The sequence below is a fragment of the Amblyomma mixtum genome, chromosome 3 (genome assembly GCF_055824585.1).
Source record: "Amblyomma mixtum isolate Tamu chromosome 3, ASM5582458v1, whole genome shotgun sequence".
Lineage (NCBI taxonomy): Eukaryota > Metazoa > Arthropoda > Arachnida > Ixodida > Ixodidae > Amblyomma > Amblyomma mixtum.
This window is the reverse complement of record NC_143014.1, coordinates 22772657-22916835: the sequence shown is the minus strand read 5'-3', so window position 1 is coordinate 22916835 and position 144179 is coordinate 22772657. Positions and strand designations below refer to the sequence as shown.

The 144179-nt window shown below is 45.2% G+C and overlaps 3 protein-coding genes across 7 annotated transcripts; all 3 read left to right on the top strand.

Annotated features, from left to right (window-relative positions):
• The first annotated feature begins 3978 nt into the window (after positions 1-3978).
• Hr96 (Nuclear hormone receptor HR96) lies at positions 3979-27166 on the top strand. 3 transcript variants are annotated; one of them, XM_089578357.1, is made up of 3 exons: positions 3979-4399; positions 8826-8960; positions 23064-27166. In XM_089578357.1, the coding sequence occupies exons 2-3, from the start codon at positions 8826-8828 to the stop codon at positions 24201-24203; spliced, it is 1275 nt and encodes a 424-aa protein (XP_089434483.1). In that variant the 5' UTR covers positions 3979-4399; the 3' UTR covers positions 24204-27166. The 3 variants fall into 3 exon arrangements, with proteins under 3 accessions (XP_089434483.1, XP_089434481.1, XP_089434484.1); XM_089578355.1 differs by having other exon boundaries at positions 3979-4403; XM_089578358.1 differs by lacking the exon at positions 3979-4399 and adding an exon at positions 4437-5060.
• Positions 27167-34542: 7376 nt separating this feature from the next.
• Positions 34543-38844, top strand: m-cup (ankyrin repeat protein mann-cup). The gene has a single exon (XM_089578354.1). It carries the CDS (start codon positions 34730-34732, stop codon positions 36659-36661), a length of 1932 nt encoding a protein of 643 aa, XP_089434480.1. The 5' UTR covers positions 34543-34729; the 3' UTR covers positions 36662-38844.
• Positions 38845-44475: 5631 nt separating this feature from the next.
• Positions 44476-143952, top strand: Unc-115a (actin binding LIM protein Uncoordinated 115a). Of its 3 annotated transcripts, none has more exons than XM_089578352.1 (22): positions 44476-44730; positions 59698-59793; positions 62085-62268; positions 65878-66002; positions 72190-72316; positions 82420-82513; positions 87452-87542; positions 91792-91892; positions 94068-94139; positions 99120-99288; positions 105536-105586; positions 105708-105722; positions 105875-106042; positions 108148-108290; positions 112854-112995; positions 113052-113165; positions 113434-113501; positions 126626-126695; positions 126764-126798; positions 132179-132316; positions 135300-135371; positions 142326-143952. In XM_089578352.1, exons 1-22 carry the CDS (start codon positions 44727-44729, stop codon positions 142437-142439), a joined length of 2193 nt encoding a protein of 730 aa, XP_089434478.1. In that variant the 5' UTR covers positions 44476-44726; the 3' UTR covers positions 142440-143952. The 3 variants fall into 3 exon arrangements, with proteins under 3 accessions (XP_089434478.1, XP_089434479.1, XP_089434477.1); XM_089578351.1 differs by having other exon boundaries at positions 44477-44730; positions 113434-113522; XM_089578353.1 differs by lacking the exon at positions 94068-94139 and having other exon boundaries at positions 113434-113522.
• Positions 143953-144179: the final 227 nt, after the last annotated feature.

The following is a 144179-nucleotide window of genomic DNA, read 5'->3' as shown; positions in this document are numbered from 1 at the left end:
ACCGCGTCCTTCCATTGGTGTATGTCTGCCTGAGGTACGCCCATGAGAGACGTGACGGTGAGCAGCTTCCGGCGCTCGCGCTAGCGCTGGCGCAGATATCTAGCAGTGACAGATATCGGCGCCTCGCCGAGGTTCGCTGGCGTCTCCTGCAGTGCGCATGCGCAGACCGGTTCTAGCGTACGCCAAGAGCGCCGACGCTGAGCGCGTACGCCCAGGAAGGGCCCTTGGAGTTGGGGCTTAAACATTTGGTCAGCGCTACATGACGCGTTGCACGCGGATTCGAGCGAAAGCCCGGCACCGACGGTCGCGCCGAGGCGTAGAAGCGCGAATTTTGAAGAATATATTGTAAATGACCGGCTTGCTTTTGAATTCTTGCACGCGGCATGAACGCTGCGTGGCCTTGTACTTTACATAATACAAGCGCAGTATAGCCAACCTCAAACACCCTTTTCAGGCACCCTTTAAAGTGTTTCCGAGACTCCTGCGAGAAATGCGCAGTGGTTACGGCAGCAGACTGCTGAGTTCTCATTTCACAACAAAAAAAACTTGTTCCCTTCTTTCACATTTCATTGCACAGGTAGCACAGGTTCCCGCTGAGCAAAACCTGACTCCCAGTAAGGGGCAAATGGACTGTAATCCTAGCGGGCACCAGACACTCCCAGGTAGCACCGAACATTAGAATAGTGTTATAAAAATGTTATGTAAGTTGGAGTAATGTTGCACGTTGCATAGTAACTTTATATTAAGATTAAAAATTAACATATAACGTTATAAGTTACATAGGAAACGTTACTTTCACATTCTAAACAAACGTTGTTTTAATATAATCTTGTAAATTCTATTATAATGTTAGAGTCGCAACTATAAACCAACACTGCAAATATATTTCAAGCACGGATTTCCAGACATTTTCTCACTGTTCTTAGAGTAAAGATGTTTTTCAACTAACAGTACCTTGTAACCACATCTCTTAGATAGTACTCGCCATAGATTACGTGAAGAGCCCCATTATTTTGTCACAAAACTTTAGTTACATGGTCTGTTCTGAAAGTAGTAGAACTCATTTTTTAAAACAAAATTTATTGAAGAGAATAGTACAAACGATTACAATTTTTCAAGGTAGCACCCTTCCGCACCTACACGCTGCTGCCAATGAGTTTTACAGTTTTCGTACGCCTCCAGGAACGCCTGGACCGGAATGCTGTTTAGCTCCCTCGTCACGGCCTGTTGAACCACCTCTACCGATCTGTGATGTTTCCCCTCGAGCGTCGATTTTATTCTCGGGAATAGAAAAAAGTCTGGCAGGGCCAAGCCGAGGCTGTAGGGGGGCTGAGGCAGCGTTGCCGCCTTGTGCTGGGCAAAAAATCGGGGTCCTCATTCACATGATGAAGAAGATCCTACCGGTTGGCCATTTCCTCCTCTGACAACACTCCCGGCACTAACTTCGCGCACGCTTTCCTCATGGATAAGTTTTCTGTCACGATCTCAAAAACTTGGGTTTGAGGAATGCTCAAGTCATGAGCAATCATTCTGATACTCATTCTACGATCAATGTTAAGTAAATGTTTCCCTCGCTACACATTTTCGTTGGTCTTGCTGGTCGAAGAACGTCTGAAGCGGTCGTCTTCCTCTACTCTTTCCTTACCTTCTTGGAAAAGCTTGTGCCACTCAAAATACACCTGATCTACCCATGGAAGCGTCACCGTAGGCCTCCTTAATCATGTTGTGAGTCTCTTTGCCCGTTTTACCAAGATTTACTCAAAATTTGATCGCGTATCGCTGATCCAGTAAACGCTCGACGATTCTGCGTGACGAGACGTTTCGACAGGGGTTCACAGTACAAGCGACCTCCTCCCTTCAACGTCCGAGAGCCGACTGCCGATTTTCCCCAGCATTCCCAATATCCCCCCTCAACGACCCTGCACGCGCAGACCACCTCTCGTCCGCCCGTTCGCCCAGGAAAAAACCAGTCCTACTACTTTCAGAACAGACCCTGTATTACCCATTCCCCACTGTCACTCATTGGACATCCCGCAGTAGCGAGTATATAAGCTCGGCGGCGTGATATCCGTTTGGAGGTGAGTGAATACGAGTTGCTGTGCTGTAGTAGTGGAGTGTGCTGTAGTGGAGTAGTGTAGTGGTGTCGCTCTTGTTGTTGGTTCTTGCTAAGTGTTGTAAGTTGTGTGCCGTCACCACTGGCAGGCCTGCATGCTTGTGCAGGGCTGCTTCACCATTTTCGAGAAAGTTCCATTTATGTTGTTTACATGTTTCATGAATGTTTGGGGAAGGTTATTCGAACATTTATATGTAACATTACAAAAACATTAGAAAAAAAGGACACTGAAATAACATTTGAACGCAACAAAAATGTAACATTATCGCAATGTTTCTGTGCTACCTGGGCTGTGCTCAGCTCACTTCGACTCAAACGCCTTCGGATGCTTCGGATCTCAAATGAACTGCGTGCGTAGCTGCACTACACAACTACCCAGGTAGCAGGCCATTAGCATTGTGTTATAAGAATGTTATGCAAGTTGCAGTAATATTACATGTTGCATTGTAACTTTACTTTAACATTAAAAATTAACCTATAACGTTATAAGTTATATAGGAAACGTTACTTCCACGTTATAAACGAACATTGTTTTAATATTACTTTCTAAATTTTATTATAATGTTAGAGATAAACCAGCATTGCAAATATTTTTCGAGCACTGATTTCCAGAACTTTTCCCACTGTTCATAGAGTGAAAATGTTTTTCAACTAACAGTAGTTTGTGACCACATCTCTTAGTGCTCGTAATAAACTGCATGCACAGCCCCATTATTTTGTCTAGAAAACTTTGGTTATTACCCATTCGCCATTACCACTCATGGAACATCCCGCAGTAGTGGATATATAAGCTCGACTGCATGATATCCGTTCAGAGGTGAGTGAAGGTTTATTGCGGTAGAAGGAGAGTGTGAAAGAAAGCACTTCCTGTGCTGTGGGAGTGCAGACGGTCACGGTGTGGCGCCCATTCAGAGGGAATGGGGAATGCGTCAGTCGGCCGGACTGTAGAGGTCAGGTGTCGTCAGGGGAGAGGCCTGCCAGTTTCTGTGGTAGCGCCCGGCCCGTGCATGTTTTCTTGGAAGCCGCCGGCTTGTACGCGCGAAGGAGGCAAGGGCTGCTGAGCGGCTTTGCGTCGCTTGGTCAACGGGCACGACATCCTCGAAACTGTAACTGCTGCAGCTGCATAACAAGTAGCTCTTCGAGTGTAAAGATATCCGCACCATCGTTTGCCTTTTCTTTGCTACAAGAAAATTCGGTTCTAAGATGACAAGTCTCACTGTCATTCCAATACTTCTCCTTTACGCTCGGAAGACAAGAACCAGTTAAGAACATAGTGTTTAATGCACGTGCCCTTTTGCCGCGGCAGGGCAAAAGGGCACGTTCATGCCTGTTTTTCTTCGGTTTATCTGAAATTACAGTGTTCTGCACACAATGACCACATTTCTCGCGTTCAGCTTGCTTGTTCCTTTCATATAACAGCAGACATTACACGAGAACAACGCAAAAAAACTGAGAACGAAAGGGCGAAAGACGCGACTTTTTGCACTGAAATACACAGTAGACACTCGACTTCCGGGACAAGTCGTCCAACTTCCGGTGGCTTCACTCGCGCTCATGGAGGAAGATGCTCGCGCTCATGGATGCTCGCGCTCATGGAGGAAGGAGAGAACTTCCTCCTCCTTCCTCCCTCCTTTCTTCCTCCATGCTCGCGCTCATCTGGGAAAGCGATGAGTATTCTAGATCAGTGGCCAAGACCTGTCAGCAAGTAGTCAACTGGAAAAACGTATAATAGATTTATGGGAAAAACAAATGCACCCCCTGAAGAGTCCTCCTGGGAAGACAGCACTTCACGCTGTTCTGAGCAACAAGTGTTTTCGGTTTCGGTTTCGGTGTTCTTGTGCTGCCGCCAGACGGATTTCGGGTGCTTCGGGCGCTCCGGAGGTATCGGAGGCCACTTTCTCAGCTCACTCGTGTAAAGTGCATACAAAATGTGGTGATGCCCGCGTTCGTGCTGCTGTTTCTCTAAGCGTGTACTGCACATCGTTGGAGGCAGCTCGGAGTTTTAGATTGCGCCTTCGTGGCAAGGCGAGGTGCGAGGTTGTGAGCACGCTGGACGTCTGGCGGCAGCGAAGGACACGCGTTCAGCGACTGCCGTCAAACGCGCAATATCTACAGCTATAGATGGGTGGGCTGCTACGCCACCACGCATCACGTGTTTGCCAAGATCAACAGCTCAAACAGCGCAAGGTCCAGTACTGGAGCTGTGTATGAAAAACACAGTGTTCGTGGCTAACGCCGCTTGTGCAAGGCGCATGAAATCGTGCACGGGTTCGGCCCAAAAGCACGGCGAGTACGTTAGGTTTCATTCGTATTCGTCGGTTTTCCTTCGAGTTGCGCTTATCTTGCTGGCACCGCTGCTAGCAGGCCGTGCTGCGTGATCAGCAAGGTGCTCAGCTGCACCTCGTTCCCTGCATGTTTCGAAGAACTTGTTGCGTTGTTTCGTAATCATGAGCAAGACCCCTCTGCCGCTTCCCCGCTGTGTATCCTGTAGCTTCGTGTTCATAGCACTGTGTAATGTCGTTAGGGGGAACAACAACAGGTACATTTTACTGTGCTGTGTATATAGTTTTTTTTTTTTTTTTTCGCGAAATCTTAACATTAGAAATGTCAGCGCGCTTAGGACCTGAGCGAACGTTGTACTTGGCCCTTCTCATTTCGGTTGTGAGACCCGCTATATGCAGTGGTTTCATCGCCTGTGACACCGCAAGTTGCTTGTAATACCCAAAATTTTTGAATTTATACCGATAATTGCATGCAGTTATGTGCATGTGCACTACACTGCGACCACTAGCATGTTAGCCAAGTTTGTTAGATGGCTGTTGTGTTGCGAAGTGCTTGATTGAACGGCCCTGCGTCTCGTGTAATTCCCACTACTACAGGCTCTGCAACAGAGCGAGAAAAATCTGCTAGAACCGGTAGTAGCACTTTCTCAAAGCTTCAAGCTTGTGTAAGTTCAAACTAATTTTAGTATTCTAGCCGGAAGTGTTGTAATTGCAGAAACTAACCAGATTTTGTTTGCAATCATCATTGCTGTGCCAGTGCATGCTTGGTTGTGGATATGCAGTGTGTTCCATATTTATCTGTCCGGACCGTAGAAAATTGTCCTGCGCAAACCACTGCTCAAGCACAGACCACTGGGTAGCTTGTGATAGTCTGCGTTTTTCAATAAATAATTTAACATCTGAAGTTTCCTGGACTCCCCGGAATCTGTGAAAAACTGGAGTCGTCTGCATGCAGAATTTTCATCAAGGTGAGCGGAATGGCCGATTTGAGAGGCTTCGGCATCTGGCGAACTACGAGGCAACCAATAACCTTGCTCGGAGCTGGGGTAGGTCTTGCAGTACCCCAGATGGCTCAGCCTGTCAAATATGCCGCTCCGCTCACTAGATGAAAATTCTCCGTACAAACGACTGCAGTTATTCACCAATTCCAGACAATTCAGGCCCGATGTTTAAATTATTTATTGGAAAACGCAGATTATTATGAGCTACCCTATGGCCTGTGCTCAAGCCCAAACAGGCAAGTAGTTTGCGCAGGAGTATTTTTTTACAACCTGTATAGTCTGTTTACAACACCCTGTATAGTCTTATGCAGGTGTTGCCAGCCTGTTCATTTTTAATGTTATGAGGTTGTAAGCTTATTCTTGGCTCAGAGTTTGTGCCTCACAGAGGGATAAACTCTGGATTTTGCTTTGTGCCAGTAATTTCAGTTGCTGAAATGAAAGACCACAGACCTTCGGTTTACAGGCCTAAGGCATTCTGGCACTGCCTCTGGCATCATGGTGCTCTAGAAAATGTAGGATGTAGCCCCATTTAAAACATTTTGCACACAATTACAAACGAAATGTGTCAGGTATAGGTCTTTGTATGATATATCGCAGGAAGGCCATACTTGAGCCAGGGAAGCACAAAAGCAGACATATACTTGCGGACAACTTTTTATGGCAATGCAGCAGAGGCTAGGCAAGAAAAGGAAGGAGAGGGACCTCTGTCCCATGCCATGGAGGGTGGGCTGTTCATTGTTCGAGCTATGGGTGCACAGGAAGGAGGGAGGAGCAGCCGCTAGTGCTGAAGAGGCCACTGCGGGAAAGACATAAAATGTCTGCGGGTACAACATGACCTCGAAAAGTTTTGATGGAAGCACATGATTTTGTACTGAAAAGTTTTTTTTTTTGTGTACTTTATACCAACCAAGACGAATCTTGCCGAGAACCTGTTGTTGAGTACAGGACCTTGGTACTGACATGAAACTAATTCAGATCAAATGAATGGGCCTCTACCTAACAAGGTTGTTTTTACTGTGCTGGATACCCATCAGAGTCCTACGCTGGTGGCTTTTATTTTTCTTGCTTATGCCATATGATTTATATTTGTTAAAGTATGTATGGCAGGCCATGTTTTGGCTTCTCACTAGTCAAGTGCAAGTATATTATGACTTTGCCAACAGACAAGCAGTGTTGTGCACCTTCTGTTGTAGCTACCATAATAAAATTGGTAGCATGAAACATACATTCATTCACTGCCTCTATGGGCAGCACTCAGATAAGATATCAAGAAACTTATGGTACACGGGGTGTGTCTAAAGTTTGACTGCTCTGTACATTTTGTTTTTGTTTCTGTGGCAAGTTGGCAAGGTGCCAAGTTTGTAGCTGGCCCAGAGGCAGAAGAGCTGCATATTAGTGCACTTTACTGTCAGACAGCTTCGAGGCGTGGAAAAGTGTAGTAGTTCCTGAGTACTGCATGTCACATCTATTCTTCATAAGTACAGTTCTTTTGTCTTCTGCTTTGAAGGGACAGATTTTGCATACTTTATTATGTCATGCAACCACTGTAGAGGAGCACCAGTTCTTTAAGTAGTGGCAATTTTGTATTGAATGATATTGTGGTGCAAAGAACTTGTCTGCATCAAGGGGATTAGGGTAGGTTAGTTTCTTTGTGTACTGCAGGTTTGGACAGGGCGTTGAATAAGTAAGCAAAAATGAGACAGAGAAAGAACATTATTTCAACACAGCACGGAGCGTAAAGGATATCCTGCACGAGAGTCACTAGGGCCAGTGGGCCCACCACGTTGCAGGATAGGGTATGGATGATGGGGGGATTGAATGACAGTAGGGTAAGAGAAAAAGAACTGTTTCAGATGAGCATAGGGTTTGGGGATGAGTTGTTCAGTGTATGTAAAGCTGAGACTAAGCACCAGCTTCATTCCAATAGAACAGGAAAATTCAGAGATAAAGAATATTGCACCTGTCATGCTATGTACTGTGCCTGGCTTTTCCTTTATGTTGTGGACGCTTTCTTTACAGTCTTTGTTTTCTGTTATATGCGACACAAATCCCAATATTTTAATTCCAACTTTTTCTTTCGGTTTTCTTTTGTGTCACAGATTGACTCTTTGTTGAAGGATACCTCAGGTCTCCTTGATGTGAAATTGAGAAAAAAAAAAAAATCTTTTAGAGAATCATTGTGGGTGAAACATTCTAAACCTTCATGGTTGTAATAGTAGTATTCTCTCTGGCTTGGTGCACAGAACCTCAAAAGTGAAGTGTACCTTAGCCTGCTGCAGAGCAAGAAATGATGGATGGGCTGCTCAGCAGTGTTGCTTGCATCTTCGTTCCCTGCCTTTTGAATGAACAGTTGGCATCATAGGGACATCAGAGCTGTAGGGACATTCGAGCAGTAGTCTTGAGCATGCTGTCAATGTGCTGGAAGTGCTCGGTATATGCTGTGAAGGTTAGTTTCAAACCATAACAGTCATAGAGGCAGGGAATAATTGTATTCATTTTAAATTAATTTTGTTTAGCCTACTAGCAAATTCAATTATAGCAGCCAGGCAAGTAAAGGTTGGTTGGTTGGTTTATGGGGTTTGACGTCCCAAAGCGCCTAAGGCTATGAGAGACGCCGTAGTGGAGGGCTCCGGAAATTTCGACCACCTGGGGTTCTTTAACGTGCACTGACATCGCACAGTATACGGGCTTCTAGAATTTCTCCTCCAAAGAAATTCAACCGCCGCGGCCGGGATCGAACCCGCGTATTTCGTGTCAGCAGCCGAGCACCATAACCACTGAGCCACCGCGGCGGCCGGCAAGTAAAGGAAGTTATGGCTTGTGTCATTGTGACACATGGCTTGTGTCATGTGGGGAAATGCTGTGCATTCCTCAATGAACAGCCACTTTATCATTAATTTACGTAATGAATTGGGTGTGAAGAGAAATATAGGGGATTTTTTTTATTACAAACAGCTAAGATAAGTTCGACAGCATGCTGATTCATCAAATCCAGGTGGTTGATACAGCATTTTTTATTGCATATTATAGGAATCTGCATGCGGCTTAATATTAGCTTCATCTGTTTCATCCCTTGCTTGTGCAAGACAGTAGAGTGAATAGACCCATTAGTAAATTTCACATTCTCATCGTTGTCTTTAGTTATCGTGTATCTGCTACTCCATTTAATGTGGCTCAGCAAGAACATGCCATTAGTATGTTAACAGCCAGCTGTCATTGTGGCTTTGTTGATAACAATAACTGTGTTGCCCATGATGGGAACACCGCAGTGCACAACTTGGTGACCGTGCTGAACTAGTGGGGTTTTTTTCCTTGTCCATCGGTTGTCAATGCTTTGGGTGCAGCCCACACTGAGTCATCTCTTGACCTACAAGTTGTGTTACACATATGCAAAGGGAAGCTGTTGATATGTTTTTGTTTTATCTCTAGATGGCAGGAGGAGGTGAAAGAGGCGAGCTCAAGTTTTGTGGCGTCTGTGGTGACAAGGCTTTTGGCTTCAACTTTGGTGCCCTCACATGTGAATCATGCAAGGCCTTTTTTCGACGGAACGCCATTAAGGACAAGGTACCTGTGACTATCTCATTGAAAGTAGCGTTTTGTGTTGCATAATTGAGCCACAAGCATTGGCGTGGTGTGCGTGTACTCTTGCACTAAGCACTGGAGAGATCAGCTCAGTTGTATTTTTCTGTATGGCAGCTGTGGTGTTCACGAAGTGGGACTGAATTGCAGCTCATGTCGCATCCTGCAGAGCTCTGTGGCCTTAGTTCCATATGCCTGAATGAGTGTTCTGTGGACTTCAGCTGCAAAGCATTACGCATGATTTCACCACTTACATTGCGTGCTTTCAGGACTGCATGGAAATGCTAGATTTACCTGTCTCAAGGGCTCGGCACCATGCTACAAAAAAAGTATCTTCAGTACTGATACTCTCAAATATTGTATTTCCAATACCAATACAACATACAAAATTGAAATTGATTTCTGATAGATACTCAATACTGTATCATTGAGACTTCTATACATCACTGAAATCTCCAGTATGAATAAAGGAGGTAATATGATTAGCTAAGTTAAAAATTTTTTTCGTGATTTCTGGAATCTTTAGTGTATTCGATACAGCGCACTGTTTTTGAAAGGGTTTTAACGAATCCGGCCACACAGATTTCTTGAAGCTCCAATTTCTTTAAGCTGCACTGTCAGAGTAGCTGGTTCCGTTAAAACTTTAGCAATGGACTGATGTCCTGGTGATGTTTAAACAATCACTTCCATAAGGAGCCTAGCAAAATCTTTTTTAAGCTAATTGTTCTTCATGCGAACCGCTTTGTGAGCTCTTGACTACATACAGATAAACTTGTAACTTTTTCTGATGCTTTTCATTACTGCAGTATTTACCACATTGCCTCTGCCTTTGCTCGGTGCTAAAAGGTGCAAGCTCTTTGCGCTTGAGAAAACTGAAGAGTTATTTCCCCTGCACTGTGTTTAACAGACATTTGAAGTTGAACATTGTGCATTGAAAGCTAAAAGAAAAAGAACAAGAAATAAAAGGGCTGAAGGTTTTTATTAGGTTGAACTCAGTTATCTCTGTTATTTAGATGTCACTGTTACTTAACGGCATTAAGTAACAGCATTTGCTCAAACCGTCTGTCCGAAAGAGCTCCGCGATATAGCCATGTTATGAGTAAGGGTTGGACTTTTCGGATTAAACCGGAAAAAAAAAACGATAAAAGTACGCCGAATTCAATTTTCAAAATTCGGTTTTAACCGAAAAAGGTCACTATATTCTTGGTATGCAGGGCATAACTAGCTGGCTGTTGAATGCGAGTTCCACTCAGTCGAAGTTGAAAATTAACTAAGTAGGGACGGCAGGGGCATGATGCAATGGTGGTATTGTTGAATAAGTGGCGCAATATTGCGATTTGAGGTATTGCTCGTTAGCTTGCACGCCTCTGCACACCGGGAAGCATCACCTCCTTGCCACCTTCTAGCTGAGCACTGTTTGTTCACTATCATCACCTGCTTAAAACAGTTAGTCAGTTCAGATGGTTAATCGACTACATGTAAGACAGTGACATAAAACCGCGCATGGGCATCACAACTCAGTAGTTCAGGTGACAGTTCTATGATGGGTACCAATAAAGTTATTTCTCTCTCTCTTGGGCTACTATGACAACTGAGCAGCAGTTCCAATGCTGCTTCCCAACATGCAGCTGACCAAGTGGTGCTCCGCTTTCGCGCTCAGCCCACTGCGACAATGTACGAACAGCATGTCATCCTGGTCCACTTCCGTTTTTGTCTGCTGGCTATCTCATTCAACTTGAGTTTCTCTTTGAATGATGATGGCAAGTTCTTCCACAAGTACAGCTCCAGGTATTACTGCTTGCACGTTAATTACTGGTAAATAAATTATTCAGGATGACAGAAACACCGGAATAGACTTTAAGTCAGTTTTTACCACACAGAATTGCTACATTAAATCAACGGAAAAAAATGTCAGTAGTTTATTCGCCGAAAAAACCGAAACCTGTATTCGGAAATAAAAACTCAAAAAGTCTGCCAAATTTTCAATAAATAGAAACCGAAAAGTTCAACCCCGAGCTATAAGCAAAGCAAATGATAAAAGGCACCTTCATAAAATACAACACAGCAACACATCTGCTCCTGTAGAAAGTTTTTTTTTTTTGTAGTGGACAAGAGAGAAGCATTTAGCCATGTCAACTTGAGGATTGTGGCAGTATAGTTAGAAAACTCAAGTTTCAGCAGCACCTCATGAGAACTATGGCTTATTGTAGTGCTCTCTTCGCTGAGTGAAAAGAATGTTCCAGCTGATGCATTTGGCGCTGCTGGCGCTGATGACCCCACTGGCCCTCGTGTGCGACCTCTGTCGTGCTGACAGAGTAGACAAAAAAATATTCTGTAAGCTCCTGAGCACGACGGTGCAGTCATCCGTTTCTGTTGGCAACCGCCGCAACCTGAAATAGGGATGAAGGGGTCCGCAACAGAGAACCTGTCTCCTCATCCCTTCTGTAATCTACCTTCCAAACAACGTAGGAAGAAAGAAGACTGGCCGAGCCAACAGCATTGTCTCCGTAATTGCACTCCATCCCTTTTTTGCGTATGCTACCGCCTGAGTGAGCGCCGCCAGCCAAAAGTCTGACTCACAACAGCCTCAAAATCTGTGGCACATTTTATTTTTTTGAGTATTGAGTTTCATTAAAATGCAGAATACACTAAAAATGCGTTTTCAATACCAATACTCCAAAGCTTTCAGTTTTGGCAAGCGATACCTAATACTGATACACAAAATGTATCGAAAGATTGTATCAAAAATACATGTATCTTCTATACTGCCCATGCCTGCCTTTCACATAAAAGCTTTTCTCAGAAAGCTTCAAACTGGGCTTCAGTGCTCATATTTGCTTCAATCTTCGCCCACTGGTCAAGAGTTCATGCTTTTCCTTATTGCTGCTATTGTGAAATGGAGTGCATATAGGTGGCTTTCACAGGAGAGGAAAAAAATGGCTGAGGAGGAAGGGGAAGGAAACCTTCTGTGGCATGGCCTATGTCACTGGGAGGAGCAGGCTGAGGGAAACATTGCAAAATACGTACACTTTCCCTGTGACAGGATTCCGGCAGTCATTTTTTTCAAAGGAGCATGGAATGATTGTTGTGTTTGAACGTATTGCTAGCTCTCACACTTCGCATGAAAATGCCCCGCATACAAAGCCCCTGGAAGAAGAGCATTACTAAATAATGCATAATATGCTGATTTGTATTATGCTTCAGCATACTATGCTGAAGGGTTGCACTTGGAATGGTATTTTTTTTGTGGTGGCTTCTGGACTATGACGAGTGCATTTAGTGGCAGTATTTAAAAAAAAACAAAAAAAACATGGCTTCTGCATTCAGCATCAAAAGCTAAAAGAACCTGCCCTCCAGGGCGTGTCTACTATCTCTAACATGACATTAGAAAATGATTGTAAGCCTCACCTAAACCACAACACACCATACCACCCATATGTTTGTTGCAGCGGTAAATGAATTTGAAGGTTTAATGGTGCCAGACCAAAAGGCATCTTATTACACTGGTAATTGCTTGTATAATTGTAGCTGATCAATCCATTGCTTTCTGTGAGGACTAGAGCATTTTTTTTACCCCTTCATGCAGACCACATACATTTCAGCAGAAAGAGAATAGACTTCAGCAGTGTCCATGTGTGGAAACCTTATTTCTTCAAAACAGACAAGCAGTACAACTAAACACGTACACATACCTGCCATGGTGACTCACTGGCTGTGGCATTTGGTTGCTGAACTGGAGGTCACGGTTTCAATCTCAGGCAGGGTGGTTGCACTTCGATTGAGGCTGTGTGCAGAGAAACTGGCAAGCTGGTTGCCACCCTGCAATGTGAGTTCAGTGACAGCTGTTATTGGGCGTGTACGCTGGAGACTAAAGCGGTTGTATTCTAGCGTATCATGCCAGCACATCAAACGCCAGACTGGAGATTGGTACCCGTGCTGTGATTTGCCCCTGCAACTATTTTCTTCTTCTCACCACACGTCATGCTTCAGCACTCTCCCGCCACTTTTTCCTTGGTGCAGACGCTGCATAAGTTTCATGCAGTGTTTTAGGGGCTCTTCCGCGCTGCTGGGCCTGGCGGCGAGATTGCAGGGCTGCTTCACGTTCGGGTGTCCTCACAAGCTGGCTTACTCATCTTGCCTTTGTAACTGTGGTAGTGGGAAATGAGCCACTGCACAACAGCACCTTCCCAGCACTTGACGGCACTCACTTGGATGCCTGAGTGCACAGCATGCAATCGAAGTAGCCTCGCCTTGCAGAACAGCAGCGCTGTTGCCAGGGCTGTTCAGTGGAGGAGGCAGAGAGTGCGCGACCCATGTCCAGTCTTACCAGCTCCGTGCCACCGCCTGAGCTGCAGCATAGCCACTCACATGCACACATGCGAGCGCTGCACAGGTTTCATAGCCACACTCCTCAGTGCGTCTTTCGATTAACTTCTACCCCAGGTTGTCGAAATTAATACAGAGCCTCCCACTATGGTGCCCCTCATAGCCCGCATGCAGCTTGGGTCGTCAGACCCTGCGTATCATATCAGACAAATGCAGTGCCATGTGTACCAACACCTACTTCATTGTACCACGGAAGAGCCTTGGCAGTTCCTAAATTTTTTGTATTATCCTTGGTCCGTTGGTGCCTCACAGTTAGCACAAATTTTTGGCATGTTCACTGATGTCAGTGCCTTAATAGTGAGGTCGTTTGAAACTAGCTTGTTCTGCCTGCTGAAAATTAAAAAAAAAAAAGAATTTAGTTGAGATTACCACTATTGCTGCTCGCGAATTCACTTGAGAGCACAGTGCGATAGCCACTCAGTAGCCAGAAAGGTGGAGTGGGTGAAGCAAGAGGTCATCTCGATTTGGCCACACTTTCTGCACTTGTTCACAAAAGTGCTGTGCCTATGCAGTGCCAGTTTTTTCGGCGCGAGTGTAGCCTGACACTAGTGGCCTTGGTACAGAGGCGAAATTGAGTGCAAAAGTGTAGAAACGTTTGTCTTCTGTGACTGTGTGCTGGTGTTTGCCACGTGGTTTGCCATGTGCACGAGATTGTGCTAGTTGTATTGAACGCTGTGCATTTGTTTGAAGTGGTGCATCTCTTGGAGCGGCTACGAAATTTGTTCATGCCAAAAGTGATGAGGAATTTTTACACACCCTTTCCCTTGCATTGTGCAAAGTGGCGCAGGTCGACCGTCACTGAGTCAACAAACACTTTGAAGAGGCAACAAACTTCGAATTCAAGAGGTTATTCAGACTTCCGCTCGAGACAACCTTTGACAGTTTATACGCTTGATTCAGGTTATTGCCATTCTATCCAAAAAGGGACTGCGGTTGTCCGCCATGTACAGAAGAGTTGCCTGATAACTTGGGCTTATTTGAACTCAACAATTCATGTTCACTGTTGGTGGAAGGTGGCGGCAGAGTGACTATCAGAGACTGACTGGCAGGCGAAGGTGTGGGCTAACGACGACCGCAAGGCCAGTTGCTATACTGTAAGCAGAGGTGTAGATGATGTCGCAGTGGGTCAACACAAATGTTGCAATCATCCACATATTAAAAAACATCACGTCACCATCTGCCCCTCATGCAAACGCTCCATCATGCTGCGTGTAATAATAATATCTGTACACAAAAGAGAGATGGTGTAAAGCAACTTGCGAGGCTGGATGGAAAGGTGAGAACCCATACGCAGTGTGCCTGCCAGCCAGTTGCTTACGCACGCACACAGACATGCACAGACATGCACACACATGCGCGCACTGTCATTTCAGCTGTTTGGTGAGGGCACAGTGCAGGTGCCATGTCTATGCAGCCGTCTCAGCCATGGTCTCAACGCTGCTCACTAAAACAAGCATGGCTTCGGATCACGCCAAGCACCTTGCACTACTTGCACGAGAAGAGAACTCGCCGGGAGGCGTGTGCAGAAGCGCAGAAGAACTCCTGCAGCACGAAGTCATATCAAATGCTGAAGTGCAGCAGGCACTAGCTGCACTGTAAAATAGAGTGCAAGAGTGCTGCACCTCCTGAACTGGTGCGGACAGTGCAGCCAAATCAAGGAGACCGAAGTTCTACAAAAGTGCGCTTTCTAATGTTGCAGACAGCACGAGTACAGACTTCCAAGATGTTGATAGGAGCATGGGAGCCCGTGGCCAGCGACACCTGCCGCACTGTCTCGTGACAGCAGTGATAAGCCACATGCACATCCATCTTTTCAGAGAGAATGCTTGAAAACAAAAAGATGGAGATAACCCTTTCAACAGTGACAGTTGTGGCCAGATGGTGACACATGGCGCACGAATGCTGCACAAGTGCTCACTTAGTTGGGCCTGCAAGATGGTATGCACTGAGGGCGTGATCATGTGCTGTAATCAGTGCTGGCACATTATTCATAAATGTCAGTGGCTAGCATGGCAAGGAGTCTGATGAGCATTGACTGGCAGGCTCACTTCTGAGTGCACTGGTTTGTCTCACACTTTGTCTCGTACATACACTGTGAGTGTGTGAGCGGATGTGACTAGACATGAGCCTCTTTGAGTGCGAGTATATGTGAACCCTTCTGACTGTAAATGTATGTAAGCATGAATTCTTGCTGTGCTGGTTAGGTTAAACACTAAGACTAAGGTGACAGTTGCTGATGCATTTTTGACATGCACTACGAAATGCCTAGGGGCAAACAAAAGCAAAAGGTAAAAGGCATGCGCTGATATTGAAACAAAATTAAAAGGAGGCTACATCAAGGTTCCGTAAGAAGGTTTCATGGTTTTAACTTTAAACTGGTGCTCAAGGACAGTAAGGCCACGAGGCCTGAAATCGTATAACTGCAGTGCAGTGTAACCCACATAGTCTGTGAAGGTGTTTGAGGTGAGGTTGATTGCATGATAGTATCATGGGCAGCTCTATGTTTAACTGCACTGACTTGAATAGGGTTTGTGCTCTCAACAAACACTTTATAATCATCACAAAGCAGAATAACAAAGGTCGGGGGGGAGCCTCGGTCCTCTGGTCAGTTTTGGCTGCTGGACTGAGGTTCCTAGTTTATTTTATGTTGTGTTGTCAAGAATCTCTTTGATCCTGCATTCTCTCTACTTTTGTAATTGCAGTAACTGCAGGCTTTAACACCTGTGCTTACTTGTGTGGCAGTTCTGCTGATTTAGCAATGTGTCTGGATGGCTAATAGTAAAGCCAAGAAGATTTTCATTATCAAAGACCTCTTTCAAACCAGTTTTTGAGGACTGCACAGCGATGGCTACACTGCAGTGGTGATTTTGTGTATGCAGACTTAGAAGCTAGGTGTGCATCCATATGGCAACTTTTTTTAACGTTGCACATTTTTCTAGACTGCTTGAAATGGTTCAAGGTTGCTTCTCATTTAGTCCTCATTGTTGAAAAATGCACCCATGCGCACATTAGTGCATGGCTGTCTCTGAATATCATAGTTATGAGCAAATTCAATATTTTTTTGTACATAGTCAAAGGCTGACTTGTGTAGAGGTTTCTATCATTGTAGGTGTGGAAAACTGATCACATGATAGCTAGTGCAGTCATAAATGCCATAGGCCATTCAGTTGCTATAGTAGGATACAGCCTAAGAAAATAGCAGTTGGTAACAATAGGCCATGGTCTGGACATTTTGTATTACTCTGCTGACCAGTCGCAGCAGTAAATAAAATCACGTTTACATGTTTGGCTATATCAGACATGCCAAAGGCATCAAAATTCTTGAGCTTGTAATTTCATCTTGTTGTTAGCTTCTTTTTTAGGTAACAAAAAAAGCTTTAAAAACCGACTAGTTTTTTTGTCACGGAGGAATTCTGTGTGGTGGTCCTGAATGTGGGCGGAGCTTCACTGCAAAGTTAGGTTGTATAACAAGGGCATGGGCTGCCTGTTCTCTCATGTGAGTGGTTGTATTCTGGTCACATGACAACCTACATTAAGCGTGTGTTGTGAGCAGCTCGTATCGCAGAAGTCGGGGATGCAAGGCACTTGGTAAATGCCAAAGAATACACTGGCTCACATAGCAAAAATTAACGAAGACACTTTTGAAATTCTAAAGTGTGCTTGGCAAAAGCCTTGTGGTCAACCCACTGCCGCTTCCCCGAACCACTTGGCGCGGAATCACTGGTCCGCTTAGGAGCCATGCGTCCCACGCACTCGACTGCAACGAGATGTCTGGTGAAGGAGCGGCGGTGCAGCTACCACCGCCGACGCGTGCGTGCTCGTTCTACCGCTACTGTGTGACTAGGGGGGGGGGGGGGGGGGGAGTTGCGCCGCTGCGCAGAGGAGAGGCCACAGTTGGCACAATTCCAGCGCACAGACGGACACCGCGAACATGGGCCATTGAAGGCTTTCGCCTTAAAACTTGTCCTCCTAAGTGCCATTTTTTTTTTTACTAGTATCTTTTCTTCAGCAGTATAGTTTGGATTTAACCATGACATTAGTCATATAGAACATGCACTGCAGAGCACCTCAGACTACATGCAGAGGTTTTCATTGGTCAGTGAGTGTATTGAGCTGTATGCTATTGGCTGTATGTGATTCCTTCGGTGGATTCCTCTCACCTTTACGTTTGTTGTGCAACAGGGCAGGGACTTAGCTGTTGTGAATCGTTTATCAGCTAGCTCATAGTGTCGGCTAACTTCTGAGGCACCATTATGTATATTCCACAAACTACTGTGCACACTGGGTTCTATAATATGAAGCAGAGTGCTCATTTCCATCAGTGGTCATTCATTTGTTCATTCGTTCGTTCATTCATTCATTGAAAAATACTGTTAGCCCTTTCGGCCTGTTACAAGGTGGGTGTTATAGGAAACACAGCATGTGTTTCCAACTCTGTTACGTAATGTTCTGTAGAAGGAGTGTTTATAAATAATTATGGATGCAGGCTATTCCAGTCTGCTATTGTTTTTGGAAGGAAAGTACTTAAAACATCAATTCTTGGTGTGTAGGTCATAATTGCATAAGGGTGATAAGTACGAGGGGTAGCCTTCCAGAAGGGCACAAGTACGAGCCAGGACCCAGGTTTAATTTGTGGTACAGTTGATAGAGGAACTTCAGTTGAGCCACCTTTCTTCTTGTGGTTAGTGCGCGAAATTGTGCCTAATCAAGCAGTGCTGCTTGCTGCAACCGATTGGTGGCATTGGTAGGTGGAAAAAATGAATCTGACTGCAAGCCTTTGAACTCGTACGGATTTATCTGTGTTGATGAGGATCCTAGATTATACTCACATATTCCAAAGTTGGTCTGATAGTACTTTTATAGCTTTTAAGTTTAACATCTGGATTAGCTTCCTGTGATTTCTCTTTTAGAAAGCCAAGTTTGCGCTGCGCTGAACTGCAAATACGGTTGATATGCTCACTCCAGATGCCAAGGTACTGTAGTTTGTTGACTCGTTTGATTTCAGTACTGTTAATTCCATATGCAAAAACAAGAGGCTGTTTCTTACTTGAAATGCTCACATAAAATGTCTTCCTAAGATTAATGCACATATCCCAATCAGCAAATCAACTATGAATCTTTTTCAGAGATTCGTTTAACAGAACCTTGTCGTGAACATTTCTCGCACAACAGAATAATAGACAGCCATCAGCAAATAATCGCACTTCAACAGGGGGATGTATACACTTTGCAATGTCGTTTACATTTAGCAGGAATAAAATGGGACCTAAAACGGATCCTTGTGGAATGCCAGATGGCACATCTAAGGTTGATGGGCGATTACCATCAATTTCAGCGAATTGCCTCCTACTATGCAAGCATGCACATACCTACCTGATAATCTTAGTGTCAATGCTAAAAGTGTATATCTTTTCAACAAATTTCTCGGGACGCACCTTGTCAAAAGCCTTTTACAAATCTAGTGCTAGATCAATTTTCTCTCTCGAGTTAATGGCTTTGGCAAAGCTCTGAATGGTCTCAAATACCTGCGTGACTGTAGAGAGCCAACTACAAAACCCATTTTGCTTATGGTAAAGAATATTATTATTTTCCAGGTGCTGTACTAAGTATTTATATATAATATGCTCCAACATTTTGTAGGCCATGAAAATCATTGAGAATGGTCCGCAAATTTCAACGCTCAGCCTATCACCAGATTTAAAAACAGGCACAACTCTTGCCAAGAGCCAGTCACTTGGTAGAAAAAATTTTGGCTGGGAAATGAGAAACCCATTCTTAATACCGTTATAAAAATTCGTTGGGGATCATGTCAGACTTCTTCAAATCCAAGTTTAGCAGCAGTGACGTAATACTTTCTTTTGATATCACAACATCGTTATTATAGTGCATATTGTGGGGAACTTCTACGGGGATCATCAAGTTTTAGAAAAAACACTGAGGCAGCAAAGTTGTTGAATGTGTCAGCGACCATAATCAGCTCGTTGCAGACGTTCCCATTAGGTAAAATGCTGCTCACTGTTGATTTGATATGTACAGGCGCGGCCATAAGTAAACGGAGCACGTCATTGCGTTCGAAGTGCAATCACGCTTTCTCCATCGGTAATGAAGAAGGGTTGTTTGTTCACAAGAAAGCCCACCAACCTCCTCAACCAGCATGCGAGTACCACTGCTGGAAATTTCAATTAGGTGACGCGTGAAAAATATTCGAAGACAGTTGCGTGCTCCGTTTACTTTTGTCCGCGCCTGTACCTCCAAAACTTATCCGGAGAATTCTGCAAGTAAACAGTCAGTGTTTTAAAAAAAAAGGCTGTTTTTGCTTCCTTTAGCTTCTTGCACACCTGCGTACTAAGGGTGGCAAGCAGTGCAAGATTTCTATGGGACATTTGCTGTGCATGTTGTAATCGTCGCCTAAGATGAACAGTACTTTGATTGACCCAGGGGTTGGGTTTTCCTAATCGGTTCTTTTTTGGAGCAAATTGAGGTAAGCATTCTGTGACGATGCCACTAAAATAATTTCATACTTTATGTCATTTTCTTGTGGCATCTTGCCAAGTGAGAATTCCAAGTGGTCTGGTATAGATGTGTCATCAGCCTGTTTAAAATTATAAGCTGTTGTGGTTTGCTTTTCTGTTAGTAATTTTCTTTTTGAAATTTTCTGTTGGTATTGAGAGCAGCTACAGCTCTCTTATGGTCAGAAATTCGATCTTCTCTTTCAACTTCATAATCAGAGGTGCCTTCTGATAAAAAGAACAAATATTGTTTGGCAGTGCACTTGTATTTGTGCGGCATTCTGACGACCTGAACAAGACCATGCTTAGCCATTAAATCTTGACGTTCCATCCAGATGACGCTTGTCTGACAGCCCTTTAATCCTTGCATCCCAGTCTACACCTGGTAAATTGAAATCACTGATAAGTACAACTCGGCTTCTCTTATTAGTGATGGTCACTAGGTGTTCATCCATTTTTTAAATAATTTTTATCGTGCTCGTTGGGGGTCTATAGTGCTAATTACCAGTACTGACTCGTCAAAAAACAGCTTGCACCATATGCTTTCATGTCCGTCCATGGTAGGAAGGGATTCATATTTTAAACCTTTCCTAATTAGCAAAGCTACGCCTCCCCATCTCAACATCCGATCATTCTTATGTGTATTATGTGAACTTCGAAATACCTCAGCTCTGGATATCATGGTGCAGCCAGGTTTCTGTTATCCCAATTATATGAGGGTCGTAAAATACAAATAAACATTCATGTTCTGTTTTGCTAACATTTCTTTGTGCATTTTCTTAATTCTTTCTTCTGTTTGAGTTTCTTGTTCTGCAGAGAAGAGGACTGCTCATTTCTGGCAAGCTTGACACAGATGTTGGTGTGCAGGTCCCAAGTATATGCAGTGTCATTGATCATCAATTTATCATGTAGAAGCCTGAATGAATCCACATCCTTTTCAGTTTTCATTGATTGCCAGAACAGTTGCCTTTTCTGCAGTTTCCTGTAAAAAAAAAAAAAATTAGTGGTTGAACTCCGTTACACCGATGATTGAGCGATAACTTTTTTCTTGATTTACTATGATTTTGCTGTTTCTTATCTCTTGGCTTGACTTGTTTGCAGCAGCTATATGTACTCAGATTAAGTACTCAGTTGCAAGTTTTAACCAATTATCCTGTAGTCAAATTTGGAGGTCACCTTCTTGTTGGCCATAGTCATATTAGCCTGGATATCATTTTCGTCCAAATCCGAGAAGGCCAAATTTAGGGTTTAGAGGTGAGCCAAATTTGCAAATGGCTAAGGCCAAATTTGGAGTCGCCATTATATTGTCCATAGTCAAATTAGCCTGGTACAAATCGATGAAGGCCGAATTTCGGGGGTTGGATGGGACAAATTTTGGGAGTGAGGATGAGCCAATGTTGGGGACACCGTTGCATTGGCCATAGTCAAAGTACTTTTAGGCATCTGACTGAAGGCTGTTGCTATGAAATTGCCAAGTCCAAAGGTCATTTCAATGTCGGATAAACTACCAAACTGAAACTCGAGATTCGCTGTTAGTAGAGCCACCGCTCTAAAATAATGAGATATGCTTGTTTTGATGGCTTTCAATTTCTTGCAGCTCTTGAAAATGGCCATTTTTTTTTTCATTATAGTCATACAGCAGCATGAATACTGGTTTAGCTTGATTGCGCTTCTTTTGACCAAGTCTACGAATTCGTTAAACCAATGGCACAGTAACAGCAAGCTGATCTAAGAAAAAAATCTTTATAAAGACCTTATCTTTAACGTCATTTCTTGTTTTATTGGGACTCTCCGGAACTCCTAATACAATAATGTTATTGCTCCTAGCTCTGGCACCAGGATTATGTCATTAGCTTTTGCAGCTCTTGCATGGGAGTGTCTTGGTATTCATGTCCTGGTCTTCACACTTGTGTTCGCTTTGTCACTTACGTGTAACTTCTCTGAAACCACAGCCTGTTGCCAAAAGTGTGCATTTACTATGATTCTGACATTACTCTCCTCCAGTTACAGGCATAATGCTTACCCCATGAGCAGTTTCATTATGCATCAAAAGCGCATGCAGTAGCTTAGCACATAGCCTGAAGGCAATTACATTTGTCGCTTTTATTTCTGATCAGAACTTGTTTGTTTGTACTGTAGACAAAGTGCACTCGCTTTGCTAAACAACACTGCAAGAGAGTAGCAGAACCAAGCCAAAGTCCAGTCAACTGTTTCTTTCATGCCACTAGATCTAGGCACAGAGAATAGGAAATGGGGACTTGGAAGGAGGGGTATTGGAGAGGCAGCAATACGAGGAACACAACTGGAAATCAGACCCCAACCCCATTTCCGGGTGCAATAAGAGCAGCAGTTGTGGAATGCTTTCCACCATCTTGCAGTGTCATGTACTGGTACCCACCAGTTTTAAAACATGGAAGGTATGAAAAAGCTGAGTTTTCTCACTGCCTGAAAGTTTGGTCCAACACTGAGGACTGTTTTAGGCAGGTTGTGCTGGGAGATTCATAGCGCATCCTTCAGTTCCTGGCTGCATGCCTAGACAGCCAAAAGGGTATCCTTCTTCATCTCTTCTGTATTTTGAAAACTTCTCTGGGCTCCTGTACTATCGGCAACAAATGAACTGCGAACAAGACAATTGAAACACAAACAGCAAATTGAGATCTTAGCTGGGGGAAGCTCAATACTAGCTCTGGTTAATATCTCTTCGAAGGCATGAAAACTGTTCTTTAGGAGCGTTAATTCTCTCTAGAAGGTAATATGTTTGTGTTTTTATGTTGGCATTTCATTTGTTGGAGATATTGGTTACTGTGATTATTGGAATATGGGTGCTGTTTTTAGTACTGGACTGGTTGCGTCGTGCTTTCTGCTCTTTTCAAGTGCATTGCCTTGGTTGTGTACCCAGGGCTGCAAACACATCCATTAGTTGTAAGGAATCTTGCATCCATTGTAGTCTTGGATAAGTAATGTGCAGGGCAGCTTGCAAATTGATAACCTACAGTTTATGTGAACACACACCTCTGTTCATGTACCAGCTTGAGAAAGTGGTATCCATGTTGTGGTTCTTTGGGCAAAATCTGCTTTCACATGTTTTGAGCTGCAGCGCTTGTTCTGTCTTGCATAACTAACTTTGCAAATACACTGCAACCCTAAAAAAAAGGGCTAATTTTTCACCTTGTTGCTACTTTTTTTGGCCCAGGAATTTCGCTGCCTCTTCAAGGACGATTGTGAGGTGAACACGCGCACGCGGCGTTTCTGCCAGCGCTGCCGCTTGCAGAAATGTTTTGCCATTGGCATGAAGAAGGAGTGCATTCTGAGTGAGGCTGAGAAGCGTGAGAAGCGTGCCAAGATAGAAGAGAACCGGCTTAAGCGAGCCCTGCATCCTCGACCAAGGACGCAGCTCTCAGAAGGGGATGATGACGATGAGATTCCAGCCAAGGTGACGCGGTACGCATCGGAGGTGAGCTCTCCCAGCCCCAGCGAGCAAACTGCGGGACCATCCGGCAGCAAGGCAGACTCGTGTTCCTCGGAGGACCTGGAATCGAGCAGCTCGGACTCGTCGCAGCTGCCCTGGCGACGGTGGCCCCAGTGTGGCTCATCGCAGGCTGTTCATGACAGGGCTATCCGTAGCCAGTTTTACCGTGTGCCAGGCACATCAGAGGTGTTGACAGATGCTGAGATGCACCGCATTCAGGAGCTTGCTACAGCCAATCAGGTGCTCAAAGTGCCACTGGCCTGCGATCCCGAACCAAGCCTGGTGGATGTGATCAACATGACTGACCATGCTATCCGACGCCTCATCAAGATGTCCAAACGCATTGCAGCATTCAAGAGCCTCTGCCAAGAGGACCAGGTGGCACTGCTCAAGGGTGGCAGCACAGAGCTAATGCTGCTGCGTTCTGTAATGTCGTACGATGCTGAACGTGACTGTTGGAAGGGGCCTGACCCACGGCTCATGTCCATTCGTGTGGACATTCTCAAGGAAGCACGAGGCAATGTGTATGAGGAGCACAAGCGGTTCATCAACGCCTTCCGACCAGAGTGGCGACTCGATGAGAACATCATGCTACTGCTAAGTGCCATCACACTGTTCACACCCGAGCGGCCTAACCTGGTGCACCGGGACGTGGTCATGTTTGAACAAGACACATACTTGTACTTGCTGCGGCGGTATCTGGATACACGCTACTCAGGCTGTGAAAGCCGCTCTGTCTTCCTGCAGCTCATCCGCAACCTTGAGGATATGCGCACGCTCAATGAGAACCAAGTCAGCATCCTGGTGGACCTAAACCCACACGAGGTGGAACCATTGCTCATTGAGATTTTTGACCTCAAGTAGATGGCTGGCTGTGTACCTGCATTGTAGTGGCTTCTTTTCTCTAGCATTGTGTCTGGCTGTGCAGGTTGGTGCCGCACTTGTTTTGGGTGGATGTGCAACTGTCAGTGAAAAAGTTTATGGGTACTAAGAGAGGATATAGCCGGTAACAAATGGTGTTCTCAGGAACAAAGCTGTGAGCTAGCAGATTTATGAAGTCACAGATTAAAAACATTGTGTAATTATTGCCTTTTCTTTTTCATGCCAGTTCAGATGCGATGCACAGGCCTTGAACTCTGATTATAGCTTGTTTTTGCAAATGCAGAAAATTTTTTTTTTCTTTTTGCACTTCTGGCCCCTCTGCAAGTGCAAAGACTTGCATGTATCCATGATCAAAGGCATGTCACAGCATATGTAAACTTTTTGACAAAAATTGAAATGTTGAAGATTCCTGAAGTGGGGTTACACAGTAGTTGCAGCAGTGAAAGAGCCATTGTATTCGATATTTTTATAAGTGCATTATTATTGAGGCATTTAGAAGTGATGCCACTGCAGGTGAGAGTTGCACTCGCAGCCTGTACATGCCACTTGCCTTGCTCATAATGTAAGAGAGCCATGGATTTGGCATGACGGTGATTAGTGGTGATTACTGATGATGGTTAATTGTATAAATGGGCCGTTGCGATTTTACTGCACTATTGTTGGAATTATCTTGGTGAGATTATGGTTGTGTTGTGTAGTGAATGGTGTATGGTCAGAAAATTCTCCAGGCTGGAAGATAAACTTTTCTGGAAAGCATTCAGCAGAAACGAAAGACATTGTGCTGTCTTTACAGTACCTTATATTTCTTGACATCTTTCTGGTCATGCAATGCCCTTTGCAATACTCAGCTACAAGGATAACAGTAGTGAAGCAGTGTCTCTTGTAAATGCACGTTTCTTCGGAGTAGTTCAGTTGTGACTTGTTCTCTGTACTTGATTTAATAAGCAGGATGGCAATTACAATGCTGGTGTTTACAAAATATCACAAGGGGGTCTTTATTGCAAGTGTGTGTTGTTTCTTGTGATTGTAACATGCTATGAGGCAGCTATTAATGCTGCATTTTAGATGCATTAGAACAAACTTCACTCTTACTGCAGGGCATCACAGAGGCAGTGTGACTGAGACACTTTATATTATCTGACTAGAGCTCTTGATCAACTGTAATATAAGTTGAAGGTCACTAGTCTGATGTATGGAGATGGAGCTTCTCTTTGTAGTGGATGTCACAGCTTTCGTGGACTGTGAATTCCATCAAAAGATTATAAAAAATTTTCTTTCTTTTTACTGTGCCGCAAGGGTCTCCTTGGACACTTTTTATTCAACTACCTATCAACCTTTGCCTTTTTCTTGTGCAGCTTATGGCCAAACACTTGGTGTAGTGGAGAGCAATCTGTGGTAGGGAGTTGTATGCGCATGGTCAATACCGTCAGTGTCAAATGAAACGTGAACACAAGAACACAAAACTATTAGATTCTGCAGAAGAAATACAGGCCTAGTTCATTAAAGCTTCCACACAGTGGCCTTCATGCCATCAAAGTAAAAATCAAGTGGACTAGTCGTCATTCTCCTTCAGCTAAAATTTTCTCGTTTTTCTGCTTCCATTTTCATTGTCTTTTTCGTGTGTCCTTTGCGCTGACTGTACATCTACTGTTAAGCAACCATTACCATTACTTTCTGGAACTTTTACTGAGTGAGCTATTCAAAAGTTGCTGCTCTGCTTTTTCATTATGTTGACCACAAATACTCGAACCGAGACTTGCATGTAGGAAAATTAAAATGAAAACTGGTTTTAAAGAAATTCAAGGCACAGTAACTGTCTCTTTCTCAGTGGAGACCTCAACCATGCCATGAGGGAAGGGAGGAAGGTGGGAGTGAAAGAGGTGCCATAGTAGAGGGCTCCAGAATAATTTCAACCAGCTGGAGATCTTCGAGATGCACTGATATTGCATAGCACATGGAGGCCTTTGCATTTCGTATCCATCGAAGCATACATGTAGCAGTTATCTACATTTGAGTAATTTGTGATTCACTGATGACATTGCCTTGCTAAGTCACTCGGATGCGTGCAAAGCATGATCAATGAGTTAGACAGGCAGAGCAGAATGGTGGGTCTTAAAATGAACATGCAGAAAAAAGTAATGTTCAACAGTCCCGCAGAGGAACAGCAGTTCACAACTGGTAGCGAGCTGCTGGAAGTCGTAAGGGAATACGTGTACTTAGGGCAGGTAGTGCCTGCTGATCCGATCATGAGATGAAAATGTCTAGAAAGATGGATGGGGTTATTTATTTATTTATTTATTTATTTATTTATTGATACTGCAGGCCAAAAAACTGGCCCTAGCAGGAGGGGCAATACAGTAAAAGGTATGACAATGCAGAACAACAATAAACACTAACGAAAAATAATGCAGGGTGTAGCAGTGTTACTCAATCAAGTACATTCTGGCACCAGCACAATAACTAACAAAACATGAAGAGCCGCACATGTGAAATAACAAACAGGCGGGCAATTTTTACTCGAAACAACAGAACTGTTTTGGGAGAAAAAAAAGGCATCAAAGAGTGAAGAAGTTAGGAAAACATAGTAGATTGCGAACACTGCTTTTGTTTCAGTTAGTTTATAGAGGAAAGATGTTTTTCCAGCTCTTCTGCAAAGTTTTGTGATTGCAATACCTCGACAGGTATAGAATTCCATTCGTGTATAGTACGCGGAAACAAGCTATTCATATGGGATTTTGTTTTTGAAAATATTGGCGTAAGTGAAAGGTTATGTCTGTGTCTTGTCTGGCGTGAACTTAGAGGTTTTATGCAATGAGGCCGCTGAAGTGCGCTTTTTCCATTTATAATGTCATGTAAAAATTGGAGACGATTTACTTTACGCCTGTTTTCCAGCGTACTGATTTTATTTCTAAGCATTATTAAAGACAGCGAATCCTCTCGGAGCATATGGAGAGCATATCAATCAATCAATCAATCAATCATTTTATTTCCTTAGAAAAGGAGGAGTACGGGACTAAAAGCTCGAACAGCTTGACGAGGTCCCGACCCCTTGTTAGTTGGCATGACAGCAGGATGACGGCCAGTCTTACACAAAAATGAAAAAATATCACAAAGCAACGGGTAATACAGAATGAAACAAGACGGCAATCAATCGGAGAAGCAACAAAAGGTAATACAAATAAATCAACACACATAAGCAACATTAGTGAACAAAATTAGGCGAATAGGAAGGCATGGTTTAGTCTTGCGAATGAAGAAGTTGACAAAAATGTTTAATGCGACAGTTTCGGTTTCTGGAGGGATCAAAATTTTGTCGGTCTAGTAAGTTTAACAGCGAAGGTAATGTATAAGATACAGATTGTTCATCATAGGAGGTTCTCGGGGTGTGAACAAACCACATTTCTTTATGTCGGGTCTGACGAATATTTGTGTTTTCTTGGAATTTTGCCAGATGAGTTATGTAATCAATGCCAAACTTTACAAAACCTTTGTAGCACAACATCAACCTGTAATTATAAAAACAAAACACAGGAAGAATTTCATATTTTGGAAAAAGTGGTTTTGTGGAGTATGTATAATGGACATCAGCTATGTAACGTACAGCTCTCTCAATATGGCAAGCTCTCTCAGGTCTTGATTGGCAGTTTACCAATATCCCTCAAGAGAAAAGTATATAACAGCTGTATCTTACTGGTACTCACCTGTGGGGCAGAAACGTTGAGGCTAACGAAAAGGGTTCAGCTTAAGACTAGGACAATGAAGCGAGCTATGGAAAGAAAAATTATAGGTGTATCGTTAAGAGACGAGTAGGTGAGGGAATAAACGCAGATTAATAACATCTTAGTCGAAATCAAGAGGAAGAAATGGGCTTGGGCAAAGCATGTAGTGCAAAGGCAAGATAACTGCTGGTCCTTAAGGGTAAATGGTAAATGAATGGATTCCAAGAAAAGACAAGCGTAGCAGACGGCGCCAGAAAATTAGGTTGGCGGATGAGATTAAGAAGTTTCCGGGATGTGGTGGCTGCACCTGGCAAAGGACAGGGTGAATTGGAGAGACATGGGAGAGGCCTTTGCCCTGTAGTGGGCGTAGTCAGGCTGATGATGATGATGGCATTTGAGCAGCATGGTAGAGAGAAGGCAGAAAGTTGAGTTTCTTGATGATACAAAACAAAGTAAATGAGGGCTGAGGGGATAGCCTCAGTCTGCTTAGCCAACGTTTCGACAAGAGAACTTACCCAGACAAAGACAAGTCCCCTTGTCGAAACGTTGGCTAAGCAAACTGAGGTTCCCCCCTCAGCCCTTGTTCACTGTTTTGTGTTGTACATTTTGGTTAGCCAATCTACTGCGATGCACACTTGTTACTGTTAGTGGCAGATTCTCTTGAAACTGGTGTGCTGCTAGTAAGCTGCATGCCATGCTTTCTTGCAAACACGTGCGTGGATAACAGGTCAGCAAAGGTACTGAATAGTAGCATGTTTCTTTTATGCAATTTTGACATCCACTGACAGGCTAGGATTCAGCTGTAAAGGCATAGGGATGTGGAGTTGTGTGAAGCCCACCCCTCTATGGCTTTCCTGCCAGACCCGGTGCAGTTTATCTTCTTTAGGTGGGTAAGTATATGGGTAGTCAAGTACACTAGTACTTTCTCCTTAGTGTCACATGCATCTAGCTGTTTCTGCAATGCTTGAGTGTGGGTTGGCTGGTGGTTCACTTTCTACAACAGCTGCTGCACTACTCTTGACCATTTGGCAGCATGGCTTGCCAAGCCATTAAGGCACTAAATTCTGCAGAGGCTGCAGACCAACTTTTTCCTTTCTTCTCTGCACCTATATTACAAGAGCCTTCTATACAGACGCTGAGGTCTCCACTACATTGAGTATCCTGCACTCAGACTGCTTCTGGGCCTGTGTATGTATCCCACTCTCTGTTCAAGGATAAGCATTTCCAGTATTAGTCTTCATCCTGTCTCAACTGGTCTGGCTCGCTCCCACTACCCTATAAACTGATCCTCATGCTGACACTCATCGAGCATGTTGAAGATCAGATGACTTTTATGAGGTCCTATGTGTCGTTAAGCACTGTGTCTGGCAGTTAAGCGAAATATTATTTCTTTCTTCCATGCATGAGGTGTACTGAAATGGGTACAAAACATGTGACACGACGTCCAGCTGATATTTTGTACTTTTAGTAAAAGATTACATATAGCTGCCCACTTATTGGAGTGGATAGTTATTTTTCAATCACTGAGTGCACTTTTGTCTTTAGTAATGCAGGTATATTGTTTCCTGCTGTTCTGAAAAGTATGAGGGTAATTGCTGGGAAGTGTTCAGCAGCTTCACTGATGCCTGTACTTTGCATTTTCTTCAGTGCACGGTGCGTCACAAAGTGTCACACACAGATGTGTGTGGCAGTTTAAAAGAAATATACGGCGCAAACAGAGACGACGGACAAAGAAGAGGTGCACAAACGAGCGTTGCATGGTTCTTTTAAAATGAATGCAACCCAACTTGCCATCCTTCTGTGGCATTCACCTACTTAGTTGTGAAACCTTGACTCAAATGTTTATTTTGGTCTTTGATCAAACTTACGATTAAAAGTTTTTATTATTTTAAGAAAAACTAATACCGTCAAGGGCTGTATACTGTGCAATCTGTCTATGCACGTTAAACAACCCCAGGTGGTCAAAATTATTATTTATTTTATTCAATACTGCCAGCCTCCATTTGGTGGCCAAGGCAGGAGCGGTACAAGGATACATCGTACATCGCGACAAAACAAAGCAAGTAAAAATGCGAATATTGAAATTATCCAGGGGCACTCCACAACGGCATCCCTCATAGCCCGAGACACTTTGGGATGTTGAATCCCCTAAAACCAAACCAAATCATTGGAACTACCAGGTTAGTAGCTTCCATAAGTTGCAGTCACCATGTACATTCACAGAAATGCAGCATACTTATGCTTCTGGATGCAGGAAATTGTGTGTGAAGCCAGACTTGCATGTACATGATAAGAAGCGGGAAAATTTAAGGGCAGAGGGGAGCAGTGCATTGGAGAATTACACTGACCCCCTTTTTCTTCTGCAAATAAAGCTTGGAAAAAATGCATGGTGCATGCTGTACTGCCCTTAAACACCTGCTTAAAGAGCTGCCAATAAATGTGCTCGTACAATAAGGGAACTGTTGAGCAATGGGAGAGAAAGGGAAGTTCACTCTTCAGTGTAAAGTCACCCTGATAATGCTTGAAGTAAACAAATGCCTGCAACAGCCCTGAAGATGTCCGGTCGAAAGCTTTTGTATTTCATTGGTACTATTTTTGTATTTTGGTACATTCTGAACTCAACCCTTCACAATTGTCAATGTTCACCGTACAGTCTGTGTTGCCCTTGTGTAGAGCGCTCAAGCTGCACACAGGCCTGCGGACAAAGCGATAACTTGTTACAGTTGCTACGCTTCTAAAGCAACACTTGCCTGGTGGACACAAAAACTGGACCCAAACACCATGGGCGACTGTTGAGTTTGTTTTTACTACCTGGTGTAGACTGCTTAAGCACTGTATGCAAGGATGGTGCAAACTGTACTGTTGTGTACGAATGGAAGATACAATTGAGACAGTACAAAACCAGCAAGCTCTAGGGTGGGACCAGCAGGTTTCTGCTGGAACCAGTTGGTCCTGTAGAAAACCAGCAAGGCCTGGAACCAGCAAGCTCTGAAAACCAGCTACAAAATTCACAATACCAGAATACGAAAATGAGAGCAGTTTGGTGTATAGAAGCTTGGTTTATTAGTCACTAACTGCGCATGGTGAGTCAAGACTGAAGTATTAGAGGGCAGTTGTCAGTGGCTCACTTGGGCAGATTTTGATTTTGGGTGGTTCCAAGGCAGAAAAACCCATAGCCTTTGCCCTCCATGCAAAGGATGGCAGAAGCCAAAGCCACACACTTGTAATCTGTGACCTAGAAATGCAGTTTCTGAGGCACTCGGATGTAGTAACTGCTGCAGTGCGTCTCCCTTGCATACATGCAGTTTTTGCATGATCTTCAAAGCTGGCTGTGAAAACTGCCACTGGTACAGAAGGAAGAGAGTAGCCCCTGCCTACACATCCCTAGTCACCTGCCACTGCTGTGGGTCATATCTTAGTTGCTGTAAATAATTGAGATTGTCTGCTGGTTTGTGCTCATATTTGCTGGTTTCAGTTGGTCCCAACAAGAACCTAGTTGGTTTTGTACTGCACCAGCTGATTCCAGCAACAGAGCTTGCTGTTTTCAACTGGTCCAACTGCTGCTAGCAAGAGCCTAGGCCTTGCTACTTTTCTACAGGACCAATTGGTTCCAGCAGAAACCTGCTGGTCCCACTATAGAGCTTGCCGGTTTTGAACTGGTACTTGCTAGTTCCAGCAGATAACTTTTTGCTGTTCAGTTTGGATAACTTTTTCTATTGTTTGGATATATTAATGAAGCTCTTTAGCTAACAAATGTATAGCAAAATCTCTTGTATTGTGTCCATTATAAATTGCACCAAGAGTGCCAAAATTTAATGATAAAACATTGCTCATTAATCATTCCTCACTGACTCCGCTAGTACACCGTCAACAGAGGGCATATATAAGCATGAGTGGTAATAAGTTCTACATGTGATTTACATATGTATTTAAGTTGTTTGTTACCTTGTCGCTGCTTGCTGAGTGGGGCTTAAAGCTGTACATATATATATATATGTGTGCTCTCACTATAAGCAGTATCTGCATGCATCCTGCAAGGTGACTAACATTTTAGCGTAGGTTCCAGCAGTTGCTGGTTCTAACAGCTATCAGTCCCAGCAACTGTTGGGAATGTGTACCCAACACTTTTGAAACCAACATTGTTGGAACCAATGCAGTTGGAACCAGCCGATTCCCAGTTCAAAGTTTTCACCAGCTGCTGCAGTTTGAGTTTCGAGTTGCAGGCAGCTGATGTCTCATCTCATCGATGGTGGGCGATGTTTATCGCTTTAGGGCGTCGTTTACCTTCCAGACGTGATTTTAACTGAACTCCATCTTATCAACAATTTGCAAAATGCTTAATGCATGCAATTTAAAACGTCAAAAGCCGCCGCGGTGGCTCAGTGGCTATGGTGCTCGGCTGCTGGCCCGGAAGACGTGGGTTCGATCCCGGCTGCGGCGGCTGAATTTCTTTGGAGGAGAAATTCGAGGCCCGTGTACTGTGCGATGTCAGTGCACGTTAAAGAACCCCAGGTGGTCGAAATTTCCGGAGCCCTCCACTACGGCGTCATAGCCTTAGTCGCTTTGGGACGTTAAACCCCATAAACTAAACTAAACTTAAAACGTCAAATGACACCCTCCTCTCATTGAGTATTGAATATAACACTGGCGGCATGCATTTTTTTTCTTCTACTTCCTAATCTATTATTTTTCAGTTGTAAAATCAACTCTTAAAATTCCCACTGATCAACGCCATTTTTTAAAATGCCCTATGCTTTCCCCTGTAGCAGTGACTTTTGGCTTTCTTCATATGTGCCTTTGTAGCCAGTTGCCTGAACTTTTCTCCAAAGCGTCAATCTTGTAGTGGGGCATTTACGACACACCCGCACCCCGTAATCATTCTAGGGGGTAGGAGAAGTATCATTTTCACCTCCGACAGCCGTGGTAGTTTCATAGGCTCCTGGTCTTAAGTTCTAGAATATACTGCTGGATAGCTGTGGACTGAGCACTTTTGATGCACACTGTACTACTACTAGTTCACGTAAAGCACCATGCATACACATTCGCGTTTTAGGAAGCCCGCTGTAGAACTACATCAGCGGTTTATCACGCGGACATGCAGTAAATCGGTTCTGAGCACCTCGAGACGCCACATGGTCAGAATTGTAGGCTGCCGAATTCAGGTTCAGTTGCCGATACCAGTCTCCCGCAACAGCGTACCCTCCATTTTCCAGGAACAGTTGTTGGTGAGTCACACCAAGGCAGAAAATCTTGATGACGTGATCGTTCTAAAAATCCGTTGTATCAGCTGCTTGAACTGGTCCGCAAACAAACATGCTCATGGGCCTAACTGGTAAGTATAATTTCGACCACCTGGAGTTCTTTAACGTGCTCTGACATCGCACAGCACACTGGCGTCTAGAATTTCGCCTCCATCGAAATTCGAGCGAAATTGTAGACGCCAGTGCGGCCGGGACGGTCCAATTTCGATGGAGGCGAAATTCTAGACGCCCGTGTGCTGTGCGATGTAGAACCCCCAGGTGGTCGAAATTTCCGGAGCCCTTCACCACGGCGTCCCTCATAGCACGAGTCGCTTCGGGACGTCACACCAAACACCTTTTAAGGAAACCCACGCCAACCGTGCTGTGTAGCCCCGTGATACATTAGTTATGCGGGAAGAAATCGCCTTTCTTATCCGGTCTCGATCTATCCCGTAGTATTCCGCGCGAACAGAGTTTGAGGCAAATAAACTGCTCAGTATAAAAGGATGCAAAGGCCCGTTTCCGCACTTCCACAGGCACGCATGCTAGAACTCGGTGAAGTTTTAATCGTGCAGCAGTGTGGTCAGCATGGATGCTGCATGTCAAGCTAGACGGCCTGCTCGCCCACTGGGTTGCGCGCGCGTTCGACAGCGTCGTGCAACAAGCGACGCACAAGCTGCCTGAAGTGTCCAAGCCGCTGCTGACACGGCGATTGGCTTGTAGTTCCGAGGTCCCCTGCGGCACAACGGAGGACGTAAACATGCGCACCACGTGCTCTGCGGAGCGGGAACAGAGCGCCTAGTAACAGCTGTGGCATGCGTGACGTCACGCCATCTACGGGTTCATAGCATGGGTTCATAGTCCTCGGCACAAACAAAACACTGGTCCTGTTGTGCACACGTGCGCACTTCGTAACGAACACACAACGCAGAGTTTTGTAGTGTGCCACCTCTATGTTTGAGAGTACAAGAGACTGTTGAATTTTTTTTTATTTATGAAAGAGTTTTGATTGCAAAGAAAAAAAAATTTGGGACAGCTAGACCAACTAGACCAAGTACGTCAAACTTAGTCCCCACTACAGGCGCGATGGGTATGTTCGTCTTTTTTATTTTTATTTGTTTTCTTTTCTCTATTGGACGGCTCGAAGGTACACAAGCCGTTTGTTACAGTGCGCGTATATTGTGTGCGCGCCCCAGACATTCAGCCAAAAAGTTTAAAAAGAGGTATTAAAAACCTGTAGAGGGCAGGGCCTTTACGTCTGAATCAAGGCGACGTCTGTTTTTTTTTGTTTTTGCTGCGCGCATTTGTCCACACGTTGTTTTCACTCGAGGCCTTGTTATCATCATCAAGCCGACCAATAGCAGAGCAAGATGACGACAGCGAGTTCTCCAATCGCTTCCTGTAGCCGCGGCAGCTGCAGGCGTTTGCTGCGATTGTCCTAAACATGGCTGCAGGTAGCTATCAGTAGTTTAGCTAGGTGCCCGCGGTACGCTGCGCTTTGTTTGCGGTGACTCTGGGTGACGTTTGTAAACTGGAAGCCTTTCTAAGTATGTGGATTACAGGTAAGATAGATCAGACTTCCCAACGAGAGGCAATATTCAACGACCTCTACTCAGAATGTAGGCTCGCCCCACCAGGTGCTCGTTTGTCATACCTAGTCCGCAATAAGATCGAGCGTCTTACGCGAGAGGAACGCAAGGCTATCGTTTCACGTCTTCGAGAAGGATGTGCACCACTGTTCGTGGCGTGCAAGAAGGGCAACTCCGACATCGTAGAGTACCTGATAACCATGTGTGGGGCAGACTTGGAACAGCGAGGTGTTTACGAAGTGACCGACGACCGCTCGATCCACTTTGTGACGCCGCTGTGGTGTGCGGCAGTGGCGGGTAAGCTTGCCGTCGTTAAGCAACTAATCGACTACGGCGCTAACGTGAACAGTGTGTCGGACACGGGCTCGACGCCAGTGCGTTCAGCGTGCTTCATGTCGCATCGCGATGTCGTCATGTACTTGGTGAACCACGGAGCAGACATCCTGAAGCCCAACTACAACGGCGGAACCTGCCTCATCAACTCGGTGCAGAGCGTGAGCCTTTGCCGCTTCCTGCTGCGCCGCGGCGCCGACGTCAACGCGCAGGACGTGCAGCTCAAGACAGCGCTGCATTATGCTATCCAGGAGCATCGGTTTGACACAACGCGGCTGCTGCTCGAGCAGCGGGCCAACCCGTTCCTGCGCAGCCGGTACGGCGACGATGCGCTCCAGACGGCCTGTCTGAAGGGAGCCGCGCAGATCTACGAGTACCTGGTGACCACCGTCGAGTACAGCGCCGCGCGGCGCGCCGAAGCCGACGAACTGATGGGCACCACCTTCCTGGACGAGCACCACGACGTTCAGTCGGCGCTCTTCTACTGGCGGCGCGCGCAAGCGCTGCGCGCCCGCGACAACGTGCCCAAGCCGCTGGCGGGCACGCCGCGGCGGCCGGCCTTCCAGATGGCCGCCGAGTACGCGAGCGCCAACGAGCTCGAGGCCCTGGCGCACGACCTGGACGCTCTGCGCAACCAGTCGCTGCTCATGTGCGAGCGCATCCTGGGCGCGCAGCACAAGGACACCGTGTTCCGGCTCATGTACCGCGGCGCCGCGTACGCCGACAGCCTGCAGTACCAGCGCTGCATCGACCTGTGGCAGTACGCGCTGGAGCTTCGCGTCGCCAAGGACACGCTGCTGCACACGGAGGCGGGCCAGGCAGCTGCGGCACTGGTGCGCCTCTACCTGGACATGCTGGACAAGGGCCGCGCGGGGCTGCTCAGCCACGAGCAGCTGCGGCTGGAGGACGTGCTGGCCACGGCGCGCTTGCTGGTCGACCGCATCGCGGACACGGCGCGGCTGCTGGCTGAGCGGCCCGTGTACCGGCGGCACCTGGAGAACTTCGACAAGCTGCTGCGCGTACTCACCCACCTGCTGTACGTGCTGCACTCGTTGCCCAAGGAGAACGCGGCCCAGGACGTGGACGTGCGGCGCCTGGCGGCCCGCGCCCTGGCGCAGCAGCCGCGCAGCGCGGCCGGCGACTCGCTGCTGCACCTGGTCGTGAGCCGCGCCAACACGATGAAGCCGACCGCCTTCTTCGAGGAGGCTCACGCGCACGTCTTTCCGGACGCCCCACTGGCCGAGCTGCTGCTCGAGTGCGGTGCCGACGTCGAGGCGGTGAACGAGGCTCGCAGCACGCCGCTGCATGTGGCCGCGCTGCGCAACAACTTTCGGCCGGATGTGGTGCAGATGCTGCTGCGCCACGGCGCCCACCTGGACCGGCGTAACGCCAACGGCAACCAGCCACACCGCATGCTGGCCGGCATCAGCGAGTGTGCGCTCAACCCGCTACAGTACATCAGCCTGCAGTGTCTGGCCGCACGTAAGATCGTCGAGCGGCGCATCCCCTTTGTCGGCGAGGTGCCCGCTGCTCTCGAGCACTTCATTCGCATCCACTGACGCCGTGGCAGCAGCAACCTCTGCAAGATCTGATGCAATTTTGGCTGTTTTTATGTTCATGTTTTGCTGTCAGTGTGTGTCATTGCCATAATAAATAGCCTCTTTTTTTTACCTCTTCCAACCAGCCATGCTTCGGGAAAAGCATCCCAACCAGGGTACCAAGGCTTGAGAGAATCTTGCTCAAATGAGGCACAATGTAACTACTGGCAGGTCTTTGACAAGGTGTGAGCCCTGTTCTGGTGCACTCCTCAGTGCTTTGCACGATGTTGCGGACAGTGATTGCATTTCCAAGAACTTGTCCACCAATGTTTGTGCAATGTCTTTGTCGAACTTGGGTGCCCAGTGAATAAAAGTTAGAAGATTGCCTGGTTGGAATTGCCCACCTCTCATGCAGACTTCATGGCTATGCAAGAAGCAATAACCAGCATATACAAGTAGGTTACATTTTACGTCATGCTTTTTTTTAATGCCTGAAGACAGCTTGTGCAAAGAATGTGCTCATTAGAAGGTGTTTTGTCGATTTTCTTACCAGAGCACAATTTTTAGTAGAGCGTCATCGGTGAGCAGAAGCCACCTTTTAAGTGGTCAAGTGTATTTCCCCTGTTCTATGTTCACTAATGAGCATCATGTCCTAAGGACAGGGACCATGTGTTTTTAGTGTGTTGTGATGCATTGTTTTGGTGGGCGCGTTTGTCATGGGGATCTTAAGCTGTTGCCACACTTGGGGAGTCTTAGTCGGAGCTGTAGTCTTGTGGTGGCATGTTAGTGCACAGGATGCATTGGATTTTGTGTGGCTTTTTTTTTTGCCACGTCAATGCAAGGTGCCAAAAGTGAGATGTGGTTCATGTGTGTGTTTACCACAAGATGTGCTTGGCATCTCTCATTTCCTTGCACTGCCTGAGCTAGTTGAGATGGGGCAGCACACTGTGTCCATTGCATGCTGCACCATCATCTTTTGGCCGTTTGGCTAACATATAGCTTAGATGTGCAGGGCTAGCATGAAGCTGCCATGGTGGATTGCACACAGTGCACTCAAAATAAGGCAGGTGGCAACTTAGCAAGATTAGGATCTTACCAGATCAGTAACCAGGGCAGTTACTGGTGGTTGTTCTGAATCTGCGAAGGTTTTGCTTGTCTGGTCTGTATTCGTCACGTCTCCTGAACCTCTCTGGTGATGGAGCAGGAGTGTCTTCACTGCCTAGTAAATCTCCCTGAAAGGTGTGTGTGTATGTGTGGCTTGAAAGTTGCTGTTCTTATTTCAAGGACATATGTGGTTTTACAAAAGCAGCATAGCCAGTAGGGTGTGCTGGCTAGGCTTGAAGACATGTATATGAACAGCAAAGCTTCCTTCTGTCCCTCCACAAAGGACAAGACACCTTAGTCCCTTCAGCCCCAGTGAATATTTATGGCTATATCACTGTACTAAAGGCTGTGCTAGTGCAATCTTGTCAGAGCTTGGAGTGATTGGAAACATGCTCTATGATCTGCATTGTGCACCAATTGGTTCAGGAATGCCCTTGCAGCTCGCTTGTGGGGTGTAGTGGCAGTGCGCAGCACCACGCAAGATATCTGCAAACCATGCAATTCTTGTACATTTTGCTGGAAAAAATGGGCTTCAGCATGGCTTTCCTATGCAAAAATGTTCACTTCGACCCCACTTCCTGTTATAAATCCGCCCCTGGTTATCACTGATGCAATTCGCCCTGTCAGGAATAGTGAAGTCATGCTGAGTGCCCAACCTGTTGCTTGTAACTGTGCCACACCTTCTCATAGGCAGTGTACAACATCCTGGATTCGTATGGCTTTCTTCTCACGTGAGAAAAGGAATTGTACCATGTTGTTCTGTGCACTAGTTTTTTTCAGTGACTGACTTGTGCTGAAATGAAGATTTTCTTGGCCACTTTTAGGGCGCTGTGCATGATTGTGTGCACACTTGTTAGACCAAGGAGTGCCTAAAAAATGTGGGTTCTTGTCAAGGTGTCTTGTCTTGTATGCAGTGCTTGTCTGGCAGGCAGGACATACGTTTGGACTGTCAGTTTTTACCTGTAGCTACGGGCAAAAGCAGTTGTATATGCCAGCACATGCTGCACCAAATAAGAGCCCTTCACTGCGGAGTCCCTCATAGCATGAGTCGCTTTGGGACGTTAAACCCCAATAAACCAAACCAAATGACTGCTGGTTTACTTAGATGTGCTTTTGTGGTGACTTCTGGCAACAAGAACCTGCTGGTGTCAACTAGTTGCTGTTAGCATCAGTTACATTTGCCCATATAGGTTGTGAAAATCACTCATACAGGGTCTGTTCTGAAAGTAGTAGGACTGGTTTTTTCCTGGGTGAAAGGGCAGACAAGAGGCGGTCTGCGCGTGCAGGATCGTTGAAGGGGGATATTGGGAATGCTGCGGAAAATCGGCAGTCGGCTGTCGGCCGTTGAAGAGAGCAGGTCGCTTGTACTGTGAACCCCTGTCCAAACGTCTCGTCACGCAGAATCATAGAGCGTTAGCTGTATCAGCGATTTGCAATCTAATTTTGTGTAAATCTTGGTAAAACGGGCAAAGAGACTCGACATTATTAAGAGGCCTACGGTGATGCTGCCATGGGTAGATGAGGTGTTTTTTGAGTGGCACAAGCTGTTCTGAGAAGGTCAGGAAAGAGTGGAAGGCGACGATCGCTCCGGACGCCCTTCGACCCGCAAGGCAAACGAAAATGTGTAGCGAGTGAAACATTTACTGAACAGTGATTGTAGGATGAGTATCAGAGTGATTGCTTTTCACTTGAGCATTCCTCAAACCCAAGTTTTTGAGATCGTGACAGAGAACTTAGCCATGAGGAAAGTGTGCGTGAAGCTGGTGCCGGGAGTGTTATCAGAGGAGCAAAAGGCCAACCAGAAAGTGATCTGCCAGGACCTTCTTCATCATGTGAATGAGGACCCCGTTTTTTTGCCCAGCACAAGTCGGCAACGCTGCCTCAGGCCCCCTACAGCCCTGACTTGGCCCCGCTAGACTTACTTCTATTCCCGAGAATAAAATTGACGCTCAGGGGTAAACATCACGGATCAGTAGAGGCGGTTCAACAGGCCGTGACGAGGGAGCTAAACAGCATTCCAGTCCAGGCGTCCCTGGAGGCGTACGAAAACTGGAAAACTCGGTGGAAGCAGCGTGTAGGTGCGAAAGGGTGCTACTTCGAAAAATTCTAATCATTTGTACTATTCTCTTGAATAAATTTTTTTAAAAAAATGAGTCCGACTACTTTCAGAACAGACCTTGTATGTTTGCTTCTCACTTACATCTGTTCATCTTACATAGTGCAAAGTGTTAATTTTATTAGCCTGCCTTCTTTTCACCTTTAAATTATTAAAGGGGTACAGACACAAAATTCGAACACAAAGAAACAATGTGATTTGTTTCGTGGGCGTAAGGAAGTGCCTTATAGCAAGTTTCATTAGCAGGTGTTGAGTGGAACATCCGTTTTTGAATGTTGTGCGATGAGCCAGTCTGCATTTCCACCTGTATTGAGTGTCAGGTACACTTGCCCAAATTATTACGTCCCCAAATTCATGGTTGTTCAAAGGAACAACCAGTGCTTGCCGGTGATGCTGACGTCATCAGGAATGTGGTAGTCCAGGTAGGCCAGTCGTTAAGGCAAAAAAAAAATCTATACCCCTTTAATTGTTGTACCAAGGATCATTGCAGTTTCGATAACCAAAAACCATGGTGAATTTGGGTCGCTATGTCCAGCCTTCGCGAGCAGGAGAGTGCCGTTATTGATGAAAGGAACAATGAAAATCAATACCAGCATAGCATGCCAGGGATATGGCCTTTTTTAAAAGGACCCCAGGTGGTCTGATTAATTGATCACTATGCTGTCTCTCGTAGCTCATGCGCAGCTTTAGGATGTTAAACCCCACATACTACTGTTTTAGGTGTGAAGTGATGAGTAATAATCATGTGTGCTCTTTTGTGGGCCTTAGTTTTCAACATGATATGTAGCACAGGCATTGGTCTCTGGTGCATGCTAATTATCTTGCTCCGAGGGCAGCGGTTGTTTCCTAGGCTTGTTTTGAAGACTCTGCTCTCCCGCAAACTGATAACAGTGGCCTAGCACATTCTGCGCATATCTGGGCCAGGGTTTGTTTACTGTTGGTCTGATTAGTGTCCACATCAGCTGCTGCTGGGCACCAGATCTATAGCGTCCAGCTGCAGCAGCATGCATCACATGTGCATTCTGCTGCTGCTATTTGCCACCTTTTTAATGTGCGTTGCCGTGTGCACTGAAGAAACTACCAAACCTACAGCCTGCCACAAAGACAAAAACATTTGTATGGAGCCTCACGTTCACATTGAAAGAACTTTGAAGGACCTCAATACTTGCACCTGGCTCATCTTTGTGCAGAAATGTGTTTGGGGTATGGCTGGACATCTGTACTGGCACTGAACACGAGATCACATTTTAAGGAAAGTAGCATGCAAAAATAGCTATGTACTGAGGTTTACTAGAACATTAAAGGGACTCTGAAATGATTATCTGAACAGGTGGTCTTTGTGAGAATTTGTGTAAGTTTTGAAAGTTCTGCGTGGACTTTTTTTTTTGGTTTTTGAGGAAAGGAAGTGGTGCACTATGTCTCGTATATCTCGGTGGACACCTGAAACGCGCCGTAAAGGAAGGTGGGACTGAAAGAAGAGAGAGAGAAATAGGTGCTGTAGTGGAGATGTCAGGAATAATTTCGACCACCTGGGGATCTTTAACGTGCACTCCCAGTAAAAAAAAACCATTGGAACCAATTGGATTTCCAATTGGTTCCAATTGGACGAGTTCAGTTTCCAATTGGTTCCAATTGGATGGTCCAAATGGACTATCCAATTGGACCATTTGGGTTTCCAATTTGTGAGCCCAATTGGTCCTCGAACTGCACCCAATTTATCCAATGAATGTTTGCATGTTTGACGAAAAAGGTAGAACTAATATGGTACTTACAATAAGAGCTATCAGCAGCTTAGCCTAATAAATTGTACTCATCACCTATACCACCACTGGAGCTGAAATTAAATATCTGTGCTCAGTGGGCAAGCGCCACCGGCCCCAGCATGAGAGCCTAATAAATTGGGTATATAAGTTGGAGCAGAAGTGTGTTCTCTGGATGTACATATTGAGCTAATGTATGCTACTAGTGCCTGAATGTGCAGTGTTGCTTGTGTGTGATGCATGTGTGTCTGTTGGCTTTGATTTCCATAAAAGCATGTTAATTTCAATTCCGTAGAAAAATGTTGATTGGTACTAGGCACAGTGTCTCCTTGCAGTCCTCATATATCAGTTTTCCTTTTGCACATTTTAATATGTGAAGTTGTAGAAATATTCATCCAAGATCCTAGAGCATATTATTCAAACATTTAGCTACCTTTCTCAATGAATGTAGCATATTTTGTGAATATTTTCTGGGTCAAATAACTGCCTGGCCTAATGGGTCCAATTGGCTAGTCCAGTTGGATCCAATTGGTCGGGGGCTAAAAACACAAATGGAACCAATTGGTTCCAATTGGGAAATCCAATTGGAAGCAATGGGAATGTCCATTTAGTTCCAATTGGAATGTCCAATTGGTTCCAATGGTTTTTTTTGACGGCTGAGATCGCATGCGTCCCGCCTCTATCGAAACGCGGCTGCCGCGGTCGGGTTCGAACCAGGGCATTCCGGCTAGGAAGACAAGCGCTTTAACCACTGAGCCACCGCGGCGGGTGACCCTCTAATTTACAAACAATTTTTATACATTGCTGCTCGCAACCGATTGCACCTCACCACGCGCGCTTGGCATGTGGGCGAGCCGTCTCGGGCGGGATAAGGCGCGGCGAGGTGCAGTTCCGACATTTTTTATTGATTTATTGGGCGCATCGGCGTGTGTGAGCCGGAGGAGGAGGAGAGCATAATTTTTAATCGCCATTATCTTGGATGCTCCTCCCGCATTCATAACTGCCGAACAGAATCCCTCCATAACAAAAGTAGACCGCTGTTAAAGCTTTTCTAGCTACCTGAACAAAAAGCTAAACACGAGACGAAATTACAAGCTTCAGAATTTTCATGCCTCTGGCTTGCTTGTAAAAAGGCTGATTTTGTTCACTGCTGTGACTGCATGAGGTTAATACCAAATTTTGCTTTCTCCACGGTATCCACGGCTTACAAAGCCGCGAACCGTTGCTAGTGTTGCCAACTGCTGTTTCAGTGAGCACTAAAACCCAAACCTCGGATTTCGCCTGTACGTGTTTGTCCCCATGCATGGAGGAAGGATTTGGTTTTTTGAGGAAAAGAAATGGCGCAGTAATTGTCTCAAGGAGGAAGGTGGGAGTGGAACTCTAGCTTTAGCGACATCGGACAGCACACGTGCGCCTTTTGCGACGCGGCTGCCGCGCCCGGGGTCGAACCCAGCAACTCCGGCTCAGAAGCCGAGCGCCTTAACCATGGCCCTAACCAAGCCACCGCGGCGAAATTTTAAATTTTCCTTCCGCATGTTTGTCCCAAACGCAGGCGCCTCCTGCCACGGTGGACAAGAAGCAGAAATAATAAAAATTATTAATAACTTGTTTATTTCCGTCAATGATGGGGGCAGACTGCGGATAAAAGCCGCTTGACAACCAAAAAGCGACTTGAGTGAAGTCCGCAGTCTCGCTACAATGCAGGCAGCGATAGAACAACAACAAAAAAAAACTTGCAGAAAGCACAACATTCAAAATTAATGTACGTACATTTGATAGTACACAAAAAAAGGCAAGATTTTAGTTGTATTGTAAGCAAGCTAGGATTGTTAATGAAATGTTTGCGTAGGGTTCGTACAGAAATTGCATGTAAATCTATACCTGATTTGTGGAATGAATTTAAAAGGGTTGGCAGTGTGTATGACACTTTTGCCCGCGCAGTGACCACTTTCTACGGTTCTGTGCAACGGGTGGTTTAGGAGATCTGATAATTCATGAAAAAAATTTAAATCTTCTTTCACCTCCCGTTTGAACGCGCCAGACCTAATTTATAGTTATAAAGATTAAACACGCGTATTATGTATGGTACATTAAAAAGTGCTCGAACAATTTTTTTGCAGTATATGTATTATTTCAAGATTTGTACGTGTCGTGGTACCCCATACCAATACACAATAATACAAAGAAGAAAAAAAGAGAGTATTGTAAACAAGAAGCTTTATATTGAAAGGTAATATGTAGTGAACTAGATATCCAAACCTATCATATTTTTGGTCCAGTTGGGAGTCGATGGACCATCCAGTTGCAACCACTCGAACGGGAAGCAGTTGGAAACTCGGTCCAAACCATGGTCGGTCCTTCGGTCCTTCCTCCATGGTCCAAACCATGGTCCAAACTATCCAATTTGCACGCCATTCCAAGTGGAAACTGGAAACCTTAGTTGGTCCCATTGAGAGTCCATTTGGACTATCGAATTGGAAACAGTTAGGTTTAGGTTTGCATGGGTTTAACCAGGTTTAACATCCCAAAGCGGCTCAGGCTATGTGGGATGCCGTAGTGAAGGGCTCCAGAAATTTCGACCAACTAAGATTCTTAACCATTTTTTTTTTACTGGGGGTACCGTAGCGTACCATATATACCGTACCGTACCATGCATCATTTTTAATGTTTGGTTGCCAACTAAGTGGGAAACACTGCAGCCTACCAGGGGTACACCAGTGGAGGAGCCCGCGCACGTTACCCACACTGTCCCTTCCAAATTTGGAAGTTCTCGTCGTAGTACACTGTGCCCCCGCACCAGATATGCTTCGCGGAACAGGCACAAGCCGGTACCAAATGGCTCCTCTAGAGGGCACCACGCGACTGCCGGCGACATTGTCGGCGGCTGAACGCCCGACCAAAAGGTGTTGAGTGGATTCGCCCCGTTTGTAGTCTCTGTTGTTTTGATGTGTGCCGTACCGACCGTCCGTCCTTGAATTCGTACGTCAAGTACCGATCACTTCCCGCCCTCGCCGACTACAAAGCGCGACCACAGGTGAAGGCCATCCGCCGTTCTTAACTGTTGCATTGTCGCTCGGACTACAGACATCGGGCCTCACCAGCCGCGATGGGTAAGTTAACGTAGGCCTAAGCTGCGCCCTGCTCTTCTCAGCTGGTGTCGCCTGCTTAACAATCTGAGTCTCAGGCGCCGCGTAGCACTACGTTCGATGCATGCTGACCTTGCTTCGACCGTTGCGCAACCGGCGTCGGTGCGGCCGTGCAGGCGTTAAGTCTCGCGGTTCGCACGAAGGGTGCGCTTGCGGTTCCGCTGGGCCCGGCTCTCGAGCTCGCCCCAGCAGCACCGCATGCAACCGGTTTCAGCGGCATGCACGCACGCACGGCAACCGTGCACGAGCGTATGTCGTGGCGGCGTCTGGGCACCGGCTCGTGTCGGCGCGCGCTTCCTGGATCCGAGCGAGGGCGTGTCCCGGCTGACACGCTGGCGGCAGGCACCGCGCCCCGTTCACCACCGTCGCTCGGCTTGCATGGTCGCGACTGGTGGATGCATCGTTCCGTTTCTTTTGCATCCTCTCTCTTATAGAAAGGTATTTGCGATGTGGTCGCTGTTGTAGATGCCCCGTCCTGCTACCTCCTAGTTCTATTTATAGCTGCTGCAAGCTAAAAGAAGAATTGTTGGCGTCTAATGCCCAGGCTACTAGCCACGATCGAAATTAGTCCGGTGTGAATGAGCATGATCTCGACACAAGCCTTGATCGTGGCATGATGTACAGCGGCAGTTCAGCGCTTCCTTGTTTGCTCTTTTGATGTGTCCATTGAAGTCCTCTGTCAGGGTAAATCTGATGGCAGCAGGACTTCAGCAATACTTCAGCAGCTTAACATTTTTTATTTGAGTCAGGGTAGCACGCATGTCCTATTCAGGCCTGAGCGAAAGTTTAGTTTGTCAGTGTTAACCAAAAATATATTTCTGAGAACTGGGTGTCCTCGTGAATGTGTGCAAGAAATTTTGCAGCTGTAGGTGCAACATCTCTTTCTCAGTGACCTTTCTTCATGCTTCGTCCTTTATATGTTTGTCTCTTGAGAACCCCAGGTGGTCGAAATTTCCGGAGCCCTTCATTACGGTCTCTCTCATAGCCTGAGTCACTTTGGGACGTTAAACCCCAATAAACCAAACCAAACCTTTAGAAGTGTGCAGCACCATCTTTTATGATGCATATTTAGTTAAATACATATGCTGGTAGAATACATGTTTAAATGAAAATTGAAAATAATCACACGGTGAAACAGGAGAAACTTGGCAGCTTGGTCACTGGGAGCAGGAAGCTGATTACAAGCAGCCAACTTCAGAGGGTGCTTGGAGCACGCCTATTGTTACGCAGTCCTTGAAAAGGTGACTGTTTGGTAGTGCAATGAGTACTCTCCGCCTCCTGATGGTATGTAGGCTGCAGAACTGATCTGTGTTATTTAAAAGCACCTAAGAGACAGACTTGCATTATAAATGTATGCAGGTTCTGACGAGGATATAGGAGGAAACATAAAATGAGCAGTGTTTGAACAGGAGCAAACTGTGGTCATTAAATGTATGTGGTTATTAGAACTAATGGTGCTGGTTAGTCAGGTGAAAAAAAGTATGAAAGGGTCATTCCACACGAAATGCCCATAAGTGGCCACTGGCGGTTCTTTTGAAGAAAATTGGGCTACTTGGTGGTGGTTGCGTGAGTGGAGTTTCAACAAAGTATTTTTCTCTTAAAAAGTTTTTTTGCTCTTTCGAAAAGGAAAAGTTGGTTGGAGTTAAAAATTTTTAAATCAAACATGCAACAGTACGACAAATTTTATTTTAGAAACTTCACTTGCGTTGTTCTTTCATCTGGCTCTAAAATGCCACATTTTTTTGCTTTTCTGCTGGACTAAGAAAATGCAGGAAATTCTTGCACGGCTTTATTAATGAAGTCAGATGAAAGAACAACGCAAGTGAAATATTCTAAAATAAGATTTGTCATTGTAGCCTGTTTCAAGTTTGATTTAAAAATTTTAAACTCTAACCAACTTTTGCTTCTTCACGGGAACTTAGCAGAAAAGAGCACTCATATGAGCCAAAACCTTTTTTTGAGAAAAATACTTCATTGAAGTTCCATTCACACAATCGCGAACAAGCTCAATTTTTTTCAAAAGAATAGGCGGTGTTCTATTTTTGGGTCTGGGATGTTTTGCTTGGATTGATTCGAAAGTCAGCAAAAGGTGCAACATGTCTTTCTCGCAGCAAAGAGCACACTCTTTGTAGCACGTCGTGTTAATAGCAGCATACCTGGTCTGTTCAGTTTCACGTGCTCAATTTCGATTTTGGCTGAAAGTGGCATTGCATAACTTCATACAGTACTGGAAAATGTGTTGCTATTGTTCAACCCCTATGCATAATTTTCACTTATGTCATTGCGGCTGCCGCCATCTTTGGCAAACAGTTCCTGTGTACACTGTGGAAACTAGCCACAGTACTCAAAGGTGGTGCCCATGTCTTCACATGACGATTATCTGTAGCATCTGCCTTGTTATTGCTGGGATTGATGGAGGATTGATGGAGCGGTTCTCTTGAATCATCAGTCAGGCACCAGTGTTTGGCTTGTGTGCAATGCTGCTGACCACTGAGGACGTTTTCCTATTGAATTATCACCCCAGAGTCTGACAGATACCAAATTTGATGGCGAAAATTACTTTGCTGTGAATATACCCCAGGTAGCACCGAAACATTGCGATAATGTTACATTTTTGTTACGCTCAAATGTTATTTCAATGTCCTTAATGTCCTTTTTTTCTAATGTTTTTGTAATGTTACATATAAATGTTCGAATAACCTTCCCCAAACATTCATGAAACATGTAAACAACATAAATGCAACATTCTCGAAAATGGTGAAGCAGCCCCGCACAAGCATGCAGGCCTGCCAGTGGTGACGGCACACAACTTACAACACTTTGCAAGAACCAACAACAAGAGCGACACCTTCTCCACTACACTGCAGCACAGCAACTCGTATTCACTCACCTCCAAACGGACGTCATGCCGCCGAGCTTATATACTCGCTACTGCGGGATGTCCCACGAGTGACAGTGGGGAATGGGTAATAACTAAAGTTTTGTGACAAAATAATGGGGCTCTTCATGTAATCTAAGGCGAGTACTATCTAAGAGATGTGGTTACAAGGTACTGTTAGTTGAAAACATCTTTACTCTAAGAACAGTGAGAAAATGTCTGGAAATCCGTGCTCGAAATATATTTGCAATGTTGTTTTATAGTTGCGACTCTAACATTATAATAAAATTTAGAAGATTATATTAAAACAACATTTGTTTAGAATGTGAAAGTAACGTTTCCTATGTAATTAACGTTTCCTATGTAAGAGGTCAGTTCCATTTTTTGATATGTTAAAACTTGGCACCGACTGGATGGTGCTGGTGTTTTGTTTGTCGTGTTCCGCCTTTGTAATCTGTACCTTGTATCACTCCTATCTTGGTCCTGACCGGACTGATAGTATCTCTAATAAATAAAAAAAATAAACTTATAACGTTATATGTTAATTTTTCATGTTAATTAAAGTTACTATGCAACATGTAACATTACTCCAACTTGCATAACATTTTTATAACACTATTCTAATGTTCGGTGCTACCTGGGACAGTTGGAAACTAGGCTTAATTGTCAAGATAGACTTTAGCATGTGTGTTTCAACCATTGTTTTTTGAAGTTCCTATTATGATGTTGCTTTTGAAATATAAAAGGATTCAAAAATATTTTGTTTACTAGGAACTTCGAAGCGGCCTCAGCAAGGATATTCTCTTATTATGTTTAGTAACTAGTCTCTTGAGCTGGGGCATAGGAGTACAGGGAAGGCTTTGTGCTGAAGATAAATCAAATGTAGCAAATTCCAGCATACTTTTAGTCAGGAAGTGGGGTGTTTTATCAAAACACCACCACCCGTTTCTTAGTAATTTGTGTGCAGCAAAAGCTGGTTTTGCATGCTATGCATTACCCATGCAGGCATTGTTCTAATAGTCCATTTGAAGATAAGAATCTCAACAGAGGAATTTGTGCATGATACTTGAGCACTGGATACTGAGCGATTCGTGTGAAACAATGCCTTGAAGAGGTGTAAAAATTGCATGTCTCCTATTGTGTGCAAGAAACAAAATAGTGGGCCTTTGCTGGAAGGGAAGATATAAAAATGCTCTGTATTGGAAAGATACTCAAGTAACGCTTGTTGCTGGGCTAGTTGGTGCATTATTCTTCGTACAAAAGTTAGCGCAAAACACGACACTCACAAGAAAGGTGGACAGGACAACGCGCTGTATTGGAAAGATACTCAAGTAACACTTGAGTATCCTGCCCTGTCCACCTTTCTTGTGAGTGTCGTGTTTTGCGCTAACTTTTGTACGAATAAAAATGCTGCTTTTTAAAAAAGATAAATTGATGGTTGTGGTCAACAGAAGTGCTTTGACATCTTATTGATTCTAATGTAATGGATAAGTACCTTTTTAATATGAATTTAAGGTCTCCACTTTGAAATTGAGTGGTGCTTAGCGTTGCATTAATATGGGAGCTTGTTAGAGCATAACCAATGCTTAAAGTTGGGAGGTTGAGGGGGTCTAGACAAGGGATCTAGACCCCCCCCCATGTTTGAATGCAGGGACTGTATGTGTCCGAAGCAGGCAACCATTTTTGATTCTTGTCAGTGGTGGTCGAAACATTTGAAAATTTCACTGTGGTTTATAATAAGCATCTTAACATATTTTCTAAAGTCTGAGACGGAGAAAAAAAATTCAGGGGGGCACTTTGTTGACCTAAAGTGTGGTGAGGCGAAAGCCTTAAGCGCGGTGTTGCTGCTTGTGTCACTGATGTGTTGTTAAGATGTTAAGCTTCGCCTCTAAGAGTGTAATGCGACAGCGTCTTGCAACACTGCCAGGGAGTCCACAGAACGCCATCGCCCGTTCGGTTCTACGCCTTGCTCGTCGGTAAATTGGTTTTTGAGGAAAGTAAATGTATCTGTCTTGCATACCTCGGTGGACACCTGAACCTGGCCGTAATGGGAAGGGAGGAAGATGGGAGTGAACGAAGACACCGTATTCACTAGACGCGCCTTTGTTCATTCCAAACGATTGAGCTGGCATGGCGGAGTGGTTAGCATGCTCGTCTCGCACTCCGGAGACTGGGGTTTGATTCCTGAACTCAACCAATTTCCTACTCTGTTTTATTTATTTATCTGGCCTGATTAGAAAGGTTAATTAGGCTAATTGGGTGATTAAGCAATTAACTAAACTCATTCCCACTTGGAGCATCACTATATGATCCCTTTAATTGGTTGCATGTTTACTAGCCAAAGTACAATGGGCCCCGTTTGAAATTCGCGCACTGACGTCACAACCGTTTCGACCAACTGAAAAGCGTGACATTTCTGTCGACAACTCCTGCTTACAACGATGAGGCATTAAAGGCTTCCACCTTAAAATTGGAGATCACTGCGGCTACCCGCATTGGGAGAATGCGAAAGCATTGATGCCTCTCTTTATCATTTTTTTGTTTGTTAATTAACTTAACTACTGAATTAGTGTAATTGTCTTAGGCTTTAATTAAAGATCGATTTATTTACTCTGATTATACCTTCTTTTAACTCAATCAACCATTTTGGTTTTTCAAATTTGGCGCCGTAGTTGCTTTCCCATCCACTTACTGTATCCCCATCCAGCCTATTTTACCGTCCGATGGGTTTTTGGTGATAATTAAAGGTGCACTGAAGAGGATTCTGAACTTGTCTTTTTGCCGCGGGAACTCGATCTACACGTTCCTAGCATTCTTAGAAACAGTGACTTATTGCCCTGTGTGGCTGATTTCCCCAATTAAATCGAATTAACGTCCGGCTCCCGCCTTTTTTTTTTTAATTCTGCCTCGTACGGTGGGCGGAGTCGACCAACGCGTGGCGCGCCTTTCACCCAGTCCCGTGGAGGCTTTGCTTTCGCTTTATTTTGTTTTTTAGGTTTCCATGAATAAATAGTTTCATTCGCCGATAATATAGCCGCAAAATAAGCCCGAAGAAATAAAAATACGCGCGGACTATTTGCTATTACGGACTACTACGTATTACTCCGCCGATGGCAGAGCGGCAAGCCGCCACGGGACTGGGTGAAAGGCGCTCCACGGGTTGGTCGACTCCGCCCACTGTACGAGGCAGAATTAAAAAAAAAAGGCGGGAGCCGGACGTTAATTCGATTTAATTGGGGAAATCGGCCACACAGCGCAGTAAATCGCAGTTTCTAAGAAAGCTCGGAACGTGTAGATCGAGTTCCCGCGGCAAAAAGACAAGTTCAGATTTCTCTTCAGTGCACCTTTAACTTATAAATCTATGTGAATGAAACTTTTATTTGATTAATTATCACTCATCAAATACATTTCAATTCATTCAAAACTTTATTTTCACTCTTTTGCCTATTTTTCCCCTATTTTGCTGTCCATGGCTGTTTTCCCGGCCACTCACTTTTTTAACATCCGTGCTATTTCTATGTTGTTTCGACATTTTTGGCTCTAATTAATTGACTAATCATCCTGTCGACATAATTTTCTTTTTGCACAGCATCCTCACATCACTCTCTTTCGATTACAACCACTCGCTTGATGCTACCTCTCCTGAGCCTAGAAGTGCTTTCTCATTAATGAAAGGTTGACAGTGCTAGACAAAGGCTGGAGGTGTAAGATGAAAACCTGTGACCTCATACCCCGAGTCAGTCCAGAGGTGCCCACTCAGCTCCAAAGCTACCCTCTGACATTGGGAATCGCAAAACAGAGCCTCTTCCCAGCAACCTGCACAAGTAAAGAAAACTTCCAGCCTTCCCAAATCCAAAATCGCTCTACGCCATTTAGAATATTTTTTTCTTTCTCTTAAGCCGCTGTGGTGGCTCAGTGGTTATGGTACTCGTCGGCTGCTAACCCAAAAGATGCAGGCTTGATCCTGGCCGTGGTGGTCTCAATTTGATGGAGGGGAAACACTAGAAGCCTGTGTGGTGTGCTATGGTAAAAAACCCCAGGTGGTCGAAATCGTCCGGAGCCCTTCACAGCGGTGGTGGGCTCCGCCAAACCTTTTCCACCAAACCTTTTCTTTCTTTCTCCTTTTCCCAGAGAAGATCACGGATTTTGTAGTTTATTTTCATTTTCTGTGTGTACAGTTCACTACAATGCGCCCCGATGGGCAAACAGGCTGCCAGCCGTTTTCTTTCTCTCCCCCTTTATTTCCCTCTCCACCTATGCTCTAATCACTAGAGAACCTCTTCGATGTTGCCAGACTTCAACTCTTTCGTTGCCACGGGAAAAAAGACTGTTTTTGATTACAAGTCTGAGGCATAATTTTTCCTGCAAAATATGTCAAGTGTAAGAAAGGAAATTTACATGTAAATGATGGCTATAGAATGTGATTTCTGAAGACATTCAACCAACCTTTCAGCCACTCCCGTGGCGGCTTGCCGCTCTGCTATCAGTGGAGTGATACGTAGCGATCGGCGAAAGCAAAGAGTCCATGCATATTTTTATTTCCGTGGGCCTAATTTGCAGCTATGTATTTTCTGACTAGATCTATTCATTCACGGCAACCTAAAAAACAAAATAAAAGCGAAAGCGAAGCTGCCACGCACCTGTCTAAGAGGCACTGCACGCGTTAGTTGACTCCTACCGTCTGCGGCAAGTTCAAAAAAAGGAGGGAGCTGGGACATTCAATCCGATTTAAATGGGGGAAATCAGCCGCACACGACAATAACTCGAAATTTCTAAGAATTCTCGGAACGTGTAGATCGAGTTCCCGCGGTAAAATTCCGGCAGATTCCTTTTTAGTGTACCTTTAATAAATCGGGAAGTAAGAAGAAAAGGCAGTCTGCTTGGAACAACAAAGTAAATAACAAATTGCACTTGTTAAAGCCAGTTTTAGGGGAATGGAAATCTTGTACACGCTAGGAACATTTCAAGGAAGTGGTTCTCTGCAGTCTTTGTATAGGGCAAGCACTTATGCATAACTTCATACTGACAAAACAAGATAAGCCACTATGTGAACAATGCAGAGATGAACTAACAGTAAATCATGTATTATTTTCATGTAGGAAACTTGACACCGAGAAAAAAAATATTTTGCTCCATATTGCAATGAACATATTTCTTTAGATTCAATCTTGCTCTTGGGTGAAGATGCACTTGTTAACTTGTCAGGTGTTAAGTTTTTAGAAAGAGCAGATGTTTTAAACAAACTGTTTGATAAATCATAGTCAATTTATTACAATAAGCACCTTTTTAACTGCACTTCAGCCACTTTATCATTCTTGAGAAGAGGTCTGAGGTCTTTATTTCGTTTGTTGGGAGCCTCCAGAACCTTGCTCAGCTAAGGATAGTCGCCGAGGCTATCCAACTTTCTTTAAAGCGTTTAATATTAGCGATTTCTAAAATTTCTTTCCTTTGTCATGACTAGGTAGTATGAACCAACTTTTTAGGCCCTCTATACCACCATTGTTTTTTCACATTTTGTAAAATTGTCCACTAAACAGTTGTTCTATACCTTGAGCTTGGCGCATGATAGCCTTAGGTGCTTATGCGCCATTAAACCCAAAAGCGTTCGAATTTTCTAGAAATTCTGGTTGTATAATATATTTAGTGACCAGCTGTGCATGTGCAAACATAAGAGCAGGCTGAACCTGCGGGCGCGCGATATGAAAAGCTGGGATGCAGCGGCAGTCACTCGGTTTGGTGGCTTCTCTGTGGCACCTAGGTGCAAAGGGCAAAACATGATGAAAAAAAAAAAAGAAAAAAAGTGTCATAATACGAGCGTGCTGTAACTGCGGAGATGCGACATGAAGAGGAGGAACACAGCGGCTTCTTCGCAGTGCCTAAGAACTACAGTGGTGCGCTTACATACGTAGAGAAAGAGTGCTACGACCGTCAACCACCATGGTGGCTTCCCTGCGGAGCATTGATGCTAGGGGGCGAAGCATCCCAAACCGGGTAAGAAACTCCAGATCGAAAATCTCCGACCTATCTCACTCACCTCCTGCCTAGGCAAGCTCTATGAGCGAGTCGTTACTCAGAGGCTCCAAAGCTACATGGAAGACGAAGACCTGTACCCCCACAGTATGTTCGGCTTCCGAGCCCACCTCTCCACCCAGGACATCCTCTTACAACTCAAAGAGGAAGTCTTCACCAACGTCCCGAGCGTAGGCGAGAACATGGTTATGGCCCTCGACATCAAAGGGGCCTTTGACAACGTTAGCCACACGGCTGTAATGGAAGGACTCGACAACCTCCACTGCGGCGAGCAGATTCACAGCCACGTGAAGGCCTTTCTCTCCAACCGCACTGCAACGGTTGGGCTCGGAGACCTTCGCAGCGCTAAATTTTCGACCCCCAACAAAGGCACACCTCAAGGGTCCGTCATCTCGCCACTACTTTTCAACGTGGCCATGATCGGACTCGCGAGACAACTCGAGAAGATCGAAGGCATACAGCACGCAGTATACGCTGACGACGTCACGGTCTGGGTTACCACTGGGTCGTTCGGCCAGAAAGAAGAACTACTGCAAGCAGCAGCTACCTACGTGGAAGAATATGTCAGTGCATGAGGCCTCGCCTGCTCCACCGAAAAATCCGAACTCCTGCGAGTCCACAAAGGGAAACACAAGGAAGGGTCCCTCAATGTCTCTCTCGAAGGACAGCTAATTCCCGAACGAGACAAGATACGAGTGTTGGGAATGTGGCTGCAGAGCAACCAACGATGCGGCCATACGCTCGGCCTTCTCAAGCAATCGACCACTCAGGTCGCCAGAATGATCACGCGCGTGTCACAGAAGCGGAGCGGCATGCGAGAGGGGGATACCCTGCGCCTGGTTCAGAGCCTGGTGGTCAGTCGCGTGGGCTACGCCCTCCCGTACTTGAACCTCAACAAAGGAGAAGTGGATAGTGCAGATACCATACTTCGCAAGGCTTACAAGACAGCCCTGCATCTACCAATGAACACCTCCAACGCAAAACTACTGGCTCTTGGAATTCACAACACCTTCGAAGAGATCAAAGAAGTCCAACTGGTCACGCAGTTAGCCAGGCTCCAGCAGACTGCTATGGGGCGCTCGCTTCTTAGGCGACTGGGGCTAGGCGGAACTGCGGAAATCGTGAATCGTACTGCAAGCATACCGGACGCAATTCGCCAGACGCTAAAGGTTCGCTCCCTTCCCCGGAACATGGACCCCAACCTGCATGCAGCCCGTAGGGCAGCCCGGGCGAGGTATGTACAACAAAACCTAGCTACAAAATCCACAACAGTATACACGGACGCGGCTCCGTATACAGGAAGCTCACATACAACACAGTGGCGGTAGCTATTGATTCCAACCTAAAGGAATTAGCTAGCGCCTCAGTCACGGATTGCACGGTAACCGAAGGGGAGGAGCTGGCCGTAGCTCTAGCGGCGGTAGCCTGTTATCGAAGCAACACATCCCTTACCATCCTTACAGATTCGAGAGAAGCGTGCCGTAACTACATGAACGGCCGCATAGGTCGCACCGCGCTCCGGCTCCTCCAGAGCGCGACCGCACCAAAAGTCACAAATTGCATTTACTGGGTGCCAGGACACACCGACATAGCGGGGAATGAACGCGCCGATGAGGTAGCTCGAGGGTATACGAACCGAGCTTCCTCCCAATCGGACGATCTACCCGACCGAGTCAGCCCTACGTACTCAGACATTTTCAACTACTATAAGGGGGTATGGATCCGCTATCCGCCGCCTCATCCTGATCTAAATCAACTAGAGGCAGTGTATTGGCGAAGATTGCAGACAGGAACATTCCCAAACCTGCATATCCTTAGCAAGATTTACCCGACGCAATATCGGGACACTTGCCTGTGGTGTGGCAGCAATCGTTGTACCACATCACGTGGGAATGCAGTAAGAACGACAACTTTCGTAAAGAACCGAGTGCAGAACAGTGGGAGAGCCGGCTCTCCAGCGGCGATCTGGGTTGTCAACAAGGTCTGATCCAGCACGCCCAACGAGCAGCGAAGCTCAGCGGAGCCCTGGAATAGGGGCACCGACCCTGTGAGAAGAAGGAAGATGGACCTCTTCTTTCTCGTCTGCTACTAGCACATCTTTCTAGAGCAATAAAAGTCTTTCCTACCTACCTATCAAAAATGGAAGATACCCTGGCTACCTTTGCCATTGGTGTGCATGGAGCTGGTGTGTTGCGAAGTTTCTTGTGCGTTTAGAACAACACAAATGTGGACTGAATTCTGCGAGTATTAGTAAAGGAGCTATTCAGACCTTGTGCCAAGAAATGATGATAAACATTTTTACAAAGTTGTATTATCAATAATTATCTTTGTAATTCAGTCTACAGTTATGTCTCCTAAAACTGGGTGGTTTTTTCCTTACAATTTCCCGGTTAATGTGTCCCCCTCCCATTAAAGAAACATATCCGTGAGGTTCTACTTTTATATATGGAGGGGGGTTTAATGTCATAGAGCTGCATGTGGGTTATGAGTAGGGGTTGGACTTTTTGGTTTTTATTTTTTGAGTGTTCGACACTTTTCTTGGCATTTATTTTAGAACGCCATTTTCGTTTTTTTTTTTGTGAATATTATTTTCTACATATAGATTTTTGGTTTTTATCGGTGAAACATATGATGTCCCTGTTTGGTCAGAAGGGGCGTACAGTTGGCGCTAACCTTTTTATTTTTCTAGACTGACCCCTCATGTAGCAGTATGTACTACATAAATGACTATCTTATGAGCTGTCTTCGCAGAAGAAGGTCATACAGTCGTAACAAAAATAAAAAAAATGCAGAAGTGAACTGATCGGGCCGTGAGACAAGAACATAAGTTGAAGTTTAGTTCTAAAAACTTGTCATATTCTTGCACTATGCACTAAACAAGAGGATCGCGCACCCTATGCTCCGCGCGTGCTGATGCAGTGATGGAATGGCTGCTTATGCAGCAGTTCTTTACAGCCGTGGAAAAACCCACTTAACGAAGCAATGACCCAAGTCTGTGATACAAAGTCTGGGTGGACTGTGCTACGCTAGCCAGTACCTCTTAGCTAAGTGGTCGAGCTTTCCTATCTGCAATGGCGTGTCTGAGTTCACGAATCAATGTCATAACTTACAGTCACTGTACTCAATTCCCAAGATACCTTTGTCTCACTGTGTTCCTGATTTCAGCACATTCTTAATTTTCTCCTGTGACCTACTGTAACTGGCACTGATTAGCCAGTTAGATGTGATATGCATGCCAGAAAGTGACCTTTTTCAGTTAAAAGCGAATTTCGAAAAATGAATCTGGCGTACTTTTATCGGTGCTTTTTGGTATAAACGAGGCAGTCCAGCCCCTAGTTATGGGGGATGCTGTAAGGACCTGTACCACCTGGGGTTCTTTAACTTGTTCTGACATTGCATAACACATGGGCATTTTTACATTGTGCTTGCATTGAAATGTGGTCACCATTGTTGTGATGGAATCTCACAGCCTTGGACCAGCGTCCTAATGCAAAATCCACTGAGCCACTGTGGTGGCTCACAGCACGATTACTTTCTCGCTGTTAGTGCTGCATTTGCTTTCAGTGCCGGTTTTGCTGGTGCCCCATTGCTGCCATGCGCACCGATCATTGTTTCCAGTGCTGCGTACATAAAAAAAAGTGTTTACAGTGATTGACAGGTGTTTCTTAAAAGATGTTTGATGGCATTTCTAATGCAACCGGTGTGGGATCGAGAACTTTGTACAAGTTTTGCGTTGCATCCCAAAAAATTCTGCTCCTTAAAAATCATTTGCTGGTCTCTTTTTACAATACTTTCTTCTGGGCTCCTTGGTAATGATAACTATGCAACATGTTAGCGTGAAAATACTATGCATTCAGAGATGAGCAAGACAGGACAGGTGCTGCCATGTTTTTGTGCTAACGTGTCTCTTTGTGGACCTGTCTTTCTGCAAAAGCCTTTAATGGTTTATATCGTTCTCAACACCTCCACTTGACTGTGGGAAAGCATGTATCATTTTCGCATGGTTGAATTCATATGGTGCTGCGAATTTCCAGATTGAGAATAGCGGACAGTAGTTGGACACGTGATTTCATGGAAAGCAAAGCATCTTGTAAGGACATTGATGAAAGCACATGGCCTGTTTTGTAAGCCTGCAAGACTTATAGAAGCACTATATCGAGCTGTGTCTTGTCTTGATCAAGAATAAGTTGCTGATGGTTGTTTTGAGGTGAAACTTTATACCTTGGTTGGTCACATAAATCTGTAGGTGACTAAAATCATAGCTGCAGCTTCATTCTCAGTTTTGCTGTAGCAGTGCATGCTCTTGGTCATTACCTTTAAAGCAAATGGAACTTGTTGGTGCTCTTCTGCTAAATGTGTCTGTAACAACACTGTGCCTTGGCCAAACAAGCTTAACTTTTGCAGGGAGGGTTGTTGTGTCAGCACATTGTACTTGGCCCTGCCATGGTCTGACATCAGCAGCTTCTCGACTTTAGCAGCCGCTTCCTGTTGCTCATGCTGCCGCATCCAGGGGTTTTTATGGAATAATTTTGATGAGTGTTTGGCGTTCAAGACATGGTAATGTGCGAGATTGTTTGCCTTTCCTTGCTGGTGCCTGACAGCTGAAGTTCTCTGGGAGCTTTTGTGGCCTTGGTCTGGCCTTATACCATCTGCTGATGGTGGGATGTCATATCAGTGTTGAGGAGGTTGTGTGTTGTGTTTGTGTGTATTACTCTTCATCCCTGCCGAGCCTTCCCAGAGTTGTGGAGATGATACCAGTGGGATGGCAGAAAAGCAGTAGCTGCCGAAGAGAATAGTGAAAGTAATGAGCTTCAGTGAGTGTGCCAAGTGAGGCTCATGGCTGCATATGCCTCCACGTGGTCTCATCTCAGAGAGGTGCTCAGTGTGCAGCATCCACTTGGTGTTGAGGCCGAGGGGATGGGCATGCTTTGATCCTGACAGAAGTTGATGCTAGTGCTGGTAAGGCAAAGCTAAATGGGGAAAAAAAAAAAAATCATGTCGCTACCATTCACAGTTGCCATGTGCTGATTACTTGTGAAGTTTGGTGACAAAGCAGATTAATTGAGCAACCTAGCTTGGTCCAAGGTAGTGGTCACCATCACCATTAGTGTACAGTGTAGCTATAAACTATACTGTAAACAGTGATCACACTGTTTTGTTTGTAACATTTCAGGCAGCATGTGGCTTCTGCTGAATGTGAGTACACAGGGTGATGGCTGGGCTGGGGATCTAACACTGCCACACCTACAAAATGTTGCCTACGGTGTGCTGCTGCCGTCATGTGAGAAATTTCGCGAGTTATGACCCTTCATGTCTTCAGTGTGCTCTTGATTTGTGGGTATCACTGCATACAAGGTCTGGGCTTGAAAAAGGAAGTCACTGTAGCTGCTTCAGTCACTCTAGCACATTGACCTTTCTCAAGGAATGGCTTCAGCATTGGGGTGTTGCCTGGTGCAGTGAAACAGGGCTAGGATAACAAGGTGTATTTTGTGGTGTGGTCATTTTTGTCACTTCTGTAACAACTATGTTGTCCAGGAAGCTAAGCACCTTGCATTCTTTGCATTGCTTGTTTGTGATTGGGTTGTGAACCATGCACTTTGATCTTGGTGATTATGTCAGCTATAGGTTGTGGGCATGCAGTGAAATGCAACCAAGTTATTGTTCTGTATGTTTACAGTTGAATACAAGAATAAGTAAATCACAGTGACAGCTACAAGATAGTTTGAGGCTTGGTTGATCTGGACATTATGAGTAAATTTGGTTGTGTAGCAGCAGGCTGTGTGTAGGCTGGTTCAAGCTATGTGCTTAGGCTAAAAAAATTGTTGAAAGTAGCATTGGCAAGTAGATGTGTAGTCATATTTTTTATTATGTAATACTTTTGTACCAGCCGGATGTCATTACAATCATCACTTTCTTGGTTGTTAACGACGTTACTGTCCGACTGTAAGGATGAGCTCGTTCTGTTTTTTAGTGCACTTTGACAAATGAGCCAAGAGCTTTAATGTGCCTCTTCTCTCTTACAGGAAAAGTGCTGTGTGAGCTTTGCAAGAAGAAATGTTCAGGGAATGCACTTCGTGTTCAGGATCGCTATTTTCACATTGAGTGCTTCAAGTGTGCTGGTAAGTGTTGTGTTCTGGCAATGGAAATAAAAAGAGTGGATTAAAATGTCCACTCGTGTAGCTACATAATCGCTTAGTGTAGGTAATCTTCAGCAAATGGGTATCTGCTCTGCCTTATAAGGCCCTGAGACACTCCTTTGTCAATCATGAAAATTGCCCAAGAATCTCTAGGGTGTCTTGCATGCTGTGTTGTCCTAAAAAAATTGTTACTAAACGTGCAGCATGAGCAGAGGACTAAGTGTAGGCTTTACAGTTTCCCCAGGCTTTACAGTTTACAGCTTTGCTAAAGCTTACCACCACTGTTTTCCCTCGATTTGCACCTGTGGGAGTGATTCCTGCCCGCCTAGGTCATGCCTGGTTGCCGCTGCTTTCAGTAATCCTGCTCTTTCCACCATCCTGAGGAGCACCACTGGCGTATGCTGGGAAAGAGAGCTTGGTTGTACTTTATAAACGCAGTGTGCTCTATCACATCGGGTTGGGGTGCTCGCTGTGATGTGCTCTACTTTCAAAATGTTGTTGTAAGGGGGTGCTCTATTGTTGCTGCACAACACTTGTGTTCTCTTCACTGTGCTGTCATCACTTCTGAGGCCCTAGACAAAGTAGTGGCACTGCTTTATTTTAAATTGACGTTTAGGGTCTCATTGCATTCTGCATAGCTTTCATTTGTATGGTTTTTGTTATGGTGCAAGCCCAAGCCTGTGCTAGTCATGCATTACTTTGTTGTCTATTTAGTAAAAGGTGCTTGTACATGGCAGATAGAGAGCAGGGAAAGTTGCAATCTTGACAGCACAAATTGAACAAGGGGAAAGAAGGAAGCGTCAATTCACTGAGCAACTCGTACAGTGCTTTTAGAGGCACTTTTTGTTAAGGGGACCCTGAAATGATTTTGACGGTCTTTGTGACTTTTTGAGTCAAATTTAAAAGCTCTGTGTGGACTCTATAATTTACAAGCACAGTGGAGACCACTTATAACGTTACCACTTATAGTGTGGGACCGGATACGGTTTTTGGTAGCCACCGGTCAGCCTCCCATAGGGCTCAATGTAAAGTCATTCCGCTTAATATGAGGTCGCACGAAGCAAAACACCTTAACGTATAGTGTGGTTTTGAAATCTGCTTGGTGACCGCGCAGAACAGCAAGTGTGCTTTCCTGCATGGCACCGGTGGCTTTTGAGGTGCACTGCCGCTTATTCCGTGAAGTAAACAAAACAAAAAATTATGTGGTGATCGATAACCAATCCGACGGAAATGCGAGGGCATGAATCGATTCCGTGATTGCTGAGGTTCCACTGCTTAGGTTACGCTTCTTCGATTTCACTTTGTAATTTACACAAAGACTGATTTCACTTGTTGGAGGCATTACTTCAAGCATGTTGTCTTCCGTAATCACCAAGCTGATTACGCTGCCACTTCTTGAAGGAACGGCAGTCATCCAGTTGTCGGCACCACACGTCCGTCTATCCCTCACCCACTCACTCTGCGACGAAATCGCTTATGTGCACTCTGCCGCAGTCATGCTGGGTGCGGTATGCTCAAACTAATCCAAACGGGCAGCAGACTAAGTGAGCTGCTTTTTGTTCAATGATAAATGAAGCGTTTTTGAAAAGGAAGCTACCCATACAGCATTTATTTTGAGGTCAAAAAACAAATGTTTTCGTTGTAGTGCGGTACTGCTTATAGTGCGGATTCTCGCGGCCCCCACGACATACGTTTACTCTGCGGTGTACTCTGTAATTTTTTATAAACTGCTGCTCACAGTAGCTCGCTGCCGATTAGGGTGACACCTCACCGCGTGTTGCTAGCTGCCCCTGCCTCAATGATGTCAATGGGCAACCTGGGCGAGCCTTGTCATTGGGCATGCTGAGGTAGCGTGGGGGGGATGGGGCTGCAGTCCCTATTAATTTACTTACTTTTTCTGGTTGTCGGTGTGTAAGAGCTGAGGAGGGCAGGAGGAGCATCATTAGTTTCGTGTTAATAATAAAAGCAAAAACAAAGCTTGTGCACCCATGCACCTGTTGTCTTTTATGATGCTGAGCTGGGGTTTTATTAATGCTCACAGGTGCTGCTTGTTGTGCCAGCTATACTTGTGCATCACTGCACCTGTTTTGATAATCTGCTTTTTAGTCAATAGTAGTGAGTGCTAGCACCTGTTGTCATCACTTGCTGTCCTTTGTTCACTTAGCGAACAACCATTAGCTGCAAGTTCTGTTCACTGCTTCTTTTTGTGTGTGTGTGTGCATGACGCCTGAATGTTGCAGTTCAGGACTGCCTAACCAAGGCTTCTCCTGCAGTGTGTACCAGCTCGCTGGCCCAGGGAGGATTCTTCTTCAGGGATGGCAAATACTACTGCACTGGAGACTATCAGAAGATGTTTGGCACCAAGTGTGCTGGTTGTGGCCAGTTCGTCGAGGGCGAGGTGGTGACCGCTTTGGGGAACACGTATCACCAAAAATGCTTTGTGTGTGCCAGGTGTCGGTAAGTATTTTTTTTTTCTGGCAGTAGTGCTTGCGGAGTACTTTGCAAAACATTTGGAAGGAAGGCGCTTTTTGAGGTGCAGACATTTCAAAAGTGCTTCGTGCAGACTGGGTGGGATTGCTCAGTGATACCTTCATGAGGGACTTTCTGTGGGCAAATAGCATATCTGTTGGCATTGCCATCAAAAGCATTAGTGGTGACTAGCTGCCCAAAGAGAGTGTTGCTGTGTTGGTGCAGCGATCGCTTCTTTGCCCATAAAGAGGGATGGTGGTCAGCAAGTTTCTTCAGCCATGTGCATTCATAAAGACTTCAAACCAGAGTTTGCTTGTGCTCCTTTGTGACATCCAGTGACGTTTTCGCTGCTGACCGAGCAGCCACACCATCCATGTAACGGCACCAGACATTTTCTTTGGTCCATCATCTTGATTGGTATGTGGTATAGTCACCTGTGTGCTGCACAGATTACTTTTCACTGCACTGTTCATTTTCGTTTTAGCTTCGTTTTGTAGTCTGCATTTCTGCAAGTCCTATATATTGTGTAAAGTGGAACTTTGGGCTGGTTGATAATACAATTGAAAGAGGGGCTTAGCACCTCTTGTCCTGATTTTCCGTGCTAAACCTAAATTTTTCCTCTCTCACTGTCAGCTGTGTATTGTAGTGTTTTTTTTTTTTGTGCGTGCATGCGTACATGTGCATCAGTGTCAGCTTTATCAAGCTGCTGCTAGTGCACCATCTTCAAAGGCAGTGTTGATATTTAAATCTGCTGCTTGTGCAGTACAGTGCATTTTGGCTCACTTTCTCTGCACAGCAGTTGTAGACGCACACCTAGAATGGTGCATTTCAACATGGGTTTGTTCTTTTCTTTGGGAGGTGGAGAAAAAGACGGTGTTTATGAAGATTGGTGCTTGATGTGCGAGAGGAGCCTAGATTGGTGTTGTGTGGGATTACTTGTGGCTTTCTGGTACTTTACTTGCTGGAATTAGAGGCTGCAAAGGAACTGCACTCATGCCGTTTGAAATGACGAGGTGGTAAGGTGGGTCTCCTTTGGTGCAGTAATGTGTTGAAGGATCTCATTCCAGGAGCCAATCAAAATACAGCCTGAGCTTCATTTTGAGCAGACTTGAGAATTTTAATTAGTAATTGTGGTTGGCTTTGTGCAGCTACCATTGCACATTATGGTAGTCAATTATCACAGTGTAGGATGCCGGAAATTATTTCACTCAGGGCAGACATGGACACTCTTGCTAGGTGATTTCCTGTGCTCTTTAAGCATGTTAGTTGAGCTTTACATGTGGACACTTCTTCTGGGACATGTATGGTGCATGCGAGCGATGCACATGTCAGCAAGTGTCGGTGAACTCAAAAGTTTTAGCCAAACTTTTTCTGTTGGTGCTTCACTAGTTACAATCAGAGAGTACATTTTCTTTTTGTCTGCCTTTTGGATTTCTTCTACTGTAGTGCTGGTGTGCTCATAGTCGGATTTTGCAGATAGCTTGCATTTTGTGGTGCCTGTTGTGTACCAGTGCATTTGGTATGGTACTTACTTGTTTCATGCTGTGAAATGGAAAACTGCCATTTCTACCAGAGTTTCAGGGGATGCTTCATTTAATTCAAAATACACTGAAATATCACTCGCAACAGCTGCTTGACTTGTAAAACCGCCATGTCACTGCTTCTCAACTCCTCATCTATTTGTGGAAAATGGTGACACCACTGTGTGTGGCCAGCTGATGTGGCTTTTTTTTTTTTGAGAAAAGGTCTTGCAGGCGATAAGTGTTTTCTTACTTCTGTTTGCGCAAACTAGTCAAGTATTGATGTCAAATGCAGTACTGTCTGGGAGAGACCGCCAAATGCAACTTCTGTGCAAAAATAAACAACAAACAAGCCAGTGGTTTTGGAGAAAAAAAATTTCATAGATGGGAGCATTGATAAGGAGCTTGTTGTGGAGTTTCTCGGTATTCATAGCTTCTTGTGTACACTGGAGTGAAGAGAGCATTTCCATATTTTCCATCTTTCTACCTGCCGCGGTGGCTCAGTGGTTACGGCACTGGGCTGCTGATCCAAAAGACACGGGTTCGATCCTGGCCGTGGTGGCCGAATTTTGGAGGCAAAATTCTAAAGGTCCGTGTACAGTGCGATGTCAGTGCACGTTAAAGAACCCCAGGTGGCCAAAATTTCCGGAGCCCTTCACTGCGGCATCCCTCATAGCCCGAGTCTCTTTAAGAAGTTAAACCCTAATAAACCAAGAAACCACCTTTCTGCTTTAGTCTGTTCATCATAATGGTCAGACAGTGTTGACAGGTAGTTTTTTTTTTTTGTACTGTTTTATTTTTGAGTTCTTTGACATGGCTGGTATGCTTGCAGAATGTTGACAGAAAAAAGTTCGAACAGAGGACTAATGTACGACGCATTCTAGAAATTTCGCTTTTAGGAGGCACTGACACATGAGTTTGGCTGCATTGGCCTTGTTGACTTGGCACAATAATGTTACTAATTACGAAAGGAGGAATTGATTAAAGGGACTGCAAACTCCCATCTGAAGCCTACCCAGAATGATAAATTACCATTCGGGGTATTGGGTGTTCAGGTTTTGCTAATGAAGATCTTTGTTAGGTTAAAATTAAAAAATGGCGTAATGTCAAGGAACTATAGCTGTTCACCATGCAGTTTTCTGTGCTACGAATGATGATGATTGTATTGTGAGAAATTTAATTTGCAGAGCCTTACAAATTGTTCATAACACTGACAGCACGAAAAAAGGGGCTTTTTTGTATAGGATATTTTTTTTGGAGTGCTATTTGAATCTTGGAATGAAGAGCACAGCAAACATGGAAATGATGAGTCAGAAGCTCAGCAACAATGCCAAGACGGTAGCTGGTCCAGTCATGACATGTGTCCCTTAATCATCACTGCTGACATTACGTTCGAGCCACAGGAACACAAATGCAAATTCGTTATTTAATTGGGAATTTCTCCTCATGTTAAAAAATTTGTTTTGAGTGCTGTTTGAGTGCTTCCTATATTACAAAGATTTTTTATTTCCTCTTCTCTGTTAAGAAAGAGCTTATATTGCCTGGTTTCATGCAATAAAACTTGAGTTGTAAGTTAGCGCCCATCCTGTGTGTCTCCCTGTGTCTGTATCTGTTTAGCGCTATGTGGCAAGTGAAAAAATAATGTTCTGTCTTGAACAGATGAGGAAACAATTGTGAGAGATCTAAATGTATGACTCTGTTCGAGAAATAGAAGGCTCAGAAAAAAATCCTTCTAGCTAAAAAGTTTTCAAGCTTGATGCTCATTGTTGCCTCCAGAGAGCCCCTAAAATTTTGATGAACGGAGCAAGTTCTGCTATCTTTTTCCCTCTTTCTGCATCAGTCTTGAGGAATGCTTTTGAGCCGAAGGTTTGGTGCTATGCAAGAGAAATATTTTTCTTTGCCGCTGCAGAAGTGCTATTTCATACAAACAGGTGTCTTGCTATGTGGTGGTAAATGTGTCCTTGACTGAATGTCAAATCTGTCACGCTGTGAAATTTTTTGGGGTAGGATAACCTTGGTAATGACCTGGCGCTTGTAAATGGATCTTGTTTACATGGCTTCCCATTTCTTCTTGCAGGCAACAGTTCCCCAGTGGGGAAAAAGTGACCTACACTGGAAAAGAGTGCCTTTGCTCCAAATGTATCCAAATACCTGTGGTAACATCCCAGTCTGTAGAAGAGCCACACATCAATGGCGCTGTCAGTAAGTGGACTGTATCTCTCAGTTGTCTGGCCTTCATTCACTTTAGCTGGCTTCTACCCATAATCAGCACAAGGTTCTGGGTTTGGTTTTGAGCACTGACTTTTTGGTGCACCTTTGGCAGTGCTTGTGTGTGGAGATTGTGGTCCTTATCAAAATATCTTCGGGTGTTTGAAATTGATGCAGATACATACCTTCATTATGATAAGCATAGTTGCCACTTTCTTGGCTCTGGCATGTAAAAATTTACACACCATTATTCACCTTATTGGTTTGTTAGAACCCTACGTTTTGAGTGTTAGAACTTTTGCAGTGAGCTGCTCGTCTAGTAATTATAGCTCACTAATGGACGCATTTTTTTTTAAAATGGCAAAACCAAGAAAATGCTTTCGACAAGCCCAGTTTGCCTTGAACCGGACGCAGAGTGCCAGGAAACACGACAAGCTGGACTTGTCATGAGCCAGGAATGATGGTCGGCTTATAACGAGCCTGGCTTGTCCAAGTCTGCTAGGGGGTTAACCCTTTAACCGCCAACTCTGAGCTGCACTCGTCAATGGAGTTTGTACCAGTATCGCCATTGACGAGTCACATTCGTCCGGCACGATTTTCCGCTGTTTCCGTCGCCAAAGACGAGTTACGGTCGTTTGTTGCTTTGGTTGCAGTTGTCATCCCTAGAGGGTGGTAGTTGTCTATGAAAAACCACATTTCGTGTTTTTCGTGCGTGTTTTGCCTGGCAACTGTCTTTTCATAGCGGCTTTTCACATGAAGAATGGCGGTGGCGGCGATGCTTGGAGAAAAAGAGGTGTTTTTGGGAGTAGTACAGAAAGCAGCGTTGCTGACGTCATGGAATTTGTGTCCAGCAGTGACTCGGTCTTTGTGTTTAGGCTGGATATTGCTTCAGATGACGACGAGGACGGCGACGACAATGGTGACGCGCTGAGTAGTGCACTCGTGTGGCAGTTGTGTGCCACCTGCGCCTCCTAGATTTCCCTTTTCTTCACGGCCCGGAATCTTGCGGCAGCCCCCTGATGAGAATCTTGCGGCAGTCCCCTGATGAGAATGATATTCTAGTCTCGTTCCATGTATTTTTTGTCTGGGGCATCATTCACTTAATCGTGATGGAAGTGAACTGTTATGCGTTAGCGTATTGTACTGATCGGGGTTCTACATGGAAACCAGTAGACCGTGATGAAATGGTGGCCTTCTTTGCACTACAGTTAAAACTCGATTTAACGAAGTTGAGGGGAGCCGTGAATCATTTCGTTAAATCGAGAACTTCGTTAAATTGAATGAGGCATTTCTTGGGCACATAATTCGGTACATTCGATTATATGGTATGGCGGCATCCAGAAAGCTACCGCAGCATCATATTTGTGAAGCGTAAATGCTCCCAAAATGAAACTGCGGACCGCAGAAACGACCGGCGCCGCTAGCGCGTATGAAAAGAAACAACAAAAATTCTTACTCAACAAGAAAGGCCTGAGGGGACTACAGATTTATTTTCTGCCAAAGCAGTCGGTGATCTTTGCCTGTGTGCGCTTTGTGAGCAACGGCCGCACTGATTTCTCGTAGGTCTGAAGTGCGTCCAGCGCGTCTTCCGTCCCCTCGTGTGCGCCGGCAAAATGTCGCAGCAGATCGAGAGCATCCATCACCTGACCTGGTGTCGGCACGGGAGCTTCGGCACCTGCAGGGTTGTCGGCAGCGTCTTCAGCCGTCACTCCCTCCACGCTTCCTACAAGCCGCAACATATCGGCATCAGTCAAAACTTCCGTTGTGACTGCGTTTGCGTCGGCGTTCACGTAGTCTGAAAAACTTATGCCTGTGGGCACTTCATCCACTGAGCGAAGGTGTTCCCAGGCATCTTCATCCTCGCGCACGGCGCTCGTGCAGTCCGGACCAGCTTCGGCAGTTTCAGGGCCTAGTGTACCGAAACCGGCAGTCCTGAAGCAGTTGACAATTATTGATGGCCTCAATGCTCTCCAAGCCGCCGCCACCATCTCAACCACCATAAAAATATCTATTTTCGTCTCGCGCTTCAGCTCCAGGTTGAGGAGAACTCTGTCGACGACTCGACGCTTGTATGCGCCCTTCGCGCTATTAATTATCCCTTGATCCAAGGGCTGAACCACGGACGTTGCGTTTGGGGGGAAGTAGCGGAGCTCCACGCTGGTCAGCTCGACCTCTGCGACGTAGTGGGCCGTGCATTTATCCAGCAACAGGCACACTTTCCTTTTCTGGCGACACATGTCGCTGTCAAATTCTTTCAGCCATGCAGCGAAAATGGCACGCGGCATCTAAGCCTTTGAATTGGCAACGCACTTCACAGGAAGCTTTTTGGTGCCTCAGAATTGTATGGAAACAATTATGAGAACTTTTAAAAAATTTGAGATTTTGGTTCGTGTTTGAGGAGTTAAATTGGCGGTTAAAGGGTTAAATTGGCTGGAGCCACTTGAGCAAAATAAGGGCATTAGGAATTCCTTTTTTCCTTGCACCATTGCTGTTTGCTAAAGTGGCGGAATGTATGCGATACTTTGATGCTGTGTTGCTTAATCATGCTTATCCCCCCAGGTGAACTGTTGTGTATGACCAAACATGTGCACAGTTTGTGCTTGTGTCTTCTTCCGAGCTGTTAAGGCATTTATTTATTGTTGTGTTCATATATTGCACACTTTCAAATGGTGCCTGTTTATCTATGGAAAGTTGTTAGGTGTAGTCATCTGTAGCTAATGTTAAAAGCAGGTAACAGCAAGGAGTCCCACAACACCATTAGTTTGATCGTGGTGGCTCACTGTGGTTATACAATGGTATTGTGCATGTGCAATGGGTGTAATACACATTTTGAGTGAAAGGTGTTGGAGAATTGTAAACTGAGCTTTAAGGCTCCCGTTCAGTGGAAAAGGTGGCGTCGGCAGAGCACCTGCATGTCATGCCTGGATGTCTGGAATGAAAATGATTGAAAAGAGGTCTTGCAATGTGAATTAAAGGTTGGCGCATGTCTCAAATGACTTTATAAAGGGATTGGTTTCATGTGAAGAAAATTTTTTTATAAATTTCAGTTGGGATTCGACGACCCTTGGGCCACCAGGCAGACATGCTACTGACTTTGCTATACAGTCTTTCTCAGAAGTATACAGCCCAAGGGGTCTGCTTCTGAGCCCTGCAGTGCGGCTCCTCTTGCATACTGAGGGACCCGAATCTCACGAAGGCAGGAGGAATTCAAGTCCTAAACCCTCCCAAGCTTAGGATTGTCAAATGTGCTCAAGAGCCCCGCTACATGGCTTGGAAGCAAACCCCTTGGGCTGTATAGTTTCGACAGAGACTGTACAGTTGAAGTACAAGTGGGGTTGTATATTTCTGCACTGTGGTCTTTCGTGTGAAGTGGTATCTTACGAGTGTATGCTAATGAGTATGTTGGGTAATTAGAAAATTTATGATTACAGAAATAGTAATTAAGGGAGTAGCAAAGTGCATGTTCAACAGGCAGTTCATATCCTCTTTGCTGGAAGTGGCATGGCAGTGCCTGCATACGGCGGCTACTGGAAAAGCCCCACCACGATCTGATGTATGCCGCTGCCCCACCAGGTGGCGCGAGCAGTGTAAAGTTTTCTCGTGCAGAACCTGTGTGCGGGTGCAACGCTCTTTTGTGGCCATGTGATTGTGTGTGTGTGTGTGGTGCAGTGAGTACTAATCAATGTGTTTATGTGTGGGAGCTGTGGAAACTGCAGTGTGGAAGACAAGGATGTGTAATTTGTGTGTGATAAATGTGTGAATGTGAACAAAGAAGAGTGACTGTGTGTGAGAAGCCACTCAAAGGAGTTATTAACGTTATAGATTCATACCTTTTTTGATTCATGCCCGTAAAGACAGAGCCTAAGTGTCCCCCAAATTTTTAATCATTGCGTTATAGTTAAAGCATGACAGCTTGGAATGTGCAGTATCCAGGTGATAAGCATCATTGATGTGATTACTGCGCCAAACTGTGCTAAACGACAAAGCCTGCTACATGCTGCTGCGTAATGACAAAATATGATTTAATCTGCACCAAACCTGCGCCACAAGTCAGTATTTGCTTAAGAATAAAGTTCGTGGATTCTGCATGTAATCTTACATGTGTGTTAGGTGGTACTAGTGGAAAACCTCATTTTTCCGAGAGTCCTTCAATTGATTGGTATATGCAGATGGTTATCATGCTCACCAGGCCCTTTGTCAGCCTGTTTAGTGAAAGCGGCGAAGAAAAATAGGCCTGCAGCATGTGGTGTGAATCAAGGGCACACTGGAAATGTCCACAAATGGCACCTGTGCTGACTCCAGTGTCCTTGCTCGACCCAAGAGGGGAAACAGCACGCTACCGCAAAGTTTTCAGTGTTGGGGTTCACTTGTTTGCCTTCTCAAAAAGAGTTAGGTGTGTGTGTGGTGTGCACATGCCCAACATGGCAACTTAAAAGAATTTTTGGAAGTGTGTATATAAGATAAAGATATTTGATAAAGTCATCACCAGTTTTGTAGTATAATCTTGCGCTGTATGACCAAAATAAAAAGCCAATTAATTAGTTGATCTTATTATTTTCTTTCATGGCTGTAAAAAAATGTTTGTTGGCTTAGAAATGCCTAGTATATAGATATATGGTTTTGGGGGAGAGCGCGTTACATGAGATGCTGAGGTCATGGGTTGGGATCTTTTGAGCGGCATATGGTTGTCTTTTATGCTAATTTATGCTAATTATCTTTCACTTTAAAAAATCATTACAACTGTTAACATCCCAGTGACCAACGGTACAAACATGCCATAATGCCAGAGCCAGAAATGTGCCAAAAAAACGTGCCATTATGCTTTTTTTGGTTTTATATATATATATGAACTGCACCAAACGCTCACTTTTTTGTGCGCCAAAATGCATTTGTGGTGGCACCAAAAGCTGCTTCAAAGTGGCTTCGGCCGATCGCATCACTGAAGTGTTGATAGATTTTATAGTTCTGCTAGACCTCTCTGACCTAAGAACTAGAAAAATGCATAGAGGACTTTTAATAAAAACATGGTTGCACCATGCTGTGTTGTTTGCTGCACTTAGTTTTTTTTTCCTTAGGGTAGAAAATAATTTAAGTTTGAGTGATGCTATTGCTAGGTACTCTTGCAAATAGTCTCACAGTGCAATAATTGCAAGGAATATACGCCCAAATAGTGCAGTAGATTACTACGGTAAAACCTCGATACGTTCTTGGTTCATACAATTTCCTGGTTCATACGCTGAAAATCTCGGCAGTAGAAAAGTCTCACAAAGTTACTCCATTTCTCCCGGCTAATATGTTCCCAGATATGATTTCCCGGCTGCTATGTTAAAAATTTTGACAAATTTTGGTCATATAATATGTTTAGTGCCCAACCGCTCTTGTGCAAACATAGAAGTGGGCCGAACATTGGCACACGACATCAACTGAGATGCAGCAGCAGTCACCCGCTGTGGTGGCTTCTCTGCAGTGCCTAGGTGCTCTTACATACAAGCGGGCCATCTCTGCGTGGACGCGACATGAAGAGAAACGCAGCGGCTTCTTTGTAGTGCCTAAAGGCAAAGGGGGCGAAGTGCCTCAGAACTGCTATGATGCGCTTACATGCGAGTGGTCTAGGTCTGGGGAAAGCAGCATGAAAAGCAAGAGTGCTACGACAGACTGCTGCTGCGGTGGCTTCTCCGCAGTGCATACATGCAAGGGGACGAAGCATCCGCAAATGACCAGGAAGAGTTTTCTGCTCCTTTCACCACTGCTGTCGACGGACTGGGTGCGCTGTGAAGTTCATTCCGCGTGTAAGACAACGCAAATGCACACTGAATTCTGCAAGCATTAGACATGGAGCTATTCAGACCTAGTGCCAGAAATGCTGATCGACATTTTTTACGAAGTGAGAGTATCAATAAATGTATTCATACCTTATTCATGAGTTCCATTTCTGAAATGTAGGCAGTTTGGATCATACATTTTCCTCGATGGAAAGTTTGTTCCCGTGTTTTTTTCCATGCTGTGTACACTCTTGATCTGGGTAGAGGTTGTTGTTTGCATTTTAACAGTTATTTTGATTGGGACGTGTGTGTGGTTCGCTGTAACCTTGAATATGTTCAGCTGTTCTATTTGAGCTGTTTCTCTGCAATGGGTGTCATTCAAACAGGACTCCAGGTGTTTTGTATTGCTTTTTGTGCAGAATGTGCTGGGTGCTCAGATGATCTTAGGGAGGGCCAAGCCTTGATAGCCCTGGACAAGCAGTGGCACATTTGGTGCTTCAAGTGCACGCACTGCAATGTTGTTCTTCATGGCGAGTACATGGGCAGGTATGTGGTTCATGGAAAGGTGTGTGTACATGAGTACATGCACCAGCCGCTCTTTACTTGTAGAGCATCTGGCATTTGCACAAGTGCAGCAGCAAACGACAGACATGCCGTATGGCTTTGGGTGCAGATGTGTGAGTGTTGCAGAAAGCAGGCTAGTGGGCTACTAATGATACCAAGCCTGGATGTCTTGCTGCAGGGATTGTGATTGGCTTTTATATGTGCCATTTTAGCATGTCCTAAAAATGGTTGGCTCCAGTCGTGTGATGTAGGTGACATGCATGGGTGACCGAAATATCCTGTGGCAGTGTAAGCGAAGGAGTACCATCACAAAGCTCTAGACTACAGTTAAACCTAGTTGTATTCAAGTGAAAGGGGCCCTGCGATTTCTTTGTTTAGGCATTGTTTTGTTTTGTCTGACCTTGTTGCAGCTGCTGCATGCTAGCAGGCTTACCTGCCACTGTGTGTACCGAAAATGATAGCACTGGCATTTAGTGTGTTGGGGGAGCCTTCAGCACTCTCACAAAGTGGCCGCCTTGCAGCTGAATATGCGTACACCAACCGAATAAGTCTGCCTTGCCGACGCATGCCCGTTTATTCCACATCTGTTTTGGAGGAATAATGTCGCAGAGGATAGTGAGAGACCTGTTCAGATTATTTAGTTCTGTTTTCTAGTTGCTGAAGTGGATACTGTCACTGCTGTAAAAGAGGGCGTGCAGCGGTGATTTAGTTGCGAGTAGCCATTTTGGCTGGCTTCTCCACACAGTCATAATCATAAGTGCCACAACACTTGACTAGGTGACAGACGTAGACGATAGTGGGGCAACAGTCTATACAAATTTGCAAATCATCGCCTTCTTTTTATTATTCTTGGGCATAAACAATCAAATATAACAGCATTATTGAGTATTGTCCTGGTGTCATGCTTAGTATATATGAAAAGGCCAGCTGAATGAAGGCACAGTAAAATTTTACGATATAGTAGAACCCCTATGTAGTAAAGTAGCTTGGACCAGCAAAAATATTTACTATATCAGTTGTTGGGGATGGCATGGTACTGACTATGCTCTCTGGCTGCTTACTAAGCACGAAGTGTTAGTTTCTAAAACAAACACCTTGAAATACTTACATCCTGCTCTTATCGTCCTTTTATGTGATAATTATTTATTTTCAGTTATCGCACGTTATCAGGTTTTCGACTTCGTTTATGTCTAGTGGAAGTACCGCATTATGCGAATACAATGCAGCTACAAAAATAAAGCGAGCTTGATTCCATGTTAAAATCAAAGCTTTGCACGATCAGGCTGTTGTCTTCTGTGGCAGTAGTCAAGCGTGGCAAAACCACCTATGCAGTGCTGCCATGCATCTGCTTCTTGGTGTTGCTTCCTCGTGCTTCACGCTGCTGTGCTACAAATGTATGCCCTTTTGTTCCCTTTTCTACTCCTCACTGCACTTTTACTGGATTTCCTTTCTCAGCTACCAGCGCCGCCTTCTTTCTATGTTCATAGCCAGCTTACTTTCTCCGTGCGCGCTGTGCACTTTGCCTCACAGCCTCAGGGTCTTTGAAAAGGTGGCTTCTCCTCGCAGTTCTCTAGCGAGGTGGGCAAGCCGCCCCATAGAGCACCGTTTTTTTTCGTGTTCGGTATCTATTTGCCTCTCGATCCTAAACTACCCACGAGCTGTGGTGTCATCATTCCGCGGGAAGTACACCACCACAGCCAGACGCTCTTTACTACAGCTGTTTCTTTGAAAACAAACCTTAACCAAAAAAAAAAAATTGTACCCTATGGAAGGCAAAATGGGACTGCAGCTTCACTTTACTATATCAGTTTTTACTTTAACCGAGTTTACCACAGCGGGGCCCTACTGTATTTGAAAGTTCGAAATGTCGCATTTTGCCTCCACCCCAGGAGCAGAATAAGACATCCTTCCAAAAATTAACATATTATGCAGTCTTGCAATGAATGCATGCGAGGTAGGCTCCATGAACACTAACACAATCTTTGTGAGCCTGACCACATGAAAAACATGGCACCCTGACAGAACCCAGTACTGTTCTGTTTCATGACCCACTACATACTAGGCCTGCTATAGCCGGGTTTTGAATGTAACCTGGGTACGCAATGTATTGAACCAACTAGCCCGACTACACGTTCTACACAGTAAAAACCCACGTGCAATATAATACGAGGTGTAATTTGGAGATAGTAAAAATCTAAAAAGTTTTCATCCGCGTATAATGTGAGTAAGGCGGTCAGCCCGGAGACGTTACGGAAGTCGTGAAAGCTGAACGTCCTCCAGTTATTTGTGTACGTTGGCGCGCCCGATACGACACACATAGCACAGGCGCCAAATACTTGGCAGATAGAGATCGGGCGCTGCGCACGCGCCTACTCGTGTCCTGCACCATGAGCATGCGCAGGCTGGTTCCGGCATACGTGCGGGCACGCAGGGGCGCATGCTTGGGAAGTGTCCGTAGTTGGTGCTTTAGTGATTGTCGTCGTCGGGTGTACAGTTTTCCGAAAAGGCCTTGTCAGAGATATCTTTCCACTGAAATACGTTTACGGTACCGTCTAGCACATTTGATATTCCGCATTTCTTAAAATTACAACCGATGAGCTCCTTGGGAATGCTAGCCGAAGCGTCCGCTATCCAACTGCATAGTGTGGTTGGAGAGGCCCCTGTCCGGTGGCAGTAACTGCAGGCTCTCCCTACCTCATCCAGACCATGTGGCAGCACTTGATGCCCTCGGCAGCTGCGATTACTTTCCTTTTAAAAGCAGCCAAGGACTGCTGTTGCAGTCCCGATATCAACGCAGGTGCGATCGTCCTGGGCGTTGCGAGGTCAGGTTAGCGTAGTGACCTGGCGTCAAAATCTAAACTACCGACCTATGCCATCGCTATGTAGTGCCCTCCTCTCACTCGAAGGATGGTTGTAACGGCGCTCGATAATAACGAAACCAGCACTGCTGAATTTGGCCGAAAATTGTTTGGATTCACATATAATCCGAGGTGGAAATTTTACATCCTAAAATTCGAGGGAAAAAAAACCTCGTATAGTACGTGGGTTTTTACGGTGTTTGGAGCCGGGTAATTTTGACCATTTTGCTGTATATCGACTTTCTGCCACTGAAACTTGGGAATTTTAAAAATGAAGACTCATTTCTCTTGTCATCTTTTTTTTTTTTATTTCGGTGGCCATTGCTTTCTTTAGTTCGGTAGCCCTCGCCTCTTTAACATGTGAAGATAGAAATATAACAGAAATTTCAGTTGCAGTAGCTTGTTTAATTAAAGTGATAACATTTGAAAGCAGTCTCTTTTCTTGAATGTTTATCTCATACGCATGCCAGCAGCCATTTGCCAAAGTGTCTTTAACATGCCCAAGTAAGATTGGGGTTTTAAATGCTTCTAAACTGTCTTGCTCCAGGAATCCAAAAGAGATCAAGGTGAAAACTACGTTTGTGTTCCCTAAGTGTGTTTTTGTACGCACATGAGTGGCTGACTGCTAACACTTCTCAAGCAGGGAGTAGTAGATGATGCACATGAGCCCATTCTGAAGCAACCACAGTGCCACCGCTTAGGCGATAATCGTGTAGGCCTGCTCCACTCCCGGGCCTACTGGGCTCTTTGCAAGCTAACACTATCTAAAAACATTGCCCGATGGGCAAAACTGTTCACTTTCGCTTCTGGTTTTGCTCGTGACGAGCATTCCCCTGACCCCTTTCTTTTCCTGATTATAGCCCCTCTCTACATAGCATGTTTTGCCCATCGGACTAGAAACATGTGCTCTGATGACTTAGGCCGGGAGAGGTCTATTGCTCTGTGAGTGTTTGCTGTGAGCATATGAATTTTTTCCCTTCTTATCTAGTACCCTTCCGTGGGTCTTTAAGTGTATATTAAAAAATAAACAAACTGCCTCAAAAGGCTGATGCTGCTACATGCTTCTGCTACATTATGACAAAATTCGAGTAGTCTCAGCTAAGCCTGCACCAAAGTGGCGCACAGTAAATGTTGTTATGCCTAGTACCACGTTTGCATCCCACCCGTCTTCGGTGCTGCCAGAAAACCTAATTTTGTCTAGAATTTTCCATCCAGTCATTTCATTAGTATGAGGTCAGACACCATATTAACCGCGCCCCTTGTTAGTATGCGTCATGAAAAAGAGGTGAGCGAAATAAATCTGCAGCACGCCAGCATCTTACCTTGATCATTCCGAGGTATGAAGGGCAGGCTGGGAAAGTGCACAGTGCGAAATTTGCAAATGTCGTTGATGTTGTATTTTGGTCTTTGCAGAGTGGCAGACACGATGCTACTGAGAAATTTTCAATTGGCATTGGGGTTTGCTTCTTTGCCGTGCAGAAAATACGTGAAAACACTTCTTGCAAACTTCAGAAACAATCGGATTTGCATGTGCACTGAAACTGGTGCTGCTTTTTGTTTTATTTTCTGTTTAAAGTCATATGGAAGCAGTGCATGTGTTTAATGCTTTTTTCTTTCTTGCATTTTCATAATTCTCGGAGCCATGGAAAAGGCGGTGATATCAGTGATGGGCTGAAACTAGATCGGGGGAAAAAATGATGGAATGTATGCGCACAAAAGGGGGAAATGGGGGATTGGTTGGCAGCGGTGGCCAAGTCGTTTGTGTACTCGTGACTCTGCACACAAGCACACACTCTCATGCATATGTTCACATGTACACATGCACACAGGCACATACGCCCACATTCATGTGTTAAGTCGTGCAGAGAAATGCGCACATGCACACGCACACATACAGAGGTGCTGTTGCTGTATATACAGCTTTTTCCTTTGAAATCCGCGGAAGATGCTTTGGTGTCATCTGTTCAGGTGGATTGTGTGGCAATGCTGAGACTCCATGATAATGTGCATTTAAAAGATGACTGATTAACTTTAATTTAATTAGGCAGTGTATATATTTTGCAATGGGACCGACCAGCAGCAGTTCAAGCGGCGCTGCAAAGAGGCAACGAAGTGCAGTCGGGATCCTGTGTGACTCCTGGGAGTGTGCTCGTCGTGACGCTCTTTGATCAACACCCGGCGTCCGGTGTTTCGAATAAACACCTTTTACACTTGGTGGGGGTGTCTCGGTCCTCGTCCCACTCCTCGTCCTGGAACTTCGGAGCCGAACGTTACTCCCCCCTGCCACCATGCCAGACGGTCTGACCCAACCATCGCCACCCTCCCTGCCGCCGTCCTGTGTTCCGGGGTGCAACGGCAGTGTGACCCTTCTCTATTCAGTGGCACTGATGACCACAACATCGATGATTGGCTGGCCTCCTACGAGCGCGTCAGTAGTTACAATCGGTGGGATGATTCCAATAAATTGAGCAACATCCTCTTCTACCTCACGGACATTGCCAACCTGTGGTTTCGTAACCATGAAGCCGACTTTCTTACCTAGTCCTTATTTAAGACTAGCTTTGCCGACGTTTTCGGCCGCCCCACCGTGTGGAAACTCTGCGCTAGGTAACATCTCCATGCTCGATCTCGGCTAGCGGCCGAAACCTTCACTAGCTATATTGAGGACATCATTCACTTATGTTAGCGTGTCAACCCATTGGTGTCCGAGACTGACAAAGTTAACCACATCCTTATAGGGATCTCTGATGACTCTTTCCAAATGCTCCTGGTGAAGAACCCCACCTCTGTCAGTACTGTCATCCGGCTGTGCCAAAGCTATGACGAGTTATGAAAGTAACATACTTCTACGCAGCATTCTGATGCGCCTGCTGAGGGTCTTGCTGGCTTGGCCCTTGGTGCATCGTCTTCTGAGCAGTCCCTGTTCATGCAGCATGGCAAAGACTTCATCTGTAAAGAAGTCGCCCACCAGCTTTCTCTTCTGCATCACATTCAAGATCCTGTCTGCCCTACTGGTGACCTAGCACCGTCCCTTGCGCTGACTATCTGCAGTATTCAGGAGCAGGTCGCTGCAGTCCTGCTACCCAGCACCTCCACCAAGTGTGAAGGTCGAAGCGCATGTCTCCGGGCGTTGATCGAAGAGCGTCACAACAGGCACATCCATCCCAGGAGTCGCACAGGATCCCAGCTGCACCTCGTCGACCTCTGTGCTGCGCCACTTGAACTGCTGCCAGCTGGTCCCATTATAGTTGTATAATGTATAGTTGTGAAAAAGGCATTACGATCTGGAAGGTGTATGCATATTGTTATTGTTTTTCAGCGTGCTTCATTCCACTTCACGTGCGCATATAAATATTGAGCAGGCAAGTATAGGACAAGGAGGGGCTCTTTATGACATACGTATGAAAGAAGCCAACAGCCACTGAAAGCAAGGAAAGCATAGGAGAATGGTTTCTAATATTTTTTTAATTTGTGGAGTTGGTTAATGAGAAATTAATAGTGTTATTATTTAATAGCTGAAACATAATTCGACAATTGATTAGAAAATAGAAGGAAAAACAACCACATGCTTCTGGTAGGATCTGAACCCACGACCTCCGCGTATGGTGCTCTACCAACTGAGCTACCGCTGCGGCTGTCCGATCTACTTACAGGGGTGTTTATTTTGCGTGTAACCTAACCTTGACAGTGTTCATCAGCACCACCTTCGTCCTTAGCAGCGGACCTAGTACGTCCTGTATTGCCGAGAGTGTCACATGGAACATGATTGAACGGCTAGGGAGGAAGCTGCGCGAGAATCCTTTTATGTTACCCCGTGTACTGTGCGTTGTCAGTGCACGTTAAAGAACCCCAGGTGGTCGAAATTTCCGGAGCCCTCCACTACGGCGTCTCTCATAGCCTTAGTTGCTTTGGGACGTTAAACCCCATAAACCAAACCAAACCTTTTATGTTACCTCTAGACTTCCAGAACCGAGGCTTTCAGTGGGCCATTGAGCAGACCAGTGTGGGGAAATGAGGGGCTCGTTACGACATGCATGTGATGAAATCCAGCATTCACCAAAAGCAAGAAAAGCATAAGGGAATGTTTTTTTTTTATTATTTGCACGAACAAGAAAGGAGAGGTTGGTGATGCAGTGGTGGCTTCGGGTACTCCTTTTCACCAATTCATAGAAACCACTTGGTCTGACGATATACAGTTCAGTGCAGCGTAACACAAACAGTACACAACATATAAAGTAAAGTACAAGTGTCAGGGGAAGTAATATTAATGAGGGAACATAAATGCTCCTAAAAGTTAACAGAACAGTACACGATACAATATACAAAAGAGATATAAATAAACAAAGAAAGAAGAAAAAAAAAAAAAGCTTATTTGCAGTATGTACAGCAAAAGTAAACGACAACGCTATTGAAGCACTCGCTCACAAAAAAAAAAGCTTGTTTGTAGCAAACATAGCAAAAACAAATAAAGATATTGGAGCACTCACTCTCGGAGAGGTAAGAGCTCTAATATTGTATAATTCAATTCCACTAAACTAGTATTTCCCAAGAATGCCACAGTCATCAAGGGATGATATCAACACCACAAGTGCTTGGTTTTGCAGTGCACACGTCGGCCATGGGCCTAATAGCTTTTGTAAACTTAAGGGTCTTTTGTAAAGAGCGCTTGAGTCTCTCTTCTATCGCGACCTGAAGTTGTCCTGCACTCGGGAATCCAATAACAGGGGGGCCACGACCTCATTTTCTTGGCACACGCACACCGTGGGCTGTCTGTGGGGCCAATTCTGTGAAGAAAGTGGTTTGTGTAAGCACTTTCTTTTTAGTTCAGTTTGCGGGGTTAATTAACGGGAAATTAACAGTAATAATTTTATGGCTGAAAGATAATTATGTATAAATTGTGAGCTGTAAGGTTTAACGTCCCAGAGCGGCACAGGGGCTCTTAGGGACGCCGTAATGGAGGGCTCCAGATTAATTTAGACCACCCCTGGCATTCTTTAACATGCGCTGACATCACACAGCACATGGGCATTTCTGCATTTCACCTCCGCCGAAACGCTTCAGCCACGGCCGGGATTGAACATGGGTCCCATTGCTCAGTAGCTGAGCTGCCTAACCACGTGCCTGTTGAAGAAGGCAAGCTCTTCTGAGTGAGACATTTATTATCAATGTTTCGGCTGGGGAGAAGAGCTTGCATGCTTCAAGTTTTGATCTATTTTCAATAAACAAGGAAATAGAAGGTTGTGGGAGAAAGAGGGGGCGGGGGAAAGCTGCTTGGAGGCAGCTTGGCTGGCCCCAATTACGATTACAATGGCTGCAGAAGCAAGGGGAACCCCGGCTGATTATTAAATATAAATCACCCCACATCGGTGGCTCAGTGGTTACGGCGCTCGGCTGCTGGCCCAAAAGACGCAGGTGTGATCCCGGCCGTGGCGGCTGAATTTTGATGGAGGCGAAATTCCAGAGGCCCGTGTGCTGTGCAATGTCAGTGCACGTTAAAGAACCCCAGGTGGTCGAAATTTCCGGAGCCCTTCACTACGGCGTCTCTCATAGCCTGACTCGCTTTGGGACATTAAACCCCAATAAACCAAACCAACCGAATTTCATTGGAGCCGAAATTCTAGAGGCCCGTGTACTGTGCGATGTCAGCGCACGTTAAGGAACCCCAGGGGGTCGAAATTTCCGGAGCCCTTCACTACGGCGTTCCTCATAGCCTCAGTCGCTTTGGGTCATTAAACCCCAATAAACAAACCAAACTAAACGAACTAAATATAAATCGCCAAAAAATGAAAACATTAGAATGTTTACTTCACGATGTTTCTGCTGGAGGACTACGTTTTTCATTTTTGGTAATTAGAGCAGGTGACGCACACACGTGCTCCAAACGCGCATTTTGTTTTTCCAAAAGAAATTTCAGCTGCTCCAAAAGGTGCTCCAAAGTTACTTGGGCCAATTTTATCACTGGGAGAGCAAAAAGAAATATCCATTGGAAAGAAGCTGCTATGATACACCGATAGATTACCTCTCGCAAACAACACCAGTGTTTTTTTCTGCTTGAAAAGGTGACTGTGTTGAGAAAATTGGCTTGATTTGCCAATCAAACTAGTGGTTCGTAATGTTTCATAGAAGGTGACGCTACCATATAGTATACTGACCCAAAGGTTGCGGGTTCGATCCTGGCCATAGCAACTATATTTCATTGAGGGTGAAACACAAAAATGCCCATGCGCTGTGCAAACTTGGTGCATGATAAAGACTGCTGTGTGGTCTCACCTAATCCAAAGCCCTCCGCTATGGCATCCTTCTTATCCCATATCAAACTGCACATAGCAATACCCGTACCACATTATATTTAAGCTGTTCTTGCCTGACTGTACAGGGAGCACACAAATGTGCTTGGCTTTTGTTTCTGGGATGGCTGTGCCCGACAGGTTCGCGTAGGCCAAGTGGGCAGCATGCAGCCCTTCATGCATCTTGAACATAGTGCTGTGTCCTGTAAAAATAGTGCTGGTAGAGAAGTGGGGTGTAGTTGCTGCAATCCATTTTTGCTCATCTTTGGTTACAGTACAAATGATGTTATCACGGGACACTCTCTCAATTTAGCTAGACGTGGTGTTCCCCTTTGGCATCCTGTGATGGCTTGTGAGCTCTGTACAACACACAGATGAGCGCAGTGTGAAACAACCCGTGTGGCGTGTCCATGCGTGGGCATCGAGTGTAAATGCAGGTGGCTAGAAAAAAGTTAAGTGGTCATATGCCTGAACCCTGTACTGTTTTTGTTAGTGGAGTAATAACTAATGTTGTGTTGTGGCATTGCGTTGCTGTCTTATTTGCAAGCCCTCTGTGTGCATGTTCAGCAACAAAATGCAGCATGGTTATAAATTGTGAACTGTGTTTTTTACCTTCTGCTCGTTTTCACTACAACACTACCTCTTTTTTTTTTGCTGATTTTTGTGTCCTAACTTTGGTTTCGTATGTGGGAATGGTGCGGTACAATACTTGTCTACTGCGAAGATAATTATGTGGTAATCCTTGGGTGTTTCTGTCAAATCAGGTGCCCACGAGTTATTGCCAGGAATGGTACCTGTGGGGACTGTGTCAGTGGTGTCCTTCATATGCGCCCCATACACCCTGCAATTAAAACATTGAGAAGTTGTGTGTGGCTTGTGCACGTGACATTTTATTTGGTTGCTTACTCTGTGCTTTTCCCCCCCTTTTTTTTTATTGCAGGGAGGGCCAACCGTACTGTGAAAAAGACTACCAAAAGCAATTTGGTGTCAAATGTGCCCATTGTGATCGGTTTATCTCTGGTAAAGTGCTGCAGGTCTGTTGCTGCTTTCTTCTTTGTTTTGGTGACCATAAATCATTAGATGAATTTGCACCAAGAGAAAATGCTTACACAGGGGTATACTTTAAAAAGAGAGTGAAGTAAGGTGTAAACGCGAGCCAAGCTTACTGTAGTCATACCCCGCTCCAGCAAAATTCATGGGACACATGAAAAATTTGGCGAAGGGGAAATTTTGTTGTGAAATCAGCGAAATTCAGTGACAGGTTTGATTGGGTGGTGCATGAACTACTTGTATTTCCAGGAATCAGTCAGGTTTGGTAGCTTTAGTCATTTTGATAACAATGGCAAGGCTTGCTTCATGAGCTCTTTGTCATGTGCTCCAACAAAATTTTTCTGTTAAAGTTTTGCTGATAGTGTCGATAAATTTTATGAACCTGATGGGGATTGTTAATTGTTTAAGCATCCTAAAAACCAAATGCAGCTGAAAAAATCTTTTAATTCCTTGTTGCTACATTTCTCAGAGAAGTGGTCGTTAGTTTTCTGCACATTATGATGCTCCTGTACAATTGCATCACTGTTGTCTTTTCTGTGCGAGGTGACCACGAGAATGACTGCTGCCTATGAGGGCCAGTGTAAGGAGGAACAGTGTTTGCCCATGTTGCAGAAAAAGTAAACCATGGCAAATGTGTGCTTTGATTGTGCACAGTGTTGCGCAAAAGTGCGACCACATATGCTCATTGTTGTGAGTTCAAGTGTAGAAAACAGCATGAACTGAATTTTAAATCAAGTTGTGAAACAAGTGAGGATGCAGAACACTTTCTCACTTTCTGTCCCCATAAGTTTTTTGCTGCAATTTTAAAAGTAGTCTTGCATTGCATTTTCATGTATACAGTCGTAGAGGGGCCCAAGTTGAGTTGTGTTGACATTACGACATATGTCATCACTTGTGTTAGGTCATACATTGTAGAGTGAGGTCTTTAGGGACTGTTTGACTACTAGGACTTAATTAAGATCTTTATTTTTTATTAAATGCAATAGTAGGAAAGCAGAAAAGTGTAGTCTGGTCCGACAAAAAAAAGGGGGAAAAAAGAAAAACTAAGAGTCAGAAACAGAAGTGGAACCAAGTGCACACTGATTGTTTTCAGTCTTTTCAAAAAGGCTTCAAGGAGAGACGCAGGCCTTAAGATGGTAAAAAAAAGTGCAAAAATTTAGATTAAAAAAAAATGGCATGTTCAGGCTCAGTATACTCTAAAATACCAACCTATGAAGTTGCAAGGTCTAATTCGACCTCTGGCTGCTAAAAAAATTGATATATTTGGAACTTCCGAAGCGCCAAAATGCCTATTTTGGAGCAAATGTGGCAGAACTCCCACAACCACGTCCCCGATGGCTGCCATCTTGATCTTGTTTGAAAACTGGTGATCTTTCCTACATCCTGGTGTTACTCACTATTAAGGCATAAGCCTTTCTTGGCTCATGAGTGATGTCGACGGAAGTTGTCCGCAAAAGTGTCTGCATGAACTGTCAGTCATAAGCTGTATGGTAATTAAAATAAAATGTAAAAGTTGATTAAGCAACACATATGTAATGATAGTCAATAGATAGTAAAAAATAGTGATAGATAGTGATAATGATAGCTACTCATATTGACAGTGCTAGAGATAGTGGTAGTGATAGTGATAACGATAGTGCTAGAGATAGATAGTGATGGTAGTGGTAGTGATAATGATAGCTACTGATAGTGATAATGCTGGAGATAGTGATGATGATAGCAATGATGATGCTAGTAGTGAGGGCAGATTGATGATAGCGGTAGTGAAAAAAAGTCGTGGGCTTGATTTTGGTGAAGGTCATGGGTTCGCGCCAAGTGAAGGTCGTAGGTTTGGGTCCTGTGAAGGTCGTGGGTTCGAGTGCCGCAAAGGTTGCGGGTTTTAGTCCCGTGAAGGTTGTGGGTTCGAGTCCCATGAATGTTGTGGGTTCCAGCCACGTGAAGATTGTGGGTTCGAGTTGTGTGAAGGTTGCGGGTTTGAGTCCCATGGAGGTCATTTGGACGTCACGATAGCCATGAATGTCGACATTGTTAAGCCTATTCCCCATAAAATAAAAATGTAAAAGGGAGGGAGAAAGAAGAATGAAAGGCTTTCTCATTTCCATTTTTTTACAGACTTAAGTGCAATCCTGTAATTTTTGTGAAATCTTCTCGGAATGTCCGCATTCGGCTGTTTTCTGAGGCCTCTACGACCTCCGAATGGCTGGTGCATGCATTTAAAATGCAATTTTCGGAACTTCATGCTTTTTGCCAACATGACTAGCCTTGCAGAAGTTTTCATCATGCCTTTATGGTGCAGTTTCAATTAATCTTGTACCATTGGATTCAGAAAGAACTAAACTGGAGCTGTGCTGGTTTTTACGGTTGAGTCGAACGTATCAAATTTTGTGAACAATAATGCCATCTAGGTATATATTTTATAAGTATGGTGCTTCAACATAATTGAACATTTTTATATGATGATGTACCTTAATAATAGCAAAAATAGCATTGCTCTGCATGGCAAGTCTCAGGCTACAGCTTCATTTCATTCGGAACTATAAAATATAAGGAAAGTTTCTTAATGACCCTTAAGAAATTACCTAGTTATGCTGCAGTTATTTTTCCGTCATATGGAAACTAACTAAGACATACTGAAACTAATTTTATTTTTGACACCAGTAGAAAGAAATACATATATACACCCAATGTTATTTTGATGTCTGTAATGAAAGTTTTTATTTTTGAAACCCGTGTCTCCTCTTGATTTGTTTTTATAATGCACAAAGGTACCGTTGGGGGCAAAGGCACTACTAGAGATCCTGACGTCTGTATGCATCATGTGACAATGTTCACCTGTTTTCACGGGCACATATTAGAGAACTCGAGTGCAGTTTTCACTTCCAAAATTATGGTCTGGAAGCACCAGGCATTTGCAAGGTTGTGCGCTTTCGTTGCCACTCTCATGTTGTGGGGATCCCCGACAGTATTTTCGAAGCAGTATGGAGTACTGACAGAAACAGACAGGGTGTGACACTGACTACCAGCTGAGCTGTTTACTGGGCAGGATGCAGTCTATACACCAGAATAGCAAGCACCATGGGAAAAGAGAGATCTCTGCAGCAAAACTGCGCTTGCTTCCTCTGGCCGGTGCAATGACTAGGATAAAAACACCCACCATATTTTCATGCTGCGATACACAAGATGGCCCTATTTTGAAGCACAAGCTTTTCTCTGCTCACTCTTTGGCACCCTGGTAAGTCTCCCTAGTACAGGCCTTGGCAGCACGCCCAGATGCTGCACTCCAGTCATATCATGGTGCGTTTATCTTTCGATGGGAGCTCCGGCAGCGGTGATGCACTCGGCGAACTCGGCAGAGTGCCAAGATGCTATGTGCCGTGAAGTGGAGCTTCAAAGACGATTGCACGCTTTGCACGGGGCTTCCCATGGCTGTGCCAGAGTATGCTTAGAAAGCCTACGCACACAAGGTCTTCTTTTTTTTAAGCCCTGTGTCGTGAACTCTGTGTGTCTTCGCAGCCAACGTTTCTGTGTTGGCTCGAGTACAGGTCAGCGCCTTGCTGACGGTACACTTCAGATGTGTGTGAGGCCTATTGGTATCCACGACTGCGGTAGGCTAGGTAGGCAGTATCAACAATATTAATGCACTGTATTAAGCCGCCATTTTGTGATGCCGATTACAATAGATTGTTGCTGGCGTATTTTATTTCTAAAGAGCATGTCATTTTTCGGCAGTTTTTTCCGGAAAAAAGGTGCGCGTTAGAATCGGGCAAATTGTTAATTATTGTGCTATCATTTACAGTATTTATTCGTGTAATTTGCACACTCCTAATTTATTAGCCGCCATGGTGGCTCAGTGGTTATGGTGCTCAGCTGCTGACCTGAAAGACTTGGGTTTGATCCCGGCAGCAGCAGTCACATTTCCATGGAGATGAAATTTTAGAGGCCCGTGTACTGTGTGATGTCAGTGCATGTTAAAGAGCTCTAGGTGGTCGAAATTTCCGGAGCCCTCCACTGCGGCGTCCCTCACAGCCTGAGCTGCCTTGGGACATTAAACCCCATTAAATTAAATCCTAATTTATTAGCCAGGTTCGTGCATATTTTATGCTCCGGCGAGGGGACTTGCACTCCGTTTACCTGGCAGTCGCTTTCCTGGACAAACAGTTGCGTATGGGCTAAAAATCTGAGACTACCAAACCGTTTGTTTTTCGCTGGTCAGCTGGGCTGCATGCAAAGGTGCCGTTTTGTTGCTTGTTATCTCCATCTGTCTGTTGGTTTAACGATTGTATCATTGCGCGTTTATTGCTTTAAGCTGTGCACGCACAGTCATGCCATCCCAAGGGGAACTACATAACATGGGGGCGGGACGGCAGGGGGTATAAGCCTTCTGTGTGGAGTCAGCTTTTTATTTGTACAATGAGGGGTGCAAATTCGGGGGGAGGGTGGGGGTCGACGTATAGGCAGCAATATACAGTGTATATTGTGTGCTATGACCTTTGTAGGGTTTTTTTTAGGATGTGTTCACAGTTCTGTCTAATTTGCACACCCGCTTTTTGAAGGCTTAATTTAAAGAAAAAAAAAGTGTGCAAATTACGCGAGTAAATGTGGTAAATGCCAAGCCAGGAGATGGCGTCCATACCAAGCTAGGAGATGGCGTCTGGTGGAATAAATACCACCTGCACTGGTTCTGTTGTTTGCACACCAGCGTGCAAGTAACCTCACCAGTCAAGCTGTTAGTTCAGGAAGTGCCAATTGTTTTTGTCTTCAAAAACCACTTTGACCAGATGGAGAACAGTGGGCATAGTCTAGAGACTGTGAACTCAATTTTGTGGCAGTAAACAGAAAATAGGTGAAGCTGTGTCTAGCATTCCTTCACCTCTGACAGTAGTATCCAGGCTTGGTTCAACGCAATCTGTATATATTTGCAGGCTGGCGAAAACCACCACTTTCATCCAACTTGTGCTCGATGTTCCAAGTGCGGAGACCCATTTGGGGATGGCGAGGAGATGTACCTGCAAGGTATGTCCTGTTGGCTGGTTATATTGGCAAGGAACAATGTGCTCCCGAGAACAATGTTTCCCTGTTACTGAAAAAGGACTGCAGAGTCACAAACATGGAAAGTCTTTTACAGTCGAACCCACATATATTCAAAAACACACCTGCGAGTTTGATGTAAAAGTAGTGGTAAATTTAATAACACACAAACTCTTTGAGATGGAATCGTTAATTCGGACTTCAAGGGAGTGGAAAAAAAATTGAAATTTTCTGTTTGTCGAATTATTGATGGCCCCTCAAAACTACCAAAAACCGTTCGCGTGAAAGTGAAATTTATTTGGTGGGAACCTGGACAGTTGTTACATTCTTTTAAGACAAACTGTGTGACAACAGCTATTGCTCGGAGTTTTTTTTTAATTCGTGCACGCTGTCGGGAGTGTCGGAAGCAGAACTGCTCTACGATGGTATGCGCCTCCGCGGCTGCTTTCAGCGTCTGACAGGGTAGCGCTATAGCTTCTTTGCATGTGACGTCGCACGTGAGGAGGCTTCACTGCACTAAGGTGAACAGCATGTGACGAGGGCAGAGTTTTGGTGTGCTTGAACGAAAATATATGATGTAGGTGGAAACAAGGGAAACGTTCATTGGTGCCGGAGCGGCGAGACGCCTTCGAAAAACAAACAAACAACAAACATCAGCAACAAGGCGTCGTTGTACCAAACTGTGTGCTGCTTGGCTGGCTCACTGATATGCACAGCAGATAACCGGCATGCCTCAGGCTAACGGCAGAGTTTCGAAAACAAAACTGAATGGCCGGATTCTCTCTCGACCTATCGACAGGAACCTGCCGACCATCAACACGCCTGCCTTTGCACGCACATCAGAGTGGCGCGGGAGGCAATGTAACATGTAGTTCAGGCCTGTGTACGACTATCTGGACAATTGCCTGTTCAGCACGTCGTATCTCGACGTAGCGCCCCTTTCGGGGCCTGTCCGAATAAACGAGCTTCTGACACCATAGACTTGAATGGGCGTTTGGCAGGACTCCGGTGACAGTCTGAATTATCTCAATTTCTAAATTAACGGGGGCCATATTATTCAGGTTCTACCGTATTTCTATGATAGCCACTTACTGCACGCAGGTTACCGAGTGAAAAAAATTGCCGACGGTTACGTTATTTCCTAATGCGAAATTTGAGCGCAGCTCATCAGCTGTTTCAGCTTTTCGATAGATTGAGACAAAGAATGCGGGCAAGACATGTACGTACAATTACAGACAACTTGTTATTTTTCAGATATATTCCTTCTTCAAGAAACACTCCACTAACAGTAAAGTTACACTTGAGAGAGATTACAATACAAAAGAATTATAGCAACTTAAAGTGCACTACCACAAGAGAGAGAGGCAAACAAACAAAACACAATTTGTTCTCTGAAGCTTAAATGGCGGCTCGGGCGGTCAACGGCCTTCTTATATAGGCTCTCTTCACGTCTGTCTGTTCTTCGCGCCAAGGCAGGCGTGCACATAGTGTCGGCTGTGCAGTCTCCTTCTCCTTCTTGCGCTGGGCGCACGTCTTCATTGGTCGAAGGCCAGAAGTGGCTTCGAGGAGCATCTGGGACTTTCTGTCGTGGCGCCGCCGCCACCGTCGCGCAAGTGAAGAGGTGGAGGCCATCTCTTAGCGCACGCAAGGCTACGCCCTCTCCCTCAACATCGCGTAGAAACATCTCGGACGTCTCGGCGAACAGTGGGAGAGTGGGCAGCCACACACACAACGCTAGTGGCTCTCCAGGGGTCCCTTCCCCCCCCGTTTTACGACATGTGCCGGCGAGAGGTGTCCGTGCGGCGCTTTTCTTTTTTTTTTTCTTGCTACGGAGGGGGGAGGTTGCGCTTTTACCTTCTCCTAATTACAGTGGACAACAATGACGGCGATGCTGCGAAACGCAGAAACGGGCGCCTAAGAGCTGCTCTAAAAGTTGTGAATTTTTCGTGTTTCTTCATAATCATTGCCCCAGAGAGAGCACATTTTTCAATGTTTTCGATGGACTCCGTACAGCTGGGACTGCAGCCTTCCATCAACGCGCAGCAGTGATGGACCATGCTGAGTGCATGGCGCATGTCGAAGCACGTGGGCACAGGCTCTTTCAAATCCTCGTCACAATTTGCATCAGGCGAGGGCTGCCACGGTGGCTCAGTGGTTATTGCACTCAGCTGCTGACTCGAAACACGCGGGTTTGATCCTGGCCGCGGTAGTGGAATTTCAATGGAGGCGAAATTCTAGAGGCCCGTGTACTATGTGATGTCAGTGCACGTTAAAGAACCCCAGGTGGTCGAAATTTCCGGAGCCCTTCACTGTGGCGTCCCTCATAGCCTGAGTCGCTTTGGGACATTAAACCCCCAAAAAGAAAAAAAGCAAAGCAACAGTGGTTTGCTGGTAAACCGCGACTTTGACAATTGTGTTTTCATCTGCAAGCTCTCCCGCGGTCTCAGCGTTGTCGTCCGCAGAGAAAAAGTTGCCTATGGCTGCCCCATCACAAATAGTACCAGGAAATTTGTACAAGTGGACCCACGTATCATCAAGACCTCCGATGGCTTCATTGAGCTCGCCCGACAAAGAAATTGCTCCATCTTCTCTGGAGAAAGCAGGGACCAGAATGTCGGAAGCATTTCTGTGTAGTTGCATTTTTGACATCATTCCACGACACACTCTGCATATACGGGGCACCTAAGAAGTTGATTTTTTAGGTCTCTTCCTGTCCTCAGGTTTTGCAGGAGCCATTCATTCAGACGTGTCCTACAACCAACCTTCACCGTGCAGATTATCCCCTAGTCCAGTGGTTGAAGCGTTTGGCGGCAGGAAGCGAAGTGCAGTATTGCCGAAATGTGGACACAGCCATTGTCTATGATGAGGCAGACGTTGCAATCTTGGCCCACTGGGTCATCTTTCTAAGATATCAGCCGTTGGGCAAAAAGTTCGTAGGTCATCTGTGGTCTTTGATTGGTCACTGGAACCAAAAGCGTGTTCTGCAAGCATCACAGAGACTTGCTTTTCTTTTCCGCCGGGTCTCTTCTCCGGTTCAGCCTGAACGTCAGCCTTGTTCTTAAAAATGGTGCTCAGCGTGCTTCTCGGAATCTTTTACACTGTTGCGATTTTGAATTTCTCTCACCTCGTTCAGCTTGCTTGATAATTTCCAGTTTCATAGAAAAGGGGAGGTTCTGCCATTTGCGGCTGCCATCACGCGTACACAGAGACAACAAAAACCATGTGAGATTGCCGATGGCAGCACGATGCACTGTACTTGAGAACTGCATGACAACTCAGGCACAACTGGTGCAATGCATTAAAAACGCGTATTTTGGTTGGCCAGGTATGCGCCCGCCACCTGCGTCATGATATATCCACGTCCTCATTGGTCTGCGCGTGTTACGTAGCACCACAGCACCAATAGTACCCACAGGTCCATGCTGAAAAGCTAACCTTTGGAGATGTGCTGACAGAAAGCCAGCTTCTTGAGTCGACCGGCATTGCTCGAAGGTTGGGATCTATCGGATGTGACGGCTAATTTTTGTATGATGTAGCTGTATATTTTCCTATACATTCACATTGCAGCTTTACGGGCTCAGAAATTGTTTCATATAAAGGATAATTCAATCTAACCAAGTTCTATATAATTGGGTTCGACTGTGTAACATCACTTTTGCTGGGAAATGTACAAACCTCAAGTCTAAGAGTGCACAAGTAACATAATGTGGTGATATCTGTCTTAGCTGCACTATCTTGCTCCAAGAGCTTGTTACACACATCCTGTTATGCTTGAGGAAAATATAAGTGTCTGGCTTTTAACTGTCACAATTTCAGTGCTGCTGTCTTTTAATGAAGAGAAACCTTCATTTACTTGATTGCCTTGTGTAAAAAAAAAAAAGCATTGCTTTCACTTTATTTCAGTGCACATACAAAAGCAGTGCACAGATACTTTTTTTTGGTACATATTACCTCTTTCAAATAGATTTGTGTTATCTTTAATGTAATATAGCATTGCGGCTTTGTTCTGTTTGAAATCTTGCGCATGTTAAGAGTGCACAGTAATGACAGGGGCAGTATGCAATGGCAGGTGCATGTGGGGAGTGTTCATGCATCTGTTATAGTGGCGTATCTTCATTCAATACCTGCTAGCTTTAAGGCAGCATGTTGAGCAGTTGGCAATATTTTGTGCTGCAAAAAAAGCAGCTTGCAGTGTTGATCTGTTGGTGATGAGGAAACTCAACGCATGCTGCAGGAGGCGCCATCTGGCATCCGCGCTGTGGTCCAGGTCCCGATGGCAAAATGGAAGACAGGAAACTGGACGACTCCCAAAAAGACGCGGTTGCCGAGGAGCAGGTAAGGTCTCATTGTTGCCCGTCACTGCAGAGCATCCCGCATGTTCCCCACTATTGCTGTTGGCTCTGTCGAGTTTGGTAGGGCCTTGCTTGTTGCATGAAGTGTCTGCACCAAGCATCAGTGTTGGAGGTAGCAGCTGATTTGAAATTTCTCCGTAGTGTGTTTATATGTAATTTTGTTCAGAATGCCCTTTTTTTTTCTAAGATAATTTCTATAATCCTGTTCCTTGGCCACCTCAGACCCCTTTCATCAAAAGGCATGCACAGCTTCCAAGCAAGTTTGTTCTCAAGAGAATGGAGAAGGGTGTCACCTGGCCTGTTTGGAACTTTCTGCAGTTGCCACCAGGGGGCCATTATGTGCTGCTTATTTCTAGTTTGTACAAGCAAAAAAGGATTTTTAAGTCGAACCAAGCAGTTTTTGTGCAGTTTCTGTCGGCACAGAACAGGTCAAATGCAGTGAATCCTGAGGCAAGGAATTGTGTTAATGAAAAGCTGTTTCCTTGACACAGCAGTGCTCTCTTTTGTACACACTAGGCTGTTTGTGCCAACAAGGACTGCCATGCAACACTGCATGCTACATCTTCTGGGTAAGAGCTCCCTGAGGTTAAGGTAGTTAGGTGGGGCCATGTGACAGGGATATTACTATCTTCTTGAGGCCTTCAGTGAACCGAATGGAAAATTGAGTGCATATAAGTTATATTTGCATATAAGCGCATATATACTGGTTTCTCAAGTTTTACCGCTGCTAACAAACTTTTTATATTGGCTTGTGAATATGGGCAGATTAGGTAGCATAATGTGGAGGAAGTGATTTTTTCAATTTTATTCCTTCTTAATTTGGGCATTAAACGGTTGATACGAGAACTGGCATGGTGCTTACTTGTCGAGCATTTTCATTACCACTAGATAGCACACGGGCACTCAGTGCATGGTTATGCTACTGGTCATTGGTTGCACATTTGATAGAAGAAATAGTGCAGTTATGCATGCTGGGGAAGGTAGCATAGTATGAAATAAGTAGAATCTTGATGATGCGAACCTTATGGGGCCGCAAATATGTTTGTATCATCCAGAGCAAAGAAAATCCTTGTGCAGAAGCATGGGAAATGCATTCACGCAGGTAATTTATTTACGGCCACGTGACCATAGCTCACCATTCGCGGTGCGTATGTGTGAGCTGTGTGTGCCCGTGCTCACTCTGTGGTGTTGGCGATGCGTGCTGCTGCTCCCTGTGCGTACACCGCGACTAGTGATCGTGCCATTGCTCGCTGTGCGCACCACATGACAGGCGATGATTGTGAGGTGTGCACTGAGTGCTTGAGGTTAGTAAGGCCGTGGCTCGCATGTTCGTATCATCCATAGTGGCACACTGAAGAGTGTTTGGAATTGTGCACATCTTATCAAGATTCTACTGTAGTGAGCAAATCCTACCACCAACTTCTCTGTCGGTGGATTTCAGCTGTAATGAGGCAGTAGGTTGGGGTGGGCAATTAGATGCTTCCATGGAAGGGGCAGGGGGTGTGTATGCATGAATTCTTAAGAAATCATATGAGGAAATAACTGCTTTTGTAGTTATTTCGGTAGGGCTCATGGTTCCATCGTAACAGCTTTATTTAACCTTGTAGTAGTGAATTTAGCAAGTTACTTTTGTGTGTTCACTTGCTTAAATGATTGCTGATTCGCACAGATCCCACCTCAGTGTGAGTGCTTTTTCTTCAAGTTGGCATAATTCTCAGGAAATGTTTGTCTAGTGGGCAGCAACAAAGTGTGCCTTGTTCACAGCAGCTTGTGCTGCCCTTGTTTCAGGGAGTTGCATGCTAGTGAGTGGCTGATGGGGGCATGGGGTGGCTGTTTCTTGGCTGAACTCATTGCTTCTAGTGCAGTGTCTTGAGCAGGCTTGACCCTGATAGGTGTGAACCAAGCGCTGGCAGCACCTTCTGGTACTTGTTGTTTGAACATGTCTCTTCTTGTGAAGCTAATTGTGTGTTCCACATAATGTATGAAGGTAGTATGTTGGACGGCAAGCTTGACAGTTACAAACCGGCAGCGGTGCCAGGCAGACTGCTCTGCTGTTGCCTGACTGGTTTGCTGCTGTAGCTTTAGTGTTGTGGAGCCTTGGCCTGACTGTGTACTTTTGGTGCATGGGCCCCTCTCTCCCTGCTTGTCTCTCTGTTAGACTGTTGGCACGCATCCTCCCAGCCCGAAGAGCTTCCGTTCTGCCAGCCCACACGACTCTTTGAAAATTCAGGTTTGTTGCATATGCATCTGTGCTTGTACCAGTGCTGCTTCCTGAGTGGTGGCAGTGATGCATCCAGGCATTTGCGGCTACTTTGTGGCCCAGTCTCCTAGAAGAGGCCGTGTTTCAGTTTAGCAGGATGCATTCTGTGTGTGCTTACTATTCTGTGCTTACCATTCTTGAAGTGCACTGGCTCAGAACATTTAAGTCTTATTTCTAAAGGAGATAATTGCTTTAAAGGAAATGTTGTCAAGTTGCTGGCAACACTTTTCCAATTTATTTAGATAAATAATTTACTATAGCTGTATGTGAAACAGATATCAGTTGAAAAAGCAGAAATCTGGGCAAGGTGGTACCGCTTTTAGAAGGGTAGTATGTTGCAACAAAGACAGCAGGGAGGCATAAACTACCCAGGTGTTACACTTGCACTTAGACATTTATTGAGTACAAATTGTACAGGGCATCCCAACTAAGTAAACCATGTTTTTAAAAAAATGTAGAGTGTCCTAGGTGGAGATGGGCAACTGCCATCATTTTCGTCTTTCCTCCCTCATCCTCGTCGTTAAGTCATTGGCTCACCCACTGGCCCTCTCTCACCCTCACAATGAGCAGTCTCAACATGTGAGCTCTTTTTCCTTATTGTCGACATGTTCCAACATTACTGAGCCACACTGCGTGCAAACGATTGTTCATTGCACCTGCATTTGGCTGTCTTGAGCTGCGTGTAACTTCTTTTAAGCTTCACACTCTGAAGTTATCAATAGCCAACAAAGGCCACATGAAGTAACAGAGAGACTACACTCATGCTGTTGCTGATCACTGGTAACAGCCAGGTCAGTTTGGTACTTCTCCTGGCAGCAACTAAAATGAACTGTGCCAGGAAATTGAGGCTGCGAAAAGTGCAGCAGAATTCTTCTCACAACGATCTCCACGCAGAGGGGACTGCAAGATAATTTCATTTAGGAAATTATCCCGGCTGCCGATAGAATAGACACAGCCGTTAATCGGGCCAACCTGCTCACCTCTGTACACTCCGCAAGTTTCAAGCGAGGGGGAGGAGCAACAAACTATTCCACCCTACATGTGGAAGAAGAATATTTGGACTGCTGATCACCAACGATAGGCGTCACCCCTGATTAGTTGCTGACCTAAGGCATGGAGTGTAGGCGGCAGATTCGGCAACAAAACACTCTGCTCTGAATCAAGTTGTAACAAAATGCAATCACTTGCAGAGATTAAGAATAATAACATGATTAGAACATTACATAGATGAGACAAAGAACTGGGAATGGTGAAATTAACACACTAGTAATACCGGCGTTATGACAAAATGCGGCTGAATGAAGCAATACAAAAGTACAAGTGGAGATACAGAGATCGAGCTGCAAGGACAGAGGAAGAGTTCGAGAGAGCGGAGGGAGGTGGTGGCGTATCCATGGAGTGGCAAGGTCTGGTCACATGGAGCGCTGCCGGGCTGCAGATGCTCACTGCAGGCGACTGTAGAACTTGGAGGATTTTGCCGTGTGGCAGTCGTCCTGGCTGACATCCCACCCGTCGGTCACCACTGTATGCTACTCCTGGTCCGCACTCCAGAATGTCAGACGGCGGCTACCCCTCTCACAGTGGCCATCATCCGAGGCAAGTTCATTTTCTGGAAGACTGCAGCCACAGGCTCTCCCTTCACTAGTTGCCATCCTTCATTGGTGTTGCAGGCTACGAGCAAGCTGACAACCTTGCCAAAGCAGCTCATGGCATTGATCTCATTCCTCAGCCTCCGCAGCAGTGATGGCCTTTGACTGTTCTAGGGCTGCCGTCAAGAAAGCCGTAATTGGTTAGAATCCAGGCTGTAGATATGAACCTTGTGACCACTTCAAACGACTACCTGAGAAGCTCACCTGAAGTGTGTTCAACACACTCTTCTGCTTCGCCTACACATTGGCTGTTCTTAGACTGCGGTCAGGCATCACCTCCACGGGCGAACCCAGTCGCCAGCCTGTGGCAAGGACGAGACCACTGATCACCTTCTCTGCCAACGCACAGCCACCACCAGAGAGCTAGTCCAAGGCTACTGGAACCTGGGCCTAGCCACAACCAGCTGCCAGCCCTTCGACTCCTCATGAAGTACCTGGACATTACTGGGCGGGCTTTGAATTTATGAGATGGCCCATAGTCAGCAAATCACCAGGCCCCAAACTGTGGCTTCCCTGTGGCCTAAAAGCGAGCGTTGGACAACATTTATTTGTTAAGGTCGGTTTGTTAAGGTAAGCTCGGAGCGCCGCGCGGTACGGGAGGGCAGGAGGGAACCCAAAAGACTTGGGTCTTCCGTGACAGCCGTCGCCGAGTCGGCCAGGCCTGCATGCTCCAGTTTCAGAAAACAGTGCACCCGCACCACCGCCCTTGAAATCGCCGCACTTCCTGGAACTCCACTGTCGGCTTCGTTCGCCGATGGCTGAGCTCCGAGAGAGACCTTGACGGACCCCCAGCAACAGCCGTGCTACGAGCCTGTTCCTGCGCTATCTGAACACTCCCCTCTGCTCTTTCCTGATGAGCCACGTCCTGTTGGTCTGACAAAAAACCACGAAAGACATCTCAAAAAGACAGAGAGCACTAGATGGGAGAGAAGGCTGAGCACATCACCAAGAGGGACTGTCACTCTGGTTTAAAGTAGGTCGGTTCATACACTTCGCTCAGATGAACAATCATTTGGCAGAAATCTTAACATCCTGCCTGTTTGAACTGCCAGGCTTTTGAGCTGTGCTTACAGTCTTGTCGTCTTTGTCACCTACGCATGTTCACACGTGTTAAACTGCCAACTCGGCCATCTGGCGGGGTTGACCTGCTGCGTTATGAGGGGCTCCACCCTTCCCACTCAGCTAATAAAGTTCATTGTCATGTGTGTCTGCCAGTCTCTCAAGCTGCATTTTTAAAACGTGGTCTTCATCATCTTCCATCTGTGCGTCTGGAAGTGTCATCAGACGGGCATGGAGGAAGCCGCACGAGATGGCGGGAGATTAGAGGGAGTGAAATTCAGTTAGAAGACCCAATGCTGTCGCAGTGTAATCGAGTAATGGTAATTAAACGACCTACAAAGTTCCCTTCTTCCTAGTCTGTTCTGTGCTTAGCACTTATTGTAATTGTCAGGGTAAATGCTACTGCATTATTTTCTGAATATTCTTGACGTATATTTGTTTTTGTACACAGACACAACAACGCACTAACTTATTTTATTGGTGCATGTAGATAACAGTGAAATACTATAAGTGCAGGGCACATGTATGCATGCACTGCACGTCAGAAGTAAAGGCAGAGTGGTATTTTGCGGCTCAACTCATAACTGTCTTGGTTTCGTCTCACAATTTGGCTCAAACAATACACAAACGCGTGCACACACACACACACAACAATATAAGCATCTAGCCTCTTGTCCCCAATCGTCTTTGAGGGCCTGTCCTATAAGTTTATTACTCAGTAATTGTGCCAGAATTTGCCGGCTAGAAAAAATAACTCGAGCTTTAAACAACTATTAGTGAGAGTGTGGGAAGAAGGGTGAGGGGAGCAGATTTTGCGAAGCGAGGGTGAGGGCGGGCCGGATAATTTTTCAAAATGAGGTCGAGAGAGGGCCATGGATTCTAAAGTGAGGATGAGGGAGGAAAATTAAAAATGAGGGCATTTGCCCACCACTGGTTGTGTGCATCCACGCCTGGAGTCTGTGGCGGTGCAGGCTTCTGTCAGTGCAGTGGAGTTTGAGTACAGAAGTGCCTACTGACCATATGAGGTCTATACAGACTGTGCATCATTGCCCACTAAGGCTGCCAGCTAGTTATAATGTGACTGTTCTTTCATGCACCCTGAAATTGATGACTGCCTCCAGTCGTGACCTGTGCCTGTGTGCTGCCACTGTAGCATTGTAGCACTGTAGCTTTCTGTGACCCCCCAATGCGCACTTGATGATGCGATTACTTGTGTGTCCCAGCGGATCCATGGAGAGGTAGTGGAACTGCCCTCTGGCATCGGACTGGAGTCTCGAAACCTCCTCAGCTTCCCGTGTGTGTCGATCTTTATCACCATGGTGCCGCTTGATCTTTCCTCAGGGGAGAGGTTGCTAGATGCTTGCTGCGGAAATAAATACCGCTGCGAAGAGGTAGTTTTCTTTTTGTGAGGGTAGCACTCATGACGTTTTTGCCTCCTGCTGCCTTTGTGGTGTCATGCTACATTTATTCATGGGTATATCAGCCTGATATACCCATTCCTGAAAAACATTCCAATGCAAGTGCTTGGGACAGGTTCACTGGTAGTCTGCTCACCTTGAGAGGGCCTGGTTCTGGACAAGTGCACAAAGATTATTAAATAAGTACAAAGGGCTTATTTAGAAAGAAGTTAAGTGTTAATTGCTGTTTGTAGAACACAGATTGATCTAATTAGAACTGGTTCCTTTTCTTTAATGAATGCCTCCTCTTTTATTCATCATTGTAAGGTGTATATTGTAATTTATTGCAATGTGCTATTGTGACAGGTATGTGCAAAATTGTCCATGCTGTAGTGAGTTATATATATGTGGCTTTTCTGTGCCAAGTGTGAGCTTTACAGGGGATGGGCCTTGTCAGGCTTACCATGCCTTTTGCCCTTCCCTTCAAGTGTGTATTCATGCTTGAAACTAACAAACAGATAAGCAGAAACAAATAGTAGTGTAAAGAAGAAAGTAGTGCATATTTTTGTTTTGCTTCTTCACATGAATGTGGTGCCAAAGATGCGCATTCCTGATTCTGTTTTACATGCCACCATGCATGAATATGCTCAAGTTGCTGCATCCTCTGTCCACAGTGTCACTGCCAAACATGTGCTGCACAGATGAACCGTTATGTCTGCTGAAATGAGTATCTTTCTGCCATGTGCCACAGTTAAGGAGCAAAACCTGTTTATTGGCAGAAGTAGTGGTGAAAGAAAACGTTTGTTTGCTTCTCTGAGCTGATGAAAGATGGGTGTCATTGGCAGTATGGCCGGTCGTCAAGCCCTGGCAGTTTGCTGGACAAAGAGCCAATGCTGAGCGACCTGAGCCGCGTGTATGCCTACAGCTACCTGACAGCTGAGCCAACCCAGGGGTATCTGCGCAGGCCTCTTGAGCCGCACCCACCCAAGTCGCCTCAGTTTCACCGGCCGCCAGGTGCTGCCCACTATTCTGCAATTTTTAGGGGCTTTTCTTGCGGCTTTGACTTGCTCTCTGTCTTTTTTGTCTTTCAGATCAGTGTTCTCTGCATTTGGGATGCAGGTTTTAGTTTGGCCTTTTTTGTGGTAGTACTTGAGCTCCTCACATAGGGAAGTTGCACAAAAAAAAAAAACACGCATACATGACGTGGGGCAGGACGAGTACAAATTGACTACTAATATTAGTCTTGGAACGCGGCACTATTTGAGAGGAACAGAAAACAAACCAGGCATGCGTATTCAAAAAACCGCGCATGTTACATTCAGCAGACACCAAGACAGATTCTTACAGCATCTTATCAAGAAAAGCTATTTCACAGTTGTACAGCTGAACAGAAGAATCGCTGATACAGTCGCAGCCATTAATCTTCATGATATAGGCTTCTATCAGTTCAAGTGTGATAGTGTTGCTGCTCTTGCCCAGAATTCTGAAGTGGTCACATACCACGCATCTTCCATGGCCCGAACCAGTGTTATGCATGTGTGCTTCCACATTTGCTGCCGAGATGATGAGTGCCTGTTGGTTGTCAGCTAAGATGCTTAAACGTTTTTGAACGATGTCTGAGTAACAATAATTTTTCCTTGAAAATTACGTGTCCTTGAGTACGCAGGAACACATCGGAGGCAAGTTGTGACTATGAGTACTTTACGTGGCGTGGGAGATGCAGTGTGTTTTTAAAAAGCTCAGGCCAGTTTCTCATGAAAAGGGAAATGGCTGGAATGAGCCCCACATATAGATTTGCACCCGCCACGGTGGCTCAGTGGTTACGGCGCTCGGCTGCTGGCCCGAAAGGCGCAGGTTTGATCCCGGCCGCGGCAGCTGAATTTCGATGGAAGCGAAATTCTAGAGGCCCGTGTACTTGCCAGTGGGCTTGGGCAAGGCACGTAATGCGAAGGTTAGATAACCGGTGGTCCTTCAGGGTAATAGACTGGATTACAGGGGAAGGGAAGCATGGCAGGGGGCAGCGGAAAGTTAGATGGGCGGATGAGATGAGAGAAGTTGTGGAGATAGGGTGGCTGCAGCTGTTGAAGGACAGGGTTAATTGGAGAGTTATTAGAGAGGCCTTTGTTCTGTAGTGGGCATAGTCAGGCTGATGATGATGATGAGTCTGTTGTGTTGTTGGTCGAGGGAACGTCGTTCATTTGAGAATGTGTATGCAGCTAACTTGTGAGCCATTTTGCCCTTCTGAAACGGTAGGATGTTGCTGGTAAAAATTCTGTCCAAAAATTCTTAGAGGAAATCGTAGCATCCGGTTCAAAAGATTCCTCATGCTGTCTGGATATCAGTGGGGGTAGACTTGCTGGAATCGGAGCGCGCAAGCAAAAGTTATTCCACTTACAATATTGAAAACACCAAGATAAAACAATCACATTTCACGCCCTCATTATACTCGCCCAGTGCCAAATACAGTTGAACCCCATTATAAGAGACATGGATGTAACAGACAATCGGGTATAAGAGACACTATGCACCCACAAGCTTGGCTGGCCCATATGTGTCCTTAATCGAACCTCTTTTGTAACAGCCACGTCGGTTGACAAAGAGGAAGAAAAGAATCATCAACATGGAAGCGATAACGCTTCGGATGCCAAAATGTCCGCGGCTCACACATGTTGCCAGACGACTATTCAGTTTGTGCCAAAGGCCGGTATATAAGTCGAGGGGTGACCTTTTGGTAATATTTTTCGGAAAAAACCTCAACCTATATTCCACACTATACGGTAGTTTCCAAGCTGGAACAAGCAGTACTGAAGAACAGTGTGAATATAGCTCTCAAGCAGACCAACATTGACATCTTGACAGTGAAAGCGCTCAAAAGGACAAGGACGACAGAAAAGGAAAGACATACATGGAAGCGATAACAATTAAGTGCTTTGTATGTCTTTCCTTTTCTGTCGTCCTTGTCTTTTTGAGCGCTTTCACTGTCAAGATGGAAAACCAACTCGCCCACTCAATTCCATTATTCAACATTGACAATTATTTCAGCAACAAAAGAATCAGACAAAGCTGTGGGGTGTGGTCATGAAGTGTGTGGGCGCCCACTAAGTAAGTGCTCTTGAAAATGATGTAATAAAGCTTTTGCTACATGCTATGGCCTTCTTTTTTGCATTCTTTAGCCGCAGGGTGCCTAAATACGAAATACGGGCTGGTTACAAAATGAAAACATGGTACCCTGCTTATAAGAGACACAAACTGCTCCCTGGTGCGCGTCCCTTATAAAGGGGTTCAACTGTACTGCGCACCACAAATCAAACAAACGGCCTCGCCGCAGTGGCTCAGTGGTTATGGCGCTCGGCTACTGACCCGAAAGACGCGGGTTCGATCCCGGCCGCGGCGGCCGAATTTCGATGAAGGCGAAATTCTAGAGGCCCGTATACTGTGCGATGTCAGTGCACGTTAAAGAACCCCAGGTGGTGGAAATTTCCGGAGCCCTTCACTACGGCGTCCCTCATAGCCTGAGTTGCTTCGGGACGTTAAACCCCAATAAACAAACAAACAAACAAATCAGAAACACGCCTTGCACATGTGCAGCGGAAGCTTGTATCCAGTTGTTACTTGGCAGGGCAGCCAGCGTTCCGCGTACATGATGCATACGGGAGGCTTTTCATGGCCCTAAAAAAAAAAAAAAAGTTTTTTTTGTACTCTTGGAGAGAGCAGGGGGTAGCTTAATCCTCACCTCTTTCCTGTTCTGTGAGCAGTCCATTGTCCAACTCCGTCGGACGATTTTCCTTCACTGTGTTCTTGGTATCGGCAGTTTTAACAGCATCATTCACTTGCAGGATACTCTTAGGTGAAATGAAAACTGGTGCTTCTAGCTTGATTCTTATTGGCTTTCATTTGCTTGTACTGCTTTTCTTTTGTACTCTTTTCTCGAGCGAAAATGTGACAATACTGAGAGACATTTATATTTTAGATCCCTTTCCCAAGTGCCGCAGTGGTGGCTCAGTGGTTATGGTGCTCGGCTGCTGACCCCAAAGACATGGGTTTGACCCCAGCCGCGACGGTCGAATTTCGATGGAGGCGAAATTCTAGAGGCCCATGTACTGTGCGATGTCAGTCCACGTTAAAGAACCCCAGGTGGTCGAAATTTCCAGAGCCCTTCACTACGGCGTCCCTCATAGCCTGAGTTACTTTGGGATGTTAAACCCCCATAAACCTTTCCCGAGTATAGAAGAATTCAGTTCGAACTGAAAGAGTGCGGCCAATTTGGATGCCACTCATATATCCACTACCGAAAATCGCTGCGACGCTTCATCACCATCAGCACAAATTAAGCATTTCTGGAACAGATTAGAACATCAAATATTACCACTTTGGCTATCTCCTCGGCATCAAGGCATCACCATGTCTGATGCTGACGCAGGGCTTCTTCAAGTACATGATAGAAACAGGAACTTCTGGCGTTACCTAAAAACGCGCTTTATTTTCACATCGTTTCCGAGCTTCAGCCGAGCTTTTGCAGTTCAATAGTTGGGCCAAGTAGGTCAGGTTCTTCGTGTCAGCAATGGAAGGCTCTGCCAGTTCCGGGTTTGGTGCAATCAAAAAATTATGGCCAGAGCAGAGCTGTGCAGTGGACACATCCGGGCACAGAAAAAACCTGTACATCTATTGCAGTGCTTGAGATCCCACCTTACGCTAGTTATAGACAAGAAGCGGGCAGTCATTGTTTCAGCAGTAAGCAATGGAACTCTGCGTATACGAGCTCAAGCCGTATAGGAGGCGTGGCAAGAGACATCTACTTTTCTAGCAGTGACAATGCGAACTTCGACCTAAGGGTCTGACACAACCCGTAGCAGCTCATTGCACCAACAAAGAGCCTGCGCCCATGCCCGTGGTGAACCATTAAGACAAACAGCAAAGAAAGATTGCCGTTCCCATGCCAGAGGAATCCTCTGCTTCGGGCGTCCAAAGACACCAGCATGATGTCTTATGCTGCCTCAAGTATGCTCAACAGTGATTATTTGCTTCTCTTAGTTGTCAACAACATGGAAACAGTTAAAACGGATACCATCATCGCGAAACACAAGTTGCCAAGTTCACTGTCACGTCCACCCACCTCTCATGTCTACTCACCACTCATCTCTACTAGCACTTATCTCCCCTCATACTCGCATCCACTCTTCCACACTCACACTCATGGCTGCTCACACTAACATCCACTCACTCGCACTCACACTCATCTCCACTGACACTCACATCCACACTCATGACCGCCCAAACCCACATCCACTCACTCTCAATCACACGACCACTCACTCGCACTCACAGGCGTGAGTGTGAGTGAGGCAATATGAGTGCACACATGAGTGACTGTGCCAACGTATGGAAGAAGGTGCTGCGGTGGCTGGTTGTCGCAGCGTTCTTGCTTTTCATGCTGTGTTCCTCAGACCTGGCACGCTCATATATAAGCACATTGCTGTCGTTCTCCGATGCTTTGACCTTAGCCACTCAGAATAAGCTGCTGCCTTTGTCCTGTATCTGCAGGAATGAGCCACTCGTATGTGGCCACAATTTTTGTGTGTGTGTGCGCGCACGCTTCGCGCTGTTGTGCCTAGCCATTGTAGAAAAGCCACTGCTTTTACTTCCGCTGGATTCCAGCTCTTGATGTTGAGCACCCGCCGATTCGGCCCACTTGTATATTTGCACATGTGCGGCTGGTCGCTAAATGTATTTGTGACCATGATTTGTTGAAATTTTATACGTAGCAGCTGGGTAATCATGTTACCCTGGAATGCATTAACCGGGAGAAAAATGGTATTACTCTATGGCGTATTTTTAATGCCTGCGATTTTGTGCGTAAGAACCGGGAAATCGTATAAACTGGGAATGTATCAACAAGGTTTTGCTGTATATAACTTCTTTAGTCGAATACAACACGGAAAACGAAGTGATAGATGGCCCTCAAAGGAGGTCCTCCAGCCAATGGCATCGACTGATTTTTGTGATGCTTTGGTTAATCCAATTAAGCTGTGTTTAGTTCCCTTTCATCTGCCACCCCTGCGATGTCACGCTCACAGGTCCAAGGGGAGTGACCATGATGTCATGAAAATCGATCGACGCCTTAGGCTGGAGATCCTCCTTTCAGGGGCATCTGCTGCTTCATTCTTCAGTTGTACCCAACAATAGCTACTTATATTGAACTGAGTTACTAGTTACAGTAGAACCCCACTATAGTAAACTCGGATATAGTAAAGTTAAACTGCGGTCCTATTTCACGTTGTAGTGATGACTATGACTGGACATTTTTTTTTTTTTTTATAGTGAAGACATCTTTAATAAAAAGAACAATTTCAGTAAAGAGCGTCTGTGCATGGCAAGGTACTAACCTTAGAATAATGACATCGTGGCTAGTCTAGGACATCGCAGAGGCATAGGCATGTAACAGCATAATCGCGAGGCTAACACTCGGAGGCAAACGGTTACTGAAGATGATAAAATGGCACATTTGAGATGATTTAACCATCAGGCTTGCGGGTTGCCAAGAGAAACTTTTCCAAGGCCTTGAGGCCACGATGCAAAGCTCACGGTTAAAAGAAAAAGTAAAGCTGGCTGTGGACGCAGAAAGATGGCGATGCAGCCCACTGTGAAAGGAAAAACTATACAAGTGCAGTGAGAATTAGGGAAGGGATGAAAAGAGGGTGAATGTTTGCAGCCTTGGGCAGCATAAAGCGTGAGTCAGCGGCGGCAAGTGTAGATAAGGCAGCTGCATGGGTGGTTTTGTCGTGCTTGACTGTCGCGTGTTTCTGAACTGTTGCCTCCTAAGACGCTGAGGGCATGGAAGACCGCTGTGTTCATAAACAGCTTATGGTTTTCATGACGGTTTCCATGAAGCAAATGTTCTGTATTCGCATCAATGCGATAGATACATCTACAAGACAAATGAAATCAAAAACATAACACAACATGTGATAACTAAAAATAAATTATCACATAAGGGGACGATCAGAGCAGGATGGCAGATATTCCTAAGTGTTTCTCTTATAAACTAGGACTGTGTGTCTAGTAAGTAGCCAGGAAATCACCAGACGGCTTCCTCAGAGCAGTGCCATCACCAACAACTGATATCCTAAAGACACTGGTCTAGTCGAGATTTCAGCTGGTCTGAGTGACTTTACTGTAAAGGGATTCTAGTGTGTGATTAGTCTAAGGGCTTTCATTATATGCTGCCATGAGAAGTGATTGTCATGACTTTCTTTCCTTTTAGATGGTCTTGGAAATCGTAGAAAAATTCCTATCAAGCCTCACACTAAACAAGGTGGGTGCTGACACATGGAAACAACCAAAAAGCAATTTTTAGGTTTGGAATTGCATTTGAAATGTTCTTTCTCTTGATTTTCTGTGATGTGCTAAGCTTGATTTTTTGTTTTTTATTTCAGGAATGCAGGTTCTCGGTACGTATTTGACCAAAAAAATGTGCTCTTTCCCAGTGGGTGCTGTTGTGGATGACAGTGTGGATCTTTTACTTTAAGGCTTGCAGGTCGGCATAATAGTCAGTCCTCCTGTTTGATGCTAGAATGCTTTACAAGGTCTGTTGGTTGCCCAGTGGACACCATTCAGTCCAGTGTGCCGCGGCCGAAGTCGCCTCACATGAACAATGAGGAACCCATTGAGCTGGCCCACTTCCCGGGTGCCCGGCCTCCAAAGCCCACCGAAATCCCCAAGATTGAGAGGGACGACTTCCCAGCACCACCTTTCCCCTACACTGATCCAGGTATGTGCACTCGTCATTTTGAGAAGCGTGTTGACACAGTTATGGAGTGGCTGCAGCTGTAATAGAAGTGAATTGCTGCTGTGATTCAGCTTTGAGTCCCTTTGAAACCTAGTATTTAGATGCAGCATGCCACTACATAATCATTAGCCTAGGAGTGTGCGTACAAGGAAGGGGACATTGGGTTCTCCGCAAACTTTGTTTTTTGAGAGTATTTTCGTGTAAAAACCGTCATGGAGTTCTTAGCACCCATGTTGATTACCCCTGTTAGGTACAGTACCGGCTGTTTCTCAAAGTGACACATAAAATTGTGTGCTGGCTTGAAGCAAACGCGTGCAAATTGACCCATTCTTGCTGATGCATTCAACCGCTGAAAGCAGCTCAAGTGGTGCTGGATGTCAAAATTACCAAACGGTTGCACTTGCTGCAAACTTATCTAATTTTGGAACACTCATACTATGAACTTTGCTGAAGGAGGCAATCTTGTATGAGTGTCAGACAAGTTAATTTATTGTCAGTGCCAGCATGTGCACTTTGCCTCGAGAAGTGCCACTAAGACAGCATGGTGCTAGATGCGAAGAAAAGTGTTATTCAGACTGTACTTTTGTTTGGCAGCTTACTCTGCATGCACCTAGTTTCCTCGTTCGCCGTTTTCTCAAGGTGAAGCCGCTGCATTCGTTCATCCATGACATGACGAGCATTTCTTTGAGCAACAACTCGTCAAACTGCAGGTCGATATATTAGGCACAGTGACAGCATCTTGTAAGGTCATGGAAATGTGCACATAGTCCCTGAACTGACCTGCCTGAAAAGAGAAGATGCAGTTTCATTTGCCAGCATCCTTGAGACAGGGATTAAGCATATTAAGCGCAGCATTGACTGTGTACTGTGCAGCAGGTGCACATCTGCTCAGGCTAGATGCACCCACTGCTCTGAACTGTTTCCCAGAAGGCTGAGCTGGCATTGTGGAGGACACACAGAGAAGCTGACTGCTGAGCATGAAGTGTGTCAAAGCCGAGTTCTCCAGACTCGCTCTCTGCCGAGTGCATTGTGCAGTGAGTGTCACTGAAGTTAATCATGTGAGAGTGCTCAAAGGACACTAAAGGAGAGTGTCACTCACTGACGTTAAATTTGCCTGTGTCACAGGGGTATGAAATTGTGAATTGTCACAGAGAGCGTTTTACTCTGACATTCAAGCTTAAATTTTTTCGGTGACATGAGAGGGTTTGACTAAGGCCAGGAAATGCATTTGAGGGTGAAGATAGCATGGACCTCTGACACATGGATGCATGCACTAAATGAAAGTTGGAAATTCTGCTTTCTGGACCTGCTACTCAATGTGGCACATGATGACCTGGGCAGGAACAATGCAGATTTAATTTAATAAAATTCTGGCAAAGTGGGTCATCCTTGCATATTTTAGTGCCGTTTATATTGTCACTGAAAATGTTTGTGCCATCACAATTGTGGATTATGAAATTGTTTGTTGCAAAATTTTTTCGACTTCACTCTGTAATTGTTCTTAGTGTTTGTTTGTGCGAAAAAAATGGTGACTTTGGGTCTTGTTTTATTTGTAAATGTGCAGGAGACGTTTTTGTAAAGATATCCCAGAAGGACAGGAGATTGTGAGATTGTTTATTGTCTGTTTGTTTTCTGGATGGTGAAGGAATAACAAGCGTTTGTGCTTTGAAGATGGCAGGAGCAGTCATCACTGATGGTGTTGAGCCTGATGATGGCTTCTTGGAACGAGATTGGAGGAAATTTGCTGTTGGCCCCTGAAGTGGCGGGAAGTGTTAACTTCTGCAGCAGGCAGCCTGTGTTTGGTGGTTGGGCTTTTTGAATTGCCATTCGTTGTGCTGAGCAGGCTAGGGAAGGGGAAAGAGGGGCTCGTTATGACATACATGACGGAAGCCAACAGCCACCGAAACCGAGGAGCATAGGGGATGTTTTTTTCTTCTTTAATTGTGGTGTTCATCAATGGAAGATGAATACACCACAAATTAAGGAAGAAAAAAGCATCCCCCATGCTCCTTGGTTTCGGTGGCTGTTGGCTTCCGTCGCTCACTGTGCTGCTTGACCTGGGGCTCATGAGGATGGTGCCTGGGCAGAGCGGCGGCGGCGCTGGAGTGGCAGCTCGAAGGAGTATGAGGTGGATGAGGAGGACGAGGCAGAAGAGGAGGCCTTTGAGGAGGACCCCCAGCTTAAGAAGGAGGAGGAGGAGCTCTCCAAAATAGCCACAGGCATTGGCAAGGTAAACTGTCCTTGCTTTTGTGTCCGCTTCTGCACTGCTGTACCATTGGGGACAAAAGTTTCATTGCCCCACGTAGAGCTCACAGAGATGTGAGCTTTGGTTGCCGCTTGCATAATGTGGAGACTTTTGTCCCTGATAGTACATTGCTACATTTGATGTCAAATTTGGATCAGCCTCATAGTAAATGGCTTCTTCTCACAGTAGTGCTACTGTTATGTTTTGTTGCATTGTGTTAAATCGAGGCCCCAGTTTATTATGAGGACACTTCAAGTTCTAATAGTGGGTTCTTGCACCTTTAGCAGTGGAATATTTCCACTGCTGGCAGGAAGGGACACAAAGTCGCACAAGGCACGGGCTCCATTGTCATTGTGCTGAAAAGGATAAGCCTGGCATTGGTTCGGTCAGGATGTCTGCGCTCTACACAGCGCCAAAAGATGCCTATTCTTAAACACATTGTATTTTTTTTTCCACATTTTAGAAGGAAACTAGAAAATGTCAAGCTTCATGACATATATGTTATCTAGGTGTACAGACATTGAATTTTCAATGAGAAGCACCAGTTTAGGGACAGACTACAGTAAAACACCATAAATTCAACGTCATTCGGACGTGGAAAAATATTTGAATTAACTGGTTTTTCAAAATAACTGAACACTGCAAAAAAATAGGACAAAGGCAGAAAGATTTTATTGCAGGGACATGTTACCTTTATTGAACGAACTTTGGGATTACTTTAAGGGGGGACATGTGTTTCAAATCATTAAAAAATGTGACCTTTTTTTTTTTTTTTTAAGTCAAAGAATCCAGTCGTAAGACTCGTTTTCTATGCTGTCACGAAATTTCTTTGCCGAAATCAACTGAGAAGTATTTCAAAAAAATTGCTATTCTATCTGTTGTGGTGCATGCTGTATATCTTGAAAGGGTTGAAAATACTGAGTTTTTTTTAACCTTGGTGTCTTTGTGGAGCCGCAACCGAGGGGTGCTATCTTGGACTCGGCAGAAAGCTTGTTTCCTCACCTAGAAATCTGGCGCTCCAGCTCGACTACATGTCCAGGAGCAAAAATACAAACAGCAAAACTAAGTCTCCCCATTCGTGTGTCAGCATTGGCCTCCTCCACGGTTGTCCCCAGCAATCTTGGATTATATCGTTTTGGCTACTCCATAAAGTAGAGGAGGGAGCTATTCTGCAATCATAGAAAGTACAGGATGGCACATTTTTGCGGCAGCCAGAAGAGAATGTCGCCAGTGGCCCCAAGTGGTAAGAAGACTGTGAGTGAATTTATTGCGGAGGGCATCGTGGACGCTCATCTGCGATTCCATGGTTGCCCTGGTAGGGCTTGTGCGGGAAATGGCTTTATCAACGAAGGCTGCAGATGGGCAGCCGAGTTCTTCGTGCACTGTTGCCAGCTCGAAGCAGTGGAATACAACCAGCTAAAAAGGACGCCATGTGCAAAAAGAGGCAGCCAAGAAACACTCCATTGAAAAGGATGCCACGCACTACAACCGTGGTGCTTTTCACAGCAGTAGATGTGGTGGTCAACTTTGAATGCTTTTTTCTGTTATTTTTCTCATTTGTTGCTCATTTTGTCCAGCTGATTTTGTCGTGACTGTTTCAGTCATTTTGACAACGTTTGTTTTGCCACACTCCTACACCTGTCCTGCAGGTCAAGACATTCTTTGTTCTTCAGTTTTGTAAATTGTAGATTTCTTGCGTGAAATTTTGCTCTCGATTTAAAAATGTCTACAGCAAGTGTAGTCAGGCTGGAATGATATGCGAACACACATATGCTACACTTTTCTGCTTTGCAGCGAGGTATTCCTCTGCAGCCAGTATATGATCATGTACTTTAGTAGATCCTTTACCCAGAAACATGAATCAGGGTAGTTGTGCAGTGTAGCTTAAAGTACACATTTTTTCACAAGTGCTGTTCGCATTTCAATCCGGCCTGACTATACATAGCAAAGATTCAAGCCTATAGGTTTGTGGTTTGCAAGAAAAAAAAAAAAAATCTAAGCATGTCTTGCTCTACAGCATACCTGTAGAAACGCAGTAAATGTTCAGCCAACCTTCTGTCACATTTTGTTATCTCTGCAGGCTTTCCGCAAAATTCAGTGAAGAAACAAATTGTAGAGATAGTTTTCTTGAGATGTAGTGCTGAAATTTTGTGATAATAGTTAAGACTTTATTACTAATGTCGTTAAAATTTGCTAATGTCCGATGGAACATACTAGCATGTGTCCCATCGGTACCTTTTCGTTGTCTCTTGTGTTTTTTACCACTAGTTGCCATGTTTCAGCCAATTAATAAAAATTTTCATGTCAATCTATCAAGAAATGAAAAAAATTCTGCTGAAAGCTACGTCCCCCCTTAAAGTAATCAGAGGTGCTGGAAACCTAGCCCCCTAACTACGGCACACCTTGTAGTCAACTAGTCGTGGGCACAGAGCAAGGTAGATCATGTTGTTTGACATGCACAGTTGCTGCTAGGAGTATGTAGGGCTTCGATTCCAGCGCCACCACTAGACACTGCCCTGACCATGGGTGGGCTGGAGAGGAGTGATGAGCGCACATTGCTGCTTGCAGTCCGGCCGCACCGTTGTGGAAGTGGCGAGAGCATGTGACATTGTAGCCAGTGTTCCCTGTTGTGTTGCACTCGGGCACGTTTCCTCTGCAAGTGTGCGCTATTGTGGTCTGCGAGCCGTACTTTGGATTGGTTTTTGTATTGGGAGTAGTGGGGTGCTTCACGCATCAGGTATTGGCATTAAAGCCACGCAATGAACTTACTGATGTCACTCTGTGGTGCCACCTTGCAGCTCCGAAGGGCCATCGCTTCACTTGGTTTGTGATGAAATTGGGACTGGACAATTCCGCATAGCAAATCAGATCTTCGAATTAACCGGTCTGAAGTGGGCTGCCAGTTCGAATTACAGTAAAACCTCATTAATTCTGAAATTCGGTTACTATTCTGACTGCCGCCGGAGTCCTGCCAAATGCCCATGCAAGTCTATGGCGTCGGAAGCTCATTTATTCAGATTTGGCAGGGCTCACATTGGTTAATTTGGGTGGGCTGCCAGAGGGGCAATCGTCCAGATATTCGTCCATAGGCCCGAATTGCATGTTACATTGTCTACCAAGCCCTTTAAGCCCATTATACTTAATGGTGCAGGCTGGGACACATTTTGCTAGTTTATTTTTCTAGGCCCAATATAATCTATGTCTACCGAGCCCCTCTGACGTGCGAACGAAGGCAGGTGCTTTGACGCGGCAGGTTCCCATCGAGAGGCTGAGAGTCCGGCTGCGTAGTTCTGTTTTCGGAGCTTTGCCGCCAGCCTGCGGCGATGGCACCTATCAGCTGCGCATATCAGTGAGCCAGCCCAGCTGCATACCGCTTGGTACGACGATTGCCTTGTCGGTGATCTTCCAATGGCAGTGCGCACTTCCCTCACTTCCGTCCGCGTGGCGTTTCCGTTCTTCGAAGCTCCATGCTCATCACGTGCTGTTCGCTGTTTGTGCGGTGATGCCTCCTCACATGCGACGCCACATGTGAAGAAGCTGCTGCGCTACCCTGTCAGACACTGAAAGTAGCCGCGGAGACCCATACCATTGCAGAGCAGTTCAGCTTCCGACACCCCCGATAACGTGCACAAATTAAAACTTTTGACTGAACTGCGAGAAATCGCTGTCGTCGCATTTTAGTCTTAAAAGGAGGTAATTGTTGCCCAGGTTCCCACCAAATAAATGTCACTTTCATGCAAACTGCTTTTGGCAGTTTTGGGGGGGCCATTCGATAATTCGATATTCAGATAATTCGGACGTTTTTTTCACTCCCTTGAAGTCCGGATCGACGAGGTTTTGCTGTACCTGGTAAAATTTAACCAAGTGCGAATTATTGAGGTTTTATTGTGGGTTGTTAGCAGTGGGCAGTTCAAGCCTTGCAAAGTAATGCTGGCCTCTGTTCAGGCACTGCTTGTTCCAAGGATGTGCATCCATTGCAAAAAAGCCAGAGTGCACCTTAATTTCATTATTGCTCACACTACATCAGCTTTGAGCTTAGTGGCTTCAGTCTACCAGATGAGTGGTGACATTGGGCATCATGACCGAAAGCATTGCATGGGGCCAGTAAGTGAGCTGGCATAGGCAGGTGGACTGACTGAAGTGTCCACTATCAGCGAGAGCTTTATCTGGCTTGCTTTGCTCCTGTGATTTGGTTGTCTGCTTCATCTGGCACATTAAATTAGGCCCAGTTTACTCCAACGGAAGGTAAGGAGACTGAACGGCAAAAACTCTGTCATGGCCTCCATGGTGTAAACTAAAACATGACGGGATGCCCACTTGTGCCGTGGCATGCTGCTGTGGAATTAGAGGATGGCGCTGTTACTTGACACAAACTTTGGCAGACAAATCAGTGTATGACCCAGGCTGCTGAGAGCATGAGGTTCTGGGGCAAAGCAGCCGTGGCCAAAAACTTGTGTAAAACACTTCTCTCTGGGCTGCTCAATCGGGTACTGCCACCGTCATATGCATGTGATCTGCGGCTTTGCAGTGTGGTGTTACGATGTGCAGGTGTTTCTGAAAACAGTGAAAGAGCGGGAGAAGTACCGGGCCTGGAAAATGACACATGTGGACCCGCGCAATGCTTCTCGCACACCATCGGCGAACAAGGAGCCAGCGTACCGGTTGCGCTACGACAACCCTGTCAATGCCTGTGAGTTGCATGTGCTTGGTGCCGTGCTTCTGTCTCACTCTGGTCTCATGTGGCAGCTCCATCACGGGACATTGACCGACCCCGGCCATGGGAGGAGGATGAGTTCGATCGAGGATCCAGCTACCGGTCATCCATGGGGCGCTCTGTTGGCACCACACCCACCTACAATGGTCAGTTTGGCCCAGCATGGTGGATTTGCAAATGTGGTAAAAATTAGAATGTGTGAGGAAGAATACACAGGACTGCTTTTTGCATGCATGTACGTGAATGCGGGAATTAAAAATTGTAAAAGCACCAGCCATTGCTGCCATTTTAAATATTTTACTTGATTTCCCTCACCCATCTTTTATTACCATTCGAAAAAGCAAGAAAACACAGAACCAGTGTGTGAAATTATATGGTGGTGTGTAATGGTAACTGCTTTTCTAATTTCTGCAGTGGTGTCATCCTTGCGCACAGTGCCCAAGCCAGGCTACGGTTTGGCAACCAAGTCAGCAACTCTGCCTGTGGGTGGTCGTGATTTTATGGTGAGCGCATGTGCGTGCTTCTGCCGACTCACCCCTGCTCAGTGTTTGCACTCGCTGCAGCAAGTGGTCTGTTCCATCCTATGTCTCAGTGTAAATGCCTTGAGGAGCAGCTAATCTGCATGTTATTCTTAGCACGACTGTGGTTGAATACTGATCAGAAGGATGTCTCAAGTGCAGTAATGTTATATACCATGGGCACAGATCTCTCGTCTCTTTTCGCTAAGATGCCTGCTCTTATTTGTGTGTATCGTGTTGATGCATTTTCTCTAACATCTGACAAAGAAAAGGGTATATCTGCCAGAATATCTTCTTTGGCAAGGGCAGACGAGTGACAGCTTGTGGGAATTAAAAGCCTGTGCCAATTCTATGCGTGGGTCTGGCGGCAACATGTAGATAGCGTTCCACGCTATACAGCCAAATTCTTGAACCATATGAATTGCAGTTACTCTTGTAAAGGATGTTTGTGAAAATCACTTTAGGCTAAGAGCCATGGGAACTGGTTTATGTGTTATGGGTCACTCTTGGAGCAGGTGGTTGGGGGCGGCAGTCCCATTTCAACCATGTTTTGTTGTTTGTTTGTTGTCCTTTTTTGTCAGTAAGTGGTGTTCAGCGTGGTTTTCTTATGTAAAATTTTCACTTGGGAAGGAAGTGCCCCAACATCCCCTCATAAATCTGCCTGTGAAGAGTCAGGCATAGAGTCAGGCACGCTCTTTTAGCTACGTAATGCTTCATCTCAGTTCGAAGAAATTCGTGATCAGCACTGGCGACCTCACTCCAGCGCAGAGCGATATTGCGTCACTCTTTGTGATTCGGTTGAGGCGTGATCAGATCTTTTATGACGCGCTGTGAAATATAACGCATATTTCTGTTTTAAGGGCAGAGGGGGTATAGGGAAGGTCAAGAAGCACTGACAACTTATTGTGTCGCTTTACTCAGCATCTGCACAGCACGATTCCAGCTTGGCTTGGGTGGCACCACAGTGAGCTCGGAAGTGCCTGCGAGACAGGACAGTGCTGGGCTCGTGTGGAGGATTTTGACGGACATGTATATATCGCATTGAAAATTTTATGGGCCGCGTTCTTAGAAAAAGTTTATTGTAACTCTGCCTTGTGACCCAGTTGCGTGGTATTGTTACCTGTGGGTAAAGCTTGCATGTACCCTTATACCTTGACACATTTCAGGTGCTGGATTCGTCACTATGCCGAAGTAAATTTTTTGTTTGCACACTTGCGTCCCGTGAGCACTTCATTGCATCAGTACATATTACAGTAGTCGAAGTAATCGGGATGATAATGACAAGAGGTAGTGGTATGGAGGAATTGGACATCCTGCCCGTAACGAAAGAGGAAGTAAAGAAAGAAAGCCTTACAACCAATGCAGAGGGGAAAGCGGCTGGTGGGGATGGGGTAACTGAAGATCTCTTGAAGGACGATGAGGAGATTGGGCTAGAAAAGCTTGTCACCCTGTAATGCACAATGCCTCGTGACCTCAAGCACACCGAAATCTAGCAAGAACTCTAACATTATCTTAACCCATAAGAAAGGGGGCGTCAAGACTTAAAAAGTTACTGACTGACATCACGAGTGCTCACTCAGGCTCACTCACAAAAGTTTGGTCAACCTATGGGCTCTCTCAAGCTCACTCACAGAGGCCCGGGCTCCGCTGAACTCAGGAACTCACTTAGGATTACAACTTACTTGGGCTCGCTCAAGCTCACTAGTCATCAGGGGTCAACCACTCATAACAACTCACGACTCACTCAGACTCAAGGCTCATCTGGGCTCACTCACTCATTTCGACTCGCGACTCAGTTGGACTCGCTCGTTTCGACTCACTACTCATTTGGGCTCACTCATTTCGACTCGCAACTCATCTGGGCTCATTCAGTTCATCTCACGACTCACTTGTTTTGTCTTGGGACTCACTCATTTAGACTCACGACTTATCTGCACTTACTCATTCGGGCTGACTCGCCCATTTCAACTCATAACTCAGCCAGTCTCATGACTCAAGACTCCTGTAAGCTCACACGTTAGACAGCTGAATCTGTTTTACGCTCAACAACCCATGTTACACGCCCAAAGGAACATTTAAATGTGGCAATTGCGACATCTCTACTTGTACTCAATCACGGATAGCTGAAGGCCAACTGGTGGCGGTGGTGAGGACTTCCCCTTTTGTGTAATCTCTAGCAGTGTTTACATGAATACTACAGTGGCGCATTGTATTTCCCAGCTTATTTCGCGGAGGCAGCACGCCACTGTTTACGTGTACATCAAGTTAGTTGGGACAGTGGCATCTCGCCCAGCGAATGCATGGAAGGGGCCAGCCACTTCCATCTTCAGCCTGGTCTGCTTTGTTATCTGAGTGATGGGGTATTGTATAGCGACCCCAGGCAGAAGGAGGGGCGCCCCCAAATCTGTTTCCATTCATCGCAGAAGTCGTCCTGCCCTTGTCGGGAGGGGAAAGTCGCAGTGATGGGGATGAAGTAACTCTCGTGCGGCGTCTTTGCCTCGCATTTCTGCCACACGTGCCTTCCACGGCTTTCTGGCTATGGTGGGGTTTTTGCACAACAAGCCAAGTAATGCTCTCGCATTAAAATATTTGTTTATTGCAGTCTTCCTGTAGCGAAATTCATTCACCGTGGTCCGGGGACATGTAGCAAGCAGGGTGCCACGGCGTGCTCAGGGTGACATGGACAGTGGCACCGCCAGCACGCCGCTGCGGCAGAAGGGCTCCCCGTGACAATCCTGGGATCACTGTCGCGCTGTCCACGGGGCCAGGTCATAGAGAGCGGGCAATGAAGGCGCGGTATGTGCGTCAAGTATCGCTGGACCCCGTTCCGGTGAACTCGAGTATGCAGTGGTCTGAAGTAATACACACCTTCCGCTGTCGCAGAGGAATCTACCTAAGTATCCCTTGTGTGCACGCCCAAAGACCAGGGTCTGAAATCCCACCTGAATGGTCCAATGGAGGTGGTTCGTTAGGCTGTTGGGGCGAAGCCGCAGCCAAGTGACGTCTTTAACCACTTGATCTCCCCTTCGTACAGTGCCTTCTCAATATTTTAGAATAGAGGGGGTGTTGCCTCCGTACCCTGAAACGGTGGAAAGGAAAAGAGAAGAGTGCCGCGGAAGCCTGGGCAGTGGTCGTGAAGGGCAGCGGTGGCATACATGGCGAAATTACATTTGCAAAAAAATTAAATTAAAGGGGTCCATACTCTCCAAAAATTTGTGCAAATGCAATTAAATGACATTTCTAATTCCTGCTCGCATAAACTTATAATATTACAATAATGGTATGATAAGGTATGATATGGTATGGTAATGGCGGATTAATGTTCCTAAGCGACACATAGGTATGAGTAGGGATTGGAGTTTATGATTTAAACCGAACGAAAAAAAACGATAAAAGTACACCGATTTATTTTTTTAAAAAAACATCATTAATATTGATAGTGCATTACACGTCACAGTTAGCTGGCTGTTGAGTAGAGTACAAAATACGATAGCCAGCTGCTCTGTGAGGCAGTAGGATCATAGGGCTAAGGAGTACAATTGTGCGTTTCGAGTGGTTTTGAAGGGTTTCTCTGGGAATTCGGAACACAGTTGGCTGTCGGCTGTTATCACCCACTTAGGCTGTTGCTGGACTGTTTTCCCAATGCATGTAACGACACTCGCACGCAGAATTTTTAACTGGAGCTGCCGTGGCAATCACTATCTGATATCTTAAAGGGTCAGTCTACTCACGGAGATGAGTGTATAAATAATGGCTTATTCCGGTAGTTGGCACCCTATAACGTCAATAACGAGGGAACTGCTCCCGGTTTAGGCAGGAATTTATATTTTAATTTGATGTTAAAAGTCGCGTAAAAATGCATGGTGGCAACCCCAAACGTTCTTTTTGTTGCAGCAGGTGGTAGACTTTTTTTGTAGAAGCATAAGTGAATATACTACGTACCTTTAGGATGTCCCAATGTCACAGAAACTATGTTTGTTCTAGTAAACTGTAGAAGGCGTACCACTCGCTTTTAAGGGGCAAAGCCTTTAATGGCTCATGCTCGTGTACGCGTCCCTCCGTGCGCTGGAATCGTGCCAACTGTGGCCTCTCCTCCGCGCAGCGGCGCAACCTCCTCTCCTCCTTAGCAACAGCAATTCTAGCAATTCTATTTAGCAATTCTATTATTTAAAATGTTCTACCCCAGTTTTTGGCACCACACCTGGCTAAATGTTAATTTGGGTAAAGAGCTATCGATTGCTGCAAAGAAAACATGGCCGATAAAATTCAGTAGAGTGACCCTTTAAGCACCTGAGCTGCGGCCGGACGAAATAAAGGGGCAGGGATAGGGTAGCAAGAAGTACAGTGGAGAGCGATAGCGAGGTAGGACAGGGAGAGCTTTATACACTATTTACAAAAATGTAAGCAAGAAATACAAACAGGAAAGATGAACACTCGCTCGAGCGCGGGTGTGTCCGGGCACTATTCTAATAGACCTTATGCGAAATGCACTGCGAAATGCATCTAGCGGTTGCCGCGTGCGATCCGCCATGTTGGAGGATAGCCGCCGGATTCATAGCATGTACCGGTACACGCTCGTCGCGCGCGCTCGAGTTTCACCGTCCTCTATATGCCCACATATTGCTCAGTGCCTTGCTGTACGGGTCACAAAGACGCCCAGGGAAAAAGCACTTGATTTGAGCGCATTTCTAATTTTGGACTGCAATCCCCGACATCCGCGGCACAAATGTTGCAGAACCGTCGCTACATGTGGAGGCATCGTGCAACAAATTTCGTTATCTGCATGCAGCTAATGAAATTAGAAATAAGCTTTGTAGGCACGAACAAAATGTCACAGAAAAGCTGTTGTTCTTCTGGGATTGCCCGCGAATTGCTGCAACTATCGGCCTCGCAAGAGAGCAATCGTGATCAGTTGTTCAGTGGTACGGGTCGCGCTTTGTGTGAACCGTCGCGCCTAGCGTTATCCGCCGCAGCAATAACAGGTGTTAGTTTTAGTGCCAATATTTGTTTCGACGGAAACACTAGCAAGGATTCACTTCATTTATCACGCAGCACACCACTCCGAGGCTTTTCGCAAGGCTGCTCACCAATAGTACGAACTGGCCGCTCGCCGCGCGAAGCAACTTTAAGCACTAGGGCAAACAAACAAATGCTGCATGAACTTCTCAAGGAAAACGAAAAGCGTCGCATGTTGAGAGACCGCATTTTTCGACTACCAACATGAGCGTGAGGTTTACTATCGTTTGCTTTCGGCGCCGACGCAACACAGAAAATGCTACCACAACAACAGCAATTCAAGCGGCACGCCCGTTCGCAAAAAGTATCGAATCAAATAAAAACTGACACAAACTACGCCGAAATGTGCACATTTTTAGGCATAAACGAAAATTGTATTTGCCTCGTACATTTCTTGGTCTTCGGCGTCGGCAGACTGACGTAGGACTCCCTGAAAAACTTGTAGCTCCGTACCCGCGGTGGCGTTCAGAAAGTGTTTTGGACGCGTAATAAGTGTCTGCGAAGTCAGTTTGAAACTTGGCAGCAGAGATGGGTCGACTGACCATTCAGAGGAAATAAGACTTTCGAGCCAGCACAGCCGTAAGGAAGCTATCGCAGGGCGCGCCTAAATCCAGAGAGCAGAGGCGAAGCGAGCTTCAGTTATCCTCCAACATGGCCGCTTTCCACTGGTTCTTCTTTTCTCCGATAGATGGCAGCAATTTTGCATAAGGCCTATTACAACCGTGTGCGAGCGACCACTGCACATATCTACAACATGGAAACACTGTATATACAAAGCCGCGCGAACATGGCGTCATGTCGCTAATAAATCGCACGTCCAAACCACTGCAGAAGGCGCCAGGGCTGGGTGTTGGGCCCTATATTTCATGTAGGGCCTTGTTTAAAAGTTTACGCTTCTTATGTCCGAACCCAATCAGTGGACTAACGTGTCACTACCAATACCACTTTTTCTGCAAGTACAGCCCTATGCGCGATTAGATCTGCTTTAATTACAGATACAGCCTTTGTCAAAAGTCGAGCCCAGGAGGGGCTTAACCGCAAACCTAAAAGAAAGAATGGATGTTTTTCCAGTAACCTCGTAGTCATGCGCCCAGCTTGCAGATTTGCAGGAAAGTTGGTGTACAGGAAAATTTTCGCAGCCAAAAATCCTTGTTCAGAGTCTACATTTTCACTTCCTGCTCTGCCAACAGAAAGAGAGTGCGAAGATGAGTCAAGTTCACTCCATGGTATTCTTTGTAGAAAAGGAAAGGGGGGGATGCCCCTGCGTGAACCTGCAGCCCCATCCACCAGCTTTCGAGACGGAGTGTATTTGTGGAAAGGGTACAGTGGTGCATTCTCTTGCACCATTGTACCTGTCTTGACCTGCTCGTCATATTTTCACCCCTGCTCTCAACACAAAAGGGAAGAGTGCGAGTGCTGCTGAGAATGAAACCACGGCGCCCTAGAGTCGGTGGGAATTTTGGATTCACTGAAAAGCTTTCTGGACTTCTCTGCTGTGTCTTTTCAACAACTTCCCTCTCAGGCAGATAAAGAGGCATCTCCGCGTTTTCTTTTTGAACAAGACTGCGAAAATTTCGTCTGTGAATGATGGTTTTCATTTGGAGTGCACTCAGTATTCTACAAGTTGTCCATCCGGCATTACAAAAATGACGTCCGCAGCTTCTCAAGTGAGTACAATCGGGTAGCCGAATATTCAGAAGACTTGGACCATAGAATCAACTTTGACGAAATTACCGTCCTTAGAACTGAAGCAAATTGCCAAAAAAGGTCCTTACTGGAATCTTGGCACATTGAAACAACCCCTAACAATGTCAACAGCGCAAAGGGAAACCTGGACACAGAAGAAAAAATGCGACATCGACCGTCCCTGCACAGCCTGGCAGCATGGCTCACAACTTGAACACTCCGTGTCAGCGTCATTTCCCCCTCTCGCACCCTTCACATCTTCTTTTCCTTCTTTCAGCCCCTTTCTGCCCTGCTATGCAAGCTTGGGTTTTAATTGGGGAGATAAATCCGTTCTCCCCGTTTAACCGTGGCTGACACAGTTCAAAACCGCGCGAACTCCACCCCATGGTCGCGAGCGCTACCGAGCGCACGCCGACCACGGCGGGCCTTGCTCTGCGGGAGCAAAGGAACGACTCACTGGCTGACACAAACAAGGCGTTTATTGCTATAACAACAATAATGCCAGCTAGCAACAAAATACACTGAGGAATCGAGGACGTCCGACTCACCAGCACGGTTACGAGTGAACGTTTGCCCACGCTAGGGCAAGGGAAAACTCCGAGGCTGGACGGGACAGGCTGGCGGGAGCATGTTCCGACCAGAAGGCGCCGTCGATGAAGAGCGGAGCCGCGCGCGACACGTCTGCTCGCTTTCCCAATTCCAAGCAGAAGAGACCAGTCTCTCCCCCGCACGTGCGCAGCAAAATGCCATCCGTGGCGCTAGTGTCGCTGCGACGCGAGCGCCCTCCCCTGTTAGTAACACTACTAAGGAGAGTGCGTTGCGGGGGAGCTAACCACAGTTGGGGTGCATTGCGGGTAAGCGAACCACAGGGGACGAACGAGTGCGTCCCCACAAGGTACACTAAAGAGGATTCTGAGCTCAACTAACGTCCCGGCTCCTGCCTTTTTTTTTTTAACTCTCCTTCGAAAAGAGGAGAAGTCAGCCAATGTGTGAACTGCCTTTCAGCCAGTCGCGTGGCGGCTTGCTGCTCTGCCTTGCCAGCGGCGGAGTAATACATAGTGATTGGAGAAAGTGAAGAGTCCACGCGTATTTTTATTTCCGGTGGTCTAATTTGCGGCTATGTGGTCTGCGACTGAAACTATTTATTCATGGAGCCGCTGCGGTGGCTCAGTGGTTATGACACTAGGCTGCTGACTGAAAGACGCGGGCTCGATCCCGGCCGCGGTGGTCAAATTTTGATGAAGGCGAAATTCTGGAGGCCCGTGTACTTTGTGTTGTCAGTGCACGTTAAAGAACCCCGGGTGGCCGAAATTTCCGGAGCCCTTCACTACGGCGTCCCTCATAGCCTGAGTCACTTTGGGACGTTAAACCCCATAAACCAAACCATTTATTCACAGAAAGCTAAAAAACAAAAAAGCGAAAGCGAAGCTGCCATGCTACTGGCTAAAAGGAACTACACGTGTTGGTTGACTCCTCCTACCCTCGGAGGTCAGTTAAATAAAAAAAATGCTGGAGCCGGGATGTTTAATCCGATATAATAGGGAAATTGGCTGCACAGGGCAATAAATCGAAGTTTCTGAGAATGCTCCGAGAGTGTAGATCGAGTTCCCGCGGTAAAAAGACTACTTCAGATTCCTCTTTAGCGCACCTTTCAAGATGTTAGTCACTCAGTAAGGGGGGAAGTGAGCGAACAAATGGCTTGCTAGAAATCTTTGCCCATGCTTGTCTTCATGTCATTCTCCATTTGGTTCAGGGTTTGGTTGGTTTCGTGCTCCGCTGTAAACGCAAGGCTAATTTTCGCATTTCCATTACTACGGCACGGGAAAAAAAAAAAAAATCCACGTTTAGTTTCGCCCTCGCATGTCTGAATTCCATTCTGCCCAATAAAGACTTTTGGCTGTGGGTCCTGACCGAGTATTTTTTGGGACATTGTACGCATAAAAAAAAGAGATGTAAAAAATACGGCGCTATGGTAACATTAGGTCTCGTTCAGACCTAATAACTTACTTAAAATGCAAAAAAAAAAGGTATAGAAACACTGTGATGTGATAAGCGTTTAACAGCAGCTAGCCTGTAGGCAAGCCTGGCTGGTGGGCTTAGGAGCCTGTGGCTGCCGCTCGTGGGACGCAAAGGTCTGAGGCCGCTGCACATGTTCTGCAGCCAATTAAAAACAGCAGAGGAAGAACCACAGCAACCGCGTTACAGCCAGCCATTGGTTATATCCAACGAGACCAAGTGCAGCGACCAATAAACTTTTCTCGCATTTTAATAATCTCCAAGAGTGCATTTGAACGTGAGTCCGGACTCACGACTCAAATCATGATCTGAATACGAGCCCGGACTCACAACTCAGATCATGATCTGAACGTGAGTCCAGACTCCCTCATGACTCAGGTCTTGATCTGAAATGAGCGTGAGTGAGCCCGAGTGAGTACACTCATGAGTGAGTTCGCTGACCTATGCAGACTGATCAGCTTACTATCCGTTGCTTACAGGTTATTCACTTAGTCTCTAACAGAATTGGAATAGCCCTAGACTTTTCAGTGAACCAAAGCACCAGGCTGGCTCGACAATAGACCATGTTCACACTATCAATCATGTGATAGAGAAATGCACAGAATATGACCAACACCTGTGTAAGCCTTCATAGATTACAAGGAAGCATTTGACGCAATTGAAGCCTCAGCAGTCATGCAGGCATCGTGGTGTGTAGAAATGGCATATGTAAAGATAGTGGAAAGTACCTATGGCGGCTGCATAGCCACCATAGTCCTCGATAGAGAAAGTTATAAAATTCCGATCAAGAATGGCATCAAGCAGGGAAACACCATCTCTCCAGTACTATTCACCCTGTGTTTACAGAAGGTACTCGGAGAACTAGATGGGGAAGAATTGGGAATAAAAGTTAATGGAAGATACCTTAATAATCTTCGATTTACTAATGACATGCTTTGCTAAGTAACTCAGGGGATGATGTGCAAAGCATGGCCCAGGACCTAGACGGGCTAAGCAGAGTGAGGGTCTAAAAATGAAAGGTGCACTGAAGAGGAATCTGAACTCGTATTTTTACCACTGTAACTCGATCGACACATTCTGAGCGCTCTTAGAAACTTCGAATTATTGCCCTGTGCGGCTGATTTCCCTAATTTAAATCCGATGAACGTCCCAGCTCCCACCTGTTTTTTTTAATTCCCCGCAGATGGTGGGAGGAGTCAACCAACCTTTCACCCAGTCCCGTGGTGGCTTGCCAATCTGCCATTGGCGGAGTGATATGTAGTGATCGACGAAAGCAAAGAGTCCACTCGTATTTTTATTTCCGTGGGCCTAATTTGCAGCTATGTAGTCTCTGACTAGGTCTATTTATTCGCAGCCGCCGCGGTGGCTCAGCGGTTATGGTGCTCGGCTGCTGACCTGAAAGACACGGGTTCGATCCCGGCCGCGGCGGATGAATTTCTTTGGAGGAGAAATTCTAGAGGCCCGTGTACTGTGCGATGTCAGTGAACGTTAAAGAACCCCAGGTGGTCGAAATTTCCGGAGCCCTCCACTACGGCGTCTCTCATAGCCTGAGCTGCTTTGGGACGTAAAACCCCATAAACCAAACCAAACCATTTATTGACAGAAACCTAAAAAACAAAATAAAAGTGAAAGCAAAGCCGCCATGAAACTGCCTGAAAGACACTCGATGCATTGTTCGACTCCTGCCACCGTCTGCGGGGAATTAAAAAAAAAAAAGATGGCAGCAGGATGTTAATCTGATTTAATTTAGGGAAATCGGCCACACAGGGCAATAATTCGAAGCTTCTAATATTGCTTGGAACGTGTAGATCGAGTTCCCGCGGCAAAAAGACGAGTTCAGATTCCTCTTCAGTTCACCTTTAATATGTAAAAATTTTAAGTAATGTTCAGAAGTGTCTGAAAGGCATACGGTTTACAGTAGGCAGTGAAGTGTTGGAAGTTGTCAGGGAATGCATCTCTTTAGGGCAGTCAATAACCACTGACCCGTACGAGAGCGAAATACTGTATAAACTTGTGTAAAGGCCGTACTTTTTAGAAAAAATTGTAGTGTAAATTTTGAAAGTGCAGCTGATACACGAATTAAAAAAGAGTGTATAATCGTATTTTTTTCTTAATTACCTGGTCCAAAGCAGAGGGTACGGCCCATACACAGGTGCAGCCCTTACATGAGATTATATGGTAACTAGGAGAATAAGAATGGGGTAGAGTGCATTTGGCAGCTACTCTCAAGTCATGAATAGCAGCTTGCCAGTATCCCTTAAGAAGGAAGCATACAACAGTTGTATGTTGCCAGTACTCACCTATGGGGCGGAAACTTGGAGGCTATTGGTAAGGCTTGTTGAAGGTAAGTTGACGAGAATGCATTGAGCTATGGAAAAAACATGCTAGGTGTAACGCAATGAGATGGGAAGAGAGCAGAATGGGTGAGGGAACAAACGTAAGTTAATGGCGCCCTAGTTTAAATGAAGAAGCAGAAATTGGCATGGGTAGGGCCTGTAATGCCAAGGCAAGACACCCTATGGGAAGGCAGAGAAGGCAAACACTGCAGACAGCGGAAGAGAGTCGGGTGGATGGATGATACGGTGGCTGAAGTTCAAGGGATATGGGAGAGTATGTTTTCCTGTGGTGGATGTAGTTAGGCTCATGATGATGTAGGGAAGCAAAAGTAGCTTGTTTTACAATTTGAGTAGCAAGCCACTAGAGGCTTGAAATTTTTCAGCCTCTTGAAATTTTACTCTCACTACAGTGTTCTCACAAAGTGGCTTGTACCTCTGCAGGTGCAGCAAAAAGAGAAAAAGGAAAATGCACAATGTGCTAGTGTTAAGATAGAAGGGCTGATAAATGTACTGAGCATTTACCACGCAGTGATAAAAAGCATGAATGAACCAATTTAAAGGACACAGTGCACTTAGGCTGAGCGTTATGTCTTTAGCAGTGGTTTTCAAATCCGCATGAATAAGAGTGATTCGCACAAGTTTTTGTGCCCAAAATCGGTGCTATGCTTTCTTTTCATTAGGGTTCCTTTTGTACTCGGTGGTGATCGGCAGTAGCAGTATGAACAAGCACACTGCATTCTGTCTCATATTTAGCATGCAGTGCAGCCAAAACTGGTAGTTATGTTCATGCTGAAAAGGTAGTTTGCCATCAGTGCAAAGTGGAGAACTCAGAATCAGATGGAACAGTGATTGAACACCTGAGTGCCTTGACAAAGCAAGTATCTTTCATTGTACAAACAGTGTAATTCACAGTGTCTAGCATTTCATGAAAAGACATAGGAGTGCAAAAATACAAACAGGCATAGTGAGGGAATGGAGCAAGCGCTAAAGCTTGCTGATAGTAAAGCACTGATCTCATTCCCTCACTACGTTCATGTTTCTATTTTTGTGCTCCTATGTCTTCTCCTAAATATGCACCAACAAGCCCAATTACAAGTACTTCTCAAGCATGCCTTTGTACCTTTCCCATGTTTTCGTTCTACCCCTTACTGAGGCCTTGAAACTACTAGGAGTGGTATACAATGGAGTGATACGTGACATAGAGATATGTGATGTAGAGATGCACAGCGGAGGAGAAGTACGCGATGAAGGGACGTGCTTTTGCATGCACACTACTTACCCAGTGTTGCACGATATGGGTGAAATGGGATGTATGTATATGTGCCACCTGCAACACCAACATGCTAGGCATGCAAAGTGCCAGGCAGGCTACTGATAATTGCTTGTGGCAAGTTTTTCAGTCAAGAAATCATGCCATTCGGTGCACGCTGGGTGGCATGGTCTCCAAGATTCAAATGTTTGTGAATGGTAATCTCCCAGGGTGCATGCTTCATTATTTGAAGTGCAGATTATTTCAGCATCATTATATGATATACTGCCTTAAATTATTTATTTTATTTCGTTATAAAATACTACGGGGCTCATACAACAGGCCCAAGCATGAGGGGCATAACCATGTTCACAGAAGTCATCAAAAAGCGAACGCAGTATAATGTACAAATTAGCAAAACCTACGCAGCAGTGTAAAAGATGGATTTTATTCAGATCGAGGGAGACGTTCATGGAGACCATATTTGACAGAAACAAGAATTGAGCCGGAAGCAAAGCTTCCTTTTAGTGGCCGTAGTGTGGTGGCCCATGAGTTCTAGTAAATTTGGGAAGGATGTTTGTGCCTGCTCTTCCAGCATGCTTAGCACGTATTGTGCCCGAGTGTGAAATGGTTTTCTGCAGGCGTGTTGTGATTTGCTTATGCTGTGCACTGGATTAGCATGATGGTGTGCAACTTGTGTTATGTAAATGCCACATTCCAGGTAGCCATTGGGGCAGAGCTTGAAGAGGCTCTTACGTCTTGATGTTCTTTGCCACTTTGTTCAGGCTCAAGACTTGTCCTTCAGCAAGCTGGAAAAAACTCACAGCACAGAATTCAGCTGTGGCAAATCTGATGGTAAGGGCCTCAATATCAGTTGTGAGTTGGGTAGATGGGCAGTGACTAACCATAGCTTTTGTTCTCAGTATCTGGAGCTTCAGAGCATGATGGGACAGCCATGGTAAGTGTTATTTTGTCCTCTTTATTTGCATTGCTTACAGGGCATTTCAGTATGTAATGATACGCAAAGCAAAAGCTGAAAAATTTTCTAGTACAAAAAACGGTCATTATGATGTGCTGTTTCAGGGTTATTATACTAAATGATAATACTGGGTGTTTTGGTAAACACTTCAAAAAATTCCTAAACATCGGGAGCTCGAAATATGAAGGAAATATTCTTAGGAAAAATTGTCACCCACAGCGCATGTCAGTTGGTATAAAATGTGTTAATCAGTGAATTTTTGTTAATTAGCCACCTAATTATGATTATTTGTATAATCATAATTAGGTGGCTAATTAACAAAAATTCACTGATTAACACATTTTATTCTCATATTGCATCTATAATACTTAAATAAAGGAAGTCCCAGAATATAAACACCTAGGCAAACGTTTAAACTCTTTCATGGTTCAAACACATTGAAAACATTTGCGTATCCGCTTCTCGAAAACTTTGCCTTCTGTGTCGTAAGGTGAAAACAGCACCTTCGGATTTAAAACCTGTAGCCTACAGAACTTACATATTGCCAAAATTAGAATACAGGGATCCCTTTCACCTAAAGGATAAACTTGAAATGGTTCAGAGACGAGCAGTGCAGTTCATTTTTAACAAGTTCAGATCCACTGATTCCCCGTCACGCCTAATGGCTGACTACCATATCCCTCCCTACCTTAGAGTTGTGAAGAACTATAGCATGACTTAAATTTCTCTTCGCAATGCATAACAGGTCACTGGAGTTTAACGGACGACTGTACATTCTTCACCCTTACCTGCCACATGCGTCTACGCACCATCACGCTCACAATTTGCACCCTTTCCACGCATGCACTAACTTGTTTAAAAATTCTTTTTTTCCTCGTACTGTTACTCAGTGGAATGGTCTCCCTTCCATATTTTTTCCACTAATAATTTTGACCAGGCGCTACTCGTCATTTTGCTTCATAATCTTCAGTGCTGTTTTTCCCTCCTTTCAACTCGTTATCTGTACTCTGCGGGGTTGCCTATGCAAGTGCATTTTGTTCTGATTACGTGAGAGCCATCATTTTGCAATACTGAACTGCCAGCTTGTTCATTTCAGTTCTCTTTTCCTTTCTCTGCTGCATATGTGAAGCACAAGAGCACGTGTATTCTTTAATATTCTTGAAAAGAAAATGTTTATACAAAAATGCCCACCTGCTTGGTCTCCTTGAGACTGCAGTATCTGTAAATAATAAATAATTATAATAAATCATAATAAATTAACACAGTCTGGTGGTTAGTGCCAGTGGGTAATTCGAAGCCATGGTGAAGGCAATGCCTTATCAATTTTTGAAACAAAAGCTCTGGCGCTTTTTTCTGCTCAAAACCAAACCATGAGGTGCAGAGGAAGCTCTGTGCAAACGCAGCCTCTGCTGGTAATGTGTTGCAGTGCCCAGTTCGAACTGCCTGCACTGTTGTGTCACACCATGCACACTCTTAGGCTTGGTGCAGGGAAAAGGGTAGTCAGTGGTGTGTGGTCATCATTTAGGATGGCGATGAAGCAGAAGAAAGTGCATGACGATGGAGCAGGCAGTTCAAATTTAGCACCGTAGTCATTGTGACACGTCCATCAGGGGACATTGCATTTGCACTGAGCTGCCTGCTTGCCTCATGTGCTGTTTAAGTTTGTGTTAAAAAAAGAAGCGCCAGATTTCCTCGCGCTTCAAAGCTTCAGAGGACGACTTTTTTTTTTTTTAATTTCAAAAACTGGTATGGCATCATCTTGCCCATGTCTTCAAACTCCATTGGCACCAACCTCAAGATTGTGTTAATTAAGTAGTGAAGTGAGTTAACTTTATTAATTATTTACCTAATTAGAATGATTTTCACAGTAACTGATATCCACCACGGTCTACAGTTTGTTCCTGAAATCAGTAATACAAGGAAAAAATAAAAATACAGTACGACTGCCCTCATGTGCTACAGTTTTCACCGCTGAGTGTTATGCCATTTGTGTTGCGGTACAGAAAATAACAAATGAAAGCATCAAAAACTGCATCATTTATACAGATTCACTGAGCGTCCTTACAGCATTAAACTCCAAAAATGCCACAGAGCCACTGATAGGAAGCATCATACACAATATAGTAAAGGTCACAACACAAAAACATGTTATAAAATTCTGCTGGGTTCCCAGTCACGTTGGCATTAGGGACAATGAGAGAGCCGACTTGTGTGCTGCACAGACCAGAACCATGGGAATAAAACATGTGAATTTGCCTCCTAGGGATTACATGAAATTAGTACATAGCAAACTAAGAGCCAAGTGGCAAGCTTCTTGGGAAAATGAAGGAAATAACAAGCTGCATACCATAAAGCCCATTTTAAAAGAATGGAAATCATGCCGCCATAAAGAGCGTTTTATCGAAGTAATTTTATGTCGTTTACGCATAGGTCACACACACATCACCCATAACTTCTTATTAACAAAAAAAGACAAACCTGTGTGTGAAATGTGTGGTGAGGAGCTCACAGTAAATCACATTTTAATTTCTTGTTCGCATCTCGAAGAACATCTCGAAGAAAAATTTTTACGGTATTTTACTATGAACACATTCCATTTCATCCCGCATTGCTTTTAGGCGAGCAAACACTTGTCGAGTTTTCACTTGTTTGTAAGTTTCTAAAGAAAGCCAATGTTTTAAATCTAATATAATGTAACATCTATACACTTAATATAACATCATCTAACCTTGTGTTTGGCGCATGATAGCCACAGTTGCTTATGCGCCATAAAACCCCATATAACTAACTAACTGTTCCTGATATGATTTTCTTTCAATTTCAAACTTCTTAATTTTAAGAATTCTTGAAAGTGCTTGCTGAAACATTCGTACTACAGCAAAAATGAGACATTCTATTTAGTATAATGGGGGTGTAACATATAGAGAGAGCAGATACAATGGCTAGAATGTTACAAAGGAATAAAAGGAAAAGCTTGCAAACAATGTGGCAGGCTTGTAAGGGGAGCAAAGCTTTGGTGTGATGTGCATTACAAGACAATAACAATATGAAGAGGGGGAAGTGGAATGCAATCTTTGTTCCCATTGTCTTTAATTGTGTGATGCCAGGTGTGTGATCAGTGTGCTGTAGAATGCCTTGTTTTTAGCAGATATGGTGATCTCAGAGAAACTGTTCTGAAGCATTCCTACATCAGGGAAGGGTGTGTGTATGCTAGAGTGGGCCACAGGATCGGTGTGTTTCAAATAGAAGAATGCACTGTTGGGAACGCTGTGCCAGTTGTGCCAAACTGGGTCATTGCACTAAGCCTGCTGCTACAAATGGGAGGTTTTCGGTGAAACTGGGCTAATGCTGCTGCTGAGTGCAATCCCACCAACCAATAGGAGTTGCAGCCAATGCCTGGTGTCAGGCGTGGTGATGCAAAGGGCGTTTGACTTAAGCATCAGTTTACACTGTATAATGAAAAGGGTGAGGAATGTAACTGATCTAATTTGGTACAACTTTGTTTTTGTGTACTTTTTCCATTTGCTTTTCTGTTACTGCATGGAGTGTTGTGCGTGTGTTTTGTAATTCAGCTTCCATGGTGCAGCCTTTAACTGCAACCAACGTTGCCCGTTTCTGTAATTGTGGGTGTGTTTTCACTGGATGGCCAATGAACTGCACCGTTCTTGTTGCGCATGCCACCCTCGACCTTGCGGCGAGTTATTTGGGCATGCCAGATTTCCGCTTCTGCTTGCTGCTGCTTTGCCTTGTGCTCTGATGCGACATTCACACCCCTGCCGGTCAACCACCACCATTCGTGTTCCAGCTGCACTACTGTCACTGCTGTTCAGTCTTAGCTGTCGGCCCCCTGTTCGCCCCGAGCCTTGCACTCCCACGTTTCAACCACTGCCTTGGGCACTGAGCTGAATGGCTGGTGCGCCGTATTAGTGAACAAAGCATGTGTTGAGCTGTGTTGCTCAGTGCCCTACCATTGAGGTGGCTCTGGTGGAATTGTGGCCTAGCCAGTGCACTTTCTCCTTACCACTACCTCTCTTACCTTAGTCACGTTCTTTAATGCACGCACATCAAAAGCGCATGCTAGACGTTCAACCAGGTCCATAAGTGGTATTGTCTGTAAAAAGCTTGCAACTAAAGCAATCCAGTATTTTTTAGTCATTTTATTCGAACGTATGAAACCGAAAGGCCCCATTGGGTTTGAGAGTGGGCAAGTGGTATTGGATGAAGCTGGAAATGCAGAGAACGGCTGCTAGTATCTGCCCAAATTGATATTTGAAGAAGGGTGGACAGCTGGGCGGGTTGGTAATAATTCATTGTGGGTGGTACAGTGCAAACTAGGCGAGGGACATAAGCAAGACAACACAGATGAGCGCTGTCTGTGTTGTCTTCTTGCTTTTGACCGTCATGTAGTTTGCGCTGTAGCACCCAAATTGATATTACAAGAGTGCAAAAAAGACGTGGGCAAAGGAATCAGTTGACATAGACATGTGCTAGTTTGAAGTGTTTTATTTTTTTAAATCCAGGTCATTTGTTGCACAGTGCTGCTCAGATCATCTGAAGTACAGCGATGCCATTACGGCTGAGTATGGCTCCACAATGGTGCAGTCATCTGTGGAGGTTGTTTCACATGGTCGCTGTCTGTTACTTGTCTAAAGCAGAAGCAGCAAAAAGACTTTGTAAAGCACCAGAGGTCACCACTGATTGATGCTTGTAGTTTGTCACAATGATAAGCAACATGTAGCCCTTTAAAAAGTGTTGTAGGCAGCACGAGGATCAGGAGAGATACCAGCATAGATAAAAGCCTTACAAGGGGTAGTCATGGAGGGTACAGTGAAACAAAATTTTTGAAGAAAAATGTTAGAGAAGATTGTTCATTGCCTACTTAGTAAGTTACGTGCGAACCCTGCATGATTGGTGTTCCACAAAAGGAATTTTCAGAAGTTGTGTTTATGGCTGTTGTTGAGAAATTTAGGAGTTGAAGTAGCGGAACCATAGCCTTGGGGATGCCATGCCTGTGATGGGTGTGAGGTGCGCATGCTGGCCATACAACAGAGATGGCAGGTCACTGATCAGATTTTATAGTGTGATCTATGTTGAATGAGCTAAGAAAGAGTTCTGATATAGGAGAGATGTCTGAATGTTTATCAAAACTCTGCACTACGGGGCTTTATATTTTTGCTGCTACTGCGTTTAGCTTGTTGCAGCGACATTATGTGCTTGTAGTCCTTTGGCAGTGCCAGACATTGTGCCTTGCTGTGTCAGTGTGCATTGTGTACTAGCGCACTGGATGCGTGGCTCTATGCTCAAATGCAATTATTGGTGGTCGCAGTTTTATGTCAGATGCATTCATGGGGCCTTGCAGAATCACAGCACAAGTGCCGTCCTTCGATCAACACCATTCTCAGATGGCTACTCAGGCTTTCGATACGCCTCTTACAGTCCGCACCTGAGGCGATCGATGCCAAATGTCAACTGGCACCTCTCCACTGATCCCCCAAAAGTAAGATTTCCGACACTGTTTCCAGGCGGTTTCAAGAGTAAAGTTCTCTTTGAAGCACTGATTGTTTTGTGTGTTTAAAGTTGTGCACTTAAACCTAGATTTAACAAAGTCTGTAAAATCTGTAGTTTATTTCATTACATTCAATTTTTGCTGCACTGAAATCTGTCTTAGCAAGCTAAGAATCCTCCAAAATGCATTGCAGATTACTGTTGCAAACATTCTTTATTTGTGCCCTTTCTTCGTGATCAGCAATGGTGTTACGTGTCATTTGTATACCCACTGGGATTGCATTAAGTCTTGGTCGCGTTGCGAGCTCTCACCTCGCCTCAGCACGTCTATGGCGCTGAGCACCTCACTGGTGATGGGTGTGATGCACTTGTCTTGAGCTTTGGTTTTGCTGTTTTCATCATCCTCTTGTGAGTGCCCAAGTGCACCGCCAACACGAGGACGCGTTTCACTGCCGTCGCCGCCCATCCTAGTGGCTTTTCTTCTCCTCTCTTTCTCCATGTCGGCGAGAATGAGAAGAGTGTCCTCGTGTCCTCCAGTCAACACCCTAAGAAATGAAATCAGGTCCATCCAGTGTTTTGTTGTCACTTTTCCACCGCAAGCATGGCTCAAGTATGTGTGTCTTTTTGCACGTGCACACATCGTCTGGGTGGGAAGCGAGGCTGTCAGTATGTGAGACTGGCGTCACAGACCCTGCCAGTCATTTTACCGAGCTTTGGGAATCTATAAATGCAACAAACACGGCGTGCTGCCTTTGAGCACAGGCTGTGCGCCAAATTCGGTGCCGATTTTGGGCAAGATAGTGCTGCGGGCTGGCCTGGCAGACTGCACCAACGCGAGCCTCACCCATACCACCCCATATGGTGCGGCTGGTGGTGCACTAGCCACAGTGGTCATCATCGTATTTCCATCCGCCTGTACTCCATCTCACAAGTCGTTTAGAGCGCTGTGTAGGCTGCAATGATCTGACTACATGTGCTGCAAGATGTGTTCTTCCACACCCCTCAACCTGTGACTGGTGGCTCCATTACTGGGAAGGGAAGCGCATCAGTGTCCAGCTGCTGCACGCAGGAGACTCGGCCGACCCGGCGGATGCCATGTTTATGAATGGCGGCGCACTACTTTGCAAAAGGCCTCCGCAGTGCTGTGTTCGTGTGGACTTTCTCCACTAATTTAACCAGTGAATGAAATGCTTGCTGTACTTTCAAAACACCATTCTGAACTGCCTTTTCAATTACTGCAGTAATTGTTCAAAATATAGTCGTAACACTGCTCAAATATTTGAGGGACTATTTGTTGTCTTCCAGCCGCCGCAGGTGGCATAGTGGTTGTGCCCGGCGGCTGACTCAAAATACGTGGGTTCGATCCTGGCCAAGGTGGTCGCATTTCGATGGAAGCGAAATGCTAGAGGTCCATGTACTGTGAGATGTCAGTGCACGTTAAAGAACCCCAGGGGGTCTAAATTATCCAGAGCTCTCCACTACTGTGTCCCTCATAGCCTGAGTAGCTTTGGGACGTTAAACTCCATAAAACCTATTTGTTGTCTTCCTTGGCCCTGAGTGGATGAGAGCCCTACTTTCACAGTACTGCAAATGACTTGTGAGATGAAGTATATGTGCTCCACTCTGCTGGCTCCACGTCTTCCAGCTTTCATGTGCACGCTCCGTTGCACACTTCGGTACGTGCTCCACTCCACCACTTGCGCCTGCGGTAAAATTTTTCCTCAGGTTTGTTTTGAACCAGCTGCAACATATCATTATATTGAAAGTGCAGCAAATCTACTTCATTATACTGAAGCTAAAAATACATGGTGTTCTATGGAAGTTACGAAAGCTGGAATACTTAGTTACATCAAGGATTCGTTACATTGAAGTTCATTACTTTGAGGTTTAACTGTGGAACATGGGGTACTCTTGCCTACTGCATATCTTAATGCATTGAACACCCAGTAATTGTTTTTGTTCACCATGTGGATCATAGAGTAGCAAAAGATGCTGGTAATCTTCAGATTATCAATAAAAATATTCAGCTTAAGAAACAGAAGGCAATAAAACAAACGCTTTTATTACTATGGCTTTTAAAATCTTAGTCGTGTTCAGATAGATATATTTTTAATGACTCCAGGTCAGGGAATTGTTGTTCTGTGTACCTTGAGAAATGCGGACGCATTTTTCATTGCGGTGTGAAAATTTGTCTTATTTACAACGCCTCAAATATCCTACCAGATGTGTTATGTGAGAGGTTGCCAGGTGTAAATTTCACAGAATACAAAATTCAGCAGTACAAAATTGTGCAATTGCAAATGTCGGCAAATACAAAGTAAGGAAATAAATATTTAGTGTTGGCACAATACGCAGGGTAGCACTTGTTCTAAGGTTGCTTTATGAGTAGACGGCTACACAGAGAGATGATGACTTGCAGTGCCACTGCTGTAGTGGGCACGGCAAATTTGAGTGCCCATAAAAAAATTATATGTTTGCACCTTTCTAACCTGCATGTAGGTTTTTAGAACTTTTTGCATTTTCATCATCATCAGCAGCTTCACTACACCCACTTCAAGACACTCATCTGATTATCGTCACGAGAGTATTCAATTTACTATTGTCACTACCAAATGTCAGTCAGCAATATCTTCTACCTTTTTGGATGACTTGGCATTGGTAATATTCTTGACAAAATGGGCACTTACAAACTAACCTTTATATTGCTTTGTCAGCATACAGAATTATTGGTTCATTTAGTGTCACTGCCAGCAGTACTAAAAAAATGGCCGTGGCCCATATTGTCACGTCGCCAGTTGATGCTCCAAAACCCCACACAAAGGGCAGTGAATATTGTTTGGCATAGCCAACTTGTATTATATTTCTTTAGTGCTCAATTTTTTTATATGATGTGAATGTCCTAAGGGGAGGCCTTGCTCATGGGAACAATCTTGTCTGCTACCCTTGCATTTTGTGAAAATATCTTTTCTTTACAGCTATACCCATACCATCTGCTAATGACATCTAACTACCGGCTGCCTGTGGATGTGGACCGATGCCACTTGGAGGTGAGCAGCTGTGCATTCTCAAGTTGTTTGACCTTGTGTGCCTTAAGGTTGTGTATGACTTGTAGATACACAGGTGCTCCTGCTTAACCAGCTATAATAATAATAATAATAATATTTTTATTTATTCATTCCAATACAAATGCGGGCCTGCCAAAGCCTTAGAAGGCTTGAGTGGCAGCGCCCGGCAGCAGACAGCACACAACTCATGCACCGAACACACAAAGTGCCAAAAAACAGAAAAAAAAAGGGGGATAAGAAAAGTAAAATAACTTCAATAGCGGAGTAAAAAATGCAACAAACGGAAAATAAAGAACACATAAAATCATAGAATCATAACAGAATGCTGGAACTAACAACGAAGTTTCTGAAGAAAAGGTTTCACTATTTTTTTGGAGTTAGCAGAAAACAATTCTTTAGGTAACCGGTTGAGCACAGAAGGAACATAATGTTTTCGCAGACGCTGGCCGTATCGAGTTCGGACTCTAGGGACGAGAAAACGATCACGAGTTCTCAGATCTTTGACCGGAATATATTGTGTACAAAAATCGCTTGTCCAGATATGTTTAAACACTACTGATTCGGAAAAAAGGTGAGAGAAGTCAGGCGTGTGTAACAAATCAAAAACACTACTACCTTCATTTCGTGCCTTACCATATAAAACTGATTTGAGGATAGATTTCAGTATGCTATTAACCTTCTTTCGCCAAAAGGCGGCGCAGAAATAAAAGCAGCAAATACCATAACGTAACACACTGTAGGCTAAGGCGTATACAATCTGCTTGCGTACATACATAGGGCAAAGGGACTTTATAGAGTGCAGCAAACATGCAATTTTGCGAAGCTGGGAACAAACGAATGACAAATGAGTATTCCAAGACATGTCGGAATCAAAGAATACACCTAAATATTTCACCGTTGACACAGGTATGATTGAAGGGCATTTGCACTGGGCACAATTTGGTCTGTGCAAACGAAGAGACAAATCATTAGGAATTCTCTTTAAATAATTGTGAAAAAATACTAATTGAGTTTTTTCATTGTTAACATTAATTAAGTTATTGCTGAACCATTCCATAAGTAGCTCGCTGTCGTGTTGGATTAGAGATAGTGCTGTCTTAAAGTCATTATGTCTAGCAACTAAGAGTGTATCATCAGCATATTGAAAAACACGGCACAGTTTGCAGACAGAGCTCAAGTCATTGACATATAAGTTAAACAAAATAGGTGCAAGTATAGATCCTTGAGGAATGCCGGATTTAATCTGCAGCAGGCCACTTCTAAATTTACCTAACGCAACGAGCTGTGAACGATTGGAAAGATAGTGAACAAGAAGTGATAGAAAAGGACCCCTAAACCCATAATTGTGGAGTTTGTCTGACAACACAACATGATTAACCGTGTAAAACGCCTTGGACACATCCAAAAATAAAGCACAGGCAAATTCATTTTCTTCAATGCAGCTGTTTAGTAGATCACATAGTTCATCAAGTTTGCAAAAAATGGTCCAGTGCGGCGGGCGCGTCGTCTGCTAGGTGAAGAAAGTCGGCCTTGCAGCCACCTTGTTCATCGCTTTTGCGCAAAAAATACCCAATGAAGGTATTCATGCTTGACAGCTTAGATGAGATGAGGGTTTACGAAATCCTTGAAAGCCTCGTACAGCAGCTGCACAGCCTCTCGTTTTGTTCAGTCCACGGCTGTGCGCGGAAAACGCAAGAAGCAGGCTCGTTCTGACGCTTTCGTGAAAGGTTCGCAAATACATGTTTTCGGGACCCGGAAAACTTTAAACCGGGCGGGCTGGGTTCATACTAGCGGGATATAGCAAAACGCTTATTAAACCGGTTCATTTGGAAGTGTGATACGTAGCAAACGTTCCCTTTACGCTTGCTGTTTCCTGCCGCCTGCTCTTCCTTCCGTGTGGTCAGTTGCCAGTCAGAGGATTGCAGAAGGTAGTTGGGTGACCCAGGAGTTGACGCGCGGGCCAACGCTCTAGCTGTACAGCCAGGTAGCCCCCCGGTAAAATCCTTTCGCGACTGCATGTTTACAGGCGGTGGAGGAGGATATGGTGAGGGATGCAGCCTGGTGGCCGAAGGAACGCACAGCGTTAGAGGAATAAGCGTGCGTCTTAGTGTGCGGACGCGTTGTGGCCGCATTTCGGTGGAGGCAAAATACAAACGCGCCTGCATGCAGTGCGATGTAAGTAAGTGTTAAATAATCTCAAGTGGTCTAAATTCACCCAAAGCCCTCCACTTCGGCATCCCTCATAGCTAACTTGTCGCTTCAGGATGTTAAACTCCACAGTTTATTTTTATTTAAACCTCATTTCCAGTATCGACGACCAGCAGAGAAAAAAATCGTAAAGCAATGCCTCCGAAGACATTTGTAGCTGTCACACGCACACAGACACACACACGCGTGCACCCACTCATACAGACACACACATACACACACGCACGCGCGCGTACACACACACACGATCACACTCAGACACACATGCATGCATGTACGCGTGAGCACACAAACACAAACATGCATGTGCACGCAGGCACGAGCCCACCAGACACACGCACATACACGCAGACACACACACACATGCACTGACAGACATGCATGTACTCACACACATGCACACAGACACACACACGCGTGCACCCACTCATACACACACACACTCGCACACACACACACACAAACACACACGCGCGCGCGCGTACACACACACACACACGATCACACTCAGACACATGTATGCATGTACGTGTGAGCACACAAACACAAACATGCATGTGCACGCAGGCATGAGCCCACCACCAGACACACGCGCAGACACACACACACATGCACACAGACACACACGCGTGCACCCACTCATACAGACACACACTCGCACACACACGCACACGTGCACGCGCGCATACACACACACGATCACACTCAGACACACATGCATGCATGTACGCGTGAGCACACAAACACAAACATGCATGTGCATGCACGCACGAGCCCTCCAGACACACGCACATACACGCAGACACACACACATGCACTGACAGACATGCATGTACTCACACACATGCACACACACACACGTGCACCCACTCATACACACACACACTCGCACACACACATGCACGCACACGCGCGCGTACACACACACGATCACACTCAGACACACATGCATGCATGTACGCGTGAGCACACAAACACAAACATGCATGTGCACGCACGCACGAGCCCACCAGACACATGCACATACACGCAGACACACACACACATGCACTGACAGACATGCATGTACTCACACACATGCACACAGACACACACACGCGTGCACCCACTCATACACACACACTCACAGACTCACGCACATGCACTCAAACACACACATGCACACACACACACACTCGCGTGCGTGCACACGTGTGCACACGCATGCACTAACAGAAACGCACACACGCTCACATAGATGCATACACGCACAAACATACACACGCACGTGCAGACACATGCACACACATGCACATAGACAGACACATGCGCATGCAAACAGGCACGCACGCACACAGACACGATACTAAACGAACTACTTCGTAAAAGACGCCGGCCAACCATCTCGGAAGCACTGCGCCCGATCGGCTCCTAGAGAGAGTGGACCATCCATGGCGGCGCCTAATCATGTTATCACAACTGGCCAATAGGTGGCATGGCAGCAAAGAGAAAACAGCTGCGGTACTTTCAGAGTTCCAGTGACTTTAGCTGTTACGGTGATGCGGTGCCATCTAGTTAGTCCTTCAGAAACTACAGTTTTATTTTCTGTATAGATTGCAGTTCTCCCATGAGGCGCAAATTTTTGAAATGCCCTTGAAGCGGAGGGTACGGCGAGGACACTCCGAGCATAGCACTGGGCGTGCGGACGGCATGCGCTCGGAAAAACCTTGCTGCGTGCAGTTCTACTGCATCGACTGCAAATATTTTCGATGTTACGAGTAGCAGTCTCTCAGCTGACGATTTTGCATTGTCGGATTTTGGTTCCCACTTGTCGGATTTTGATTCAGACGCTGTAACTGCGCAAACCGATCCCGGAAAGTTGGCCTGCTAGTTTCGCTTTCTTTTTCCCGTCCGCTTGTGCGGGCGCATCTGGTTTGTTGTTCAGACAGTTAGTTCCGTTTTCGGCTTAGTTCATTATTTCCCCGCGAGGCGTGCATTTTTGAAGTGTCCTTGGAGCAGAGGTTTATTGCGACATAACACGCGGTGAGGATGGCGTCAAGCTCGGGCACTTCACGCGCTAGGAAGATTCCCGCAGCACGTGATTCTTCTGCTTCTGCAGCTGATTTTCAAGATGCCCCGAGCAGCAGTGACTCGGATGACGATGTTGTCGACGACGAAGAAACTGCAAGAAGTGCTATCAGAACAATACGATTGAACAAAAAACAAATGTGTACTGCCGTGCTTGCAGTGTTTACTTGTGCTTTACGTCGCGGAACTGCTTCGCCTCATGGCATGAAGATCAAGGCAATTTTTTTTCATGGCGCTGTTTGCTGTATTGTCTTGTCAGCAAATCTGCTTTTCTATAGCCAAGAGAGTCTGCATTTTGAATAGCAGTTCATTGATTTTTTTTTTATTTTTATGTTGAGATCATGCCATATAATATTGCAGCTATACTTTGTTGTGTTTTTATTTGTTTTTTCAATTTTTTTTGCAAATTAAACAAATTTGTATTTTTTTAATCCACGCTTACCGAGCTTTCGTTTGCCACATAAGATTACATTTCGAAATTTTTTTTTGTTGGGCTGTAAAAATCATATCAAGGACACTCTGAAATGTTTTCAAGAGGCATAAATAAAAAATTTCTAGCTCGAAAACTATTCAAGTTATAATTTTAATAGTTTAATGCCATATTTTAGAAAGAATTTGAATTGTTTTCAATTTCTAGAATTTTTAGTAAAAATGTTTTAAAAGTTATTGTCATATAAACACAATTTTTTTGGTTGTGTTTATTGATTTTTTTTCACAACATTTCAAACCAGTATTTGTGTTCAAATCAATTTCATTAGAAAGTGCATTCTATCTTGATCATTGTTATGCATTTTATATACTTTTATCTATCACATTTTTTCTAGAAAACATGTTTGTCTGAGACATAAAAAAAAAATGGCCCTTTTTCCTGTGGTAACGAAAGAATAAAGTTTTGTCTGCGTTTCCTGTACGGAAAAAATTTCATCACTGTGGGAAAGCTTTCCCATTCTTTTTGACGCTACTCAAGGCCGCATTGATTGCCTTTTATCTCAGTTTGCCTCAGACTGCTGGCTTTGTGATTGTATCATTCGACGTTTATTGCTTTGAGCTGGGCATGCACTGTCATGCCATCACGCGCTGAACTACATAACATGGGTCTGGGGCAGGCATGGAAGGGGTTTACGTTCACTTGTTTTTGGAGTTACTTTTTCTTTGGCCGTCGAGGAGCGCAAGTTGCGGGGTTGCCTTACGTGCGACAATATACCTTATACATTGTGCGTTATGGCCTTGGTAGAGTTCTTGAGGACATGTTCACGAAATCTCCGCATAATTTGCGCACCCTATTTTTGAAGCATTAATTTTACGAAAAAAAGTGCGCATATTAGGCGAGTAAATACGGTATTTAGAAACGGCACTCTAAAGAAGACAAAAGGTAACTAAAATGATGCATATTAATGGCACAATAGCTTCCCATCTATATGACAAAGCATGTGCATATTTGGCATATTTGTGGGACATGCACATTTCGTTAGGTGTGCAAAATTTCTTTGAGCTGCAGTAATTCTTTAGTTTTCATTGTTCAGAATAATCATCATGAAAACGCTACCCACTGAGATCTGGCAACACTGAATCAGACCGCCGTGGGTTGCGTTTTGGCGATGACAGTTAACTTTGAACAGCGAAGATTCAAGTACTTCTAAGTGCAGCTCAAAGAAATTTTGTATGCTTAACGAAATATGCATGACCCAAAAATATGCTGAATAAGGTTGCGTTTTGTCAGTTAGATGGGAAGCTATTGCACTTTTCATTTTAGTCATTTTTAGTGCAGCAGCACTACTAGAGGCATTTTCCGACTTTGAACAAACATACATCCCGCTTTGTGGAAGGCGGCTTGGCCCACCTGCCCATTGGGTTGGCGGTAGCCACACCTGGCTGGCCTTTAGGTTTTTACCCAGGTCTTTACCCAAAGGCCTTTGGTAAATGTCTTCTGGGTAAAGGCCTTTAGCATGTAAGGATCTTAAATGCCCACCATAACTAGTGCTACTGCACGATATTCTACACTTGGCCATGCTAAAACATCTGCTATTTCATGTTTTTGGGGAGTTCTTCCCGTGGCCGCCACGGTTCGACCTCTCCCCTACAAGTGGAGAGGTAATTTCCCTTTCCACTTTTGCAATCTGCCAACTGTGGCAAGTGTATACAACACTACGCCAGACGCACTTTTTCAATGCTGATGTGTTAATATTATCCTGTCGCTCGATTCAAACTCGTGACATCTACACCGAGACGGACTGGTTGCTGCCGGTTTGTAGTGAATGGCAGTGTTGCATAGCCTCTGGGGTCCGTGCCAAAAATTCATTGCCGATAAATGAGTTTGCTTGCGGAGTTGGCCGGTGATAGCAACACCTGCATTTTTGGTCTCTTCTACCTTATAAAAGCTCCGTTTTCAGTGAGAGTGGTCTCTCTATTAGAATGCCACCGTCTATCGATACAGGCCAACTTCAGTTTGCCCTCAGTGGCCCTTTAACGTACAAAACCATTTATTTTTTAAGTGCAGGCACTGTAGTGATAGATTGGTTCCTGTATCACCTTGCTGGCATCTTACCTGCTCATTATGTACATGAAAAATGCCCCAGTGTAGACAGTTTGCGTTGTTTGGAAAAACTGGTCAACTCTGAGCACAGCCTTCTCTTCCTGTAACGAGCCTTGTCCTTGTTTCAGCGCCACCTGTCTAATGAGGAGTTCCAAGCATTGTTCCACATGAGCCGGCTGGAGTTCTACCGCTTGCCCGAGTGGAAACGCAATGACCTCAAGCGACGAGCCAAGCTCTTCTGAGGATCATGGGCACTCCTGCTGGGGGCAGCATATCTCTGCCATGCTGACGCACGAATCTGGGGGATAATTCTTAGCACCAAGATGCTGCTCTGGGCCCAACTCTCTTGCTGACATGAACGACTATGCTGCACTGGGAGGTGCCTGGATGATTTTTAAGAATTTGGCCTTGAGCTGCTACCGACAATTGTCAGGCCGCACACTGAGAAGCAAGAGATTTGAGCACAAGCAGGCCAGTGGTCTTAGCGTGTTACAAAATTGTGCAAATCCCCACCACCAAGCGATACCTTCTTTTCTGTTTTTGTTTATTGCGAGAAAAAAAAGGAAAGTCCTGTGCCCACTTTCTTGTTTCACTGCCTTCTTCCCGGTAAATAATATATTTTGCATAACTTTTTTGTTCGGAAGAGTTTGAGCCTCTTTATATATATTTTTTTTGGCTTTGGTGTGTCTGATATTGGATCTAGTCGCTTGCCTTTTGTGCTTCTTGCATTTTTACCGGCTTTCATGCACAAGGAGCCAGCTGCAGCAGCAGTGGTCATTTACAGGCCTGTGCCACGGCTAACAACAGCCGTGTCTGATCTCTGGCCTGGGTAGCCTTGCTGCTGATGCTGCAACTCGCTTGGTCTTCATGAAGGCACTTGTAGGTAGCTCGTCCCACCCAGAGTGCCATTTTTTTTTTTTTTTTCACTTTTTTTCTGCATGCACAGCCTAGGACTTGAGGCGCCGTCCTTGTGTTGCGTCAGCACTTTTGAGCCACCAAGCTGGAAACACGATGTGCAGTCTTTCAGTGGCGTGCTGCTCTAGGACGCACCTTTTGCCCGGCTAGTGCACCGTGCAGCCCCCAACTGTTGCTTTCAGAACACAAGAGCTCTTCTTTCTCTCCAAAATGATGGTTGTGCTTTTGGGGCAGTGTCATGTGCAAAGCTGTTTGTTGGCAGCTTTGCGTGCACAGCAGTGACCTCAGCTTATGTCGCATTGGCAGCTGTTTTGATGTTTTACTGTATGTTGCCCCCTTTATGAGGCTTTCCTCTAGCACAGATGAATTTGTCTGACGCAAATAAGTTTTTATAGTGCTGTCTGTAGTTTTACGTGCTGAGGCACACATTGGTGTGCTGTTGTTTGCGTAAGCTTTCAAGTTTTAAGATATTTTAGACAAATCTCAAGCTCTGGGGGTAAATAGACACTGACATTATACTAGAATGCAAGGTGGGGTACTGTTTTAGAAATGGCTTATCTGCTTAGCAGATGGTAATAATAGTGTGAAAATTTCAGCACAAAAGGCAAGAGTGCTTTTGGGTCACTTATGGTATTCAGTGCTGGTTTAGTGTATGAAGCGACATTGACTTTGGCCAACACATGGACAGCAAGAGGGCTGACGCCGTGTTGATGGCACTCTCGTGCAGCTGGTTAAAAAAATGTGTTGCTGCTTTGATATGTGTAACCGTCTAGCACTGGGCTTGGCAAAATAATTTTGAGCAAACATTTCATAGAAATAAAGCCTGCTTACGATGCTTTGTCTGTGGTCTCTCCGTTGTCCTTTAAATGTGGTGAAAGAACTGCGCTACTCGGGTGACACTACCTGTGCACAAATAGCGGGCATAAGGCATCTTACAAGATGGTTGCAGCTTCAAGAAAATGCGGGTGTGTAAATATGGCAGTATGCAACCTTGTGAGTGTGCCCATTGCTTCAGTATTCCTATGATAAGCATCTATTCAATTGATTTAGCTATCTTGCTACCACGT

Bases quoted from the DNA above. Each gene is read 5' to 3' on its own strand.
- Hr96 (XM_089578357.1), top strand. From the start codon at position 8,826: ATGGCAGGAGGAGGTGAAAGAGGCGAGCTCAAGTTTTGTGGCGTCTGT. The intron at 8,961-23,063 runs GTACCTGTGACT...TTTTTGGCCCAG, and splicing joins GGAACGCCATTAAGGACAAG to GAATTTCGCTGCCTCTTCAA.
- m-cup (XM_089578354.1), top strand. From the start codon at position 34,730: ATGTGGATTACAGGTAAGATAGATCAGACTTCCCAACGAGAGGCAATA.
- Unc-115a (XM_089578351.1), top strand. The intron at 72,317-82,419 runs GTATGTGGTTCA...TTTTTATTGCAG, and splicing joins CATGGCGAGTACATGGGCAG to GGAGGGCCAACCGTACTGTG. The intron at 106,043-108,147 runs GTATGTGCACTC...GTGCCTGGGCAG, and splicing joins TTTCCCCTACACTGATCCAG to AGCGGCGGCGGCGCTGGAGT.